Source organism: Carassius carassius, chromosome 10 (genome assembly GCF_963082965.1).
Source record: "Carassius carassius chromosome 10, fCarCar2.1, whole genome shotgun sequence".
NCBI classification, from domain to species: Eukaryota; Metazoa; Chordata; class Actinopteri; order Cypriniformes; family Cyprinidae; genus Carassius; species Carassius carassius.
The window spans coordinates 21,554,938-21,699,116 of NC_081764.1; the positions used below are offsets into that span (position 1 = coordinate 21,554,938).

The 144,179-nt window shown below is 40.1% G+C and overlaps 1 protein-coding gene across 4 annotated transcripts; it reads left to right on the forward strand.

The window, feature by feature from the left end:
- Window positions 1-59,146: 59,146 nt before the first annotated feature.
- Window positions 59,147-108,752, forward strand: enpp2 (ectonucleotide pyrophosphatase/phosphodiesterase 2). Of its 4 annotated transcripts, none has more exons than XM_059560538.1 (25): window positions 59,147-59,292; window positions 59,606-59,708; window positions 61,362-61,517; window positions 61,953-62,078; window positions 62,417-62,477; window positions 62,910-63,007; window positions 63,263-63,342; window positions 63,594-63,713; window positions 68,641-68,696; window positions 69,773-69,838; window positions 70,165-70,237; window positions 70,629-70,737; window positions 70,858-70,983; window positions 71,428-71,459; window positions 71,860-71,987; window positions 73,675-73,759; window positions 73,848-73,935; window positions 74,547-74,716; window positions 82,421-82,556; window positions 90,946-91,085; window positions 91,172-91,307; window positions 93,381-93,458; window positions 106,834-106,966; window positions 107,273-107,426; window positions 108,238-108,752. In XM_059560538.1, the coding sequence occupies exons 1-25, from the start codon at window positions 59,275-59,277 to the stop codon at window positions 108,406-108,408; spliced, it is 2,643 nt and encodes an 880-aa protein (XP_059416521.1). In that variant the 5' UTR covers window positions 59,147-59,274; the 3' UTR covers window positions 108,409-108,752. The 4 variants fall into 4 exon arrangements, with proteins under 4 accessions (XP_059416521.1, XP_059416523.1, XP_059416520.1 ...); XM_059560540.1 differs by having other exon boundaries at window positions 82,511-82,556; XM_059560537.1 differs by having other exon boundaries at window positions 59,239-59,292; window positions 59,591-59,708.
- The last annotated feature ends 35,427 nt before the right edge of the window (window positions 108,753-144,179 follow it).

The window sequence follows — 144,179 nt, forward strand, 5'->3', positions numbered from 1 at the left end:
GCGCTGTTACCAAATTTATGTGGCATGGTCAGTGTGAGGTGTGGATGACACATACAAAGTTTGGTGCAAATATGTCAAAGTATTGCAGAGATACAGCCTCAAATGCATTTTGGCACCCTTCATACAAATTCGTTGATGCGCTAAATGAGAATCATTTCGTATATCGACACGAAATCCATAACTTTTTTGCCAGCATGGTCTGAAGATGATCCACGTCAAATTTGGTGGAAATCGGACTAGCGGTCTAGGAGGAGTTTGAAAAAGTAGATTTTAAACATTTATCAAAATGGCGGACAGGAAGTATGGCCGATTTTCGCATAATTGGTATCGATGCTCTCGGCATGACCCAGAGAATATAGAGAGATTATTTTCATTTAAATAGTCTAATTTACTCAAAAGTTATTAGCATTCTTTAGATATTTCATTATAACTTTTGACCACAAGGTGGCGCCGCCACCAAACTTTTTGAGTCCCTTCAGGGCATGGAGCCGAACATTTTTGTATTTATTTTCGTAACGATACGGTAATGCGTTCAAAAAATACAGCATTTTAAAGCGTAATTCAAAATGGCCGACGCCTAAAATGGCTGACACGGGAAAATTGGATATCATTCGACTGGACATGACCCACCGAATCTAAAGAGACCAGTTTTGTGATTTTTGGCCAAACCATTCGAAAGTTATAAGCAAAATAATGCATTTTTCATATCTCCTGACTACTAGGTGGCACTGCGTTGAAACACTGCAGGTAGGCTCAGGACATGTATGTTATAACACACACCAAGTTTGGTCTCAATATGCCAAACCGTTGCCGAGATATCGCCTCACATGCATTTTTGCGTGCTTTTTGTCAAATTTGTTTAAGTGTCATTCGACAACGGTTGGACGAATCAACTTGAATTCCAAAAGTTTTTGCCAGCATGGTCTGAAGATGATCTGAGCCAATTTTCGTGAAAATTGGACAAACTGTCTAGGACGAGTTCGAAAAAGTAGGTTTTTCAAAAAATTGAAAATAGCGAAAAAACTAAACTTTGCGATTTTTGAATTTTGGGGTTCATTCAACTTGGCATGAGCCAAGGAATCAGAGGAAAAAAGAATTTCCATTTTCTGGCTTACGGTTCAAAAGTTATTAGCATACAAACATTGAAAGTTTGGACAAGTGGTGGCGCTAGAGAGTAGGAGTTAGAGACTTCAAATTTGCTATAGTTAATGCTGGGACTGTCCTCTATCAGTGTGCCAAATTATAAAACTTTCCCGCAATCGGTTCTATGGGCTGCCATAGACTTGCGGCAGAAGAAGAAGACGAAGAATAATAACGCCAACGAAAACAATAGGTGCCTACGCACCTTCGGTGCTTGGCCCCTAAATATAGCTGCAAGCAGCAATTACGGGGCCAAGCACTCCACCGGCAAATTGAAGAGCTAAGCATAGCATGGAGCATCACACAAAATTCAACAATGAGCAACTACAACAATTTTAGGATGATTGTAATTGAAATGGCTAAAAAATCATAAAGACAACCACTAGTAATAAGATTAAAAGGCCTATCACTTTTGACCAACAGGTGGCGCTGTAATCAAATCATTTTGGTGTGTTCTGTGTGAGATGACAATAACACACAAAAAGTTTGATGTCAATATGCCAAAGCATTCCACAGATACAGCCTCAAGTGTCAATTTGGCATTGTCTTTCAAATTCGTCGCTGTGGTATGCAAAAACGGTTTTGTCTATCGACACAAAATCCATAACTTTGTGTCAGCACGGTCTGAAGATCATCTGATTCAATTTTGGTGAAAATCGGAATGACGGTTGATGAGGAGTTCGAAAAAGTAGGTTTTCAACATAAATCAAAATGGCGGACCGGAAGTTCAGCTTAATCTGGCATATTTGGTATCTATGTTGTCGGCATAAGCCAGGGAATATTTTGAGATCAGTTTCGTTGCAATAGGCTAAAGCATTAAAAAGTTATTAGCATTTTTATAAGTGTAATTATTCATGGTTAATGAATGGTTTATTACTCTTGACCAATAGGTGGCGCTGTTACCAAATTGATGTGGCATGGTCAGTGTAAGGTAAAGATGACACGTACAAAGTTTGGTGCAAAAATGTCAAAGCTTTGCAGAGATACAGCCTCAAATGCATTTTGGCACCCTTCCAGCAAATTCGTTGATGCGCTAAATGAGAACCGTTTCGTATATCGACACGAAATCCATAACTTTTTGCCAGCATGGTCTGAAGATGATTCGAGTCAAATTTGGTGAAAATCGGACTAACGGTCTAGGAGGAGTTCGAAAAAGTAGGTTTTCAACATTAATCAAAATGGCGGACAGGAAGTATGGCCAATTTTTGTATAATTGGTATCGATGCTCTCGGCATGACCCACAGAATATAGAGAGACGATTTTCATTTAAATAGTCTAATTTATTCAAATGTTATTAGCATTTTTGTGATATTTCATTATAACTCTTGACCACAAGGTGGCGCTGCCACCAAGCTTTTTGAGTACCTTCAGGGCACGGAGACGAATATTTTTGTAATTATTTTCGTAACGATACGATGCTGCGTTAAAAAAATACAGCATTTTAAAACATAATTCAAAATGGCCGACGCCTAAAATGGCCAACACGGGAAAATTGGATATCATACGACTTGACATGACTCACTGAATCTAAAGAGACCAGTTTTGTGATTTTTGGCCAAACCATTCAGAAGTTATAAGCCAAAATATGCCTTTTTCATATCTCCTGACCACTAGGTGGCGCTGCGTCAAAACACTGCAGGTAGTCTCAGGTCATGGTTACTATAACACACACCAAGTTTGGTCTCAATATGCCAAACCGTTGCCGAGATATAGCCTCAAGTGTATTTTTGCGTGCTTTTTGTCAAATTTGTTCACGTGTCATTCGAGAACGGTTGGATGAATCAACTTGAATTCCATTACTTTTTGCCTGCATGGTCTGAAGATGATCTGAGCCATTTTTCGTGGCAATCGGACTAACCGTCTAGGACGAGTTTGAAAAAGTAGGTTTTTCAAAAAATTTAAAATAGCGAAAAAACTAAACCTTGCGATTTTTGAATTTTGGGGTTCATTCGACTTGTCATGAGCCAAGGATTCAGAGGAAAAAAGAATTTCCATTTTCTGGCTTACGGTTCAAAAGTTATTAGCATACAAACATTGAAAGTTTGGACAAGTGGTGGCGCTAGAGATTAGGAGTTAGAGACTTCAAATTTGCTATAGTTAATGTTGGGACTGTCCTCTATCAGTGTGCCAAATTATACAACTTTCCTGCAATCGGTTCTATGGGCTGCCATAGACTTGCGGCGGAAGAAGAAGAATAATAACGCCAACGATTACAATAGGTGCCTACGCACCTTCGGTGCTTGGCCCCTAAATATAGCTGCAAGCAGCAATTACGGGGCCAAGCACTCCAGCGGAAAGTTGAGTAGCTAAGCATGGCAAGGAGCATCACATGAAGTGCAAAAAGGGGCAATTAAACCAATTTTAGGATGATTGTAATTGAAATGGCTAAAAAAACAAATACAATCTCTAGTAGTATGATTTCTTGGCTTATCAAGTTTGACCAATAGGTGGCGCTGTTATCAAATCAATTTGGTGCACTCTGTGTGACTTGTCAATGACACACACAAAGTTTGGTATCAATATGCCAAAGCATTGCAGAGATACAGCCTCAAGTGTCATTTTGGCATTGTGCCTCAAATTCGTCGCTGTGGTATGCAAAAACGGTTTTGTCTATCGACACAAAATCCATAAGATGTTGTCAGCACAGTCTGAAGATCATTTGATTCAAATTTGGTGAAAATCGGACCTACAGTTGATGAGGAGTTCGAAAAAGAAGCTTTTCAAAATAAATCAAAATGGCGGACGGGAAGTTCAGCTTAATCTGGCATATTTGGTATCTATGTTGTCGGCATAAGCCAGGGAATATTTTGAGACCAGTTTCATTACAATAGGCTAATGCATTAAAAAGTTATTAGCATTTTTAAAAGTTTAATTATTCATGGTTAATGAATGGTTTATTACTCTTGACCAATAGGTGGCGCTGTTACCAAATTTATGTGGCATGGTCAGTGTGAGGTGTGGATGACACATACAAAGTTTGGTGCAAATATGTCAAAGCATTGCAGAGATACAGCCTCAAATGCATTTTGGCACTCTTCCAGCAAATTCGTTGATGCGTTAAATGAGAACCGTTTTATATATCAACACGAAATCCATAACTTTTGGCCAGCTTGGTCTGAAGATGATCCGAGTCAAATTTGGTGAAAATCGGACTAACGGCCTAGGAGGAGTTCGAAAAAGTAGGTTTTCAACATTAATCAAAATGGCGGATAGGAAGTATGGCCAATTTTGGCATAATTGGTATCTTTGTTCTTGGCATGACCCAAAGAATACGGGGAGACTATTTTAATTTCAATTGTCTAATTTACTCAAAAGTTATTAGCATTTTTTTAGATATTTCATTAAAACTTTTGACCACAAGGTGGCGCCACCACCAAACTTTTTGAGTACCTTCAGGGCATGGAGCCGAATATTTTTGTAATTATTTTCGTAACAATACGGTAATGCGTTCAAAAAATACAGCATTTTAAAGCGTAATTCAAATGCTTGTTATAACACAGACCTAGTTTGGTCTTAATATACCAAACCATTTCCGAGATATAGCCTCACATGCATTTTTGCGTGCTTTTCGTCAAATTTGTTCACGTGTCATTCGACAACGGTTGGACGAATCAACTTGAATTCCATAACTTTTTGCCAGCATGGTCTGAAGATGATATGAGCCAATTTTCGTGAAGATCGAACTAACCGTCTAGGACGAGTTCGAAAAAGTAGGTTTTTCAAAAAATTGAAAATAGCAAAAAAAATAAATCTTGTGATTTTTAAATTTTGGGGTTCATTCGACTTGGCATGAGCCAAGGATTCAGAGGAAAAAAGAATTTCCATTTTCTGGCTTACGGTTCAAAAGTTATTAGCATACAAACATTGAAAGTTTGGACAAGTGGTGTGGTGGCGCTAGAGAGTAGGAGTTAGAGACTTCAAATTTGCTATAGTTAATGTTGGGACTGTCCTCTATCAGTGTGCCAAATTATACAACTTTCCTGCAATCGGTTCTATGGGCTGCCATAGACTTGGGCGGAAGAAGAAGAAGAAGAAGAGGCAGAATAATAACGCCAACGATTACAATAGGTGCCTATGCACCTTCGGTGCTTGGCCCCTAATAATAATAATAATAATAATAAACGGAGCAATTCCAAGAGGGTCCTCGCACCATCGGTGCTCGGGCCCTAATAATAATTAAAGCTGCAAGCAGCGATGAACGGGCCCTTGCACCCGGGCTCACCGGCAGCGAGTGGCTTTAGTAAATAGGTGAACAGTTAGAAATATGCATTTAAACTCATAAATATAAGTGGAATATATCAATGTTTATTCCATATATGTGCCAATCTTTCTGTTGCCAGCAGGTGGCGCTATCATTATAATGGAATATTGGCCTTCAGATGTGTTCAGGCCAGGACTCTTATCGAACATGTGGAGTCTGGGGAAGATTGAACATTTTATGCCTGAGTTACAACAGCTTCTCTTGCTGTGGCGAGACATCAAATTTTGTCATGGCGCCATGGACACGCCCTTTAACAAAAACTGAAGATCTCCACAATTTAACATTGCACAGGCCTTTAGATTAGACTGACCACAAAAAATACATTAATGTCAAAAGATTTCTAGGAGTAGTTTGTCGCAGCGTAAAACATGTCACTTCCTGTTGCCAGTAGGTGGCGCTATGACTATAACTGATTATGGGCATGTAGATCTGTTAAGGGCAGAAGTCTTATCTAACATGTGAAGTTTGGGGCAGATTGGACATTGTATGTCTGAGTTACAGCAACTTCCTTTTTCATGGCGAAACATTGAAATTTGTCAGGGCGCAATGGACACTCCCTTTAACAAAACCTCGAGATCATCGCAAAGGCCTTTAGATTTAACTGACCAAGTTTGGTGTTGATCTGAATAAATCTCTAGGAGGAGTTCGTTAAAGTACAACCCCTGAAAATGGCAAAAACAACGCCAATTTTGCAGAGAAAATTCTAAATAATCGACTTCCTGTTGGGATTCGGATTTCGTACCAAGAGACTATTTTGTAGGTATTGGTGTGTTACATGTGTGTACCGATTTTTGTACATGTACATGAAACGGAGCTCGAGGCGCGCTATGTTGAAAGTGTATAGGTGGCGCTATCGAGCCATTTTGCCACACCCGATGGAATATTGGCCTACAGATGTGTTCAGGCCAGGACTCTTATCACACATGTGAAGTTTGGGGAAGATCGGACATTTTATGCCTGAGTTATAACATCTTTTATTCCCATGGCGAGACATCGAACTTCGTCACGGCGCCATGGACACGCCTTTTAACGAAAACTCAAGATCTTCACAACTTAACATCGCACAGGCCTTTAGATTAGACTGACCACAAAAAAGACATTGATGTCATAAAATTTCTAGGAGTATCTAGTCGCAGTGTAAAATATGTCACTTCCTGTTGCCAATAGGTGGCGCTATGACTATAACTGAATATGGGCATGTCAATCTGTTCAGGTTCGGAGTCTCATCAAACATGTGAAGTTTGGGGCAGATTGGACATTGTATGTCTGAGTTATAGCAACTTCATTTTTCATGGCTAATCATCGAAATTCGCCAGGCCGCCACAGACACGCCCTTCAACGAAAACTACCAAAACATACCAAATTTGGTGTTGATTTGAAGAAATCTCTAGGAGGAGTTCGTTAAAATACAACACATGGAAATGACCAAAATTACACAAAATTTGCTCATAATATTAAAAATAACCGACTTCCTGTTGGATTTAGAATTTTGCTCCAAGAGTCTTTTTTGTAGGTATTGGTGTGTTACATATGTGTGCCAATTTTTGTGCATGTACGTGAAACATAGCTGGAAGGCTGTTGATTTTCTTAGTATAGGTGGCGCTGTCGAGCCATTTTGCCACACCCTCTTCTGAATCCTATATCAGGCGAAAATTTTCACCAGGTTTGATGTGTGTGCAAAGTTTCATGACTTCTTGAGCATGTTTAAGCCCTCAAAAATGCGATTCATTCAGGAGAAGAAGAAGAATAATTAAAGCTGCAAGCAGTGATGAAAGGGCCCTCGCACTCGGGCTCACCACCACCCGGTGCCCATAGGAGGAACAGTGAACGTTGGGCCATATGCTTATAAAATAGTAAATATTTGTGCCACATTTCCTGCTGCCAACAGGTGGCGCTATGATTATAACAGAATATTGACATGTAAATTTCTTCAGGCCAGGACTCTTACCAAACATGCAAAGTTTCGGGCAGATCAGACAAGTCATGTTAAAGTTAGTATAAACTAATTCATTTCCTGTTGCCAGCAGGCGGCGCTATACTTAGAATTGAATATTGGCCTTTAGTTGTGTTCAGGCCAGTACTCTTATAAAACATGTGATGTTTGGATAAGATGGGGAATTGTATGCATGAGTTACAACAACTTCCTGTTTTATAGTATTAATAGCATCGTTTTGCACATACTAAGTGTTGCTAGAATGTTTGAAAATATTTCTAGCATGATTAGCACACAATGGCATATTTTACTGTGTTGCAAATAGTTCATAAAAGTGTTAAAAATGACACTTCCGGTTGCCAGCACGTGGCGCTATGACTATAACCGAATATGGGCATGTTGATTTATTTATGACAGGACCCTTGTCAAACGTGTGAAGTTTGGGGCAGATCGGACATTGCTTGCCTGAGTTACAGCATCTTCCTTTTTCACTGCATTTGTGTTGCTAGCATGTTTTGGTATGCTTCTAGAAGGTTGCCAGCATATTTAACCCTTTTTGACACATTTTAATTTGTTCCTAGGAGTCCATAACAGCGTTAACCTTGTCACTTCCTGTTACCAGCAGGTGGCGCTATGACTATAACTGAATTTGGTCATGGGTGTTTGTTCAGAACAAAACACCTATCACACGTGTGAAGTTTGGGGAAGATCGGACATTGCTTGCCTGAGTTACAGCAACTTCCTTTTCACTACATTAGTAGTATGCTTTAGCCCTTAGCTAACTGAATATAATCAAATATGGGCATGTTGATGTTTTCAGGACAGGACTCTTGTCAAACGTTTGAAGTTCGAGGCAGATCGGACATTGCTTGCATTAGTTACAGCAAATTCCTTTTTCACTGCATCACTAGCATGCTTTAGCATTTAGCTAAGTGTTGCTAGCATGTATTGGTATGTTTCTAGCATGTTGCCAGCCTTTTTAACACTTGTTGACACTTTTTAATATGTTCCTAGGAGTCCATAACATGTAACTTCCTGTTACCAGCAAGTGGCGCTATGACTATTAATGAATTTGGTCATGGGTGTTTGTTCAGGACAGAACACCCATCACACGTGTGAAGTTTGGGGACAGATTGGACATTGCTTGCCTGATTTACAGCAACTTCCTGTTTCACTGCAATAATATGATGCTTTAGCACTTAGCTAATTTTTGCTAGCAAGTATTAGTAGGTTACTAGCATGTTGCCAGCTTATTTAACATTTGTTGGCACTTTTTAATATGTTCCTAGGAGTCCATAACTGTGTTAACCATGTCACTTCCTGTTACCAGCAGGTGGCGCTATGACTATAACTGCATTTGGTCATGGGTGTTTGTTCAGGACAGAACACCCATAACACGTGTGAAGTTTGGGATAGATCGGACATTGCTTGCCTGAGTTACAGCAACTTCCTGTTTCACTGCATTAGTAGCATGCTTTAGCACTTAACTAAATGTTGCTAGCATGTATTAGCATGCTTATAAAATTTTGCCAGCCTATTTAACCCTTGTTGATGCCTTTTATTATTTTGCAAGGAGTCCATAACAGTGTTAAACATGTCACTTCCTGTTGCCAGCAGGTGGCACTATGAATATAATTAAATATGGGCATGTTGATGTGTTCAGGACAGGACTCATGTCAAACGTTTGAAGTTTGAGGCAGATCGGACATTGCTTGCATTAGTTACAGCAAATTCCTTTTTCACTGCATCACTAGCATGCTTTAGCATTTAGCTAAGTGTTGCTAGCATGTATTGGTATGTTTCTAGCATGTTGCCAGCCTTCTTAACACTTGTTGACACTTTTTAATATGTTCCTAGGAGTCCATAACAATGTTAACCATGTAACTTCCTGTTACCAGCAGGTGGCGCTATGACTATTACTGAATTTGGTCATGGGTGTTTGTTCAGGACAGAACACCCATCACACGTGTGAAGTTTGGGGACAGATTGGACATTGCTTGCCTGATTTACGGCAACTTCCTGTTTCACTGCAATAATATGATGCTTTAGCACTTAGCTAATTGTTGCTAGCATGTATTAGTAAGTTACTAGCATGTTGCCAGCTTATTTAACACTTGTTGGCACTTTTTAATATGTTCCTAGGAGTCCATAACTGTGTCAACCATGTCACTTCCTGTTACCAGCAGGTGGCGCTATGACTATAACTGAATTTGGTCATGGGTGTTTGTTCAGGACAGAACACCCATAACACGTGTGAAGTTTGGGGCAGATCAGACATTGCTTGTCTGAGTTACTGCAACTTCCTGTTTCACTGCATTAGTAGCATGCTTTAACACTTAGCTAAATGTTGCTAGGATGTATTAGCATGCTTATAAAATTTTACCAGCCTATTTAACCCTTGTTGATGCCTTTTATTATTTTGCAAGGAGTCCATAACTGTGTTAACCATGTCACTTCCTGTTACCAGCAGGTGGCGCTATGACTATAACTGAATTTGGTCATGGGTGTTCGTTCAGGACAGAACACCCATCACACGTGTGAAGTTTGGGGCAGATCGGACATTGCTTGCCTGAGTTACAGCAACTTCCTGTTTCATTGCATTAGTAGCATGCTTTAGCACATAGCTAAATGTTGCTAGCATGTATTATCATGCTTATAAAATTTTGCCAGCCTATTTAACCCTTGTTGATGCCTTTTATTATTTTGCAAGGAGTCCATAACAGTGTTAAACATGCCACTTCCTGTTGCCAGGAGGTGGCACTATGAATATAATCAAATATGGGCATGTTGATGTGTTCAAGACAGGACTCTTGTCAAACGTTTGAAGTTTGAGGCAGATCGGACATTGCTTGCATTAGTTACAGCAAATTCCTTTTTCACTGCATCACTAGCATGCTTTAGCATTTAGCTAAGTGTTGCTAGCATGTATTGGTATGTTTCTAGCATGTTGCCAGCCTTTTTTAACACTTGTTGACACTTTTTAATATGTTCCTAGGAGTCCATAACAATGTTAACCATGTAACTTCCTGTTACCAGCAGGTGGCGCTATGACTATTACTGAATTTGGTCATGGGTGTTTGTTCAGGACAGAACACCCATCACACGTGTGAAGTTTGGGGACAGATTGGACATTGCTTGCCTGATTTACGGCAACTTCCTGTTTCACTGCAATAATATGATGCTTTAGCACTTAGCTAATTGTTGCTAGCATGTATTAGTAGGTTACTAGCATGTTGCCAGCTTATTTAACACTTGTTGGCACTTTTTAATATGTTCCTAGGAGTCCATAACTGTGTTAACCATGTCACTTCCTGTTACCAGCAGGTGGCGCTATGACTATAACTTCATTTGGTAATGGATGTTTGTTCAGGACAGAACACCCATAACACGTGTGAAGTTTGAGGCAGATCAGACATTGCTTGCCTGAGTTACAGCAACTTCCTGTTTCACTGCATTAGTAGCATGCTTTAGCACTTAGCTAAATGTTGTTAGCATGTATTAGCATGCTTATAAAATTTTGCCAGCCTATTTAACCCTTGTTGATGCCTTTTATTATTTTGCAAGGAGTCCATAACAGTGTTAACCATGTCACTTCCTGTTACCAGCAGGTGGCGCTATGACTATAACTGAATTTGGTCATGGGTGTTCGTTCGGGACAGAACACCCATCACACGTGTGAAGTTTGGGGCAGATCGGACATTGCTTGCCTGAGTTACAGCAACTTCCTGTTTCATTGCATTAGTAGCATGCTTTAGCACAGTGGTTCCCAAACTTTTCCATTCCACGACCCACCTAGACAAGTGTAATATATTTCACGACCCACCAAAATATTAAAAAAAAAAAAAAAACAACGAGTGAAATTACTTTAAACCTAATCTTACTTAAAATTTTTATGACAGAAATTAAGTATTTAAGAAAAATAACCATTTTATTTTAGAGTACAACTGAAAATTTCACTACAAATTTACAAGTTTTAATTTTTGTTTACTGGCGTTAAAATATGTAGTGTCCATAAAAACGTGAAGCAGGCTCACTCCAGTGAAGTGTGATCTGCGCTGCTGTGTTTTGTTGCATTCATGATCCTTCCGTGTGTGTCGGCGAGAACGGAGCACAATCCAACACTTTTTTAGAAAAGCATAAGAAGCAAAGCAGAACTATCTAAAACAGTTTGGAGATTAAAATAATTGTGAAATAGGTAAAAAAAGACCGATTGAACCTTTTAATGACATTGCTCTGAGACCTTCAAAACACGCAACGCACACGGACTTAATTGCAATTTGAAAATCACACTAAGGATATTGCAGTTCATTATTAATGTTGGTGGGCTATATCGTTGTCATGAGTGGGTTCCCAGTTCCCGCCTCCTTCTTCCTGTGATTGTGAAGATTTTAATGTTTTACACTGGTGCCGAAGCCAGGGAGGAAGGAGGGGCGCGCTGCCGAAGATCCTTCGCCGCTGGGGTGAATCCGCAGTGCCATCGAGCAGGGCGAAGGAGTCTGCCGCCGAGGGTGCTCGATGTGGTGGGCTGGAGTGAGTTGCCGGGGGGGGGGGGGGGGGGGGGCGAACTCACTCCAGCCCACCGCCTCGATGACTCCTTCGTGGAAAGAGGTGGGAACCGGCGGACAATCAAACAAAGTTTTAATAACCAAATAAACACAAAACAGCGCGACAGCCCCTCTCGGATGACTGCCGTGCACAAATAAAAAACAAACACAAAATAAAACCCAGGCCTGGTCCTCTCTCGTCCTTCACTGTCATCGCTCCTCTTTTGTATCTTTCCGATCTCCTCCGTGGTTCTTGAGACCGGTGAGTGTTGCTCATTTCCCAATCACTCCACCGGCCTAGCTCTGTTCCCATGGCACTAGGCCCCGCCCCACTCGTCACATTCGTGCAGCCCTAGACTGAACTGTGTTAGTGTCTGTGTGTCATTGAAACGCAAAATTAGCTGCAGCCAAGTGACTTTGTGCGACCCACCTTGTTCCATTCCGTGACCCACGAGTGGGTCGCGACCCACAGTTTGAAAACCCCTGCTTTAGCACATAGCTAAATGTTGCTAGCATGTATTATCATGCTTATAAAATTTTGCCAGCCTATTTAACCCTTGTTGATGCCTTTTATTATTTTGCAAGGAGTCCATAACAGTGTTAAACATGCCACTTCCTGTTGCCAGGAGGTGGCACTATGAATATAATCAAATATGGGCATGTTGATGTGTTCAAGACAGGACTCTTGTCAAACGTTTGAAGTTTGAGGCAGATCGGACATTGCTTGCATTAGTTACAGCAAATTCCTTTTTCACTGCATCACTAGCATGCTTTAGCATTTAGCTAAGTGTTGCTAGCATGTATTGGTATGTTTCTAGCATGTTGCCAGCCTTTTTTAACACTTGTTGACACTTTTTAATATGTTCCTAGGAGTCCATAACAATGTTAACCATGTAACTTCCTGTTACCAGCAGGTGGCGCTATGACTATTACTGAATTTGGTCATGGGTGTTTGTTCAGGACAGAACACCCATCACACGTGTGAAGTTTGGGGACAGATTGGACATTGCTTGCCTGATTTACGGCAACTTCCTGTTTCACTGCAATAATATGATGCTTTAGCACTTAGCTAATTGTTGCTAGCATGTATTAGTAGGTTACTAGCATGTTGCCAGCTTATTTAACACTTGTTGGCACTTTTTAATATGTTCCTAGGAGTCCATAACTGTGTTAACCATGTCACTTCCTGTTACCAGCAGGTGGCGCTATGACTATAACTTCATTTGGTAATGGATGTTTGTTCAGGACAGAACACCCATAACACGTGTGAAGTTTGAGGCAGATCGGACATTGCTTGCCTGAGTTACAGCAACTTCCTGTTTCACTGCATTAGTAGCATGCTTTAGCACTTAGCTAAATGTTGTTAGCATGTATTAGCATGCTTATAAAATTTTGCCAGCCTATTTAACCCTTGTTGATGCCTTTTATTATTTTGCAAGGAGTCCATAACAGTGTTAAACATGCCACTTCCTGTTGCCAGGAGGTGGCACTATGAATATAATCAAATATGGGCATGTTGATGTGTTCAAGACAGAACTCTTGTCAAACGTTTGAAGTTTGAGGCAGATCGGACATTGCTTGCATTAGTTACAGCAAATTCCTTTTTCACTGCATCACTAGCATGCTTTAGCATTTAGCTAAGTGTTGCTAGCATGTATTGGTATGTTTCTAGCATGTTGCCAGCCTTTTTTAACAATTGTTGACACTTTTTAATATGTTCCTATGAGTCCATAACAATGTTAACCATGTAACTTCCTGTCACCAGCAGGTGGCGCTATGACTATTACTGAATTTGGTCATGGGTGTTTGTTCAGGACAGAACACCCATCACACGTGTGAAGTTTGGGGACAGATTGGACATTGCTTGCCTGATTTACAGCAACTTCCTGTTTCACTGCAATAATATGATGCTTTAGCACTTAGCTAATTGTTGCTAGCATGTATTAGTAGGTTACTAGCATGTTGCCAGCTTATTTAACACTTGTTGGCACTTTTTAATATGTCCTAGGAGTCCATAACTGTGTTAACCATGTCACTTCCTGTTACCAGCAGGTGGCGCTATGACTATAACTGTATTTGGTCATGGGTGTTTGTTCAGGACAGAACACCCATAACACGAGTCCATAACTGTGTTAACCATGTCACTTCCTGTTACCAGCAGTGTTGGGGGTAATGCATTACAAGTAACGCTAGTAACGTAATCAGATTACTTTTTTGAAGTAACTAGTAAAGTAACGCATTACTTTTTAATTTACAAGAAAATATCTGAGTTACTTTTTCAAAAAGGTAACGCCAGTTACTTTGTATTCCCATTTTTTGACTGACAAGCCTCCTGTTCCCATATTGGGAGAAATCGGAAGTATGGAGGCGTTGTGTGCGCTGTGTGAACATGTTACTGTAGTTCTAGACTAAATGTGAATGTGCATTAATTCATCCCACTCACAAAAAAAACAAAAAACAAAACAGATTTAGTATTCATCAAAATTAATCAAAACAGTGAAATGCAAACTCAGAATATGACGCAAACCTGCTATAACTAAATATATTAAATAACACAAATTGATCTATTCCCATTTTATTAACAGTGTCTTTGCTGCTGACCTTTAATGATCCAGTTCAACCATACTAATAATTAAAAAATGACTTTGGATAAACTAACAATTGTGCTTCATTGTTTTTTTTTTTTATTGCTGAAGAGTGTTGAACCTTCTTCTCCTGTGTTCTACTGTATAGACGTGAATTTACTTTTCCTTCAGCCTGAGGTTTATTCATTACACTTTTTGGTGTGAAACGGCTTTTACATTTGCTATAAATAGAACTTCTTATATTAAAAACAATCAAGCCCTGCTCATATTTAAAAAGTAACGTGAAAGTAACGCAAAAGTAATGTAACACATTACTTTCCATAAAAAGTAACTAAGTAACGTATTTAGTTACTTTTTTAGGGAGTAACGCAATATTGTAAGGCATTACTTTTAAAAGTAACTTTCCCCAACACTGGTTACCAGCAGGTGGCGCTATGACTATAACTGCATTTGGTCATGGGTGTTTGTTCAGGACAGAACACCCATAACACGTGTGAAGTTTGGGGCAGATCGGACATTGCTTGCCTGAGTTACAGCAACTTCCTGTTTCACTGCTTTAGTAGCATGCTTTAGCACTTAGCTAAATGTTGTTAGCATGTATTAGCATGCTTATAAAATTTTTCCAGCCTATTTAACCCTTGTTGATGCCTTTTATTATTTTGCAAGGAGTCCATAACTGTGTTAACCATGTCACTTCCTGTTACCAGCAGGTGGCGCTATGACTATAACTGAATTTGGTCATGGGTGTTTGTTCAGGACAGAAGACCCATCACACGTGTGAAGTTTGGGGCAGATCGGACATTGCTTGCCTGAGTTACAGCAACTTCCTGTTTCACGGCGAAACATCAAACTTTGTCAGGCCGCCAGGGACACACCCCTTGACGAAAACTCAAAAGCTTCGCAATTTAACGTCACAAAGGTCTTATGATGACCCTCACCAAATTTGAAGATAATCCGATTAAAACTGTATGAGGAGTTCGTCAAAGTAAGGGGAGGGGTCAAAAAAGACCTTTAAAGTCGGACACTTCCTGAATCTCGCTGTTTTGTTGCCTGCAAATGTCAGCAATGGAGAAGATGGCATTCACGTTTTATTATCGCAGATGAAGTGGATGTAGTCGAAATACCACTGTTTTGTCATCATGTGCAGATCACGTCCATAGTATTTTTCCATACTATGCAAGTCAAAGCTGTTTTGGAGCAAACATTCTTCAGAATTTCTTCCCTTGTTTTAAGCTAGACCCTGACACTTATCAGATGAAACCACACAAAGATGAGGCATAATGGCTAAACAGTTCATTTAGATATGTATGTGTGCATGTATATTTTTAATGGATAGATTTATTAATTCACACAAACATACAATAGAATAAAGTGAAAATTACAACAAAGAAGAATTCAAATTAAAAGAAAAATAAATTCTTAACTTCACTAGGCATGTTTTATTTTTGTTTAGTCCGCATGTAAATATAAATAAATAAATGGGTAATCTAATTCTTAGAATAAAGATACAAATGTATCAGTTGACATTCTCAGCCAATGAGCATGAAGCTGTGTCGTCAGTCAGTCGTTTCCCATCATGCTTTTGATCAGCGCAGTCAGTGGAGAGTAAATGCGTTCGACTGCTTAGTCTGACAGCCGCCTTGCATGACATCCTTGCATCCTCGCGGTGATCACCGGTGATCGGTTCTGCACAGATTTTGATCTCAAACAAGCCTATACTATCTTTTGGCTCTCTTTTACAAATTACCAAAATTTTTTACAAACTTGTGCAAACGTCCATGTCAAAATCAAATTCTCCAGTCAAAAACCCTTACATCTATCAATATCAAACTTTGGCCTCAGATGACAAAACCTATGGTACATATACACACACTATAAAATCCAATAGTTTAGCTTACTTAAATATAAGTTATCTTTACTTAGTTTTTATACTTGTTAGGTTTTATTAAGTTACATCTAATTTTAATTCTTTCTTAAAGTATTCATGTCAAGTCAAGTCAAAACAAAATACATTACGTCAAAGCAACTGAACAACATTCATTAGGAAAACAGTGTCAATAATGCAAAATGATAGTTAAAGGCAGTTCATCATTGAATTCAGTGATGTCATCTCTGTTCAGTTAAATAGTGTCTGTGCATTTATTTGCAATCAAGTCAACGATATCGCTGTAGATGAAGTGACCCCAACTAAGCAAGCCAGAGGCTACAGCGGCAAGGAACCGAAACTCCATCGGTGACAGAATGGAGAAAAAAAAAAAAAAAGAAGTAGCTACAACAAAGTCGATGACATTAGTTCACCAGTGAGAGGCAGCCGTGCGCTAATGTAGGCAAAGATCTTTGCTATTCTGCCATCAGAACAAAAACTATAGAGATACACATTTTGGTAGATTTAAAAACTTTTTATTTTTATTTCATAAATGGAAAAATGTGTTGCTAGTTAAAAATGAAAGCATGTAAATTCCGAGGAACAATTCAAGAACATGCCAAAAGTCGCCAAAATGAGCTCACAGTAGTCAATCTTTATGTGCCACTGATAGTATTAATTGATAACAGTAATCTGTTGAAAAAATCCCTTTATAATTTGTATAACACTGAGGCTTTGGTCACTTTTTAGGTTAAAGTAATTTTTCAGTTTTAATACAATCATAGTCATTACGCGATCACACATGTAAGGTTTAAACTGGGTGAGCTCGTTGTCTTGCAGCAATTATTTCTTTGCTGTGTTGGAACAATGAGTACTGTTACAGAAGAAATGTTGCTTTTGAATTGGTTTTATGACTGAGGCCTCAAATAGTTATGTATAGAAATTTTCTTACTATTGTAAAACATGCAATATCAAGAAATGCATGTGTCTTTATTCTACAATTCACAACAGTAGTGAAACTAGCCTTTATATGAAGAATTATTTTTCATATTTTGGAAGAGAGTCTTCTCTGAACAGCGGTCTTGTGAACACCGACCTCACAGTACAAAGTATAAAGGTAAGGTTTTTCAACAGCAGTAGAGCACTTTTTGACTCAGTCATGTGCTGCGCTTTATTTGCAATTTCAAATAATTTCTTGCAGTTCCAGAATACCTGTAACCATTTTCCGTACTTCTTTTCACAAATCTAAGAGGACACTTCACACCCTACAACTGTAAAAATGTATGTTGCTACCTTAAATGTTTAATAATTTTTATTATATTTAATAATAATGTTTAAAATAAACAGCGTCAATAACTTCTTTATTGACACTTTGACAAACGTGTCTACTGTAATTTTTGAATTTCCTTAACTTTGTTTTTCTTTTTTTACTTCTAGAAACCAGATTTGACAGAACTACACACTCATCTGAGGCCTACCTGTTTTACTTCATGAAGTGACATTCAGCCAAGTATGGTGACCCATACTCAGAATTTGTGCTCTGCATTTAACCCATCCGAAATGCACACACACAGAGCAGTGAACAAACACACACACACACACACACACACACACACACACACACACTGTGAGCACACACCCAGAGCAGTGGGCAGCCATTTATGCTGCGGCGCCCGGGGAGCAATTGGGGGTTCGATGCCTTGCTCAAGGGCACCTAAGTCATGGTATTGAAGGTGGAGAGAGAACTGTACATGCACTCCCCCCACCCACAATTCCTGCCGGCCCGGGACTCGAACTCACAACCTTTCGATTGGGAGTCCGACTCTCTAACCATTAGGCCACGACTTCATGTTCACCCCAGATACTTCTACAATTAACCCGCTTGGCAAGTTCTCATAGTTACACCTTAAAGAAGCACATCATTTTAGAAAAAATACCTGGGTATTTGCTGGTATATTACTGAGATACCTTATTAAAGATTAATGTTAATTACATACCTAGTTCAATCAAAAATGAAAAATGTGCCATTTAATCTCCCTCCTGTCATTCTATTCCATAAAAGAGTGTGCATATTCATGACACGAATGAAGATATTTAACCCAAATCTCTGACACCCAAGAAACCATGAAATCAATCCATATGAATGGAAACGGTTAATCTAGTTTTTGGGCCTAACTGTTCAATGAATTGTAAGGAGCAGTTTCAGTTATATTTCCACTTGAACTCTGTTAGGCATGGTCTGATGAACTGTTCTTGATCCAGAATTCTTAGCCGAACACTATGAACCATGCTGTAGAAAGCCTGGAGTGACGTCGCTGCTCAGGGTTGGTCCTTTGTCTTTTGCCTAGCCACCAGGTTCTCTGTAGCTGGCCAACATGCTATTTGAGTGAAGTAAACATGTTAATAATACAATTAAAAGCAACTAGATAACAAAGTTTGTCAAGACAAAGTTGGCTTGAGAAAGCCTGACCAGAAAGTTTGAAAAGTTTGAAAATGTGAAAAGATTTAAAAGTTTAAGAAGTTTAAAAAAAAGACAGTGATTACAGTTTTTTTCAATTGCTTACACACAAAATTAAAAATTTGGCTCATTGTGTCAAAACTCAACACACAAGATTTCTTGACACAGCACTTGGAGATCAACATCTAACTGCCAATGCAAAATAACATTCTGCAATCAAAACGTAACATTCTAACTTCAAAAGGCCCTCTTCGGATCGATAGGAAACACACATGCACATGCAATATAAACAGTCAAAGCAAACACAACACACAGGTCAACTGTACTCAAGACACTGCCTACATTTGTAGTCTGTAAACCGTGTTTATTTCCACAACCAAAACTCAGTGTACAGGTGCAGAACTACTATAAGTATTGAACATCTGGTGTAGGTGTTTCTATTGCAGGTCCATGTCAGGGATCTCGTCGTCGATTGGGGTCGGGCCACAGCACCTCATCCACATCGCAGGCAATGTCTTCCCTTGCCAGGCAACGGGGAAAATATCTCCGTGTGTGGCGTATCCACCCATGGATCGACCCCACCTCGATGTCCCCACATGCCTCCTCCATCGCTCGCAGGAGCGGAACGTGTACATGTGGTAGGCGGTCATAGACCTTCCACCGCCATGCCGAAAAGAATTCCTCGATCGGATTTAGGAACGGGGAATAAGGGGGCAGGTGCAACACCATGAAATGGTCATGGTTGGCAAACCAGTCCCGGACCAGAGCAGCCCGGTGGAAACTGACATTATCCCAGATGACAACAAACATGGGCTGCCCTGGTCTGTCCTGTGTGACCACAGCATGTAGTGCATGGAGAAATGCCAGTAGGTGTGCAGTGTTGTAGGGTCCTAGGGTGGCATGGTGATGGAGGACCCCTTGACCACTAATGGCGGCACACATGGTGATGTTGCCCCCGCGCTGCCCGGGGATGTTCACGATGGCCCTTTGGCCGATGATGTTCCGGCCCCGACGTCTGGTTTTTGCCAGATTGAACCCAGCTTCATCTATGTAGATGTACTCATGTTGCTGGGCTGCCGCATCGAAGGCCAGGACAGTCTAACAGAACATGCATATACCAAAATGTCACTATTGTGTTCCTGGATACAGCGGTACTGCCTCTACAATGTCGCACAATGACTGTGGATTGGGTTGGACACATTCTGATAAAAATCTTGTTCTATTGCCAAAAAAGTCAAATTTATCTTGTTTTCAGGTAAAACAATCTATATGGTTAGCTTATTTTACATAAAAACAAGATAAAGGTGACCTTTTTGCCAATGGAACAAGATTTTTAAGTATTTTTTTTTTGCAGTGGGGGGGCGACTGCAAGGTATATATCCATGTAAACACACAACTGCCATTGTAGTGGTACTGTGGCACTCACCTGCACATAGTCATAGCGAAGGTTCTTGACTGCAACACTGTTTCTCTCAAATGGAACCTTGTAAAGTTGTTTCATGCTGACGTGGTGTTCCCGCAGGACCCAGGCGAGTGTCGTCGTACTGACACTGTGCACATTGTGGAAAATTGCCTGGTCTTCGAGGATGCGCTCACGCAATTGGCGCAGGGTGATGGTGTTGTTTGCCACCACAAGGTTGACAACGGCCAGTTCCTGGGCATGGGTGAACACTCGTTGCCTCCCACCCACGGCAGGTCGCCTGGCAGTTCTGCAAACAATGCATGATTAGTGTCGATGGTTAGGTTCTGTTCCCCATACCGTACTGTCATACTGTACGTGGTGAAATACTGTATAACCAGATTCAGGCAGAACGCTGATGCACAGCAAATTTGAAAACGCAAATTTAACACTCTCAGAGTTACAGTCAAATTGGTAACACTCCCCCAGGGTTTATATGTAAACCACTGTAAAAGTGTTAAATTACTGTAACACTGGAAAATCTACACTAACACTAGACAATTTGCTGTGTGGGTACTGTGCAGTCCTTTGGTGTTAATTCAGGACATACCTGTTTTCTTGTCGGTATGTCCGAATGATGCTGGCTACCGTGAAGCGGCTGAGGTTGGGCCGGACCCTCTGCCCGGCCTCCCTCATAGTCAGGCCATGGTTGATGACATGGTCCACCACAGTGGCCCTGATGTTGTCAGTGATAGTTGTGCGTCTGCCTGGTTCCCGTTCAGGTTGGTGCCATTCTCCTCTCCCTCTTCCCACGTGTCTTCCTCGTTCTCCTCTCCCTCTTCCCCCATCTCGATCTCCTCTCCCTCTTCCCCCATCTCGATCTCCTCTCCCTCTTCCCCCATCTCGATCTCCTCTCCCTCTTCCCCCATCTCGATCTCCTCTCCCTCTTCCCCCATCTCGATCTCCTCTCCCTCTTCCCCCATCTCGTTCTCCTCTCCCTCTTCCCCATCTCGATCTCCTCTCCCTCTTCCCCCATCTCTTCCTCGATCTCCTCTCCCTCTTCCCCCATCTCGTCCTCGTTCTCCTCTCTCTCTTCCCCATCTCGTCCTCGTTCTCCTCTCCCTCTTCCCCCATCTCGTTCTCCTCTCCCTCTTCCCCCATCTCGTTCTCCTCTCCCTCTTCCCCCATCTCGATCTCCTCTCCCTCTTCCCCCATCTCTTCCTCGATCTCCTCTCCCTCTTCCCCCATCTCTTCCTCGTCTTCTCCTTCCCCTTGGTCCTTCGGTCTCCATATTCGCAATTGTATCACGACAGGTGCGCATACCTGAGTTCTATTTATAGTGCTACAGCTGTGACTGATTGGTGTTCAATTACCGGTTAAGTGTTTTACTGTGTGTGCGGGGGTGTTGCTATTGTCGCATGTGTTTTTATTATTGAATGGATGTGCTGTATGCAAAGTGTTTCCTCATTTTCCAACGTGTGTAACATACAACACTCTGTGTGTAGTGTTTTGCACCGTGTGTTGCACAATTGTTTGCAGTGCAATGCCTACAATTTGTTTATTACTTTGGTGCCTGTGTGTAAGATATGCATGCAAACGGTACGGTTTTGACGCTTTGATCTGGGCATTCACTTTTTGTGTTTTAGCAATTGGGAAAAACTGTAACATATTGCTAGCATTACAAGCAAGTGACTACCATCATTAGTATGATTAGCAAAGTTGCTAGCATGTTGCTAGCATGATTAGCAAGTGACTAGCATGTACTTAACATGATTAGCAAGGTATCTAGCATGTCACTAGCATAATTAGCAAGTGACTAGCCATGTCGCTAGCTTGATTAACAAGTTACTAGCATTTCTCTAGCATGTTTCTAACATGATTATCATGCGGCTAACATGTTGCTAGCATGATTAGCATGTGACTAGCATGTTTCTAGCATGATTAGCATGTTGCTAGCATGTCGCTAGCATAATTAGCAAGTGACTAGGCATGTCGCTAGCATGATTAGCAAGCTACTAGCATGTTGCTAGCATGTTGTTAGCATGATTAGCATGTTTCTACCATGACTAGCATGCGACTAGCATGTTGCTAGCATGTTTCTAGCATGACTAGCATGCGACTAGCGTGTTGCTAGCCTGATTTTAGCATGATTAGCATGTTGCTAGCTTATTTCTAGCATGACTAGCATGCGACTAGCAAGTTGTTAGCATGATTAGCATGTTTTGCTAGCATGATTTTAGCATGATTAGCATGTTGTTAGCATGTTTCTAGCATGACTAGCATGCGACTAGCATGTTGCCAGCATGACTAGCATGCGACTAGCATGTTGCTAGCATGATTTTAGCATGATTAGCATGTTGCTAGCTTGTTTCTAGCATGACTAGCATGAAACTAGCAAGTTGCTAGCATGATTAGCATGTTGCTAGCATGATGCTAGAATTTTTTTTACCATGTTGCTTACCACAATTTACCAAAGTTTACCATGATTTACCACGATTTACCATAGTTTACCATGATTTACTATAGAATACCATGATTTACCATGTTCAAGTATGATTTATTGATTCTAGCATGATTTACCATAGTTTACCATGATTTACTACGATTTACTATAGTTTACCATGATTTACTATAGTATACCATGATTTGCCATAGTTTACCATGATTTACCATAATTTACCATTATTTACTATAGTATACCATGATTTACCATGTTCAAGTATGATTTACTATGATTTTAGCATGATTTACCATAGTTTACCATGATTTACCATATTTTATCACGATTTACCATAGTTTGCCATGATTTACCAGTTTACCATGATTTACCATAGTTTACCATGATTTACCATAGTTTACCATGCTAGCATGATTATTATGTTGCTAGCATGATGCTAGAATTTTTTTTACCATGTTGCTAGCATGGTTTACCATGATTTGCCACGATTTACCATAGTTTACCATGATTTACTAGAGTATACCATGATTTACCATGTTCAAGTATGATTTACTGATTCTAGCATGATTTACCATAGTTTACCATGATTTACCATTATTTACCACGATTTACCATAGTTTACCATGATTTACTATAGTATACCACGATTTACCTTGTTCAAGTATGATTTACTGATTCTAGCATGATTTAGCATAGTTTACCATGACTTACCATAGTTTACCATGATTTACCACGATTTACCATAGTTTACCATGATTTACTATAGTATACCACGATTTACCATGTTCAAGTATGATTTACTGATTCTAGCATGATTTATCATAGATTACCATGATTTACCATAGTTTACCATGATTTACCACTATTTACCATAGTTTACCATGATTTACTATAGTATACCACGATTTACCATGTTCAAGTATGATTTATTGATTCTAGCATGATTTACCATAGTTTACCATGATTTACCATAGTTTACCATGATTTACCACGATTTACCATAGTTTACCATGATTTACCACGATTTACCATAGTTTACCATGATTTACTATAGTATACCATGATTTACCATGTTCAAGTATGATTTACTGATTCTAGCATGATTTATCATAGATTACCATGATTTACTATAGTTTACCATGATTTACCATAGTTTACCATGATTTACCACGATTTACCATAGTTTACCATGATTTACTATAGTATACCATGATTTACCATGTTCAAGTATGATTTATTGATTCTAGCATGATTTAGCATAGTTTACCATGATTTACCATAGTTTACCATGATTTACCACGATTTACCATAGTATTCCACGATTTACCATGTATGATTTATTGATTCTAGCATGATTTAGCATAGTTTACCATGATTTACCATAGTTTACCATGATTTACCACGATTTACCATGTTCAAGTATGATTTACTGATTCTAGCATGATTTATCATAGATTACCATGATTTACCATAGTTTACCATGATTTACCACGATTTACCATAGTTTACCATGATTTACTATAGTATACCATGATTTACCGTGTTCAAGTATGATTTACTGATTCTAGCATGATTTATCATAGATTACCATGATTTACTATAGATTACCATGATTTACCATGATTTACCATAGTTTACCATGATTTACTATAGTATACCACGATTTACCATGTTCAAGTATGATTTATTGATTCTAGCATGATTTAGCATAGTTTACCATGATTTACCATGATTTACTATAGTATACCACGATTTACCATGTTCAAGTATGATTTATTGATTCTAGCATGATTTAGCATAGTTTACCATGATTTACCATAGTTTACCATGATTTACCACGATTTACCATAGTTTACCATGATTTACTATAGTATACCATGATTTACCGTGTTCAAGTATGATTTACTGATTCTAGCATGATTTATCATAGATTACCATGATTTACTATAGTTTACCATGATTTACCACGATTTACCATAGTTTACCATGATTACCTATAGTATACCACGATTTACCATGTTCAAGTATGATTTATTGATTCTAGCATGATTTAGCATAGTTTACCATGATTTACCATAGTTTACCATTATTTACCACGATTTACCATAGTTTACCATGATTTACTATAGTATACCACGATTTACCATGTTCAAGTATGATTTATTGATTCTAGCATGATTTAGCATAGTTTACCATGATTTAGCATAGTTTACCATGATTTAATATAGTATACCACGATTTACCATGTTCAAGTATGATTTATTGATTCTAGCATGATTTAGCATAGTTTACCATGATTTACCATAGTTTACCATGATTTACCACGATTTACCATAGTTTACCATGATTTACCATGTTCAAGTATGATTTACTGATTCTAGCATGATTTATCATAGTTTACCATGATTTACCATAGTTTACCATGATTTACTATAGTATACCACGATTTACCATGTTCAAGTATGATTTACTGATTGTACCATAGATAGATAGATAAGGTTTGAAGATAGATAGATAGATAGATAGATAGATAGAAAAGGTTTGAAGATAGATAGATAGATAGATAGATAGATAGATAGATAGATAGATAGATAGATAGAAAAGGTTTGAAGATAGATAGATAGATAGATAGATAGATAGATAGATAGATAGATAGATAGATAGATAGATAGATAGATAGATAGATAGATAGATAAGGTTTGAAGATAGATAGATAGATAGATAGATAGATAGATAGATAGATAGATAGATAGATAGATAGATAGATAGATAGATAGATGGATAGAAAAGGTTTGAAAATAGATAGATAGATAGATAGATAGATAGATAGATAGATAGATAGATAGATAGATAGATAGATAGATAGATAGATAGATAGATAGAAAAGGTTTGAAGATCTAGGTCTAGGAGGAGTTAGTCTCCAAAAATTTTGCGGCCAGAAAAATAATAATATTAATAAGAAGAAGAAGAAGAAGAAGTTTAAATAGGATTTCAGTAAATTGGCTTTCTCAAGCCAACTTAATAATCAGGTACGATATTAACTATTGCATTACTAAGGCAATGACTGATACATTTATGTTGCATTCAAAAGAGCTCTGTTAACAGCCCAACAGTGAAAAATTCAACCATATCCATAATGGCACAGAATGGAATGGTTAAGCATTAAGAATGTTTTGGCCTGACAGTGGAAAAGCGGCTCAAGTCTTTGAAAGAGACGTGATTACTATATGGTCAACTGTCTATAGTTTTGGGTAAATAGACATTCATTTAAAGGACAGAAATTTCTCGGATTTTACTGAAATTGTCTTTATTTGTGTTCTGACAGTAAGTAAAAGTCATGCGTGAGTAAATGATAACATGAATTTCAAGTTTGGGTGAACTAACCCAATTGCATGGCAGTGTAGGCAAGACAGATAACACAGAAAACTGATCATCCACATTTCCCTGATAATATTGTTTTTATTTGATTTATTCAGGTTTCTGATGTTGATGCAGTCTGGGCACTAGTGTCTGTTGGCTTGCTGACTATCAGTGAAGATGAAGTACTTCTCCAAATCTTCTCTGCCTTGGGTCTTCTGCCATCATTGTTTTCAGGGTAGTACTGCAAAGAATAGTCTCCAGGGTTTACCTCCAACATTTGCTTCCGTACGGCCATGTGCTAAATTTTGGATTACTGCTACATGTGGATTATCCTGATACTGTGAAGAACACTTACAATATAATGCTTTATTTGTGACAGAAAAAAAACATTGGCAACTTGTGTGGCCAACTCATTGCCATATTTAAAATCATTGTACTGCTACCTCCACTGTTGAGCATAACCAAAAGCAGACTGTTTTTGCTTTGTTTCAAAAATGTTATAATACAAGTTAAAATTTGAACAGAATCACTGTTTCACGGCTGATCACTGAGACGCCCTGCGATTCACTGAACGAGCCGTTTAACATCAAATCTGCGCTGGATATTAATATCCAAAGTATAGTGAAAACACTATCAATTAGCACAGTAACAAGATCGGCAGTTTAAGACATTATCTTGTAAGCACAAAACACAAGATACTTCTCTTTTCAATATGAATAAGGCTTTATTAGATAAATCTAAGACATATAAACTAATCTAACACATAAACGCACGCACTCACACATTCACACAAGTTGCAGGAAGATCGAAAGTTAGGGAAAGATGAGTTTAAGAGAATGGAAATATGGAATCCCAAGTTCACAGCAATACGTTAAATTGCATAGACATGAACAACCATCAATCACTTAATCAATCCTCGCATTGAGTTCCTCAATGAGGTTAAAATCATATTAGATACACCAGCACAAATGTCTGAAGGTACATTGCCTGTGTAAAGTTGTCGCTGATTGGCTGGAAGTTCAGTAGTCGTTGAAGTGACGTCTTGGGAAGGCCCGTGGTGGGGCGTTGGCTGAAGGTGAAGAGTTGTGTGCGCTGGTTGAAGTTGAACGCGCAGACGAGGTCAGGAGGCGTTTCAAAACTTAACTCAGAACACGAAACTCTCAAACGGAAAAGAAAAGAAGTAAAGTTTGACGAGACAAGGTTGATGTTTCTTCTCATCGTGGCTAAGTAGCAGCAGGCGTGCAGGCTAAAACACGCTGGAACCGCGCTCAAAGAACAGTGATGACAAACAGCATTGCTAAAAGCTAAAGCTAAGAAGCAAAGCTAAAAGCAAACTTAAAGCAGACATGACTAATAGCAGAAGCATAGCTAGAGACTAAAAGCAAGATTTTATGGTGTCCTGAGTATTTAAACTGGCCTGTTGGCCACACCTCAAATGTTGTCTTGACCAATCAGATATTGTCTTGGCTCGGGGGCATCATAAATCATATGTTCATCTTAACATATGTTATCGGTTAGCACTCGTTACCTTGTCATTAGCGTTTTCATTCGAACCTATCGCTGTTTTCTTTTCTCCTCTCCCTCGCTCCAGTTTTTCACAAGTTCATCAAACAACCGCAGTAAGAAGTTTCATCAAGCACGGTGAGTAATGGTTTCTCCTATCATTGTTTCTTGCACCTCTTGCCACATGTACAGTTTATCTATCTCTGTCGCTGATGAGGGATTCACATGTGATAAATGCAGGGAAATAGTTAGGCTGACAGAGAAGATTTCAGAATTAGAGACACGCATCCAAACTTTAATTGAGGACAGTAAAAATGTTAGGGCTCTAGATACGGCTTTGGATGCGTCTAGCTCAGGGATTCCTGTACATTGTTCGGTTCCGGAAACAGAGCCCCAGCAGCAGGGCAACTGGGTGACGGTGAGGCAGCGTAGTCGTGGGTCAAAACACCGCTCTTCTCTTCCGATCAAAACATTAAACAGGTTCTCCCCACTCAGTGATGCACCCACTGAGAAACCTGATGAAAGTGCTCTAGTTATTGGTGATTCTATTGTACGGAACGTGAATATAGAGACACCAGCCACCATAGTCAAATGTTTACCGGGAGCCAGAGCGCCTGACATCTTGGCAAATTTAAAAGTGCTGGCTAATGCTAAACGTAAATACAGTAAGATTGTTATTCATGCCGGCGCTAATGATGTTCAACTTCGCCAGTCGGAGATCACTAAAAATAACATTAAAGAGGTGTGTGAACTTGCAAGCACGATGTCAGACACTGTAATATGCTCTGGTCCCCTCCCTGCTTACCGTGGTGATGAGATGCATAGCAGATTGTCATCACTCAATGGCTGGATGTCTAAGTGGTGCCCACAGAATAACATAGGTTTCATAGACAATTGGACGAGCTTTTGGGGCAGACCTGACCTGTTTAAAAGAGATGGTCTTCATCCCTCCTGGGGTGGCGCCACTCTTCTCTCTAGAAATATGGCAAATAGTCTTAGTGTTTATACTTGACTAACTGGGGCCCAGGTCAGGAAGCAGACAGACTGGCTAAACCGACCGTCTGCTCATCAAATCATCTAAACCAACAACATGTATGTTAGACCCTATACCATCTAAGCTCCTGAAAGAGGTGCTTCCAGAAGTCATAGATCCTCTTCTGACTATTATTAATTCCTCATTGTCATTAGGACATGTCCCCAAAACCTTCAAACTGGCTGTTATTAAGCCTCTCATCAAAAAACCACAACTTGACCCCAAAGAACTAGTTAATTATAGACCAATCTCGAATCTCCCTTTTCTGTCCAAGATACTAGAAAAGGTGGTATCCACACAATTATATTCCTTCTTAGAGAAAAATGGTATATGTGAGGATTTCCAGTCAGGATTTAGACCGTATCATAGTACTGAGACTGCTCTTCTTAGAGTTACAAATGATCTGCTCTTATCATCTGATCGTGGGTGTATCTCTCTATTAGTTTTATTGGATCTTAGTGCTGCGTTTGACACAATTGACCACAACGTTCTTTTGCATAGACTTGAATACTTTGTTGGCATCAGTGGAAGTGCATTAGCATGGTTTAAATCGTACTTATATGACCGCCATCAGTTCGTAGCAGTGAATGAAGATGTATCCTATCGATCACAAGTGCAGTATGGAGTACCTCAAGGCTCAGTACTAGGGCCGCTACTCTTCACGCTTTATATGTTACCCTTGGGAGATATCATCAGGAAACATGGTGTTAGCTTTCACTGTTATGCTGATGATACTCAGCTCTATATTTCTTTGCAGCCCGGTGAAACACACCAATTTGAAACACTAATGGATTGCATAGTCGATATAAAAAACTGGATGACGAGTAATTTCTTACTGCTAAATTCTGAAAAAACAGAGGTGTTAATTATAGGACCTAAAAACTCTGCTTGTAATAACCTAGAACACTGTCTAAGACTTGATGGTTGCTCTGTCAATTCTTCGTCATCAGTTAGGAACCTAGGTGTGCTACTTGATCGCAATCTTTCCTTAGAAAGCCACGTTTCTAGCATTTGTAAAACTGCATTTTTCCATCTCAAAAATATATCTAAATTACGGCCTATGCTCTCAATGTCAAATGCAGAAATGTTAATCCATGCATTTATGACCTCAAGGTTAGATTATTGTAATGCTTTATTGGGTGGTTGTTCTGCACGCTTAGTAAACAAACTACAGCTAGTCCAAAATGCAGCAGCAAGAGTTCTTACTAGAACCAGGAAGTATGACCATATTAGCCCGGTCCTGTCAACACTGCACTGGCTCCCTATCAAGCATCGCATAGATTTTTAAATATTGCTTATTACTTATAAAGCCCTGAATGGTTTAGCACCTCAGTATTTGAATGAGCTCCTTTTACATTATAATCCTCTACGTCCGCTACGTTCTCAAAACTCAGGCAATTTGATAATACCTAGAATATCAAAATCAACTGCAGGCGGCAGATCCTTTTCCTATTTGGCACCCAAACTCTGGAATAACCTACCTAACATTGTTCGGGAGGCAGACACACTCTTGCAGTTTAAATCTAGATTAAAGACCCATCTCTTTAACCTGGCATACACATAACATACTAATATGCTTTTATTATCCAAATCCGTTAAAGGATTTTTAGGCTGCATTAATTAGGTAAACCGGAACCGGAAACACTTCCCATAACAACCTATGTACTTGCTACATCATTAGAAGAATGGCATCTACGCTAATATTTGTCTGTTTCTCTCTTGTTCCGAGGTCACCGTGGCCACCAGATCCAGTCTGTGTCCAGATCAGAGGGTCACTGCAGTCACCCGGATCCAGTATGTATCCAGACCAGATGGTGGATCAGCACCTAGAAAGGACCTCTACATCCCTGAAAGACAGCGGAGACCAGGACAACTAGAGCCCCAGATACAGATCCCCTGTAAAGACCTTGTCTCAGAGGAGCACCAGGACAAGACCACAGGAAACAGATGATTCTTCTGCACAATCTGACTTTGCTGCAGCCTGGAATTGAACTACTGGTTTCGTCTGGTCAGAGGAGAACTGGCCCCCCAACTGAGCCTGGTTTCTCCCAAGGTTTTTTTCTCCATTCTGTCACCGATGGAGTTTCGGTTCCTTGCCGCTGTCGCCTCTGGCTTGCTTAGTTGGGGACACTTCATCTACAGCGATATCGTTGACTTGATTGCAAATAAATGCACAGACACTATTTAACTGAACAGAGATGACATAACTGAATCCAATGATGAACTGCCTTTAACTATCATTTTTGCATTATTGACACTGTTTTCCTAATGAATGTTGTTCAGTTGCTTTGACGCAATGTATTTTGTTTAAAGCGCTATATAAATAAAGGTGACATTGACATTGACATCTTATCAAGCATGTGGTCCGAATTTTCCCGCTCTTGCAGGGTCTAATTTTGGACATGATTCCTATAACCAGAATATAATATATTTGACAAATAATTGATTGTCTGGACTAATTCAAGCAAGCAGATTCGATTACGTAGATACTAGACATGACTATGTATCCTTAAGCTATCCCATAGTTATTAAAAGACATACACAATAAGTGATTATAACATGATAGTCAAATGTGTGGGTTACATATAAATGAATATGGAGTTAAGCGATGGACTGATATTCATTCAGAAGTCATTTTGGAGTTCATTTTGGTCCATATACATGTAGAAAAGACAGGTTCTTTGCCATTCTCTTGGCAAAGATGTCTGTGGAGACCAGAGGTTCAAAGCCCCCCTCCCCCCCCCCCCCCCCCCTTAGGAATTTCAGTCTGGTTCTGTTAGGTGGGGGGAAGTCAATGGAAGTGTTTAACTCTCATAGGTTTACATATGATGATGTCCAGCGTTGCATTTCCATTGCGAACAACAAATTTGACACCAAATTTCTCTCCTTCGAATTGAAATTGTAAATAATTGTTCTAGTGGTGTTAATGTTGAAAGCTGTTGTGTGAACAAGTTGGTTGCTCATCTTGCTTGGGACTTGTGGCACAGAATTTTTTATGACTTCCTGAGGAAGTCGGCTCGTGTTTCAAACACAGCCCTGATCGACTCTTTAATTTGTCTGGTTCAAGTCATTTCTGCTACATATCCCCCTTTCGATCGGCGAGGTGTTTAGCTGAAGACATCGTCTATCGCTGGAGAAACAAAGGCAGAAGAAGCAGACAAACACAGCAAACAACAAGACAACACCTCCATGACAGTTACTGTACTGGTGCAGGCATCAGGTTATTTAGGTACACGTGGTTAAGTTCAATTAGTCAATGAAGTTTAGCACATTGAGGATAGTTTAGATCGTTTTGGAAATCGTTGTTTTATTTTGATTCATCAATCAAATTTGTGGTTAACTTTGTTTGGTTCTTCTAGGTTGTCTTACTTTACACGTTTACCGTTTTCTAGTAACCTCATTTTCAATTAAATGAATTGACCTACCATGCATGGAGCTCTCTGGCTTCCATTCAGTTTAGAGTGGCTGGGGGATATTAGGTGTTCAGAGTCAATCCTAATATCAGACCTTTGACCCTTGCAGGGTGTCTAGGTGTTTCACCTACTCAGGAAAGAGGGGAAGGAGAAGGATAGGTAAAAGAACAACAAAACAAAGCAAAGCTGCTGTGGGTTTTCCTACAACTACTATTGAGCTAGGATGTCATGTGCAGCTACTGTGTCATGAACCTTAACTTAGTGTCAGGTGTTCTACCTATTGTGAGGATGGCTGCACGTTTCTTCATGGTGGGTATGTGTAACTTTGTTATGCTAAAAGTTGGATATTCTACCTGTGGGAAGAATACGTTTGTTGAATGTGTTATCAGTAGATGTGGTTACCTCTGGGTGTAGGTAATGTTGTGTGTGTTAATGGTGTAGTGCATGTGTGGTCAGATCTGTTCAAGTCTGTGTTGTCTCCCGCTTTTTCTAGTATGTCACTGAAGACTGGCTCTCTGCATCCTTGGCTTGGATGAGGGCGTGTCCATGGTCTAATGGGGGTCAGTCCAGCGAGGCAGGAAGTTCTTTAGCAGACAGTCGGAGGCAGTTTGGCATGGCTGTGTGAAGCTGGGTTGCAAAACTTTGTCTCCTATGTTGCATTCTTCTTGTGGTGCCTTCTTGCTGTAGCAGACTTCCTGACCTTCTGTGCTCTGGTGGTTGCTGTTGCACAGACAGGGAATGTGGTTCTTGGAGTTGGAGTTCATTTGACAGTTTGTTAGTGACTGAGGTGATGTCCTTTGGTACCTCAGATTTTTCATCAACGGTTGGCCGTGAAAGACTTGTTCGTTCTGGGTCGTTGATGAACAGGTGCTTGTCATCTCTGATGTGGTGCACCAGGTGATCACCGGCCTTCCGTTCTGTCGCTGGTCACAGCGAGCATGACTCAACTTTGTGGTCATATGCATGTGAATTGTCTTGAAGGAACTCTCTCAGTTGTTTCATGACTTGTTCCATGTCTTCTGATGGTAAGCTGTCATGTTCTTGTGCATACTCAGCACTGTGCACCTCAGTGGTGCTGAGGTGGGTTTTGTTGTCGCTTACCCACCCGTGTTGCTCTTGGATGAGTCAGGTGATTACCTTTGGATGTCTGGTTAGGTTTCCAGATGTTCTTATCCTTTGGTTTCTTGATAAGCGTGGCTGGTCCCATGGATTTTTCCAGCAGTTGGGCTGAAAACGGTCGTGGATATGGGTGTCACGCTCTCTGTGCTCTTGATGGAAGCCTCTGGCGTTGTGATGCCACTGGGTGTCGTCCAGTGCAAGGCTTGAGTCTTTGTTGACAGAGTTCAAGAGTGTGGAGGTTCTGTTACCTTTCTTTGAGGCCATCTTCTGCTTGTTATAGGCCTTCTGTGTTAGGTCACGCAACTGTTGGATGGTCATGGAGTTCGGACAGGCCATGACACCTAGATGGTGACTGACTCCAGGGTGCAGATTCTTTAGGAAGAGGGTTTTGAAGTTCACATCCTCTTCAAGGTCAGGGTTGTTGTGTGCACCAAAGTAGGCTTGTCGGAGTCGGTTGTAGTAAGCTTGTGGAGCCTCTTGTCGACGTTGTTTGGTTTCCAAGGCAGTTAACAGTCCATGTTCAGACTCTGGGTCTGTAAACTCTTTAATCAGGACCTCACGAAGTCGCTGGTGGTTTGACTTGGTTTGACTGGGCTGTCGATCTAGAAAGTTTCGTACCTCGGGACTGGATGTGGCTCTAAGGAGGTATAACCAGTCTCTGTCAGTCACATGAGGGCTCATTTCCAGATGAAATTCGATATCTCGCAGGTAAGCCTGGATGTCGTGGCCCTCTATGGAGTTCGGGTTGAACCTGCTGATGTTTTCAGACAGCTTTTTGAGGTCTTTGATGGTCATCCCGTGTGCAGCTCCAAGGTCTTGGACAGGAGGTTTTCTTTCGTTGGCAGGAAAGGGTTGTGTGGCGAAGGCAGGTGAGGTTTTGGGTTGTGGCCCTTCGCTCCTTTCATCATATGCCAGTTCTTGGATGTGGGACTCTGTTCTGCTCAGCAGTGATGAGACTAAGAGAGGTTTCTCTTTCCTTGGCTCTTGTTTATGCTTGTAAGCACTTTGGAGTTCTTTTCTGACCATGTAGAGCTCATCGTTTGTATCGTCTAGTTGTTGGGTTAGATTGTCCGTTTCAGTTCTGTACCTTTCAAGGTGGTATTTCAAAGCACTGATTTCAGAATTCTAGTCTCTGATGCCATTCTGGGCTTTCTCTAGTAGCTGTTCGGCATACTGGAGTCTGTTTACCAGGTCTTTCTGAGCAGCTGTTGCATGTTGCTGGTCGAGCTGAGCTGCTGCCAGGGCTGCTTGGAGCTTAACATGTTCCGTTGTTTCCTGCTCCCTCTCGCTGGGTGCTTTGAGTTGATCTTGAACTTTCACTTCCAGCTTGTCTATGCGACGTTGAGCACGTGTCAGCTCCTCTTGAAGGTGGGTGATGTGCTTGTCGCTCAGTTTCAGCTGGGTTGTGAAGGCATAGCTTAGTGAGCTGGTAATCTTGACTAGCTCATCGTGGTTGTTGTTTTGGCTTGAATCTTGTGTCAGGAATCTTCTCAGGATTAGGCTTATTATTAAAAATAAAAACAGTTCAAATGTCTTTGGAGTAAGGCTGTCTGTCATGCCTCTCAGCAAAGTGTTCACATCTTCCCCATGGGCAAATGAGTCTGCAGTCTGCGGCATGTTGGCACGCTAGGGAGAAGAGAGACTGACACAGATCTGTGTGGATAAAAAGCCTGTGTGTTGTGGGACAACTGAGTGTTGTATCAGTGATTGTGAACCACTAGTGAAGTGTGGTGATGACTGTGTTGGTCTCAGGGTGTCTAAGTAGACTAGAGATGGGAAGACTTTGTCACTCTAATGAGGAAGAGGAAAAGAGAGAAAGAGGTCAAAAACAAATTCAATGACAAGCAAAAATGTATGTTTTTCAAATGAGGAAAATACATTTTTCCCAATTAAATGTTATCAAAAAGGTAAACAATATTATTATATTTCTTGTTCTGGACAAAAGAATACAATAATAATGCTGATATCTCTTTTCTTAGTCTGACAGGATTGACACCGTACACCTTACAGTTGGACCACTCACCAGGGAGGCTGCAAAGGCGACAGATTTTCAACACGTATCTCTATTAAATTGATCTCAATGTTGGATGAGATGCTAAAACTTGGATTGCGTTTCCAAATGTAGGGAGGTTAGGAAGAACAAAGGAGAGGATGATTACAATCAAATTCATAAGGATGATTCGTCGTCTTTGACACACGATTGTGTATTTAATTCACTTAGAATTGATTGATGGTTCTTACATGTCCTACAAATGTAGAAAGAGAAGAGGAAAGTAAAGGAGAGAGGATGGAGATGGTAAGTCTCAGTAGCAGTTATCTCAACTACAAAGAGAGCGTTGTTTTAGTTGCTGCACAACTAATCAAACAAAATAAACTTTAAGTGAAAGAGAGTTGTCTTTCTAATTTATTTGAACTTGTAGTGAGGGATAACAATGTCTCCTTTTAGGGCTCAGGTGTGTCGTTCCCAAGCTAGGATACACTAAGTAAAGAAATGGTAAGAAAAAGTAAAGTTTAAAAAAAATAATAAATGGGCAAAATATGCAAAAATTAAATTAAATAGAGGAAATCAATAAGTAAAACAATAGGGGTTAAGTGTATAACCAAAACAGGAAGAGGGGTTAAACGCAATCAAATAAGTAAAGGTCTGAATAGCATATATTCAGATGGGTAATAAATAGATTAGGTAGAATAAGTTTACTACTTAAACTTTCAAAGTTTAATAAGGCTTATTCATTCCTAAAATAATTAGGCCCAAAAGAGAATACTAGAAATAAAGGATCATATGAAATGATCTGAGAGGAAAATTTTGAATGATTCAAAATAAATGTAATGTTTCAATTAAATTTCAATTTGACAAATTAATAATTGTGAGTCGGTATTTCCCTTTCTAGTAAATTGAAAATAAGTGGTATAGTGAGAAAAGAGAGCAATAAGAGAGAGGAAGAGACCAACAAAGGTTAGTTAAGTTGTTTAAAGGGTTAAATCACGTCAGAATTGCCCAAACACACACTATTTATTCAACCACTGGATGTTAATGCTAACGGCTAACCTTTGAGGCTAGTGGCTTTAGCATAGACTTCAATGTAAATACAACGGTTTCATTAGCTTAGCAACACCGTGGAGTTTGTTTACACTAGTGTCGATGCGCTGCGCGTACGCAGTTCAGAGTTGCTCCGGAAGTACGTTAAGGCTTCCGTGTCACGGTCGTAACTATGGCAACCAAATCAAACTCTAGTGGACTAGCAAATGAATCGTTGCATAGTTGCAAGTACAGTTAAGCATGTTACATGAAATATCGGCTCATTTCAACACTGTACAAATAACAACACCGCTTTTAGTTGGTTTTGCGATGTGGCACTTAAACTCTCAGTTCATATAGAGTTAAATTTATCTTATTTCAAATAGCAGCTTCCTGCTGTAGTTAAGGGAACACAGTGATGGCGATCTGAATCTCCGTGCCAGTTTTTCTGGACACAAACACAAAAGGTTTCTCTTCGCTGTTGGTACACAGTTAAAACTTACTTGATCAAGCTTTTAAAACACTCCCATTCAAATTACTCTCGGACACACGCACGAGATGTAACGTGAGATTGCATTCACTTTGTGAACGGACACAAACAGGCAAACATTATTCTCTAATGTTTAAAGTTAACTTAGGGGAGTCAAATATCAAATTTGATTCGGCAGTGGAACACGCACTGACAATCAAACTATGAATACTGAGGCTTTGATACATAGATTGAGGAACACGCTCAAAACTATTTTTTATTCACCGATTTATTTCCCTTTGAATCGGAGCAGTTTAGCTCCGTTCAGCGAATGGTGACTGAGATAGCTTTTGAGAGGCACTGGAACACGCAGTGAAATCAAATCAGCTATAAGCAAGGCATTAAAAAAAAGGAGGAACACGCTCAATTTCTACCTTATTGTATGATCTCAGATGTTTACTTTTAAGTTCACTTACTGCTGTTAACAATGGAGAGGCGGACTTGCAGTCTCCTCTGCTTTCATTCATTTAAGCGGGCGCGCGCTGCTTACGTCACGGGACACACAAACACACACACACGTCTCGCTAGCTTCTCATCTTTCCTCCGCAGCAAAATAAAAGATTAAATAACTTGATTTATGCTCACAATTTAAATTAAACTGCCTGCATTTTCTCCACCATAAATATGTAAGGGAAACAGGTCAATTTAGCTCAAAGGGAATCATTTAAGATTTTAAAGGGAATTTGAACACAATCACTGTTTCACGGCTGATCACTGAGACGCCCTGCGATTCACTGAATGAGCCGTTTAAAGGCCGTGTTGCAAGGTTAAATTTTTAACAAATTTGTGCAATTTGGTTGTTGGTAATAAACATTTAAACTGTTATCCATTGTATTTTATGTTGTTGGGTATCACAAAACGGAATATACTACGAAAAAGTAGGTACTATCTTACAGCGGTCTCCTTTCCCCCATAATGCATTGCATCACCTCACGTTGGGGAGAGAATTTACCAAAGCCGCCTAGAGAGCATTGAGAGTGACTAGAGAGAGACGAGTAGTAGACGAGAGTATTCAGATAGCGCAGATTATAGATAAATACATAGATATATATAGATAGATACACTGGCTCCAGGTCATCTATAAGTCTTTATTAGGCTTATCCCCTCCATATCTCAACTCACTGGTCACGGTAGCAACTTCAATTCATAGTATGCGTGCCAGTAGGTATATTTCTTTGGCCATCCCCAAAGTCAAGTCCTCTTTTGGCCGCCTTTCTTTCCAGTTCTCTGCTGCCAACGACTGGAATGAATTGCAAAAATCTTTAAAAATAGAAGTACCGATCTCCCTTGGTAACTTTAAGCATCAGATTTCAAAATTATTTACTGATCCCTGCTCTTGTTAGCAGCCCTGTTATGGTGCATTATAGAATTTTTATATTTTATTTTCCGTTTTAAGCTCTTAAGGTCTATTTGGTGTATATGTGTAGGCTACATCATTATATTGTTCCTTGCATTACGTTTGTATGTTGTATAGGGATCGGTTTGTTGACTGGATATTTATTTATTTCTATGTGTAACTCTATGTTGTCACACTGTTTCTGCCTTATCTTGGCCAGGTCGCAGTTGTAAATGAGAACTTGTTCTCAACTGATTTTACCTGGTTAAATAAAGGTTAAATAAATAAATAAAATAAAGATAGATAGACTACATATATAGATAGATAAACAGACAGATAGATAGAGAGATATCGACCAACAGCGACCCAAACGCACTCACTTCCCTACAGCACAAGCTTTTCAGCGCAGTTTCCATGGGACAGCACCGCCCACACAAGCACCTGCCAAACACAGCGACACACACGCGGCTACGTTTGCAACAACATTTTCACCGGAGGAAGAGATAAACACTTAGAAACGTCCATATAGCTAGCATGATGCCTTCTATTTCTAGATGACAAAGACAACGTTTACCACTTGGTTACCGGTACTTATCTGAACTAACGTCATGATCACTGCCACTAGATATAAAGAAAACGTCCCCGCTAACACACGACGTAACAGTTACGTAACGTATTGGTAATTTTTGGTAATTCCATGACTTACCAATTGACAACGTAACTACGACGTCGCATGCACGCAATTGTATTACCATCACATTACCAACTCACAACGTCGTCAGTACGTCCTTCCAACGTAACAAGATAACCAAGAACGTCCCAGATAGGTCCTCTATTCGTAATATATTGGTAACTTCATGACTTACTGGCAACGTAACTACAACGTCGTATGCACGTAATTTTAATTACCATACTGGGACGTTCTTTTTTTTTTTTTTTTTTTTTTTGTATTTTTATATTGTTTTATTATGTGTTTTATGTTCTGTCGCTGTCATTCTGTTGTACTGCGGAGCTTCTGTCACGAAAACAAATTCCTCGTATGTGTAAACATACCTGGCAATAAAGCTCATTCTGATTCTAATTCTGATAATTTTTGTACATTCTTTATATGCTCCCTGAGTATAGTGCTATTTATAAAGTGTAATTAAACTTCAGACACACGATTAAACGTTCCTTAAAGATAAAATGGGTTTCTTTTCACCAAGTCAGAATATGGACATGCTTTTAATATATAGTGACGTGGCATACAGCGCGCGCGCGCTTCCACAACTGACGCACCCACGCGCACAATATTGACAAGAAAGGAAATACATTTTTCGGAGTTGTGAAACTTTCTATTTTGTAAGGAGTTGTGAACGTGAAATAATGACAGACTGGCTACACCATCTCATCTGCCGCAGATACAGTAACGTTATCAGGAGAACAGCGCGTTTGTTTGAAGTACTTTTCACTTCACCTGTGTCTGACAGGAGAATTGGCTTTTCTGAGGTGAGTCTTACAATTTATAATAAATAAAGAGGTTGATAAAATTTATAAAACAAAAGTCTTGATCTCCGTAAAGACGCTAAAACCCTTTTTTAATATTATTGTTTTTATTAGCCTACTAGCCGTTGAGAGTTACCATGGCAACCGCGGACACATCAGCTGCTGGAGAGGAGAGGACTCGTCTAGTCTAAACTCCACCAAACTACTGTTATGGCGCGTTTCCACCGAGTGGTACGTTACGGTACGGGTCGGGTCGGTACCCTTTTATTTGCGTTTCCACTGCCAAAAGTTGAGAATGGTACCAAAAAGCCGAACCGTACCGTACCACTTTTTGGGTACCCTTCCGTTGGGGTACCTAGCACAGTGGAACGGTACTAAAGGGTGGAGCTAGACTCACTGCAGAACGTTGATTGGTTGACAGAGAATCGTCATTTGCGCGTGCCGCAAGGGGAAAGACACAACACACGAGGCGCCATTTTTAAATTACAACAACGTCGCCGCGCAGCATAACTTTACCGTGTTCGACCCAGGAGGTGCAGACCTTCTTGGGTATCATCGGTGAAGAAAGGGTGCAAAGGGAACTCGATGGCATGGTGAGAAACGAAAAGGTTTTTCAGCATGTTTCTGAGAGGATGGCTGTCGAGGGTTACCAGCGGACGTCCGAGCAGTGCCGCATTAAATGCAAGAAACTGCGGAGTGACTATCGTAAGGTGAAAGACCACAACAGCCGGAGTGGTGTTCACAGAAAAAATTGGAAGTGGCTAGAAATGATGGACGCCATCTACGGGCACAGACCGGCGAGTTTGGGACGAGAAGGAGGCATCGATACGGCTACCTCGTTGCTGGAGTCGATGATGGAGTCTGTCAGCCAGCCAGTGTGGTATCAACCGATCATTTGCAAGCTAGCAAAACGCTAACGTTAGTTTATTAGCCTGTGGTGGACGGAGTACATGTCCAGTAACGTTACTTGTAGCCTACAGATACCCTAATAAAATACAACTGTTTTATTACTAAACATATTCTACTAAATATATATTAAAGAGAGATGGGTCCAATGATATAGCTTAAGGAAAGAGTAAGAACTCCGTCTGAAAATTATCATGAAATATCAGAGCAAGGTGAAAATGTCCACATTCAATAGGCTTAAACAGTACAGTAATGTTGTGGGGTAAAAAGTACAATATTATGCTTTGGAATGTAGTGCAATAAAAGTTACTCTTATAAAATTATAGATACTTGAAAAAAAATACTTATGTACATTATACAAAGTAAAAATGCTTTGTTTGGCTACCCACTCAGTCCTACTACGTTGTATGTTCTGTATTTATCTCAACCGCATTGTTGCCGTTTGTGTTATTAACGTGACTTTTGTAAATTTTCAGTTGAGCATCCTAGCTGTCAGGAGGAAATGGAGGCACTTGATGAGATTTCCACCCTTGAAAGCTCAAGTTCGCCTGCCAGGACATCAACCCCGACACCACCACCAGAATCTGCTCCATCAACTTCGAGTGAACCTCGGCGTATTACAATCGGTAAGACATGAACACCAGAGTGAAAAGAAATGTATAATACTGTAATAATATATACTAGAGGTGTAACAATATATTGTGCCATAATATATTTCGCAATACAAAAGCGCAACAATACGTATTGTGGATGTTGACAATATGTATCATGGATAGTTCTCCCAAAATAAAAATTACTGTGTGAGAAAAAATGCATGTTTTCAGAGTGTCAGTACTACATTAAATTACTATATAATGTTGCTTATGATGTATACTAATGCAATGGGGGAATATTTGTGGGTCCTCATAATGGCAAATGTCTTATTACCAGAACGTTAAGAATATTCGTCTAAAATAATTCAGTATTTTCAGCTTCAGAATCATGAATATTTTTATTCTGGTGTCACCATTGTCCTTGGGTTACAAGCACCAAGTCCAAGCCTATCCATTTAAACCCACAATGTAATATCCAAGTTTTCATTTTAATCGACAATAATTTTTTTTTTTTTACCTTTTATCATATGTCGTGGAGTATCGCAATATTGTATCATGAGTTCATTATCGTCATATGTTAATATATACATGTCCAATTTAGACATTGTATTGTAGTACTGTAGATATCTCCCCATAATATTGGTTGGCTCAAATCACAAGGATCAAAATGCTTCCCTAAACAAACCAACATTCCTGTCTCTTTTGCATTCCAGGCAAGAGGAAAAGGGGGCAACAGGATGTTCATGCGGCCCTGGTTGAGATGCAGGCAGCTGATGAGAAGCAGCAGGAGTGGTTGGAGAGGATGGAGGAACGCCGTGACCGGCGCTTCGAACTTATGCTGGAGGATGCACGTGAGGCAAGGCGGCATGAGGCTGAACTAACTCGCCAACACATGGAGCAGTCTGCAAGCTTCAATCAGGCCTTCCTCGGCACGCTCAGTCAGCTGGTGCAGGCGTTGAGTAGTCGCCCCAACCCTGTGCCATGATCCAGCCACTTGTGCTCTTTTGCACACAGCACTTTAGACTTGTTTACTTTTTTGGACTTGTTTAATTTTTTTGGACTTATTTAGTTTTTTGTTTGCACTCGTTTACTTTGTTTGAACTTTTAATTTTTGTTTGCACTTGTTTACAAAACCTTTTTTCTGTCACACAGCTCATTTTTTTGTCAATAGCATTTGTTTGACTTTTTAAATTAAAGTACTTTTTCATTACCTCATGTGTCCTGTGTTCAATGGCCATCTCACACAATTCCTCCCTTACCCATTCTATAAATTGAGGTCGTTTTATTAATGTTCCTGTCATCTGGTGTCATTGACATCTATTGTTTGCTACCTTGGCCATAATGGCCATTTGGGAGATTATGCTTGCCTTAAATACAAATTAGTTAGCAATGTGTTACTTTACATTTATTGCAAACAAAATCTGAATTTATTTATTTTTACAGTCATAGGTATTGCAGAGTAATAAGTCCTTTACCCCAAATATTATAAATTAATATTATAAATATTATAAATTGTTCCCTTATAATTACACGTGTACTTATAAAGTATGTACAATAATTACAGAAAGGTACGCTGTAAATTCGGTGTACTTACGCAGTACTTTCCGGGCTGTAATCATGAATTACTGCATAAATTATTTGTAATTTTCCATGTTTTTTAGCATAATAGGTCATAAGCTACATACCATGTAATATTAAAATAATTAGCCCTTAGTTGGGTAGCTTAGTTATGAAATACTGCATTTTATTTGTATTTTTCATGGTTGTTACTCCTTTATTCACCAAATATTATAAATTGTTCCCCTATAATTACATGTACACACTCTATAATTACCAAAAGGTATGCTGTAAATTATGTGTACTTGCGCAGTATTATCTTAAGCGTTACCAGATTGGCCATTTGATATAGTTACCCAAAATGAATTATACCTCATGTTTAAACACCATCTACATAAGAGGCAGCGGCAAAAATATTTCACAAAATATGAAGAGGCAGGGTAAAAGTAAAAAGGATTTATTCATGTCCATAAAATCAAAACTTAGCGTTTACACAGGTGTGCCTTTGCTATCTGTACAACAGATTTAACTGTTCAAATAACGCATCAGACCCTCGCGTACATCCCTGCCCTCCTCCTCTGCACCCTGTGCCAGTGGCACCACAGGCTCTGCAGCAACAGGTGTATCCCATTCGTGCTGGTAATCCTCTCCATGCCTTTCACAAAGATTGTGCAGAGCACAACAAGTCAACACCATGGACTTCACCAGTTTGATGTCGCTGTCATTTCTCTTCATAAGGCATCGCCACCTTCCTTTGAGTCTCCCAAAAGCATTTTCTACCACCACCCGAGCCCTGCACACTTTTTTGTTGTAGGTCAGTTGTTCTGCTGTCAGCCGACCATTGTCAGGGAATGGTTTTAGGAGCCAATTCTGCAAAGGGTAGGCAGAGTCTCCTAGCACATAAAAGCCAGCATTCACCCCACTGATGTTCCTGGTGCAAGCTGGGTAGAGGCTTCCACGCTCGACCAACTCCCACAATGTAGATAGTCTCAGAACCCGAGCATCATGCAAACTTCCAGCCATTCCTGCATATGCACTCCAAAATAGTCCTTTTCCGTCAACTACTCCTTGCAGGATGATGGAATGCCAGCCTTTTCTATTAAAGTAATCGCAGTGGTACTCCTTTGGGGCTATTATGGGTGTGTGTGACCCATCAATGGCACCAACACACTGTGGAAGCCCCCACCGGTTCTCAAAGTAGGCTGCCATCTCTTTGAACTTCTGCTGGTCAGGGAAACATATCTGTTCTGGAACTAACAACATGCTAGCGGCCTTGCAGAATTCCTGGACGCACCGACACACTGTTGTTCTGCTGACACCAAAAAGATGGCCAATACTTCTGTAGTCGCTGTTGGTTGCAAGCTTCCATAGTGCAATGGCAACTCTTTTCTTAAGGGGAACACACTCTCTGTAGTTTGTGTCCTGCTTTTCCATTGCTGGATGCACCATGGCACAAAGGAATATAAATGTTTCTTCAGACATCCTGAAGTTGTTCAACCACTGTGTGTGTGTGAATCCTGGAACGATCACATCCCACCAGTCATTTGAGCGGCTGAAAGTCCAAACGGTTGGTCTGCGGCGCTGATTTTGCACCAGATTGAGTATCTAGAAAACAAACAAACAAAAAAGTTAAGATTAATACAATGTCGCAGTGATGGTGGGTCATTTAATTAAAAGTGCAACTATCATACGCCGGATGAAAAAATACATAAAGTATTATATAAAGTATTATAAACATTGTAAGAGTTACCCTTGGACACGATAGAATATATAAATTTGTTAAAATATCTAATATACTGCACCAGAGAGGGAACTTTGGTGTCATTAAAGCACAAAGAAAAAATTGCTTACAGATATAACTATTTTCTCAAAATTATACTTCTAATCTATCATTAACCACAACTAGTATTGCACTTGTAATAATATAGGCATCAACAGATTCATGTAAAAGTTTAATGATCTTAAAAAGTAACCTTCATAGTGCTTAATGAATAGACTGTAGTTTACAGTTGGCACAGTTAAAATCTGGTTTCACAGGCAGGGCTTATTGTACTTATTTATTCAGTGTAGGGTTATTTAATCTATAACAATATTGCTTAGTTAGCACATAAGACGAAATACATTAATACATGACATAAAAAAGTTAGCTTAGCTCAAGCTTATCCGCCTGCGCCGTCGTGTTTGTCTTGCCTTGTCTTTACTCGCGCGGTTGTCTGTCTCGTCCCAGCTCCTTAAAATTTCCCAAATTCCCCTGTATTTTTCCGCTGTGTTTTTCCTTGCAGCATGTAGCCTTTGCTCAAACAAATATTGTCTCTTCCTTGACATAAACAGCCACACACCGAGAAGCAAGAATAGGATCTGCTGTATGTCCTCCATTGTTGTTTGCGGTGAACTTTCCTCTTCCCGCGCGATCGAATGACGTCAAGCTACTTTCCGTCATACACCACGCCTATCAAGTGACGTTATCACTACTTTCTGGAATACACCACGCCTATCAAGTAAGGGTACTGTTGGCGGTGGAAACGCTAGCCAAATCATGGTTAACAGACCCGACCCGTACCGTACCGTACCACTCGGTGGAAACGCGCCATTATAAGCATGAGCCCCGTCAGACTGGTAGTGGCTGAGGTGTTGCAACAATATATAGTGATATTCTCAATGTTACCCAGAAAACAGGATACAGGTTTAACTCATTCGAAATACTTCTGCTTAATGTTACACTGTCAGACATGCAAAAGAAATCTAATGTATCTCTTGTTCTGGCTACTAGGGGTGTGACGAGACACTTATCCCACAAGACGAGATGAGACACGAGACTGGGTTCATGAGAGCGAGACGAGATTATTATTTTTTTTTAAAGAAATCCTCAATTTTTTCTCAATTTTTTTTTTTTGCATTATTGACACTGTTTTCCTAATGAATGTTGTTCAGTTGCTTTGACGCAATGTATTTTGTTTAAAGCGATATATAAATAAAGGTGACTTTGACTTTGAATGATAAAATAAATATTTCATTTCATTTCATTCATCTCCTTTTTCGTAGTACATACATTTTCACATCAATTTATTAAAAGTAAAAAATAAAAAAAACATGTTTAGGGCCCTATGAAATGTTTCATTTTTTCCCCAGCATATAATCTTTTTATTATTATTGTTAACAAATTCTGTATTTTAGCATGTCTAAATATTTGAATGCATAACACAACTTAATTTATTCATATTATTTTTTCTTAAAGGTAGCCTTACTGATATAGATATCATACCTCAAAGTGTTGTTACTGACCACTTCCTTGTATCGTGCATGCTGCATATTACTGATATTAACTATATTTCCAAAATGAGCATTTTGAATGTAAGAGCCTTACATTACATTTATAACAATCATTGTTAATGTTTGAATTGTATTTCAGGGAAGTTTGTGAAGACAGATAATCAAGAGAAGTCAGTTCCAGATCCACCTTCCACACCAGACCTCTCTCTGACGAGGATTGCTGTCTACTAGCATATTGTGTTCTCTTCAGACTTCGGGGGATGCAGATATTACTCAGGGACATGACCACTTGAATATTGCAAGAATAGAGAAAGTAAGAATTACTTAAGATTTTAGAATTTAATGTTAATTGCTTAAACATATATACATATATATATTTTTTAGATATATTTTTTGTGGCAGTGTGAACTGGCCATAATGCTGTATGATAAGTGTGAGATTCATTAAACTTGATTTGCTATAATACATCTGTTCATAAGCTATTGCATATTATTTTCAATGAATTATTTGTAGTGGTTTGGTTAAGGGTGTGATTAGCTGACGTATTATTTGTGGGAGCTTGTGATTAGTTGATGAATGTGTGCATTGTTAATGCTAATATTTAAATGCAATGTACTGAGTGCCTACTAAGACTTGCATGTTGGTGCATAATGTTTTGACCCTGGATGCTTACAGAAGGGTATAGATATTTAAATATATGGAAATGTATTTATTATTAATATATCTCAATCTATGTGCTTCTGTATGGGCTGGATGCTTTCAATCATATTTCGCTGTATATCCTATGTTTTTATTAATAATCTGGGTGTATTACTGTTTATATATATGCTTGTTAATAAATTAACTGAATTCATTTCGAGTATGTATTCATCATTCACAGCTGCTGAAACAGCCTTTAAATTAGTTTGGGCATATGAGGACATAAATTAGGTTCAAGTACTGCATGTCCGCCCATAGAATAATTATAAAAAATTACCAACTGATTACCAGCACACGACCACCGATCCGCGACGTTGCCACGACGTAACGTATCTGGGAATTTCACTTTTCCGGTTGCCACGACGTAACTAATTACGTCGCCACGAAGAAAGTTTGGTCACCAGATTGGCTCGATCGAAATTACACGGCTGCGAATCATACATGTTGGCTCTTGCCCCCTCTTCGCTGCGTTCCAGGCAGGTTTTTGAGCTCGTAATCACTAACTACTAACGACTTTGTACCATTCCAGGCAAGTTACCAGGGGCGGCTGGCCAATAGAGGGCGCTAGGGCGCCGCCCCCCCATAAGCAAATTCCATAGACTGCAGGCAAATACATGTAAATACATAAATAAATCATATATAAAATTATCAATATTTGTGTGTTTGAGATAGTAAATGCAGCTAGTATATTTGAAAAATATTATAGAAATTCAAAATGTCTGTTTTTCTACACGTCCCGTCTAGATCTGTACACGTGATCAGCTCTGGGGTGCTGGAGAAAGCGCCCCAGAAAGGCGGGTCTTTGGAGCAGTTTAGCCAATTGCTGATTTTAGATATAAATGTTTGACATAAACTGTAGCCAATCAGCGAGCTAAAATCTAGTCAGCTATGGGCGCTTCGCCTAGCGCCCCAAATTGCGCGCGGCCGCGAGGCGCGAGCAATGGGCGCGAGCCACTACTAAAGTATCGAGTTTATTATGTTTATTTACTGTACATTTTGTGGAACATTTGTTTAAAATCACTCAAAATTGTTGCAGGTAATAGTTGTATTTAATCAGCTAATTAATGGCTAATTAAAGTATTTTGTTTGAGTTAAATTTCAAATGCAAATAGAAAGTTTGTGCAATATGTTTGTTTTTGTGCAAAAATGCCTCAACCTTTTAATATTGGCATTAAATAATTACTTTTCACAGAGCACTGGTATCCTGGGTGGTTATTAATTATAATAGGATTTTTTTATTTATATAGCCTTTCCAACAAAGTCGCTTTACAATATAGGCCTAGGTTAAGGAATTGAACTAAATAAACCTCAACATCAAAGATAGACATACCAAGGGCAGATATAAATATACAGAGTTCAGTTACAAAGTTAGGTTAAAGATTCAAGCAAGTAACATAAACATTAATAATAAGGTAAAATTTAAAGATTCTGAGCTAAAGAGTAATATTCAGACAAAAAAAAAAGGTTTTGAAGGAGAAAAGGGTGAATGCTTGACAGACGTCTTGAGCAAAAGCATTCCACAACCTGGGAGCCACAATGCTATAAGACCTGGTGTCCCATGGTTACCAAGGCCAAGCTATTTAAAATAACCGAATATGACAGCCCCACCTAACATATTTTTCACCAGCCGCCACTGCAAGTTACGCCAAACTTTCTGAGCGCAAGGAATTGTAACTAGATTATTTATTTTATTGCAACGTTGCATTGACCTAAAATAGTTTTTTCAACATGTACCACTTGCATAAACACTGCAACCGTAGGCAGTATTATCCGTAGGGGCTGTCATCGTTGTTTCGCGTGCTGTGTGACCTCGGAACTTGGAGTACATCGATCTAGTACGAGACACGAGTTCATGGGTGGGAAGTCACGGGTTTGATTGCCGTTCCAGTGCACTTTCACGGGTTTAAGGTTGGAAAAACATGGGTTACGGGTTGCCTGGAACGCGGCATCATACTAGACTGAGGCTACCTTTCCTCGACTTCTCCCCAACGTGACGTCATCACAGTGTTGGGTAAAAAAAAACCCGTTAATACCAAAAACTTAAAAAATAGGTCTTTAAGACTATTTTTGAGACATTTTAAAAATGATATACATATCTTGAGTGATTTATGTACCCATTAATCGAAAGTGGTGGTTAACCTGCAACATGGCCTAATCTGCGCTGGATATTAATATCCAAAGTATAGTGAAAACACTATCAATTAGCACAGTAACAAGATCGGCAGTTTAAGACATTAACTTGTAAGCACAAAACACAAGATACTTCTCTTTTCAATATGAATAAGGCTTTATTAGATAAATCTAAGATATATAAACTAATCTAACACATAAACGCACGCACTCACACATTCACACAAGTTGCAGGAAGATCAAAAGTTAGGGAAAGATGAGTTTAAGAGAATGGAAATATGGAATCCCAAGTTTACAGCAATACGTTAAATTGCATAGACATGAACAACCATCAATCACTTAATCAACCCTCGCATTGAGTTCCTCAATGAGTTTAAAATTATATTAGATATACCAGCACAAATGTCTGAAGGTACATTGCCTGTGTAAAGTTGTCGCTGATTGGCTGGAAGTTCAGTAGTCGTTGAAGTGACATCTTGGGAAGGCCCGTGGTGGGGCGTTGGCTGAAGGTGCAGAGTTGTGTGCGCTGGTTGAAGTTGAACGCGCAGACGAGGTCAGACGGCGTTACAAAACTTAACTCAGAACACGAAACTCTCAAACGGAAAAGAAAAGAAGTAAAGTTTGACGAGACTAGGTTGATGTTTCTTCTCATCGTGGCTAAGTAGCAGCAGGCATGCAGGCTAAAACACGCTGGAACCGCGCTCAAAGAACAGTGATGACAAACAGCATTGCTAAAAGCTAAAGCTAAGAAGCAAAGCTAAAAGCAAACTAAAAGCAGACATGACTAATAGCAGAAGCATAGCTAGAGACAAAAAGCAAGATTTTATGGTGTCCTGAGTATTTAAAATGGCCTGTTGGCCACACCTCAAATGTTGTCTTGACCAATCAGATATTGTCTTGGCTCGGGGGCATCATAAATCATATGTTTATCTTACCAAGCATGTGGTCCGAATTTTCCCGCTCTTGCAGGGTCTAATTTTGGACATGATTCCTATAACCAGAATATGATATATTTGACAAATAATTGATTGTCTGGACTAATTCAAGCAAGCAGATTCGATTACGTAGATACTAGACATGACTATGTATCCTTAAGCTATCCCATAGTTATTAAAAGACATACACAATAAGTGATTTTAACATGATAGTCAAATGTGTGGGTTACATATAAATGAATATGGAGTTAAGCGATGGACTGATATTCATTCAGAAGTCATTTTGGAGTTCATTTTGGTCCATATACATGTAGAAAAGACAGGTTCTTTGCCATTCTCTTGGCAAAGATGTCTGTGGAGACCAGAGGTTCAAAGCCCCCCCCCCCCCCCCCCCCCTTAGGAATTTCTGTCTGGTTCTGTTAGGTGGGGGGAAGTCATTGCAAGTGTTTAACTCTCATGGGTTTACATGTGATGTCCAGCGTTGCATTTCCATTACGAACAACAAATTTGACACCAAATTTCTCTCCTTCGAATTGAAATTGTAAATAATTGTTCTAGTGGTGTTAATGTTGAAAGCTGTTGTGTGAACAAGTTGGTTGCTCATCTTGCTTGGGACTTGTGGCACAGAATGTTTTATGACTTCCTGAGGAATTCGGTTCGTGTTTCAAACACAGCCCTGATCGACTCTTTAATTTGTCTGGTTCGAGTCATTTCTGCTACAATATATATATATATATATATATATATATATATATCATCTTTAACTTTGAACTGTCACTACTTTTGATTTATGGGTGATTATGTGTGTGAAGAATAGAACATTGTTGTCATGAATTTGTAATAGATGAATCATTTAAGTTCCTGGAGTAACGTTAACTTGTTTTTTAAAGCATTTGGTCAAAACTAGATTGCTGTTCAAGTAAATACAACTTAGAAATTCCAAGTTGCAGGAAATGTTACTTGATTTAGCTAAACTTAAATGAACTGTTTGAAATATGTACATAGTATATTGTAATTAATATTTTTGTTTTTGAAAATAGTGATTCTGAGTTACAAGAACTTGTGTGTAAATTTACAACACTAAATAAACATTTGTTAGTGCAAATTACTATTTCACTTGTTTTTTTTTTCAAGGCAATTGGTATGCATGCTTTTTTAAATAAGGTTTACTAATTATAATTTACAGTTCAGACAACTTCCCTGCCCAGTGAACACTAGTGAGATTAATTCAGATCACTGTAACTGTGATAAAGTTGTGTTACTATAGTTACTATACTGTACTACACTGTGTGATTCTTTCAGCTCTTTACAGTGCTAGGGTGCATTTTTAAAGCAGTCACCTGTGCTCCTGTTTATACTATCCTGAGATTCTAACTGGTGTGTCATCAGTTTTTCTACTGAATGCTTGATTATGGATAATTGTGTGTTATTTGAGTTCACACTGTGACACTAGAGTGAATTATTTGAAGTGTTCGTGTTTTATGAATGAGAACATAAAATATCAGTAAAATGAGGCCAACTTTGGCAAAATCATTTTAAAAATTGTAATGTGTGTGAATATATGCATTCCAGTATAATTTATAGAATAGCTAGAATATTATAATTTCTAAACTACTAAATTAATTATTGAAACATTACATGATTTAAGAGTTTACTCATGGTCCATTGTTAATTTAGAATTTGGCCTTTGGATTTAACTGTATTAATGCATTAAGCAATTTTTCGATTTATGTTTTCTGGGGGGAAAAAAACACTTAAACTCATAAAAATGTTGTCTTTTTGGTTTATACTGTCATTATCTTAGTGCCATTAATGATATATGGTGCTTACAAGAAAGCTGTGAATTGGTTGTTCCTGGTTGTTGTTTTACATGTGCACTTCTAAATAACATTGTAAGTTCATTGATTAGCTATATTGCAGTGTAATTTTAATTTTACTTGTCATATTTTCGTCAACTTTTTGAAGATTATGAAATATTCGGGGATTTGGAGGTGCTAAATTGTTCTAACATGCAGGTTTTCCTTTCTTTTTGCTCCAAACAAAAACTATCTATCAAAAACACTAATCTACAGCACTTAAGACATTTGACAAAATCACTCACACAAATGGCAAAATATATTAAAGACGACAAGGCACATGCCGTCACGTAGCTTCTTATCACACATCCTTGGACACGGCAAGGTACGTGACGATCAACCCGACTGATTGCTCTGTTAGCAGGTAAATGCATAAATCACACCTCATATAAACCACACCTCATAACTGTCGACTTCGGCAGGTAATCCTGTCACATTCCAATCGCCATGGAGTGCATGATACTATACTAGAAAAGGTGGTATCCTTACAATTATATTCCTTCTTAGAGAAAAATGGTATATGTGAGGATTTCCAGTCAGGATTTAGACCGTATCATAGTACTGAGACTGCTCTCCTTAGAGTTACAAATGATCTGCTCTTATCATCTGATTGTGGGTGTATCTCTCTATTAGTTTTATTGGATCTTAGTGCTGCGTTTGACACAATTGACCACAACATTCTTTTGCATAGACTTGAACACTTTGTTTGCATTAATGGAAGTGCATTAGCATGGTTTAAATCATACTTATATGACCGCCATCAGTTCGTAGCAGTGAATGAAGATGTATCATATTGTAAGGGAAACAGGTCAATTTAGCTCAAAGGGAATCATTTAAGATTTTAAAGGGAATTTGAACAGAATCTCTGTTTCACGGCTGATCACTGAGACGCCCTGCGATTCACTGAACGAGCCGTTTAACATGAAATCTGCGTTGGATATTAATATCCAAACTATAGTGAAAACACTATCAATTAGCACAGTAACAAGATCGTCAGTTTAAGACATTAACTTGTAAGCACAAAACACAAGATACAATATGAATAAGACTATATTAGATAAATCTAAGACATATAAACTAATCTAACACAAACGCACGCACGCACACATTCACACAAGTTGCAGGAAGATCGAAAGTTAGGGAAAGATGAGTTTAAGAGAATGGAAATGTGGAATCCCAAGTTCACAGCAATACGTTAAATTGCATAGACATGAACAACCATCAATCACTTAATTAACCATCACATTGAGTTCCTCAATGAGGTTAAAATTATATTAGATACACCAGTACAAATGTCTGAAGGTACATTGCCTGTGTAAAGTTGTCGTTGAAATGGGGTTCCCCCGATGTCGCTGATTGGCTGGAAGTTCAGTAGTCGTTGAAGTGACGTCTTGGGAAGCCCGTGGTTGGGCGTTGGCTGAAGATGCAGAGTTGTGTGGCTGGTTGAAGTTGAACGGGCAGTCGAGGTCAGACGGCGTTACAAAACTTAACTCAGAACACGAAACTCTCAAACGGAAAAGAAAAAGAAATAAAGTTTGACGAGACTAGGTGGTGTTCTCATCGTGACTAAGTAGCAGCAGGCGTGCAGGCTGAAGCACGCTGGAACCGCGCTCAAAGAACAGTGATGACAAACAGCATGGCTAAAAGCTAAAGCTAAGAAGCAAAGCTAAAAGCAGGAATGACTGATAGCAAAAGCAGAGCTAAAACTAAAAGCAGATATGACTAATAGCAGAAGCATAGCTAGAGACTAAAAGCAGGCATGACTAGTAGCAGAAGCAAAGCTAACAACTAAAAGCCGGATTTTATGGTGTCCTGAGTATTTAAACTGGCCTGTTGGCCACACCTCAAATGTTGTCTTGACCAATCAGATATTGTCTTGGCTCGGGAGTATCGTAAATCATAGGTTATCTTACCAAGCATGTGGTCCGAATTTTCCCACTCTTGCAGGGTCTAATTTTGGACATGATTCCTATAACAAGAATATGATACATTTGACAAATAACTGATGGTCAGGACTATTTCAAGCAAGCAGATTCGATTACATAGATACTAGACATGAATATGTATCCTTAAGCTATCCCATAGTTATTAAAAGACATACACAATAAGTGATTATAACATGATAGTCAAATGTGTGGGTTACATATAAATGAATATGGAGTTAAGCGATGGACTGATATTCATTTAAAAGTCATTTTGGAGTTCATTTTGGTCCATATATATGTACAAAAGACAGTTTCTTTGCCATTCTTTTGACAAAGATTTCTGTGGAGACCAGAGGTTCAAAGGCCCCCCGCCCCTTAGGAATTTCAGTCTGGTTCTGCTGGGGGAAGTCAATCAAACTTGTGTAGTACTCTCATGGGTTTACACGTGATGTCCGGCGTTGCCTATCAAATACGAACAACAAATTTGACAATCTCTGAATTGAGATTGTCAATAATTGTTCTAGTGGTGTTAATGTTGAAAGCTGTTCAGTGAAAGGGTTGGTTGGTCATCTTGCTTGGGACTTGTGGCACAGAATGTTTTATGACTTCCTGTTGCCTTACTGAGGACTTCGGCTCGTGTTTCAACCACAGCCCTGATCGACTCTTTAATTTGTCTGGTTCGAGTCATTTCTGCTACAATATGCAGTATGGAGTACCTCAAAGCTCAGTGCTAGGGCCGCTACTCTTCACGCTTCATATGTTACCCCTGGGAGATATCATCAGGAAACATGTGGTGTTAGTAATCCATGCATTTATGACCTCAAGGTTAGATTATTGTAAAGCTTTATTGGGTGGTTGTTCTGCACGCTTAGTAAACAAACTACAGCTAGTCCAAAAAGCAGCAGCAAGAGTTCTTACTAGAACCAGGAAGTATGACCATATTAGCCCGTTCCTGTCAACACTGCACTGGCTCCCTATCAAACATTGTATAGATTTTAAAATATTGCTTATCACTTATAAAGCCCTGAATGGTTTAGCACCTCAGTATTTGAATGAGCTCCTTTTACATTATAATCCTCTATGTCCACTACGTTCTCAAAACTCAGGCAATTTGATAATACCTAGAATATCAAAATCAACTGCGGGCGGCAGATCCTTTTCCTATTTGGCGCCTAATCTCTGGAATAACCTGCCTAACATTGTTCAGGAGGCAGACACACTCTTGAAGTTTAAATCTAGATTAAAGACCCATCTCTTTAACCTGGCTTACACATAACATACTAATATGCTTTTAATATCCAAATCCGTTAAAGGATTTTTAGGCTGCATTAATTAGGTAAACCGGAACCGGGAACACTTCCCATAACATCCTATGTACTTGCTACATCATTAGAAGAATGGCATCTACGCTAATATTTGTCTGTTTCTCTCTTATTCCGAGGTCACCGTAGCCACCAGATCCAGTCTGTATCCAGATCAGAGGGTCACTACAGTCACCCGGATCCAGTACGTATCCAGACCAGATGGTGGATCAGCACCTAGAAAGGACCTCTACTGCCCTGAAAGACAGCGGAGACCAGGACAACTAGAGTCCCAGATACAAATCCCCTGTAAAGACCTTGTCTCAGACGACCACCAGGACAAGACCACAGGAAACAGATGATTCTTCTGCACAATCTGACTTTGCTGCATACTGGTTTCGTCTGGTCAGAGGAGAACTGGCCCCCCAACTGAGCCTGGTTTCTCCCAAGGTTTTTTTCTCCATTCTGTCACCGATGGAGTTTCGGTTCCTTCCTTGCCGCTGTCGCCTCTGGCTTGCTTAGTTGGGGTCACTTCATCTACAGCGATATCGTTGACTTGATTGCAAATAAATGCACAGACACTATTTAACTGAACAGAGATGACATCACTGAATTCAATGATGAGCTGCCTTTAACTATCATTTTGCATTATTGACACACTGTTTTCCTAATGAATGTTGTTCAGTTGCTTTGACGCAATGTATTTTGTTTAAAGCGCTATATAAATAAAGGTGACTTGACTTGACTTGTTACAACGTCATATTAATGAGCTCGTCCGAAAGCCATTCAACCGAATTCAAAGTACTCTGTTGTTCTTTAAGTGCAAGCTTGATACCATCTTTGAATTTATTCTTTATTGTTGATTGCTGAATCTCTCTTTTCCAATTGTTTTTGACCATTGAAAGTACTCAAGATGGGTCAGATAGAGAGTGTTTTGAAATTTACTTTCAGGATTATAGAATATTTGACTGAGCAGAGCGAAGGACTATGTATGCATCGCCATTGAAGGGTCACGTAATCTCTTCAGTTTTTTTTATTTCTAATAAATTTGCAAGGTTGTTACAAACTTGTTTTTATGCTTTGTCATTATGGTGTATGGAGTATGTAGAGTGTATGTATGTATATATATATATATATATATATATATATATATATATATATATATATAGGCACTGTATGTGTGCTCGTTTGTGTGTATGTTTGTGTGTGTGTGTGTGTGTGTTTTTGCATATTTTACTCTTTTGGTATGTATTACTTATCCTGTTTTATTATTTTTATTATCTGTCTCTTGTCTTGTCACTGTCATTCTGTTAGTGCTGTGGAAACTTCTGCCACCAAAACAGCTTCCACGTGTGTAAACATACCTGACAATAAAGCTCTTTCTGATTCTTATTCTGATATGTCGCAATTTATGTGTCTGTACGTGTCTTAGGTACCTGTCATGACTGGTGTTTACGATGTGATGCAGTGAAACTGTTTGTCATGACCCGAGCCTCCTGTCTTCCACTGCCTGAGTTGGGTCTTGTGCTTAACCTAAAGGAGAAGAAAGCAGTTCTCAACCCCAAGGCCCTGGAGGCCCAGAGTTGACCAGGAACATGGCCTTTACTGGCACTGTAAACTTCCCAGTTAAATTCCTAAATTTTATTACAATAGATTTTTTTCTGAACCACAACATTAGTTGTGTTGCTTAAAATTAACAGTAAAATGGAAGGAAAGTTAAAATTTATTGGCGTGTAAAGTTGAGTGCAAACATGTTCACTGATTGAGTTATATATTGATTTAGTTATGCAAACATACATTTCCTTAAGGTAATAAAAGTTCTTGCAAAGTAGCAAAACTATAATGTTAAAGATTTAGGAAAGTGCAAAGGTAATTTTTTTTTTCATTTGATACTGGGACTGGTGAAAGGTGATGTTAAAAGGGAAAATTCACCCAAAAATTTAAATTTTATGTTTATCTGCTTACCCCCAGGGCATCCAAGATGTACGTGACTTTGTTTCTTCAGTAGAACACAAACTGATATTTTTAACTGAAACCATTGCAGTCTGTCAGTCCTATAATGTGGATGGGAATCACGACTCTAAGAATCATAAAACATACACAAACAAAACCAAATTAAACCCTGTGGCTCGTGATGATACAATGATGTGAAAAAGACACAAAATGTTTGGTCTGTGCAAGGAACTGAACAGTATTTATATTGTTTTTTACTTTCACCACAATGTCTGACCTTTCCTGAGGACATTCACCACTTTTTCTTCCATCTTCTTCTTGCTTTTCGGCAAATCGCAGACTTATAAGTGCCTTACCGCCACCTATCTCTCAAATGGATCCCAAGAAGCAAATGCCCTCAGGACAGTTCAGACATTGCAGTGAAAATCAGAGGTAAAAAAATTGAAAAATCATGCTACTACTAAATAATGCTACTACTAAATATTGTAGAATCATAATTTTCTGTAAAGTTGCTTTGCAATGATTTGTATCATAAAAAGTGCTATACAAATAAACTTGAATTGAATTGAATAAATACTGTTCAGTTTCTTGCACAGACCGATCATTTTGTGTCTTTACACATCATTGTATCATCATGAGTCCCAGGGTTTAATTTGGTTTTGTTATTGTATGTTTTATAATTCTCAAAGCCGTTATTCCCATCCACTTACATTTTAGGAATAACAGACTGCAAAGGTTTCAGTTAAAAATCTCCATTTGTGTTCTACTGAAGAAACAAAGTGACCTACATCTTGGATGCCCTGGGGACAAGCAGATGAACATAAAATTTTCATTTTGTGGTGAACTATCCCTTTAATAAATAGTCAAACTGAGCATTTTTCCAGGTCACTGGACTACTACTAAGGCTGAATCCAGTTACCTATTTGCCATTTACTTCATAACCAAATTCTTTAAGAAGAAATGCTGTCTCACTAGCTGGGTTTACATCCAAAGTTGCGAATTTAACTTATAAAAAAAAGTGAATTTTGCATAAAAAATTTGCGAACAGCACCGTTTCAGTTCGGTCAGCTGGTTAGTTAGGCTGTGCATCCATCGGGACATTGCTTCAAGTTTTCTATCTTTCTATCATGTTGTCCATGCCAGGAACACCCGTGCCCACACTAAGCAAAGAGAGCACATCCTTTAAACACGGAGATCCCCACCACCACCATCATCAGCATGAGCACAAGAAGAAGAAAAAAAAGCACAAACACAAGCATGAGAGTGCAGATAAAGACAGAGACTCTCATGCCTTTAGTAACAGCCCTACCAGTGGCCACTCCATTCATTCTGTCTGACTGATAATGGTGTCAGCCAGCGAAAGTAGTCCAAACTAACATTATAACACACATTATTTTAAATATTTCTGATGTATTTGTTTAGTTTGTTTTACCTATTATTCAATGCTCTAAAGACATAAAGACATTGCAATAGCACCCATGTCATGTGTCAGTGCTTACATGAAAAGTTCACTCAAAATATCTTGTGAACATTGCTGTTCCTTTGAAAATATACAAATTTGAGCCATAAATCATTTTTACCTGCTTCACCTTCAAGCCTTAACCTATGCTTTTGTTTTGTCTCCATTGAGGGAATTTTACTAGGAAGTTCTTTTTCACAGATGTTTATGTATATTGTATGAATCCATAAAGAAATTTTGTTTATGCTTTTTTGTTGCCACAAAAAAAAAAAAAAAAGTTGTACATAACCAGTTGCTGGTCCCCACTGATTTCCATAGTATTTAAAAAAAAAAAAAAAGTCAATGGGTGGACCAGTACCCACGTCCTTCAAAATCTCTTCTTTTGTGTTTCAGTAAAAGAAACTCATGCAGGCATGAGGATGAGTTAAAATTTTAATTTTAGGGGAACTTTTCCTTTAAGGACAAAATCCAAGATATAATACTGACCTATTTTCCTAGATCGCCAAAATGTTATTTCCGCTCGTGATTAGATTTTGCGTAGTAGCGGTCTGATCTCGGTACAAAAAGCACTTTTCCACTTTTTGATTCTTTGTGAAGTTTGGTTCTTTGTGAAGTTTCGCAATGTCAAAACATGGATAACCCAGATAAGTACACATAATACCTTAACCTTCATCTGTTTATTTTGTGATCTACTCACGGGCGTAGCCGTCATTTCAGAAGTTAATTTCATATATATATATATATATATATATATATATATATATATATATATATATATATATATATATATATATATATATACACGCACGCACGCACACACACACACACACACACACACACGCGGGGACGCCCATGGATCTACTTTGTTTGGGGTCCAGACTTGTATTTTCCGTTTCAAATTTTTTTAATTCTGACCTAACTGCAACACAGTCGATATATAATTACAGGTTTAGCCCCAATAAAAAACATGTTGCTGAATAAAAATCCAAATAGACATGTACTGCAGTCTAAGAACCAATAAGGGAATCTTATTGTTAAACATATTATTCATTTTTATTGTGTAAGTAAAATGTCTGCTTTATATGGTAAGTATTGGGGGGGGGGGGGGTAAATGGTCTCAGTGAATTTCGTTACAGGTTTGCCAAATATGACGTTAGTTCATGTTTCCTGGTGTAAGGGGATTAATAACGTGAATACGTTTGAGTACTCCCTCAGTGTGGAAGCGAGTCGGGGACCATACACACATCGACCATGCTGCAGCTGAAATGGGTACGGTAAGATAGTTTTGGTGTTCATGTACCGCTTATGTGTTCTCTTTGTAATGAGGTTTATTCAGTCAACTTTTTATTGCATTTACACGTGTAATTAATATGCCTTGAACCTATAAATCATTATAACGTTTATTAGTAGTCGTAGTAGTAGCAGCCTAGTAGTAGTAGGCTATAATTACTAGCAGAATAATGTTCATGAAAAAATTTATAAGGTGGTTTTATTGGCTTTTTCAATCAAAGATTGAATGGGGTGCATTTGCTTATTCGTATTCTTCGGTATGTGACTTCTCTCACAGTGTGTCTGTATGCAGGTATTCTCCGTTATATATCTTCTCTCGCGGTGCTCTGTGCGTGAGGGTTATGTGATCAGGCGTTCCGGCAAGGCCGAATCATCAGATGAGTCTTTCTCAGGATGTAGGTTTATACTTCTTTAATACCAGAATGTTTTTTATACTAGATTATGTGCGCTTAATGTATAAATTATTATACAATTATAAAATTAAGCTGTATGCAATTAATATATAACAAACATGACTTCAAACCACTTATTGTATATGTTTAATACATCTGAATGTGCATCCAGTATGCTAATTAAAAACGTGCATATGAAGAAAGAATAACATTTGGTTTTCAGTGACATTTTAAGGACTCTTTCGCTATATGTTTATATCTATAAAAATCTGTTTTATTGTACATAAAGTGGACCCCTCAAGTGGTAACATAGCATGTCCAAGAATGTTATAGAGAGTTACTACAACTGCTACCAAAGGTACCTATATGTACTGCATGAGTTTCTGTTTCTGTGGGCTGCTATTCATAAGTGGTCTGCCATATTGGATACACAGATCAAGAATAAATGACACTGGGTGTCAGTGTAAAGTCCAAGACCATCGGCTCTATTGGGGCATTTACTAAACAGCAAAACTTAAATACAAACTTAACGAGTACACTTTAAATTTATAGAAATAATAGAAAATGTAATCGACAGTGATTTAATATTTGTAATATTTTGTAGAGTGAACTGTGATTGGTCTTTTCTTAGTTACGCCACCATTTATAGTCCTGAAAAAATAATTTGCATTTTGAACTTTTTAGAATGAAGCCTTTCGATTAATCAGTAAATGTATTTCATAAAGATTCATTATGACCTCATTTTAATCACAAACTTTTACATGAATGTCATGAAAAATGTTAAGTATAACTGATCCTAGATTAAACACGTTTTTTAAAAAATTAAAGTTTACTAGTTAATGTGCATTCAGATAAAAACAATATTTGTTTTATGTGATTAAAAAAAATAGCCATTTAGTTTGGCAGGTCTTGAAATGTAGAAAATGTACATCACATGATGATGTGTTAAATGCATGCAATAACTTTATGTCTTCAAGCCATGTGAAATTAAAGAGGTTTCACATTAGTTTGATTTGAGTTGTTTTTTCAGTGTATCTTGGATGACAGCTCTGTGTTTTTGGTCCGTTTATGTACATAAAGCCAAATCAACTAATCCTACCCAATTCTTAACGTCAAGACAGCACTCTAGTTTATATATTTTAGTGGAGCTTGGACAAAAGAGCAATTGATCTTGCTTTATCCATCATTCAATGATTCATTGTTCATTCTAGAATTTAATTTCATAATGTCATTTGTTTGTTTAAATGTTCTAGTATAAATGCATTCACATTATTATTATTTTTTGTAATTAAATCATTTCACATAGATTGGTAGTAGTAATGAGCAAGGAATATTCAATAAATTGTTTCACTTACTGTTGCTCGCTCAGCTGGTGATTGAAAATTAAATAAATATTTGCTTTGCTCTACCCTAAGTCAATACTGATATATGCAGAGAACATTTTAGATCCTTTACCCATGTTTGAAATTTTACAGGCGGGAATGATTGAACTGCATATATGTGTCTTAAGCTTCAGGGCAGAGCACATACAAATGTTTGCAAAAGCATAACAAGCTTTGTACTTTGGTGATGTGTGTTTTTAGATTTAAAATATCTCTTTAATCTGTATGTTCTATGTCTCTTCTCTCTTTCTTAAACTGTATTCGGTCCCCGAAGTTCTCTCTGACCACCCTTTTAACAGCCTGTCAGGTTCCTGCAAAAACAGGTGCTTTGAACTAGTGGAAAGTGAACCCCCAAACTGTCGCTGTGACAACCTGTGTAAAATATACAACACTTGTTGCTCAGACTTTGATGAGCATTGCCTGAAAACAGGTAAGACCTATAGTATCTACAGTACATTTTTTACCTTTAATTTTGGAGATACACCAAAGTCTGAGGCTTTATGATGTAAAATGAATTAGAAATATTTAAGATTTTGCACTGTTAGGTCACTAATGAAATTGTGATATTAATGTCTCATTTGAACAGATGGACATGGAAAATTCTCAAATCTCAAAAATAAAATAAAATCCACAAACTTGAGGCGTACCAAATACTAAGAAATTTTCAGTTTTGTTTTCTCAAATTAATGATTCTCAAATTAATGAAGCATTTTATTTATTCTTTGACCCCACTGTACTTTTTGTCTGTCTAAATGACAGACGCACCTCAAATTGCTTGTACCAGGGTGCTGTAACAGTTTCCTTTAATTTCACATTGCTTTGGTTTTATCTACAAGAAATGTTGTTAATTTTTTTGTGCCCTTAGCGGGGGGCTTTGAGTGCAGTAAAGAGCGCTGTGGTGAAACTCGTAATGAACAGCATGCCTGCCACTGCTCAGAAGACTGCATGACCAAAGGAGACTGCTGTACCAACTACAGGTCTCTCTGCAAAGGTAGGAGGTTTTAAGATTTTTTCTACAAACTTAATTTTAATGTAATTCGCAGAATGATTAGCAGAAATAGTTTATGTGGTGGAGTACTCTTTTTGATTTAAAAGTGCCAATCACCCACAGATGTTATCTTTTATCCAAACTGTGCATCATGGATACAGTATTTAAATAATTTCCCATCAAGTTCTTAAGATAAACCATTACAGTTATAAAAAGGTGGGGTTTGGCATGTTTGTGAGTAACTGTAGAGCAAGAGCACTGTATTGCCTCACCATCAGACGTATTTGCATGTGTATCAATGTCACCATGTGCTTTATTGACCGACTTCCTCCCTTTATTAGGTGATGCTCCCTGGTTGCAGGGAGAGTGTGAAGAAATTAAAAGTCACGAGTGTCCAGCTGGGTGAGGGACAATACTGAATGGGCTGCCTATCCACCCCACCTTTTATATTCAACACTTTTAAGTGTATAACTCTTATATCTTAGGTCACAACTGTACTTAACATACTAGAAGATAGGCTTTTTTAATGCTGTGAAGTGCTGAATGATGGCAAACACTGTGGTGTTAAAATATGGATTTTGGGCTTCTGTGTGACCAAACAACTATCTGGGATGACTGGGTGGTTTGCATAACAATTAATGTTAATGCATGGACATTAAGTGTGACTTTTTGAGCCTAATCATATGAATGGTGCCTATGGAAGGCTTGAAGGCTGTAAAAAGAACTGTCAAATTAAAGGCTTACCTGTCCACACAAATATGGGCAAATTTTAGCAACAAATATTCATTTCATTTTGTTTGTATTTGGTGTACTAATGTTTATTTCTATGTATAGGTTTGTTCGGCCGCCTGTCATCATGTTGTCTGTTGATGGCTTTCGTGCGTCTTACATGAAGAGAGGAAGCATGGTGATCCCCAATATCGAGAAACTCAGTAAGACTTATGTCTTGTCATAAAAAATTAAAATAAAAACTGCCCAATCACTGGCCAACAGTGTACAGCAGTCGATTTTGCAATTGAGTTTGCCTGTGGTAAACACAGGATCTCAGACAAAGTAAACTTTGGGCACATTCTTGTTCAGAGAACATGTTCATATATTCCATGTGTGCTAAATTACCTCATTTATTGTACTAAACTGATGCCTTTGGCTGATTCTAATAAAGACTTAATTTCTAATTTCTCTTGTAGGGTCATGTGGAACTCATGCACCATACATGAGACCTGTGTACCCCACCAAAACCTACCCAAATTTGTATACAATTACAACAGTATGTATTTAGTTTGTGTACTTTGTGTTACATTTTTGCTCATAAGTGTATATACCCCTTGCATAATCTGCTAGATATTTATCTTTAAAAAAAAAAAAGAAAAATTAGGGGGAAACTTTTGTTTTTTTGGCAGTTTTTCTGGTAGGATTCAAATTCTACAAGGGGGAATTATATGATAATATTATTTCTGTTGCCTCTGAAACCATTTGCTTTGAACATATTTCTTTTGTTTTGTTTTTTCTTTGCTTTAGGGGCTTTATCCTGAGTCTCATGGAATTGTTGGTAACTCCATGCATGATCCTGGGTTTGATGCCAACTTTAACATTCGTGGGAAAGAAAAGCTCAACCATCGTTGGTGGGGAGGACAACCTGTGAGTTGCCCTTCAATATCTTTTTTAAAGCATAGTTCATCCCAAAATAAAATTGTGTCATCATGTACTCATGTTCCATATAGGACTGCCTCATAATATTTGACTAAACATTATTAGTCAACTGATCTGGCTAATAATTTATGTCCGGAAAACAATCGTAAGTGGGGGTAAAGGATGACCTTCAAAAGGTTGCAAGACTTTACTGGTAAACGCTGGTCTATCGTTTATCGACAATCAACATGTTTTATCATTTAAAACATGTAGGTGATTAGTAGCCTAATGTTAGCTATGGCTGCTCATTTTAATATTAGAGTTAACTTAGATAAATGTGCACTTTGTATTTTGCACTTATCCAAGTTTGCGTGCAGACTGTGGAAATTAAATCATACTGAAGTACATACTTTTATGAAGAATATCTCTTTGGATTTGAGACTTTAGTCTTTGCAACTCTTCAGATCTTCTTTATGCACCAAGAGCTTGTAACACATTTCAAAAATTTAAATCGCATCACATAAAGTGGCGTGACATTCAGCCAAGTATGGTGACCCATACTCAGAATTCGTGCTCTGCATTTAACCCATTCAAAGTGCACACAACACAGCAGTGAACACACACCCAGAGCAGTGGGCAGCCATTTATGCTGCGGCGCACGGGGAGCAGTTAGGGGTTCGGTGCCTTGCTCAAGGGCTCCTAAGTCATGGTATTGCCGGCCTGAGACTCAAAACCACAGCCCTAGGGTTAGGAGTCAATCTCTCTAACCACTAGGCCACAACTTCCCACATATCCCTTTAAGGGCTTAATTTATGTTTTAATTTCTTATTATTATGGTATAATATTTTTTAATGTAGTACAATGTTAAAAATAACAGTCTAAGCCCTGAAACTCAAACCATTTTCTCTCTGTATATACTTAAGAGTAATTAAATTAATAATATAAAAAATCAATTAGTTGACTAATAGCTTAAACGAATGACTACTAGTTGGCTAGGAAAATCTTTTGTCAGGGGCAGCTCTAGTTCTCTCTCTCTCTCTCTCTCTCTCTCTCTCTCTCTCTCTCTATATATATATAATTTTATGAGGGGCCGTGCAAGACTTAATTCATTCTGGCACTCTTACACGCTTACATTCTCCTTTCACATACATATATTCTTGCTTTCACACACTTACATTCTCCTTTCAGATACATATATTTTTTCTTTCAGACACTTTCATTCTTCTTACACATGCATACATTTCTACTCTTACACACACTTACATTCTCCTTTCAGATACATATATTTTTTCTTTCACACACTTTCATTCTTCTTTACACATGCATACATTTCTACTCTTACACACACTTACATTCTCCTTTCATATGCATATATTTTTGCTTTCACGCACACATACATTCTCCTTACAAATACATATATTTTTGTTTTCAAACTCATACATTCTCCTTATACATATATTTCTACTCTCACACACATACATTCTCCTTTCACATACATATACACACATACATATATAGATATATGTATGTGCGAGAGAGAGTATAGTGGAAACGGAAGGCGTTTAGTTGAAATGGAAGGAGTATAGTGGAAACGGAAGGCGTTTAGTTGAAACGGAAGGCAGGTTAGGCGCGATCAGGCTCACCGTGACAGGTCTTGATTAGCATGGCTGAGGTAGATGAGGAAGCCGCAGATGTATTTCAGCAAGCTATCTGGGTTTTAAAAAATAAATAAATATTATTATTGTGAAAAGGTTACATGGCCTCGTCCTTTGAGCGAGTTGTGATTGAGGACGCGAGCTCAGCCTCAGTCGTGTTGCCAGATAGATGTATTATAAGCGTCCAAGGTTTTTTTTTTTTTTTCATTTAATTTAGGAAGTGAATAAAGTGGGAGGTTGCAAGTTAGGGACAGCGATATCTTTATATTATTTAAATAACTCAAGACTCATTGCGGTTTATTTATTTTTAGATTTTCATTTACTTATTTATTTTTTTTCAATTGCAGCTCTGCGTGCAGCAATAACTCAGTGCTAGAATAGTGATCTATAAGCGCCACCTGTTGTCAGAGATTGAATTAGCATTTTCATCAGAATCAGAAAGAGCTTTATTGCCAAGTGTTTACACACAGAAGAAATTTCGTCAGGAGCTTCCAGAACAGAAATTACAAACATAGTGCAGACACACATATAATTAAGGAAATAAAACTAATAATAATAATGAAAAATTAATTCAGCCAATCTGATGTTTTTGTTTTGTGCACTTGCTTCATGTTGCATATATTTTTTTGTTTGTTTGTTTGTTTGCTCAAGGTTAGTTTGGCCAGTAACAGAGCAAAATAAACATTTAATAAATGTAAAAAAAAAAAAAAAGAACTAAATAAATTGGCAACGAGAATGGGAATCGGCTCATTTAATGTAAAATAAATAAAATCCTGATCAGTGCATCCTTAACTGGAATAGTTAGGACTACCTGGAAGACCTGAAAAAGCATGGTTTATTTCAGTTTTATCTTTGAACTATTGTACCTATTTGTGCAAAGTGGTTATTATTTATTACAATACAATGTTACAGTCAACAATGAAAACAATTAGTCTTATTGATTGATTGATTGATTGTGGCGAGTCCTGTAAAAATTTTGCCAGGGCAAGTAAAGAAAAAATTAAACCACTGGCCGAACCGGACCAGTAGAAAATGTCTTTAGCGTTAAGCCCTGTTAATACGATCAAAATCAGTGTCTTAGAACTTGTACACAGATCTGTAGAACACGTAGGTTACATAATGATTTGTTAAAAATAAAAACTTAAAATATGTACTTGAAAAGAAAACAGGATGACTTTAAAAGAAAATAGCATAACTGTAAAATTGTGAGGAAGAGCTGAGAAGGTCTTCCTCATGTATTTCCTGGTCTGAGAGTGACTTCCTGCTTATACAGGAAGTAATGGATACCAAAAAAGGTAGAAATATATATATATGTAAAAGGAGAATGCATGTGTGTGAAAGCAAAAAAAAATTATGTATGTGTAAGGAGAATTTATGTGTGTAAAGCAAGAATATATGTATTTGAAAGGAGAATGTAAGTGTGTGAGAGTAGAAATGTATGTATGTGTAAGGAGAGTGTATGTGTGTGAGAGTAAAATCTATGTATGTGAAAGGAGAATATATGTGTGTGAGAGTAGAAATGTATGTATGTGAAAGGAGAATATATGTGTGTGAGAGTAGAAATGTATGTATGTGAAAGGAGAATATATGTGTGTGAGAGTAGAAATGTATGTATGTGAATGGAGAATGTATGTGTGTGAGAGTGCCAGAATGAATTATGGCTTGTATGGCCCCCCATATAATTTTAAGCAACATGCAATATTTAATTTTGTATTAGATATATATATATATATATATATATATATATATATATATATATATATATATATATATATATATCTGAATATATATATATATATATATATATATATATCTGAAATGACGGCTACGTCCCTGAGTAGGAAAAAAAACATATATAAGTCGCACTGGACATATATAAGTCGCATTTATTTAAAACCAAGAACCAAGAGAAAACGTTACAGTCTAGAGAGAGAGGGCGATCTATGATGCTCAGTGGTAGGCTACAGGAGCACTGAGCAGCATAGAGCGCCCTCTGGCGGCTGTAGACGGTAATGTTTTCTCTTGGTTCATTTCTCTTGGTTCATGTCAAATTAATTTTGATAAATAAGTCGCACCTGACTATAAGTCGCAGGACCAGCCAAACTATGAAAAAAAAGTGCTTATAGTCCGGAAAATACAGTATGTAAACGACAGTCAGTGCTATCTGGTATTCTTGACATCAAATCTAGCTTTGAATTTGAAATATGCTCAAACTTCAACTGTAAAAGTTCAATCCAGTGGTACTCATGTACATATGTAGACTACTTTGAGCCATATTCATATCACCATGGCGAAGTCCTGGCCTAATGGTTAGAGAGTTGAATTCATAATCCAGAAATTTGCGAGTTTGAGTCTTAGGCCGGCAGGAATTGTAGGTGGGAGGAATGAATGTACCGCGTTCTCTCCAACCTCAATACCACGACTGGGGTGCCCTTGAGCAGGGGCGTCGGACTGGGGGTAAAACCAGTACTGATAACCAGGGCCCCAAAGGAAGAGAGGGAGAGGAAGTCTGGAATATATATTTTCAAGGGGGGGGGGGGGGGGGGGGGCATTAGGACTTTCTATGCATAGGGCCCGGGATATTGTGCAGCCCCCTGCCCTTGAGCAAGGCACCGACCCCCAACTGCTCCCTGGGCACCTCAGCATAAATGGCTGCCTACTGCTCCGAGTGTGTGTTCATGGTGTTGGTGTGTGTTCATTGCTGTGTATGTTGTGTGTGTGCACTTTGGATGGGTTAAATGCAGAGCACGAATTCCGAATATGGGTCACCATTGGCTGTATGTCACATCACTTTCATTTTAAACTGTGAACCATTGTGTTCAACCATTCTGTTGACGAGAGATTATAGATTATAACTAGTACCTCAGTGGCACAGTATTTCTTCATAATGTCAGTGAGATTTTTAGATCTTGTGCAAGCTACATGAAAACAAAGAGGACATCTCCAACACATCTGTCAGCTATTAACCCAACAGCTGGAGCCAATTTACTTTCTTCAACTTTATTTCTTTTGGCTGATTCTATACCCTACTGACTAAGCTGTGACGGTAAATGAGGCCGTCATAGATGGAACTTACTCAGTCTCGTATCTGCAGCTTCGCCAAAACACTTGTGAAAATTACCCAACACATAGAATGATTGTCTCTTATTTGTGAATTTTAATCCCTACAATTTGTTTAGTTCAGTAATTTTATATATGAAATGAGATATGAAAGAAAAAATATGTCCACAGAAGACAAAGAACATGTGTTGTTTGATAACTTTTATTCCTTCCATTTCTAGATCTGGATAACAGCAGTGAAACAAGGAATAAAGGCTGGTACATTTTTCTGGCCAGTGTAAGTCAACATGATCCAAAGTCAAATGCAAACAATGTCTTTTTGAAGATCATATTTAACTTAATTCTGTAACATGGTTAATCAAATAACTTGTGTGTACCGTTTATGTTATGGACATTAGCGGTACCTCAAATTGTGTGGTTTGTTGAGGAGAGCTGTGCCATTTCATGATTTTAGCCTGGTAGATATTTAAATGTAGGAAAGAAATCCCATAAACGTATAACGGATGAGAACTTGTATCTAGGGACCATAATGTCATGGAGACTTGGAGGTAGGCATGTGTGCCATTAAAACAAACTCCCACAACACCCTAGAAACCACAAAGCAATGACATGTGAAGTTTGTACAGGCAAGCACCACACAAACTTTCTTAAAAGAACATGGAAATCAAATTATACAGCTGGAAAAAGTACTTCAAGCCTAAATTGCAAGTTAATTGCAAGATTTCATAAAACGGAGGAAATCACGTGAATGTTTTTGTTCTGATGTTCTCTCTGGCAAGTCCTGGACTTGCCTGGGACTGCAACACAAATGGTCCCCTCATCTGCACTTACAAAGGGCCTTTTTTTCACTTGGACTTAGACAGAGACAGCTTGAACTGTTTTACTAGTAATTTATGAGAAAAGATTCTATGTGTCAACTGCATTCCACATTCAGCACAGTGTGGAAGGGCAAAGTGCCTTTAGAGCTACTTGCTTTGTCCTCAATCCTTGAAGAAAATAAAATTTTACATTTTTATCTGAGCCCATAGGTTGAGGAGGCCTGATCTTAGTGCATTAATTTACATAATATTGATACAACTGGACAGGAGGTCAGTAAAAGTGGAGCGGGTAGTGGAGAATGGGTTTCCTGTAGAGATTGACTGAAGTAATCATTCCTGCTCCGTAGTCTCTCAATGCCCTACATAAACACTCAAAGACTCTTTGAGACCGTATACATACATATTTACTCTGCAGGCCTTAAACTTACAGGTTAGCTTAATTGTACTGCCCTGCTGACATCTTTTTTGGAAAATGTAAGTTATATATAAATTATATATGTGTATGTACCAGTTCTGACGTGTGGTGCATTAACAGTGGCATTCCATTGGAAAGGAGAGTTCTGACCATGTTGCAGTGGCTTCACCTTCCGGATACAGAGAGGTCTGTATGTACTTAACACCCCCAAAATGCCTTGTGAATATTTATTATTGTTTGAACAATTAATTTTACTCTACAAAATTCAGATCTCTGTGTTTTATAGTGAATGTGACATGAAACTTTGCCTACAGAAACATTGCTCCATGTATTTCTTTTTTTTAGGTTCATGGAGTTATCTTAAGACTCATGTTATTAGTTTTTATTTGCCTTAAGGTTAGACTTTGCCTTATAGTAACTTTGACCCTACAGCAGTACTGTCACTGTTTGTTTTGTTTTATTTTTTGGCTGGGGGGGGGTGTTAAAAGGTAACAGTGTGTGTGTGTTTGCAGGCCATATGTTTATGCAATGCATTCTGAACAGTTGGATTCCTATGGCCACAAACTAGGACCCCACAGCACTGAGGTAAGCAGAGTCTACAGTAAATAATAATAATTAATAATAATAATTCCTTACATTTATATACTGTAGTGCTTTTCTGGGCACTCAAAGCACTTTATATAGAAGGGGGTAATCTCCTCAACCACCACCAGTTCTAATAGTTTGGAAGATTAGTTGACTGGCCTTGTCGCACCTGCTTCAGTCACATACATACTCATATAAACACATATGGTCATGCTGCAAATGTAACAGTAATGCGAACAAATACAGACTCATTGCAAAAACTGCTTACATTCACTTTCTATAGTGTGTGAATAGAAATTTAGTTTCAAGCAAATCTGAAGTTTTAAGACTATTGATGTTGCTGGTGTATCTTTGACATTGAGCATTACACAGATGTTGTTTCATTCTACAGATTGACAGTGCACTGAAGGATATTGATAAGGTGATTGGACAGCTAATGAATGGCCTGAAACAGATGAAACTGCACCGTTGTGTCAATATCATCTTGGTTGGAGACCATGGTACCACATTAAGAAATCCTTGTTTGTGGTTTCTATAATTATACAATTTTATTTGTAGATAAATATTTAATATTTCATATAATATTTGTATAAATATTTTATATATATTTCCTTCTTCAGGCATGGAGGAAGCTCATTGTGACCGGACAGAATTCCTGAGCTCATACATGTACAATACTGAGGACATCATCCTAATTCCTGGGTCTCTGGGAAGAATCAGAGCCCGAAATCCAAACAACTCTAAATGTTAGCAATTAAAAACCAGAATGAGAGTTCTGGCCTGCCCTGGCCTAGTTATCTTAGAAATCACAACATCTTGTTAACAGGAAATATTATCCCTTAAAATCAATATGTTGATGTTGTTGTTGTTTTTACAAATTTTGTTACATTTCAAGTTTTGTTACATTTCATTTTTTTAACCCAACATGAAACCAAATTTACATTTGTGACACAATCAGCACACGTTAGTCCTTAGAAAAATGTTGTATACTTCATGTGCCTAAAGAATTTTCCCTTTGTGGCTGATGTGTGAGCTGGGTTAATTAAATGTCACATTACAAGAGAAAAATGTGTTGAGAGCATGTGAATTTGTAAGGACATTAGAATAGAGTACAGTGCACAATTTATAGAAGTTAATTTGTTTTAAAAGTATCAGGCATCAAAACAATTATTTTTTTTCTCTCTCTCTAGATGATTCAAAAGCAATTGTAGCAAACCTCACGGTGAGTGACTTTCTGTAAAATACTTTATAATAGTATGCTTTTGTAAATTTACATTATACTTTACCAAACCTTTTTATAAGAAAACTGTTTCTGTTTGTCAAAATTAAGAGACTCCATAATTAATGTGATGACCTACATCTGTGTTTACTCTGCTGCTACATCGCTGTGAAGTTGAGCAGAACATCAAAAGTTAGATAAAACTCTTTGCAAAAATATTTTCAAAAAACAAAGTTAGTTTTGAGGAAATTCTGATATTATTTATGTGACTTTAGTCTCAAATAGTCTCTAAATATATTTTGGGACCACTTAATTGATTAAATAAATGGTTTCATTTAAAATGTAATTTCAGTACAGAATGCACTGTTCTTCTTCACAAACATGAAACTTGTTTCTCCTACAGTGTAAAAAGCCAGACCAGCACTTCAAACCATACTTGAAGCAACATCTTCCCAAACGTTTGCATTATGCCAACAACCACAGAATTGAGGAGGTTCACTTGATGGTTGAGAGGAAATGGCACATAGCACGGTATATTGCCTACCACATAATAACATTTCAGTCTTCATGGCTAAAATGGTTAAAATGTCCAAATGTATCAAGTTTCTTGATTGATAGAGATGCTTAAACCTACTATGCAAAATTATAATTTTTTTTTCTAATACAAATACCAAAACATCCCTAAAACAAGATAAACATTAGTTAACACGTTGTGTATCATGAAAAACAAAACAAAAAACAATGAACTTTTTTTTACAGCACTGATTAATCAAGTTTAATGTTAATTTAAATAAATATTAGTTTATATATATATCTATATATCTATATATATATCGATATATATATATATATATATATATATATATATATATATATATATATATGTATTATTAACTAATATGATAATATATATATATATTATATATATATATTATTAACTAATATGATTATATATATATATATATATATAATCATATTAGTTAATAATACATTCACTAATATTACGTTACAAACTTGAAATGCTAAAAAAGTATTAATGCGGAAATTAAATTAACCTGGATTGATATTGTTCATTGTTACACACAGTTCATGATACCTAAATGATTCCTTATTGTAAACTGTTACCCTTTTGTCTTATTTTAGCATGAACCTCACTAAATGTTATTAGATTTCTGCGTAAGAAAAATGTGCCTAAATCAAGATATATTCTCTGAAAATAAGTATTAATATCAGGTTTGCCTGTGATTTAGATTTGTCTTGTTTTAGGTTTGTTCAGATATTTTGCTGTTGGAAAAATACTAATTAAGGAAATTATTTTTATAAATAAATTATATGCAATAGAAGTACCTTTTTAGTTTTTCCCTTGCCTTAGATGCTCCTAATGACACCGTAGACCCTAGTATGCTCGTTTGATACTTAAATGGGATCCTATAAACTCCAAAAAACTAAACAAAACAAAAAACGATGAGGACACTGTAATTATCCAATAATTTCCAATGCTTCCAGCAGAGATGTGGATGCAGAAACAGAGAGGCAGATCCAGAAACGGTACCTTACAGCAGGGTTCAGACAACCTCCTCTGTTTGGTTTGGCCGACAGTAGAGCCCCAAATGAAAGCAAGCATTGAGGCAGACTGGTGGAGATATAGTCCTGTCTAATTGGTGGTTCCATGAAGTGAACTACTTTATAAGTTGGGCAGCCTAGGTCTTTTCATGAAGCATAACATTAAATTAACTAGTCAGGTTTTAAAAACTGAAATCAAATAAAATATTTACGAGCAGTTTCTCATTTGTTATTTGAAAATGCGACATGGGACGAACACTTATTCCTGGAATCCCTGGATTTACTGTAGTGTATTCTCTCCACTGAGTAAAAATGAAGGGTTTACAGTCGGGTGATTACTCAGGTTTAGTGTACTTAAGTCATTTGGGTTCTGCCAAGTAGCTTTACCAAGCATGCTCAGCAACTTTTAAATACTGATTTATTCTAAGGAATTTAAACAGTGGACTTTTATGTTTAGCCTAGTATTTAAGCATTTCATCTACAAATACTAACTTGTCGTTAAAAAGTCATTGACTCTAATAAATAAATGTTTGAAACACATTTTTATGTAGGAGTGGGAGGAAAACAAGGTTTGATGTTTATATAGTTGAAAAATGTTTTTCTTTGACATGAAGTAACCTCAATTTCTCAGTGATGTTGTCTCTCTCTGATATAGGAAGTTCTATGAATCAAAAAGGAATCCGGGGAAATGTGGGTTTGCTGGTGATCACGGATATGACAATAAAATCAACAGCATGCAGGTTTCTGTTTTTATTTTCATATATATAACTGAAAATGTTGTGTTAAACTTTGTGGTTAATAAGTGACCTACTTTAATCTACTTTTCAGACCATTTTCCTTGGGTATGGACCATCTTTCAAATTCAAGACAAAAATTCCACCGTTTGAAAATATTGAGCTTTATAATGTCATGTGTGGTGAGAACATCTTTATTTTCTTCATTCTGTAGTGTTCCTGATTACAACATTAATTTTGAGTTTCAGTACAAAATCACTTCTCTTTATTCATAGTTTTGCATAATGTAAACTCCTCAAAGCATAAACAAATTTGCCAAGTTAACCACCATAGAAAAACTTTACAGTCACCTGACATTTTTACATGTAGACATGTATAGTTGTAATTAAATTAAATTTGAGCAGGACATGCTCAATAATAAATAGTTTAATAATAAATACAAAAACGCATACAACATCATGCTGCTTCATTTATTACCCATAATTATCTTATTTCTGCTTGCACAATATTTCTTTATATTAATCAATGTATTAGTGGCGTAGAGAGTAAAGTGTGTCTGGCATCAGGGATCAGTTAGGTATGATATGAATTAATTAAAAGCAGATAATTTTATATAAATGTAATTCAAATTCAAATAAATTCCTTTCTATTTTTCAAAAATAAAGAATACCCACAACAAATATGTAAAAGTTGTCAATACCATAAAAATGCATACTTGGCAACTCAATCAATAACTTGATTGTTTAATGCTTTACAGTGTGCACATAAGATATTTTGCCTCCATGTTTCCCAGATCTCCTTGACTTGAAGCCTGCTCCTAATAATGGTACTCATGGTAGCCTTAACCAGCTCTTGAGGGCCCCTGTACACATACCCAGCATGCCTGAAGAAGTGTCCAAGCCAAACCCTGCAGGACCAATCACATCTCTTAATGATGACCTGGGCTGCACCTGTGAAGACAAGGTCAGCAATAGAGTATTTTCAGATCTTGATAAATCTTCTTACGTGTCTATTAGGAAATGTTTATTCTGAGAACTTAAAATTATATGTTTGCTAAGGATTATAATTACTGCCATTACTGTTGTTCATACTTAAATAATATTTAGTTTTGATGTGTAACTTAACACATTTTCCATTTTTATCTGGCGGGCATAAAACAAGCTAACTACTTAAGCAGTTTTACTGAAGTAGGGACCAACATCTTATTTTGGGACCCCTTGGGAACCACTCAGCAGTGTGCTAGCAACCATCTAGAGTGCTATGTAATCGCATAGCAACCATGGGCAAGCACTACATTCTTGAGAAATGATAGAAGAATATTTGTTTCTATTGAAAAATGGCAGTTCAGGAATTATTGAGCACCATTTTATTATTGCAGTATTAATTAAGAGGTGGGTGACTAGACTCTAAAGTCTCTACTGTTACATCTTACATAATATCACAATTGAATTTTAGTTGCCAAACACTCAAAAAAATCTCATAAAGTCTGCTTCATGTTCATGTACACATGATTTAATCAGTTATCACTGTTGCATTCTTTAATGTCTGTATTTTTTCCCCTTTGAGTCCTGCTCACAAATAAAAGTTGGCTGCCATTGCTTTTCTCTAGAAATGTCTAAATCAAGGGTTTTCAAAGTGTTTTCAGAGCTTCCCCAGCACTGCAAATGGAGTACTCTACAATTCATAGTTGTAAAAATGCCCAACTGGAGGGCAAAACAAAGCTGTTCTCCAATGATTGCCATTCATTTTTACCAAGTTTGTACTAAGTACTAATGTAGTTAGTGATATTAAAAGACAAAATTCATTATATACCTCAGTGATAATGTGAACTATATGCAGGTTAACAGATTCACCCAGAATATGAACACAAAGCACTAAATTGCACATTAAGCATTTTCCCATAGAAAACCATTATAAATATAATAATAATATGCGTAATATGGCTTAATACATTAAGATGTATGTTCATATTCTAAGGTCATGTGCTTGCCTGTATATAGGCTATATTTTGATATGTGGTAATTTAATAACACTTACGTAATACATTAAACCATGTTAAGCATTTTTCATGTTAGGTGTTTTAGAATGTCCCAAGTTTTAGTGACTTTTTATTGATTAAGTGATTTTAATACGCAGTAGGTGCAGTTGGTTCACATATCACATAATCAATGTACAGACTTTAATTTGAAAAATGATTGCTTACAGTGACAGAATAATTTTCCTGCTTACCAATGTAAAGCTGCTCTGACATAATCTGTATAGTATAAAGATGTAACACATGGACACAGTTGGACACATGGATGTTTTGAGCCTCACAAGGCTGCAAGACTGAGACTATTAACCACAATATGGATACCATCACGAAGAAGCTCACGGCTTTGGTAAGGAAACTGGAAAATTTGGAGACCAAAAATGGACAAATTAACAATCATAGTGACCGCCAAATGGAATGCGGCTACTAGACCAAACAACTGGTATCTTATCTTCTTTCAGCTTTCTATACCATCTGGCCTTGGCTAGCTTGGAACAAATCTCCCGGGCGAGCATTGCAGCAAGACTTCTCTCGCGTTCCTCCCCCCTCTCCCACAGACACCTGCTGATTGTTGACTCTGTCTAGGACCTGACCAAGGCTGTCTCCATGGCAACTTGCTGTGACGCTGTATAATCTGTGAACTAAGGCATCTAGAGAGAATCGCAAATCTCCAGGCCTACTAATACACAAACTCTTACATATAAACAGATATGCACTCACTTCCGCACCCCAATCCCTCGCCTTCGCTGCTTTGTACCGCCAGTCTGGCAAGCGAGACTGTGACCAGTGCTTTAATAGCTGCAGGGTAGGACGGCTGCTGCCTGCACTGGATTACCTTGACCCCCCCCATGTATCGACAGGTTGATGGCAAATTTCGCTGGTACTTGTGACTAGTGAAAATAAAGGGCTACTACTACTAATAATAATTAGATTAGATTAGATTCAACTTTATTGTCATTATGCAGAGTAATAGTACAGAGCTAAAGAAATGCAGTTAGCATCTAACCAGAAGTGCAAGAATATAGTGTTTTATATACATAAAAGTGCAGAGTAAGTAAAGCTATGATATAAAGAATGTACAGTGGAGTTGCTATATACAATATTGATCAGAGTATATACAGAATATAAATAGGAATGCAATGTAGGGATTGTATGTACATTATGAACAGAGCAATGAAGGATTATATATACATTATGAACAGCAGGAACGTGAGAACAGTGGTAATAAATACAGTTGGATGAGTGTGCAAAAATATTGTTGAACAATGTATTCTATGCAAAATAACAATATTGCAATATTTTTTGAAGAAATAGTTTACTGTGCTTGTACAGTAACAACTATAGACAGTTTATAGTGTAATAGCTTTAACCATGTGCAGTCTGTGCAAAAATATGAATAGTGCAAATACATGTATGTAAAGTACTGTGACCAGTGTAGTAAAAGAACAGGTGCAGGTTAGATTGGTGGTGTGGCGTTCAGAAGTGTCACAGCCTCTGGCTGTAATACAGGTAGCTTAATGTGATGAGTGGGGTAGGGCCGAGAGCTGTGGGAACGGAGCGAGGCCGGTGGAGTGATTGGAAATCAGCGACACCTGCGACGCTCACCGGTCTCGATTCCCACGGAGGAGACTGGAAGGATATAAAATAGGAGTGATGACACTGAAGGACGAGAGAGGACCGGGGCTGGGTTTTATTGTATGTTTTGTTTGTGCGCGGCAGTCGTCCGTGAGAGGCTGCCGTGCTGTTTTGTCTTTATTTTGTAATTAAAGTTTCATTTTGATTGTCCGCCGGTTCCCGCCTCCTTGTTCCCACGAAAGAACATTATTAAATTGGTGCCGAAGCCCGGGAGGAAGGAGGGACGCACTGCCAAAGATCCCTCACCGCTGGGGTGAACCCGCGGTGCCATCGAGCAGGCGTAGCAGTCGGGCGCTGTGGATGCTCGAGGCGGTGGGCTGGATTGAGTTGCCGGGGACGGACGAGCTCGCTGCTGGCCGCCCGTGATGTGGAGGGTCGGCTGCCGTCCGTGAGGGGGCGGAGCAGTCGCCGCCGTTCGCCAGGGGGCCGGAGCCTGCTGCCACCCTTGGTGGAATTGGGAGGAGCAGGGAACGGGGGACTCCTGCATTGGAGGAGTGTCTTGCTGTCCACCGAGGGCCGTCCAGTGCCGCCGCCAGGCACCGCGAAGGAGTTCACCCAGCTGGTGGAGGGCCGAGCGGCAGTGCGTCTGGGAACCGGAACTATTTTTTTTCTCTCTCTCCCTGTCTCTGTCGCTCCTAATCATTCCATCTCCTTTTCTCTCACCTCGTCTGTCCTACCCCTCGGCCCAGCCTAGGAACTGGTTCCAGGAGTCCTGATGGCCATGGCAGAAAGTCAGGAGAAACCATCCTATCTCCTGTATTTTCCGCTCTGTTTGACCATTTGATTGGGGGTGGTAACCAGATGAGAGGCTTATGGGTCACACCCAGGAGAGAAAAGAAAGCCTTCCATACATGGGAGATGAACTTGGGTCCACAGTCTGACACGGTCTGAAGCTGCTGTGTTGTGGGCATTCTGGTGCACTATGGCTGCCGTTGCATCATCCAGGTGGATGCTGCACACTGGGGATGGATGAGGAGATACCCCCTGACTATGTAAAGTGCTTTGAGTGCCTAGAAAAGTGCTATATAAATGTAAGGAATTATTATTATTATTATTATCATTATTACTATCTCCTCTGGGAGACCAAACGGGCGGAATACCCAATTGAAAAGCAGTTTCTAGGGCTGTGGGCAGACCCTGTAGGGGAATGAGGCTGCAGCATTTAGAGAATCTATCCACTATCCATCCACTAATGTATTACTAGGATACAGGTGTTACCGTCAGATGGAGGCAGATCTGTGATGAAATCCACTCCTAGGTGTGACCAAGGACAGTTGGGAATGGAAAGTGGATCGACTTTACCAGTAGGTGACGGGGACTCTTGGATATGGCGCACTCGGTGCATCCATGGACAAACCTTCTGACATCTGCTGCTATGTTGGGCCACCAGAAGCGGTCTTTGAGTAGTGAAAGAGTTGCGTCAGCCCCAGGGTGACCAGTACCTATGGATGTATGGGTGGTTAGAATGAGCGAAGTGCGTTGGTTACATGGGACATACCGACATCCTGGGGGGCAGCCCGGCGGAGCAGCAGGAGGGACTTCCGCAGCGACTTGCGGAAAGGACCACTGAAAGGGGCTGGAAATAAGTTGAGTAGGTATTATGTTTTCGGGTTCTTCTGTACCTTCCTCGGGACCATGGAGACGGGACAGGGCATCGGCCTTGATATTTCGAGGTCCAGGTCTGTAAGAGATTGAGAAATTTAACCTGGTGAAGAAAAGTGCCCATCAAGCTTGGCAGGAATTTTTAGTTTGGATTCTCTAAGATACTGTAAGTTCTTATGGTCCGTGAGGACAGTAAATGGATCAGTCGCACCCTCTAGCCAGTGTCGCCATTCTTCCAGTGCAAATTTAATGGCCAGTAACTCACGGTTTCCAATGTCATAATTTCTCTCTGCCGGGCTGAGCATCCTGGAGAAGAAGACACATGGATGGAGTTGAGAAGGAGAACCCTGCCGCTGGGAGAGAACTGCTCCCACTCCAGTGGTGGAGGCTTCCTTTAGCCACGAAAGGGAGTTCAGGGTCCGGATGTACAAGGAGGGTAGTGGTGGTGAAAGCCAGTTTCAGGGTAGTGATAGCTTCAGTGGCGGCTGGAGTCCAGGACAGAGACTTGGGCTTATTACGGAGGAGATTGGTTATAAAACTGGTGATGGTACTGTAATTTTTGATGAATCGGCGGTAGAAGTTTGCAAGTCCTAGCAAGCATTGGAGTTCTTTGATGGTTGTGGCCAGGAGGTAATGGCTTCAATCTTCCCCTCGTCCATGTGGATACCGGTTTCATTAATGATGTAACCCAGGAAGTGAATGGACGATTGATGAAATGTGCATTTTTCGGCTTTGAGGAAGAGGTTGAATTCTCGGAGATCTTACATGCACGCGATGTTCGGCGAGGCTCCGGGAGTAAATAAGGATGTCATCAATATATACAATCACGAAGCTCTTGAGATACTCCTGGAGCACTGCGTGTATGAAGTCTTGAAAGATAGAGGGGACATTGACAAGGACATATGGCATGACCCGGTATTCGTAGTGGCCAGTTGGGGTCACGAATGCCGTTTTCCACTCATCTCCCTTACGAAAGCTGATGAGATTATAAGCACTGCGTAGGTCTAGTTTGGTGAATATCGGTGGCTCCTCTGAGTTGTTCCAAAGTGGCTAGGATGAGGGGAAGTGGATACCGGAACTTGATGATGATCTGATTGAGTGCTCTATAATCTATGCAGGGCTGCAAGCATCCAACTGGACGGGACCCCACTGTAAAGGCACAAGCTGTGGGTCATCCGTCTTTGACGTTCCTTGGGGGTTAGGCAATTGGAGTTGGTCTGCATGGGTTCGGGATCGTTCTCAGGAGGGATCTGGGTATTGGCACAGTGATAACGAGTTGTTGGGCTGGCTGGTGAGCACTCCTGGAGGCAGGATTGTATACGATTTGCACATCTGGTGGCTTGCTGAATAAAACTTTCCAGGCCTTGGGAATCATCGAACGTCGCCAGTTGGAGGTGGAGTCTGGGTTCAGAGGGATATATGGGTATGGATGGCGAGTAAACGTTGAAGAAGGAACCCATTGCAATCCTCCGCTGTGCCAGCGAAGGGCGCTGGTCTGGTGATGGGGCTCGAAAACACCACACGAGGTGGAGACCCGGAAGTATCGTGTTGTGCTGGTTGTGCCCGGACCAGGGAGACTGGCGGATGTTTGGTTGTAGCACTCACCGTAACGAATCCACCAGCTCTTGAAACGGGTCCCGCTTGCTCGTCTTCTGTAGCATTCCTATCTTCTGTAACACACGGACACTGGGACAGAAGGTAAAAATTTGTTACGTTTATTGTGGGTGTTCTGAGCAGAATGCGGGAGAGATGCAGAGGATATGGTAAACTGATGAAGCTGGTTCCGGTAGTATGAATAGGATAGGGATTTCCAGAGCCGTCGGTAGGGTGACCAGGAAAACAGACACGTTGCACACACCTCAGGGTAGGGCTGTGCAAAAAATCGAATGCGATTTTCATGCGCATCTCATCAGTAAAGATGCTCCTGTAATTAGAAGTATATCTCCAGCACGTGCGTCCAGATCAGGGTTGCCAGGTTTTCACAACAAATCCTGCCCAGTTGCTTCTTAAAACTAGTCCAAAACTAGCCCAATCGCGTTTCCGGGAGGTTCCCCGATAAAAATTGCTTCCCGGGGTTAAAATATAATTTTTTTGGAAGGGTTTCCCTGGTAAAATTTGCATTTTAGGGGCTAAATATCACGTTATTGGTATTGGGGTTGCTTCAAACCGCAGACATGAAAAACAATCGCAGACTTGGCAACACTGGTACAGGTGGAGTGGCAGTTACTACACAGAGCCGTAGTCTACCGACAGCTAACACAAAATTGTTTTCAAAATCGACAAAGAATCGCCTGCGATTTTAACATTTTAACATCGATTTTGTGTAGATTGTCAGTGAATTACGGCTCGGTGTAGTAAATGCCAACCGGTGTTGCCAAGTCTGTGGTTGTTTTTCATGTCCGCGGGTCAAATCGACCCCAATAAAAATAACGTGATATTTAGCCCCTAAATTTTACCAAGGCAACCCTGTTAAAAAACGTATATTTGAACCCCGGGAAGCAATTTTTTATCGGGGAACCTTCTGGAAACGCGATTGGGCTAGTTTTGGACTAGTTTTGAGAAGCAACTGGGCAGGATTTGTTGTGAAAACCTGGCAACCCTGATCTGAACACACGTGCTGAAGATATACTTCTAATTACAGGAGCGTCTTTACTGATGAGATGTGCATGAAAATCGCATTTGATTTTTTGCACAGCCCTACCTCAGGGTTCGTACAGGGGAGAAGAACTTCAGAATGGGTCATAGGAGACACTCGGGAGAGATGCTGGAGAGACACTGGAGAAACACAGGGGTCTAGGAGAAGGAGTCAATGAAAGGTAAGTAGCAAGGTTTGTAGTGAGTCAATACAGGTAGCTTAGAGGTTCCGCTATGCAGCTACAAGATCAGACAACTGATTGACTGAGGTATGTGTTTTTATGTGGAGGTGATCAGATGGGATAATTGTGCACAGGTGCCGGTGTGTAGAATTCTGGTGAGGGAGTGGGTTGGGATTGGCTGATTGGTGAGCCTGACCGACTTGTGGCAAAAGCACTATAAAAATATATATGTAAATAAATAGAAATGTGACAAGTATAAATATAAACAAACAGAAATGTCACAAGTATGTACTGCAGTTCTCTGGATGTTTGTACAGGTCTCTGCGCCAGTCACATGACAGAAAACTAATATTCAGCTGATGACTTAAATCAGCTGGGTTAAATAATGAAGACATCTGAAAATGTGTAGAGCTGGGGAGGCTCAAGGAATGGTTTGGAAACCCCTGACCTAAAGATTATTTTAACATTTCCAATTTCTTTTATTGGATCAAAGTGATTCCTTCCCTTGCCTCTAAAAGTGCTTTTGCCTTCTGCTCAGATGTAGATCTATTGCTGGAGGTTTTCACCTTTAATCTTTTGCAGTTGCGTTCAAAAAGTAGGGGGCAGAGGGCATTGAAAGTGACCCTAGTAAGAGGCTATAACCTGGAGTCACTGTGGCTCTGTCTGTTACAGAACAAAGTGGAAGAGCTAAATAAACGACTGAGACAAGTTATTGATGGTAAGTCCATTCCCTTCTCTCTTGACTGGTTTAGTGATGCTGTATGAGCTGTGTTATGTACAGTTACTTGCACTTTGATTTAGCAGCTATGGTTCACAATGTGTTATCTTAAAATGATTTGCTGACTGAAAGGGAATAGTACACCCAAATACAAAACTCTGTCAGTATTTAGTCATTCTTATGTAATTTGCATGCTGTTATCGTTTCCAAGAAATGCAAAAGGAGATATTTTGTAAGGAGAAATCTTTTCTTTACAATGACAGTTCATAATGACCACAGCTGTCAAAAGCCCCTTTCACACTGCACGTCGGACCCGGCAAATTGATGGAACATTGCCGGGTCGCCTTCTGTGTGAAAGCAAACACGTCCTGGGATTGATTCCAGCATTGAACCCGGGTCGGGGACCTAGTAACATTGCCGGGTTCAGTCCCAGGACGAGCGCTGTGTGAACAAAAGCCAGATCTAATGCCGTGTCGAAGTGATGACGCACGTAAATATGTGCAAACTGTAATGAAGCAGAGATCAGTTTGTTCCTCACTTTCCGCGCCGACGCTGAGATCGTTTACTAGCTTGAGTGAAAGTATAAAGTGCCTAGCGTTTTCGACTCGTACATTACGTCACGCCCTGATGTCAGGTGTCATTAAGGGATCTTTACGGGTTCTGTGTGAAAGCACGCACATATCCCGGGTAATCACTGGCAGTGTGAAAGTGCAAAATCTAGCGACCGGGGAACAATTGCCGGAACACTTTACCCGTGTATTTGCCGGAATCGCAGTGTGAAAGGGCCTATAAAGACATGATGTACTGTATGTATCTAGGAATTTATAGTTTGACTTGTATGATGTATTTTGGAGTCATGTGATAATGTGACCTACATTTATTCACTGATAATTACATTTTATGTATTAAGTAGATGATTTAATCCAAAAGTGCTTACATTGCATTCAGTGTACAATGGCATTGCCACAGACTCTACTATTTGAACTACTATCCACCAGAGCTCAAATATTATTTACGCTTACATTCAAATTTGAATATGGTGCCTTTAGATATGTGTAAAGGAGCCCCAATATTCACTTTTCATTTTATGTTCCTGTAATGTCTGTTTTGTTTCATGTTCATGTTTTCATGTCTTTTCTTTTGTTATTGTTTGTAACATGCTTCCCTTGCCCTCTTGTCTTCATACGATTGGTTCCTCTTGTTCATTGTGTAATGTTCTGATTGGTTTGTCTTGTCATTTATCAGTTCTGTTTACTCATTGGTTGTCTTAGTCATCTGCCTTGTTCCCCATTGGTTTGTTCATGTCATGTGTCCATCTTTGTCTGTTATAAGTAGTCAGGTTTTTGACCTTGTGCCTTTGTCGTGTTACAGATAGTCCAATGAAGGCGAGCATAATGAGAACCCAAGTGCAGTTTATTTACAGGTGCAATCCAAAACATCCAAACATAATCCAAACCAGAAACAGGCTTGACAGAAACAGACTTGACGTGGCATGAACAGACAGGACTCACCGCCAGCAGATACATATGTCAATACATGACAAAGGCACAAGGACAAAAACCTGACTATTTATAACGGACAAAGATGGACACATGACATGAACAAACGTACTCGGTTACTAAACGTAACCTCGGTTCTCTCTAGAAGAGCGAACGAGTACTGCGTCTTACCTAAGACGCTACGGGAAAAGTCTCTTTTCACGAAATACTGAAGCAAAAAATTATCCTTAATTTTGTATTTTTGTAAAGCGCATTTGCAGCAGTACACAGCCATAGGCGAGACAACTCGTTCGCTCATTGGCTTGTTCTGCGGCAACTGCACAGCCTATCGAGCACAGGCTGATGCAACATCAGACCAATGAGACCCTTCTTGCCACTTCCCGCCGAAACGGGTGTGGCCCAACCTATAAAAGGAGCTCTCTCGTACTGCGTCTTAGCTAAGACGCTACGGGAACCCAATGTAAAACGCCGTGCGCGCAGGGATCACACACCAATAAACCTGTAGCAACGCCCAGGATTTACAGTGCACAGTCATCTGAGGGACTCACAGAGAGTCCAGGACAGAAAAGGGATAAAGCCCTCCGTCCTATATCTAGCAGCATCCGTAGATGCGGCAAAATGACATCACACAGCCGAGGCAAGGCCTGACCAATGTGGCAATGCAGGTCTTACGCAATACTGCCCATATAACAGTCAGCAGCGCATAGCGCTCGTGAACTCAGAATTCCCCTCAGGGCCCTGATTCGACTATACCGACAACAGCCTTGCTTGCAAGGCGGGGACCTCCAGGTTATAGAACCTGATAAATGTAGACGGCGAGGCCCAACCTGCCGCCATACAAATATCCTGCAAGGAGATCCCAGTAGACCACGCCCACGACGAGGCGACGCCTCTTGTGGAGTGTGCTCTGATGCCCAACGGGCACTGAAGGCCCCTGGAAGCGTAAGCTAACGCTATGGCGTCAACTATCCATCTGGATAGAGTCTGTCTCGAAACAGCCATTCCCTTGGAACGTCCACCGAAAGAGACAAACAGCTGCTCCGTCTGCCGAAAGGCAGCAGAGCGAGACACATAAGCTCTTAAAACCCTGACAGGGCAAAGAAGACTCGAGTCTCCATCCTCCCCTGACACCGACAGGGCAGACAAGGCAATAACCTGAGCCCGAAACGGTGTGTTGAGGGATTTCGGCACATAACCATGCCTAGGTTTGAGTATGATTCTTGAGTCATTGGGCCCAAACTCCAAGCATGACTGGCTCACCGAGAGCGCGTGCAAATCACCCACACGCTTCATAGAAGCGAGAGCCAACAAGAATACTGTCTTGAATGACAGATGCTGAAGGCTAACCGATTGGATAGGCTCAAAAGGGGGACCCTTCAAGGCCTCCAAAACCGCCGAGAGGTCCCACATAGGGACTGACGGAGGTCTGGGAGGATTCAGCCTCCTAGCTCCTCTGAGGAACCGGATGACTAAATCGTTCCTTCCTATTGACTGACCGGACGCCGTTTCAGAAAACGCCGTGATGGCCGCCACATAAACTTTGAGCGTGGATGGGGCTCTGCCCTTATCCAACAGCTCCTGTAGGAAGGAGAGGACCTCTGTGACCTCACAACTAAGGGGTGAATAACCTCGAGTTGTGCACCAGCTGGAGAACACCGACCACTTCGAGGCATACAGACGTCGTGTTGACGGAGCTCTAGCCTGAGTGATGGTATTTAGCACTCCCACTGCGAGATCAGCGGGTAACCGTTGAGCGCCCACACATGGAGGGACCACAACTCCGGTTGAGGGTGCCAAATCGAGCCCCTGGCCTGCGAGAGGAGGTCCCTCCTCAACGGTACCGGCCACGGGGCGACATCTGCTAACTGCATCAAATCTGGGAACCATGGTTGGTTCTTCCAAAGAGGTGCTACAAGCAGTATTGAACATCTCATTTCTCTCACCCGTTCTATCACCTGCGGAAGGAGGGAAACGGGAGGGAATGCATAAAGCGGGCAGCACCGCCATCTCCGTGACGGCGCGCTTTCAATCTTGGAAAAGAACGCGGGGCAGTGAGCGTTTTCGTGGGACGCAAAGAGGTCCACCTCCGCCATGCCAAATCTCTCCCACAACAGCCGGACTGTTTGCGGGTGTAGAGACCATTCGCCCGTAGGAACATTGCCCCTGGACAGCCTGTCTGGACCCAGATTCTGCAGTCCAGGCACATGCACTGCTCTCAGCGAGCGCACGTTGCGCTGAGCCCAAACCAGGAGGCGTTCCGTCAGCCTGCACAGGTTTCGGGACCCGAGACCGCCCTGGCGATTTATGTAGGACACCACGGACTTGTTGTCCGAACGGACTACGACGTGGTGATCCTTGATATGGGGACAAAAGCACGTCAGCGCGTTCTCCACTGCCAGCATTTCCAGGCAGTTGATATGATGGAGCTTTTCCCGTTCTGACCATAGGCCAAAGGACGGTCTGCCTTCGAGCAGCGCTCCCCATCCCGAAGTGGAGGCGTCCGTCGACACCATTTTCACACTCGGGGAAGTCCCCAGGCTTACACCTGATCGGTACCAGCCGTTCGCTGTCCAAGGTGCTAGAGCCGCAACACAGCTCTGATCGACCTTGAAATGCAGCCGGCCAGACGCCCACGCTCTGCGCGGCACCCGAGCCTTCAGCCAGAACTGCAGGGGGCGCATGCGGAGCAGGCCCAGCCGCAGAACCGGAGATGCTGAGACCATGAGACCCAGCATCTTTTGACAGTGTTTGAGCGACACAGTCGCGCCGCAGCGGAAAGAACCCGCTGCACGCTGAATGCCCATCGCGCGCTGTGGTGACAGCCGCGCCGTCATGGAACACGAGTTCAGAACTATACCCAAAAACAGGATCGTCTGACTGGGGTTCAGCGAACTCTTCGTCCAATTGACACTGAGGCCGAGCTTCTCGAGGTGATCGAGTAAAACGGCCCTGTGGTCCACGAGCTCCGCTCGTGATCGGGTCAGAACCAGCCAATCGTCCAAATAATTCAGCACTCGTATGCCTCTGAGTCTTAGAGGAGCGAGCGCTGCATCCATGCACCTCGTAAACGTACGAGGAGCTACGGACAAGTCGAATGGTAGGACTGTAAACTGGTATGCCTGGCCCTCGAAGGCGAATCTCAAATATCGCCTGTGGTTTGACGCTATCTGTATTTGAAAATACGCATCCTTCAGATCTATTGACATGAACCAGTCCCCTCTGCGAATCTGCGCGAGGAGCTTCCTGGTCGTGAGCATTTTGAAACTGCGTTTCATCAATGCCTGTTCAGCTGTCTTAGATCCAGTATGGGCCGGAGACCCCCGTCTCTCTTGGGCACCAGAAAGTATCTGCTGTACAGCCCCCCCTCGCTTTGAGACACAGGCTCTACAGCCCCTTTGCTCAACAGTTTTGATATTTCGGCCCGAAGTATGTGTGCTACTTCTGTTTTGACCGTAGTTTCGACGCGCGCTGAAAAGCGCGGTGGGCGTCGAGAAAACTGTAGCGAGTAGCCTCTCTTTATAATGCCTAGCACCCAATCCGAAACCCCTGGAAGCACTGACCATGCATCTGCATGAATGGCTAAGGGCTGGATGCGAAACGCGCTCTGTTGACTGGGCAACGGCGGCGCTCGAGTGTGCTGCGCATCTGAGGTGGGGAGCGCGCTGATCACAGCGGGCAGATCGCTCTTCCTCGACCCCGTTCCGGCGCTTAACCGACTGGAGGGAGGCTGAGCGGGTCCCGTGGGACTCGATATATCTGCAAGTAACCGTGGGCTGCATGTGTGCACTTTTACCACTTTCAACTCGCTGTCTGCCTGTGCAGAATGTACGTGCACGGGCCTCGTTTTTACAGAAGCCCCGCGCCGTATGTGACATAGTGTATGTGGGCACTGGGAAGTGGGCACGTTTACTATGCGGCGCGCTCGACCGATCTGTGTCGATCTTATGTGCGCTAGCCCTGTGTGCAGGGCTGTGCTTACATGTGGAGATGGGCACTGGGTAGTGGGCATCGTCACTGTATTTATAGCACCATCGGCCGTGGCCGGACGAGCATGCACGGGTTTCGTTTTTACAGAAACCACATGACGCGTGTGACATAGTAATTGTGGGCACTGAGGGGTGGGCACGTTTACTATGCAGTGTGCGCGACCGACTTGAGTCGACATTATGGGCGCAGGCCCTGTGTGCAGGGCTGTGCTTACATGTGGAGATGGGCACTGAGGAGTGGGCATCGTCACAACATTTATAGCACCATCGGCCGTGGCCGGAACACCAGAAAAAACACTCTTTTTGTGAAACATCTGGGTAGCCGTGATAACGGCTTTTGTGTGCAGGCAAGCGGGCACTCGTGCAGGCTTGCGCATTGCAGAAGACACTGAGGCAGTCACAACTCTTGGAACTGCAACAGCGGCGCGCTTGGGTGAGAGCTCGGCCGCAGCGGAACTCGAAAACCGGCGCTTTCCCAGCAGTGCTAGGATGCTTTCGGGGCTTCTGGCTTCACCGCAATCCTCTGCCGCGGCTCCCGCGGCGCGGGGCGACGGCTTGAAGAGCGAGAACGGGGTCCCGAGCTGCGTTGCTGACGCTGTCGCGATGACGCAGCAGGAGGCGGTGGGCGTGACTGAGAGCTCTGTGGGGCCGGTCTAGAGCGGCTAGCTGCAGAACTGGAGCGCTTCGGCAAGAAGTGCTTGAACGCCTGCGAAGCTTTCTGGTCCTCTGCGAATCTCTCCACAAACTCGTTGACGGAAGATCCGAAGAGGCCGGCAGGAGTTAGCGGCGCGTCAAGGAACGCAGCGCGCTCAGACTCCTTGATGTCAGAAAGAGTCAGCCACAAATGCCTCTCAGCCACCGTAGCGGAAGCCATAACCCGTCCCATGGCCTGTGCAGCGGACTTAGTAGCGCGGAGGGAGAGATCCGAAGCACTCCTCAGATCCGCGAGACAGGTCGCTTCAGGTCCCATCTCATCCAGCTTGCGGAGAAGATCGCCCTGGAAAATCTGTAGCGTAGCCATGGTGTGTAACGCAGACGCAGCCTGCCCAGCAGCAGAGAATATCCGTGCGAGCAGCGATGACGTCATGCGGCAGGCTTTGGATGGCAACGCAGCCTTAGTCCGCCGTCCAGCAGAGGGCGGGCAAAGGTGCGCTGCTATAGCCTGTTCCACCGGCGGAAGTGACAGGTAGCCTCTGTTCTTAGCACCGTCCAGTGTGGAGAATGCTGGCGAAACAGATGAGCGGATTCTCGCCGAGAATGGAGCGTCCCAAGCTTTCGCCACTTCTTCGTGAAGCTCAGGAAGAAAAGGGGCGTGCTTTGAGCTTGAGGAAGAGCGCTCATCCGGAAGATAGCTACCATCCAGCCGGGAACGTGAAGGGGGCGCTGGTGCAGACCACTCAAGCGGGAGTACACGTATCAGCTCCTTATCGATATCCCCCCGTCTGCTGGGCCTCTGAGCAGCGGGCGCGAGATCCACGGAGCTCGCCCAACCCTCACTGCCCGAAGCAAGCAGAGAGCACGTGTCTTCTTCCTCCGACGCGGGCCTGAGATCCACTTCCTCAGATGACGCGTCGGCAAGCAGCGGACGCTGAGCATCGGGAAGCGATGCAGGGGAGGCCGGCGAAGCGGAGGGAACCGGCGAGCTCGGCCGAGCTGGAGGCGGTTCTGGTAGGCGCTGCGAGCGGCGCTTTTTACAACGCTGCAGCGCAGCGGATGATGCAGGCTTCGAGAAGGATGCCAGGCGAGTCCTCAGAGTCACCATAGGCATCAACTCGCAATGAGGGCATCCGCCGTCAGCGAGCGCGAGCGCTGCATGGTCCTCACCCAGACAGGAGACGCAGATGACGTGACGATCTCCTTCGCTGAGCGGGGCTCTGCACGAGCCGCACGAGGGCATCTTTAAAAAGACGCAGCTCTTTTGTGAATGTGCGTCGCAGGGCGAACACACACACAGGATATAACAGAACAAGGATGTAAAGGATATGGGCGCCGGATAGCGCAGCAGGAATGGCAGTGGAAGGCGGCGATGCCAGCGGCTTCAGGATGGCATCTTCCTGCTGATATGCTCTTCCAGACGGCGCTTGCTTCCTCGTGATCCAGCGATGCGTGAGCTTCGCTGAAGAGATGAAAAATCAGGTGAGTCAGCCTTTTCGAGCTCCTTTTATAGGTTGGGCCACAACCGTTTCGGCGGGAAGTGGCAAGAAGGGTGCGAAGCGCCCTCATTGGTCTGATGTTGCATCAGCCTGCGCTCGATAGGCTGTGCAGTTGCCGCAGAACAAGCCAATGAGCGAACGAGCCGTCTCGCCTATGGCTGTGTACTGCTGCAAATGCGCTTTACAAAAATACAAAATTAAGGATAATTTTTTGCTTCAGTATTTCGTGAAAAGAGACTTTTCCCGTAGCGTCTTAGCTAAGACGCAGTACGAGAGAGCTCTCGTAAGAGAACCAATGGGGATCAAGGCACATAACTAAGACAATCAATGAGTAAACAGAACTGATAAATGACAAGACAAACCAATCAGAACATGACACAATGAACAAGAGGAAACAATTGTATGAAGACAAGAGGGCAAGGGAAGCATGACACAAAAAATAACAGAATAAAATACATGAAAACATGAACATGAAACAAAACAAACATTACAGTTCCATAGAAGAAAGTAAATCATGTGAGATACCATGTTGGTAAAGGGTATTGTGAATTGTAAATTTTTGGGTGAATTAACACTTCCCTGACTTGTTTTAGCCAGTTTTCATTTACTCACCCTCATGTGGTTCCAGACCCAAAATTAGTTTTATGATTAAAATTTTTGGTTGCATGTATTTTTAATGGATGTAGTAATATTTTGTCTCTTTGTTTTTCAGATTAAAAGATAAAAAAATGCTTTTTCTCCCTTTTTTTAGACAACAAAAATCTTCCTTACGGTCGGCCGGCAGTCATGATCCGCACCAAATACTACATCCTTCATCATAGTGACTACATTAGTGGTTACAGTGAAGCTTTGTCCATGCCTCTCTGGACATCTTATACTGTATCTAAGCAGGTACAGTTTACAAAATTATGTTAGTCTGTTTATAGTTGACTGTTGTATTAGAGTTTAAACCTGACTCTGTGGATGTTCTGTTGCAGGTAGATTTCACCCCTCTGACTGAGGCTCTGAGCAACTGTGTTCGCCCTGATATTAGAGTTCCTTCAGTCTACAGTCAGTCCTGCTCAAACTACCGTGCAGATAAACAGATCTCCTACAGCTTCCTCTATCCACCTCGTGAGGTTTCCTACTCTCTCTCTATAGTGTGCAGCCTAGCCTAAGTAGTTTCATGTACCGAAGCCAGGCCAGTTCCAGGAACCAACCAGACAGAGCTTTTAAAGCAGTGGGCTTAATTTGTTTCTATCCTGATGATCAAGTTTATTGGACTGTATTAAATAATAAAATTAAATATTACTCTTAAAGGGGACCTATTATGCCAAATTCACTTATTTTTTGCTATTTTTTATTATTTTTTAACAGAATTTTGTGTCTGCAGTATATGTATACATCCATCCTATATAGTAAAATCCCACCCACTCCTTTTTTTCCCCCATAGTTTAAAAGCAGTGTCTCCAAATGAGTCGCTCATGTCTGCAACCAAATGTGTTTTCCCAAATCACAAGGGAAGAGGTACAATCCACGACTGGTGATGGAATGTTCCTAAGATCCTCCCATGAGTGAACAGTCTGTCTTGTTTATCTTCTCACTAGAGCAGCTAAGGGTTACACTAAAGTTGTACTATATGTATCATGTATCTTATACTGCATATCAAACATCATTACAGTTTTTACTGTGTTGTTCATCCATTGTTCAAAAAAATCTACACAATTACATTAAAGGGTTGGTTCATTGCGATTTTACTTTTTTAACGTTAGTGTGTAATGTTCCTGTTTGAGCATAAACAATATCTGGAAAGTTACGAAGCTGAAAGTTCAATGCAAATGGAGATATCGTCTTTTAAAATTCTGGTGGTTTAATGCCTACAAAAATGGCTGGTAGGGACTACAACAATTTACTTCCCAAGTTTGTGATGTAACAAACCCAGATAAACCCCACCCTTAGGGAAAAGGCAACAAAGGGGACAAGGCCATGCTTGCCTTGCTCTAGAGAACAGTAAGAAAAAAAACTAGAGATGCACGTAAAAATCTATTCATATATGATTCACAATTCTGTGTTCTAACGATTCTGATGGAGTTTAGTTTAGTCTAACAAGCTTCAAAATCAATATTCTAAAGCAGTGGTTCTCAATATTGCTCAATTGAGTCCCCCCTGCTCTGCATTCTCTTTCTCTGCATGCTCAGCTCCAACAATGATCTGTTCCAATTACACACTTATTTTCACATATCTACCGTAATGTATGAAAGCTTTAATCATGATAAAACCGTAAATTAAAAGCTAACATAAGCAGTAGAATTTACAAATAACAGCGTATCTAAAAGTACAATAAACAAAAAATATAGGCCTACCATTAAAAGCTGCGTTTGCACAGGTTCTGCAGAATCCTCCTCAATAATATCCTCTGCTGCTTGATCGGGCTCAAACTTATAAGTGATATTAATGACGCAATTGTTTACAATACGATCAGAGCACATGCTGAGGTGAGGGGCGGGACGTTTAGACATTCACAAGAGGTGGTTAAGCCAATCACAACACAGTGGGCTAGCTAACCAATCAGAGCCCATAACCTATTTCTGAGGGAGGGGCCTCATAAAAGCAGGAAATGATCAGCACATTTCTCAGAGAAGGGACAGAGCAGTGTGGAATAAAAGTAAATTATGTGAATTTTTTTTTTAAAAGCAAAGCATTAACACGTTAGACTGCACCCCATAAACATAATAAAGCCTAGAAAAAAAAACTGTGAACCACCCCTTTAATTTGGCAATTACACATTCAGAGTTATTCATTCTGAAGGAGATAAGCAACAAAGCCCTCATCTGAAGGGGGGGGGGGTGAGAGAGAAGTGCAGCTCATTTGCATTTAAAGATAGACACAAAAATAGTATGCTTTGGCTTACATACAAAAAGTTACATTTATGGCATGATATAATAAATGAGATATGGGGTATTTTGATTTGAAACTTCACAGACACCAAGACACCAGGGACACTTCTAGGGACACTTGGGACTTATATTACTTTGTTGAAAGAGACATAATAGGTCAACTTTAAAATAACAAGTAAACTGAAAAATTACTGGGTCAGAGCATTGTTTTAGTACACAAAATTGTCAATGTATTGCAAGAATTTTGACAACAATGCTTTATGATTTGATGTTTGTCTAATTTTCTCTTCCGTGATCTTATAATTTATAGAGTTGTCCTCCTCTTCAGAAGTGAGATATGATGCTGTACTCATTACCAACACTGTACCAATGTATCCAGCATTCAAACGTAAGTGTACCTTAAATAAACTATATGTAGTTAGATAGGATACTTCACCCAAAAATGAAAATTCTGTCATTAATTACTCACCCTCATGTCATTCCAAAACCATAAGACCTTTGTTCATCTTTGGAACACAAATTAATATATTTTTTGATGATATTTGAAAACTTACTGACCCTGCATAGACAGCAATGCAAATTAAATGTTCCCAGGCTCAGTTTTTCAAACTTGTCAGATCACTGTTGTTTTCAGACTGCGTGACTATATGGGGTACCATTCAGTTGCTGTTGTGTTCACATAGCATGATGTATCGGCAATGGGGTTTCACAATGCATGACTTAACAATATGCAGGGAACAGGGATTGTGTGTTCTGCAAAGAGAGTTGGAGGTAAATAATTTTGCAGTAACTGTTATGCTGATGTTGCGGCTGGTCAAGCAAATGTTTGTGCTTGTTTCTGGATGATATAATTGTATATATCTATTAAAATACTGATATTCAGGTCTATAACTCCTCCCCGAACTTCCCTTTTCTTGTATCTTGCTTTCTCATTGGCTGCAAGTCATCGCCGATGTGTTTTCAGTCAGAAATCATTGTACACAATGTGACTGTGAATCGCTGACAGCTCCAGATTTTTAGCATGCGAAATATTTTGCAGGTGTCGTTAACATGCCAGTTCCCTCCTTTCGTGTCTTTGACAATTCACACTGCGTGATGGTCACTCGCATGAATGAGTTTGCTTCCAACTTTGGGCATTTGTCTGCAATTTATCAAAACCTGTAGGCGAGTGAAAAATCATGCTTAAATTATGCAGTGTGAACTCGGCATAAGGTATAGCTTCATAACATAACGGTTAAACCACTGATGTCCCATGGACTATTTTAACAATTTCCTTACTACCTTTCTGTGCCTGGGAACATTTCAGTTGTGATTGCTGTCTATGCAGGGTCAGAAAGCTCTCAGATTTTATCATAATTATCTTAATTAGTGAAGCATCCAAAATACATTTTTGTCCAAAAATAACAAAAATGACGACTTTAATCAGCACTGTCTTCTCTTCCGGTCTGTTGTGAGCGTGTTCACGGCATTGTTGACGCTGCTGACGTGTTTTCTCGTGCGCCCAGTAACAAAGGTAACACATCAGCAGCATTGTACGTCAATTATCACAGCAGTCGCGCTCACAACAGACCCGGAAGAGAAGACAATGCTGAATAAAGTCGTAATTTTAGTTATTTTTGGACCAAAATGTATTTTGATGCTTCAACAAATTCTAACTGACCCTCTGATGTCAAATGGACTACTTTGATTATATTTTTATTACCTTTGATGTAATAAAGATGAACGGAGATCTTACGGGTTTGGAATGATGTGAGGGTGATTATCATTAATGACATCATTTTAATATTTGGGTGAACTAAACCTTTAAGTGTGTTTCTGTGTGTGCACTCGCCCTTGTAGGTGAATTCATTTCTACATCTGTCTGTGATTTGAAAGCAGTATGTGTGTGTGGCCTGTGGTAGGACTTTGAAAACATGCCACTTTATGAGAGCCACCTCTGTTTCAGGAACTGTGCATATGTGTTGTATCCCCTCATAGGAAATCGACTTGAGAAATGAGAAAAATAATTGCACGAATATTCACAGAAAAAAAAAAATTTAGATGTAAATAAAATTTTCTTTAATATGTACAAATTGACTCCCCACATGGAATCTACCTCTCTGGAATCTATATATGTCTATATAGAAGGTTTGGCAGCAGAGGTGAAATGAGAAGGCAGTGATGTATGCTGTGTCTGCTTTAGATTAGCTGTGCTGGACTCAGGCAGTTAACTGAGCTGCCACCCACATAGAAACACAACCCTTCCAATATATTACAGCACAATATGTGCTCTGTTTTTTATTTATTTATTAGGTACATTCATATATATATATAAAAAAAAAAATCACATTCATAGTAATAACCAGGGCCGTCACTAGTTGGGGCAGTGACGCAATATTTTTTTCTCTACCCTTGCTGGGTTTGTGGGGGGGCTCGGCGGGGGGCTAGACCAATATGTGGGGTGCTAAGAGAAAAAGAAATGAGGCTAAACTGGGGCTATTAAAAATTTTGATGGGGCCTAGCCCGGTTGTAGCGCCATCAGTGGCTGAGGGGGGGCCCCGGTACAGTTAACGGGCTGCGCATCGTCACAAAATCTTATAATTTCACGTTTTTAAGCCCTGTCCATTTAAACATTCAAAAGAATTTAAAGCATTCAAAAAGATCGGAAAAACTCAACTGAGTAATCCCAGGCATGTTCGGTGTGCATGCAAGAGAGATTGTCTCACAGACAGCAACACCGAACCTAGCTCTCCTTCACCTGAATTAGAACATTGATTGATGTTCTTAGTTATATATGAATCGCAGTTGTACTTTTGGGTATTCCGTAGTGAGGACATAAAGACACATACGGAAGTGCTTGGTCTAAAAAAACTACATGTGATTAATATATTCAGTTCTCCAGTAAAGAATCAAAGTTATTGTGTTAGAGTTATGTGTCCATCATTCAACATTAAACGAACAAATACAATTAGCAGTTTAAACAAGCAAACAGAAAAAGACGTGAAAGAGCCTACTTCAGCTACTGTGCGCAGTGTTCTGTGTGCACGCCAAGAGACACGTCTCAAAGTGTTTCAACACCGAAATTAGCTTCTTCTTGCTCTTGAGATGACAAATACATACAAAATGATGTCAAAATACCCGTCTTGGAGAGTATCCTCGAAAAAACTGTTGGTAATGTCTAGAGTGAAAGTAAACAGTGGAGAAAGAAATGGGATGTCTATCATTATAATGATGAATTGTCTCTTAAAGTGGCCGCGTTCAATTTACTATCTGCTGTCGGTGTCCTTAATGTTAATCCAAATGAAAGAAAGTTAACCACTCACTGCTCTTGACTGAATTACTTTGTAGTTTTAACAAGAATTAATCCCCACTCAAGCCAAAAATTATTCAGACATTTTGAGTAAGTATTTTTTCTTTAATTGCTAATGTGACCTTTTTACACCACACTGAACAAAATTAAGCATTCCCTGGTAATTGGACATAGTTGTGTTAATATTGTCGTACTAACAGTTGTCTGAATTTTTGGTTGATTGTAATTCATTACATACCTTTCTATCAAAGTTATCTGATATTATCAAGAAGAATTTGTTCTGACACAGTCTAACTACATGTTCTTGTCATATTTTATCAACATTTTCTAAACTATAGCAAATAAACTGTGATAATGTGATAAATGTGTCTGAATATATTTTGGTTTGACTATATATTAATATTAAAAGTAAAGACTATGCAGTGCTATTTTACATTTGATTATTTGGGTTCTGTACCTGGACACCTACAAACTTGAAAAAATTTAAACATTGTGTAAACAGCACAAATAAATAAATAGAAGGAACATACAAATTAAATCATTTCAAACAGGGCCTACTGGGACAACCTGCACCGGGGCCCCGCAAACCCCAGCTAGGGCCCTGATAATAACAACAGTAATAATAAAAAAATAATAAGTGAGCATGTTGATCCTTAGAGAAGTGATACCAGGGCCACTGATGGTCAAATGTATGTATTTATTTATTTAAACAACATGTCATCCTCTCTTATTACTCTGTAAAAAGTGGTAACCTACGGTGACCCAGTAGTGCACAACACAGTGAAAACACAATAAAATTAGCACAACACATTAGAAACAAGTCACAACACAATGAAATTAGCACAACACAATGGAAACAAGCCACAACACAATGAAATTAGCACAACACAACAGAATTGGTCATATGCACACAAACATATGTATTTGATACTTTTTAATGCGTCAGTTCCTCTTTAATAAATATGGCACGGCTTCTTTTTAAGCGTTGTTACAGTTGAATGAGCCAAGGGATTTAATGCAGGGTCTAATGATCTAATGAAATCCCTACTTTGATATCCAGTATATTTTCACAAACCCTTAAAGTTTCTATGGGACAGTACATTATATATCACCCCATATTATGGTGCCATTTCAATAACAGAGTGTTGACATTAAGTGCAGCTAACCAGCCTTTTTGACATATAGGCTGTTTACAATAATTACACTCACCAGTGTCTAGTTGGGACACACAAAAGTAAAAATTATGTGTTTTGCCCTGTTGTAATAACTAAGTATATCTGGGTCAGGGGTATAGGGCAGGGCTTTATTTTCCCAATCCATTGAATATTTTTAAAGAATATAATAATTAACATTCTTTATTACTATTTCATCATGTTAATGTACAATAAAACTTAAGTGCAAACATCTACCACTATATAGACTACAGCCTATAAATAATATCTAATGACTATTTACAATTATTGTAAAGAAAATACATAGTATAACACTCCACTATGGGGAAAGAGGAGAACAGGCATGAAATGCAATGAAGCGCCACCCAGGAAGGTGTCTTTATTCTTTCAAGCAGTGTAATGTTAGGTGCACAGAGAAGTCTATGTGTCTAGTGCAGATAAAGGATTCTATGGTGAGTAGAGCAGTTCTTCCTTGATCAGTGGAGAGAGGGGGGAATTCAGCCAACTAGATGGAGACTCCACGCTCACTTGGGGAAGTCAATCACTTTCTTGATAAAGAAGAGAAACAGAGGTTGGCCATGCACCCACTGAGAGCCCATACTACTCTGTTGGCGTTTATATCTCCCTCTAAGTGATTGCCACATTGACGTCAGCTGGGATCACCAGGTGTCCTCAAGATTAGCGTTGCCATGGGTGATGAGTGGGGAGCAAACGATATCTTGTCACATAAAATTCAATTTAATTTATTGCTATTTTCCCTTCGTGTAAACAGTGCATTCATAAAATACTTTCTATTCTCAATAAGTGTAAATATCATCTAAAATATGCTACTTACACTGCAAATAGCTGCTGCATTCTATAAAGGTAACTTTATTTAGTGGAAATGGGCTAACAAAACCTTAATTTGTAACATTTTACTATACAAGTAGAACCATTAGTGGCATAGAATGCAGGTAGGAACCTGGCAAAGTAGGCAGAGTGGACATCCCGCAGTGTCCTGAAGGACAATTTCTGGAAGAGTGAGCCTTGACCCCCGAAGGAGAGGGGAGATTAAAGAGGATTCAAGGCTATGGAATAGCATCCTGATCCACCACTTAACATAAGCTTCTCTGGCCGGAGGCCTCAGCGCACCACGGAGGAAATATGTAACCAAAGGGTGTCTGACTGGCCACCGAGAGGAATGTGGTACCATGTAGACCTTCAAGTTGGAGTGGGTCAACCCTGTGGAGAATCTTGAGAAATCTTCAACTTCAAAATGTACAGTATCCTCGTAGAGGGGGCTCTGGATTGGAGGATGGTCTCAACAACTTTGTTGACCCCTCAGGGGCCACATCCATAACTTCCACAGCTCCGGGCAGGGGTGAACTATGGTGCCTCTCGCTTGGAATAGGAAGTCCTTCCTGATGGTAATCTCCCATGGAAAGCCTTCGAGAAGGGACACCAGGTCCCAGAACCATACTCGGCGCGGCCAGAACGGGGACACTAGCAGTAGACAGCCCTCTCATGGTGAACTCTCTCCAGAACTCCCGAGAGCAGAGCTCCCAGTGGAGCTGGGCGAGTCAGAGAGAACCAGAGGGGACAGTGCAATGTCTCCTGAGTCACAAACAGATCCACCTGAGCTTGGCTAAAAACTCTCCATATCTGCTTTACCACCTTGGGGTGAAAATTCCCCGGTTCCCATTCTGAACTTCAGTCGCATGACTGAGTGGTTCAATTAACACAGATCTAAAATGGGACGCAAACCTCCATCCTTCTGTCCGAACGATGAAGTACCGGCTGTAGAACTTGGCCTCCTTCTTCAAGGGAGTGTTTGCTTCTTGTTATATAAAGCGTGAAGAGTAGCGGCCCTAGTACTGAGCCTTGAGGTACTCCATACTGCACTTGTGATCGATATGATACCTCTTAATTCACTGCTACGAATTGATGGCGGTCATATAAGTACGATTTAAACCATGCTAATGCACTTCCATTTATGCCAACAAAGTGTTCAAGTCTATGCAAAAGAATGTTGTGGTCAATAGTGTCAAACGCAGCACTAAGATCCAATAGAACTAATAGAGAGATACAACCATGATCAGATGATAAGAGCAGGTCATTTGTAACTAAGGAGAGCAATCTCAGTACTATGATACGGTCTAAATCCTGACTGGAAATCCTCACAGATACCATTTTTCTCTAAGAAGGAATATAATTGTGAGGATACTACCTTTTTTAGTATCTTGGACAGAAAAGGGAGATTTGAGATCAGTCTATAACAAACTAGTTCTTTGGGGTCAAGTTGTGGTTTTTGATGAGAGGCTTAATAACAGCCAGTTTGAAGGTTTTGGGGACATATCCTAATGACAATGAGGAATTAATGATAGTCAGAAGAGGATCTATGACTTCTGGATAGACTTGTGCTGGTATTCGGTAATGCGATATACCACGGTAATGAATATGCATGATATTGTTATCGGGGGCACTTCTAAATACCGTAAATAATTATATTACAAATTATTCTGAATTTGGAATGCATTTTAAGAATACTATTCCCATCAACTGGTCAAAATGCACAACACTGCTGTATGCTGCTTAAAAGACTCTGTGCGCTCTGATGTAAACAAGCACGTAAGAGAAGCACGTGGAGGAACACGTAAATATGTTTTTTCTGGAACATATTTAAATAATTTTAAATAGCCATTCAGATTTGTGTATTTGCTATGATGTTCATCACAGTGCCAAAAAGCCTGGGCCTCTGATAGTGGCCGGGGGCGTGGTCAACACGGACAAATAAAGGCTGGTCTTAAATAAAGACCGGGGAAAAATTTGTGTGGATAATCAGCAGAGTCAGGAAACAAACGTACACGCCCACTGCCGGAGCGGTACTCGTTCTCGAGTCAAGAACCAGTTGCATCGGTTTTCGGGTCAACAGTACACCGATAACTGTTTCTGTTGAACACGTCCGATTTGAGATCCGAGGAGCTGATGATACTGCACATGCGTGATTCAGCGTGAAGCAGACTGATACACAGCGCGTCAGAACCAAACTGATTCTTTTGATGATTGATTCTGAACTGATTCTGTGCTAATGTTATGATCTCTGTCCTGGAAAGCTATTGCTTTTAATTTAAAACGGTTTATATATGGATTATTTATCAAAAAGATGGAATTAGAAATAAAGGCCTGCCTCTAATAAAAGCCTGCTTCAAATAAAAGCCTGTTACCTTCTGCAGTTCAGGTAAATAAAGGCCCCCGGTTTTTATTTGAGGAATTACGGTAAATTATTTTAATCTGGACTACAACGTGCCATAAATATAGGTTGAATTTTTTTTTATTTTTTATTGTTAATTCACACTTTACATCAGAGCTTCATTTTTAACATTAAGTTAATTCATTGGTTAACATAAAGTGCCAATGACAAATTCTTCTGAACATTTATTAATCTTAGGTATTCCAATATTTAATAACACGTTGTTAAAATGTGAAGTTGCAACTGCTAACATGAACTATGACTTGTATTTTTTTTAACAAAGATTAATAACTTCTGTAGCAAATGTAGCTATTGTGAATGTTAATGGTTAACTAATGAGATTGTAAAGTGATACCTATGGGTCTTTATAGTTCTTTTGCACTTTAATCTGTACAAAACTTTTAACTTTATATATTTTTCTTTGTTTTATTTTATTTAAATATTCAGTTATTTTGTTATTAGAAAAAAGTTATTTTACCTATTTTGAGCACTTTTTAAGCTAAATTCCAATACCATGATAATACCGTTTACCGTGATAAAAGCATGAGCAATTAATCGCAACAGGAAAATTTGATACCGGCATATCCCTACTAGGGCTGCAACAAACGATTATTCATCGATTAATCGATTAATCTAACGATTATTAGAACGATTAATCGACTAATCGTTGATTATTTTACTTATTAATCAGTAGAATCTGATTGATTATTCAGCTCTTGCAATTAGTTAAAATATTGTTATACGTAATAAATAAAAGATAGTCTAATCACTTCAGCTTTGGGAAATAATATTATGTAATTACAATCATTATACAATTCATTTATTCAAATAAATATATGTGTCACACAAAATGAGATGACAGCGAAACCTTCTTATTTAACATTTAATTACTATATTATATTTAATTACTAAAATTAACTGAATGACACCTCATTCTGCCTAACATCTCCTTTCGTAAGTATATAATATGGATAAGAAACAAAATAAAGGTAAATGATTAGATGTTTTATTTTTGGATAAACAATTTTATTCACAACTACCAGTCAAACATCCAAAGTACTTGTATCCAAAGTACAGCAAAAACAGTGACATTTTGAAATATTTTTTACTATTTAAAACAACTGTTTTATATTTGAATATATTTTAAAATGTAATTTATTCCTGTGATTTCAAGGGTGAATGTTTTGCATCATTACTCCAGTCACAATATCCTTCAGAAATCATTCTAATATACTGATTTGCTGCTCCAAAAAACATTTTTTATTATTATTATGTTAAAAACAGCTGATTATAATTTTTTAAAGTTTCTTTGACGAATAGAATGTTCAGAAGATCAGCATTTATCTGAAATATAAATATTTTGTAACATTATACATGTCTGTCAATTTAAAGCATCCTTGCTAAATAGAAGTATAAATTTCTACAATAAAAATAGCAATAATAAATGTTTCTTGAGCAGCAAATCAGTATATTAGAATGATTTCTGAAGATCATGTGACACTGAACACTGGAGAAAATACAGCTTTGATCACAAGAATAAATGACATCTTAAAATATATTCAAATAGAAAGCAGTTATTTTAAATCGTTAAAATATTGCACAATATTACTGCTTTTGCTGTATTTTGGATCAAATAAATGCAGGCTTGGTGAGCAGAAGAGACTTCTTTAAAAAAAAAAAAAAAAACATTAAAAATCTTAACATTACCATTCAAAAACTTTTGATGTAGAGTAATCTCTTAAAATACCTTACTGGTTTATGATAATCAAAACAGTCCTGAGCTAGATTAAGCTTTGATCTCTGCAAACCAAACTATCACTTTAATCAAATAATTAATAATAATGTTTAATACCGTAAAACTGCTTGATTTAAGGTATTGCATAGACGTGACGTGAATGCTTTACCTAGCTCGTGCAAACATCCACATCGTGTAATAAGATGCATTTTTAACTGCTTCTTTCACACTGCTGTGATATTTTTGTTGTTGTTTATTTCGTTATTGAGAGGAAAACTGGCTTCATATATTTTCATATCCAAACGCCATTCGGTTTCTCTGAAGCAGCTCTGAGCGAGCGCTGTATCTCTTCTTCTCTTGAAATGCATCGAGGAGGGCTGAATTACAATCTTGCGCAACAGTGCCACACTGGCCAAACTGCATTATTGCAGGCTCTAAATTAGGTCAAATTAAATCAAACGAATACTCGACAACAAATATATTTGTCGACAATTTTTTATTGTCGACATTGTTGATAACGTCGTTTCAGCCCTAATCCCTACTTCTGGAAGCACCTCTTTTAGGAGCTTAGATGGTATAGGGTCTAACATACATGTTGTTGGATAGATGATTTAACATTTTTATACAAGTCTTCCTCTCCTATAGTAGAGAATGAGTGGAATTGTTCCTCAGGACTATAGGTCTATAGAATGGTTACAATTTTATCTCTAATAGTATCGATCTTAGAAGTAAAGTAGTTCATAAAGTCATTACTGCTGTGATGTTGGGAAATGTCAACACTTGTTGAGGCTCTATTTTTGTTAATTTAGCCACTGTATTGAATACATACCTGGGGTTATGTTTGTTTTCTTCTAAAAGAGAAGAAAAGTAATTGGATCTAGCAGCTTTTTATGCTTTTTTGTAGGATAGGTTACTTTCCCATCAAGAAATACGAAATACCTTTAGTTTTGTTTTCCTCCAGCTGCGCTCCATTTTCCGGGATGCTCTCTTTAGAGTAAGCTCATTATACCATGGTGTCAGACTGGTTTCCTTAACCTTCCTTAAGCGTAAAGGAGCAACTGTATTTAAAATGCTAGAAAAGAGAGAGTCCATAGTTTTTGTTACATCATCAAGTTGTTCTGAGGTTTTGGATATGCTAAGGAATTTGCATACATCAGGAAGATAACTTAAAAAGCAGTATTTTATGGTAGAAGTTATGGTTCTACCATACTTGTAACAAGAAGTAGAATTTAAAATTTTGGCTATATGAAGTTTGCACAAAACTAAATAATGATCTGAGCCGATGGGTCAAAGGACCAAGGTGGAGTCCAGGGCTCTGAGGCTGGAGGTGGAGACAGGGGATCCTCACGCCAAGGCAAAGCTGAAGACTGGAATTCCCGATGTAAATAAGAGCGCCCAGATGGCGCTGACTGAGGGTGAGCTGAGGGACCGACAGGCACCAGCGGAGATAGGGTTGAGGAACTGGATGGTTTGAAAGGAGGCGAGAGAGGGAGGCTGGGAGGGAACACAGAAGGACTTGGGCTGGGCAGAATCAGTGGAGTCGCAGGAGATTCAGGGCTGGGCGGAACCAGCGGAGATGCAGGAGATTCAGGGCTGGACGGAACCAGCGAAGACACAGGAAAATTGGGTAATGCCTCCCCAAACTAATCTATTAAAAACATCTGAAAAATGTTCAAATTAGTTGCAGCTCACCCTCAGTGGCGGGAGTGTGGGCGGGGCTTCCCTCCAAGCCGTCGATCTCCACCAAAACTCCCTCGGGAAATGACGATGTTGCTGGCTCACGCACTTGGTTAGACGCTGATCGAGGCTCAGGCTCCATGGCGACGATCGGCTTAGTCGTGATGGGCTCAGGCTCTCTGTCTGCAGTGGGCTCAGGCAGCATTTCTGTGTAGTGGAATGATGACTGGCTGGTCTCTGGTTGGAGAGTGGGGCTGGAGATATCCTCCTCAGCGGGCCAGACGGTGAAAGGTGATCCGTTATTCTCCAGCTCCCACTCCACGAAAGCAGCGAAATCCTCTTTGGGAAGTGGGTAAGTCCCTGGTGTGGTCCTCCAGCGAACGGTCGAACTGCTCCAGGCATAGGAGCTGGACAGCTGGTGTAGCCATACCGGGAGAGGGGAAAAACAAAACAAAAAAGAAAGCGAAATGCAATTAAACTCACTATTAGGTCCACTATTCTGTCACACCTGCTGGAGTGTAAATCAAGTGCACGACGAAGGAGATAGCTAAATGGTTCTTTTAATGATCCACAGGAGAAAAAAAGAGCACATCCAAAGACAAATCCAAATGAACATCAATAGCGGACAAAGGAATAATGGAGAACACAGACTTTTAAACACTGGGAATGAAATCAGTGGGTAACAGAAACAGGTTTGGGGCTAATTAATTAACTAAACAAGAAAAGGAACATGACCAAATAAAGAAACTCTGAAAGAACAGAAATCCGTAACTGTGACAACTTCTCAAAGTATACATATAGTATATAATTTAAGATATATATAATAAGTGTATAATTTAATTAGTCACAATTAAATTTAGCCAAACAACCAGACAAGTAAACACCGTCTTATATGATAAGATTCAATATAAAGAACTGTGAATAACCGTAATGCTCCCTCCCCACTTGGTACTACATACATAAGACTTTCTTCTCTCGAGAAGAAACGTCAGAGGGAGCAGAGCTAAACATCCAATGTAATGTTGGTCACACTTTATTTTAGGGTCCAATTCTCACTATTAACTAACCATTAACTTTGACTTTTGCCTCAATTAACTCCTTATTTGCTGCTTATTAATAGTTTATAAGGTAGTTGTTAAGTTTAGGGTATTGGGTAGGATTATGGATGTCATGCATTATATGTACTTTATAAGCACTAATAAACAGCCAATATGTTAATAATAGACATGCTAATAAGCAACTACCTATTAGTGTGAATTGGACCCTATACTAAAGTGTTACCGTAATGTTTTTTTAGGGACATTTACCGAAAGAACATAGGCAGCCCCCTCGAGAGCTGACTGTGCATCCCCACCCCTTTTTAGCAAGGGCAGGGAGAATGAGCAATCCTAAAGCAGCCTGCTCATATGCAAACAATACCAATCTCCTCAGAGAAAGATAGCTATAGCGAGCTCTTACTCAAAGGGGGAAGAGACCATAATATTATTATATTACAGTTTAATAATAATATTAACAACATTAATAATATAATAATAATAATAATACATGTAATTAATAATATACAAATATTAAATAAAAAGACACAATCAGTTAACAAATTTTTAAGACTGGGGTGGATACATTTTATCCATCTCTGATAATCACAGGTTTCTATTGTCAGGTAGGTTTGTTTGTGCATTAAACTCGAGGCCACAAAAAAATCATGTTGTTCCTTCAACATAAGAAGTCATGGCCACGAGAAATAGATATTGTTTCCTCAACATAGGACCTCGAGGCCACGACTTTTCTTATCGTGTGGCCACGACATAAGGATGTCGTTATCTTGACAAAATGTTCTTGTGGTCACGACATATTATCACATTCCCAATAGTTAATATATTATTCCCAAAAATTAATATCTTATGACCAAGACAAAATATCACAGCCCCACTAGTTAATATGTCATGACTGCGACAAAAATAATTGAACCGAGCATAGCCCCTCCCGGTCACCGTAGTTCTGGCTTATTTCCGTTGTGTTGTGGCTTGTTTTTGTTGTGTTGTGGAGATTTTGTTGTGTTGTGCACTACTGGTCCACCCTAGTAACCTGCAGTTGTTACCTTAAAGAACTATTTCTGCATGAAATAGACTCAAATAAACTCATTAAAAATTGTTGGTATAAATTAACTTATTTAGGTTGATTTAGCTAAATTCATATTTTGGAGAAAATAATATTAATAATAAAAACAACAATAATAAAAAAAAATAAAAAAAATAATAATAATTTAAGAATTACAGCAGGATTGCAACATCAAACTTTCTGTTAATAATTAGTGAGCATGTTGATCCTTAGGGAGGTTATATACATTAGTTTCCCTATGCAGAAACCAGTCTGAAACCTCCCAAAGGAAGTAAGAACAAACATCTGAGGCCACATTTTAATTTTCTAAAAAAAAAAAAAAAAAACAAGAGGCAAAATTGTCTTGTGATTTTTCTTTTCTTTCATATGTTATTTATTTTCAGATTTGCAACAAACTTAGAAATTCTGGACATCAATTAATGTGCTAATCTCTAATCTCTTTGTTCTGTCCTTTAAATATCCATATGTCTTCATATCTGTCTTTTAACAATTCATATTTCTGTCTATGTATCGCTCTCTTATATCTTTGTTTGGTTGTTTCAGGTGTGTGGGGTTATTTTCAGAAATCACTTGTTAGACGTTATGCTAGTGAGAGAAATGGAGTGAATGTGGTTGTTGGACCCATCTTCGACTATGACTACAATGGCCTTAGGGATTCAGCAGAGACAATAAAACAGTAAGTTGTCTCCACTGTTTCAGACAAATTATCTTAAGTGCACCAGCAGTTGACATGTTTTTGAGTCAGTGTTTATCTTATGTGAATGACTCCACATGCAGCATCAGCTGTCTTTGCCGTTTCTGCCAATGTTGTTTTAACAAACAGTATGTGAGTGAGTGTCTGTGGTTTACAGATCCATGCTGCAATTTATGTTATCTGATTGATGACTAGTTGACATAGTCCTTACAAGTGGTACAAGTCCTAAAATGTACTTGAATTTATATAATCCTTAATCTGAGTATGTAACTCTTCCTTTGTTCACAGGTATATCAGTGGCTCTGTGCAAATTCCAAGTCATTTCTACATTGTGATTACAAGTTGTCTGGATTACACACAGACTGTTGACTCCTGTACTGGTCCTCTCAGTGTGTTCTCTTTCATCCTTCCACACCGATCAGATAATGATGAAAGCTGTAATGTAAGTCCTCTTCTCTTCTCTTCTCTTCTCTTCTCTTCTCTTCTCTTCTCTTCTCTTCTCTTCTCTTCTCTTCTCTTCTCTTCTCTTCTCCTCTTCTCCTCTTCTCTTCTCTTCTCTGCCATGCTATTGATTAAGGCACATTCACAGTAAATATATTTGTAAATGGAAGCTTATACTGGCAGCCTGACAGTGCCACTGTTATGATTGATAGTACTGTAAATATGCAAGTATCCAGCTATTAGAAGAAATTCTGCTAAAAAAAAAAAAAAAAAAACCTTTTAACAACCCTACCTAACCCAGGTTACATTCATGCCATTTAATCATTTTTATATTCTGTAGTGGTACACATCAGTCAAGTCTGCTTTATTGTCAATTTCCAAATGTACAGTACATACATACATAGAATTGCGTTACTCTCAGACCCCGGTGCATACAGATAACATTAACATTAAAGCCTAAAAATCTAGATCAAATATAACATGTATATACAACTATACAATAAGGGAATGTAAAAAAAGGCATATAGTAAAATTAAAAATAAAGTTAAATAAAGCAGTGCAAGGCAAATGACAGATAAAGTGCAAATAAATGAAGTGAACAACAGTGGAGATAAAAGATTTTTAGTGCAAAAAAAAAAAAAAAAAGTAGAAAAGTCACAGATGTGGCAAATAGAAAATAGGATGAAATTAACCCAGTATATCTTTTGTTGCAGAGGCTGAATAGTTTGAGCGAGTTAAAATTGTGCATGTTTGCTGTACAATAACAGACAAAAACTGCTTTTTGAGTGTATAACATACTTCTCTTCATCCAGAGTTCAGAGGATGAGACTAAATGGGTTGAGGAACTGATAAAGACACACACAGCACGTATAAGAGACGTGGAGTTACTTACAGGACTGGACTTTTATCGACGCACCAGCAGGACCTATGAGGAGATACTCTCTTTAAAAACATACTTACACACATATGAGAGTGAGATCTAAACCACTGCATCCTTGTATTAGCATTTTCTTCATCTTAACTGTTGGGATGCAGAATGAAGTGTATATTTTCATACAAACTTTCATATTTATTGTTCTTATATTGCTAATCCTTAACTGATTTTTTAAACATTCTCCTCCTTTATTACAGTGATTTATACGCATGAGCATTTTTTTTTAAATACTATACTATACTATTATAAATATTTTGACCTGTGATGTTTGATGTGTTGTATGTAACAGAATTTAAAAGATCTCTGTACTGTAAAATGTAATCAGACTTGTTCTCTTGTGACATCTGTGAGTTGTTTCGTTTGTTTATTATGTCATTAAACAGTTTGCACAAAGTTCTTCAGCTCATTTTAAAGAGAATAGTATTTACTGGTGGTTTGGCAGTTTGCATGTTATTTTCCAAAGGGGGATACTTGTTGTGTTACCCTTTTCACTATGTTTTTATTTTATGGATCAATGATAAATATACAACAGCCTCTGTTTGTATCTTGCTGTCCAGATTTAATTTCCATGAATGTATGTAGCACCATTTAATACAACAAAAGTTGCCCAAAGTCCCAATTCACAATCTAAAATAATGAATCAAGAAAGAATAAACAATTGCAGTTGATAAATCCTTCATAAAGGTTCCCATATAGTAGATTAGGTAATATTTAGAGTACTTCTGAGGGATTCCATCATTAATGAATAACTACACAAGAACAAATGATTTAACACAGTATTACCACTTCAGTAACTACTAGTATCTAACAAGAAATTCTGAATAATAATTAGTAAGTAATAGTTCTTAATCTAATGTGGTAGTTCACTATTAGATAATCAGGAGCAATTTTTTTCCATACCTCCCCAAGAAAAACTAAGAATTACTTTATACAGGTTCATAATTAATATGAATAATGCATGATGTATAATTAATTCCAAAGTGAAGGTCATGGTAACGCACTAGTACGGAAGTTCTAAGCGTCCATGCATTATATTTTTTTTCCTTCTTGTTTTCTCGTTATCTCGACATAACGAAAGTCGTTTTCTAATTATAACGACTACATTTTCTCATTACCCGAAATAACGAAAGTCGTTTTCTCGTCTTGACTTAATTTTCTCTAAGAAGTTACAAAACTGTACCAACAGGTGGCAGTATAGACCTGAATATAACTGATGGGGTGTTGTACACTATCCACTTTACCAGGGACGTAGATAACGCGGGGGACTTTTAATATAACAGAAATTCGTCCCCCGCACTTTTTCGGTCAAGTGTGTTCACATAGAGGTTTTCAAGAGCTGGTGTGAATAAATATAGATTCAAACTCAAAGAGACAGGACTGTCTGCGCATGAAATGATATTCTATTCGGACCCAGAAGGTGAGATGAACATCACGGAGCGCTAAACTATCCTGCAGTGTGTGTGTGTGTTTCTTCATACTCGAAGCCGGAGGGCGCTCTCGCGCAGAAATTCATACCAGGAAACTCATAATATGGACAAAAGCGTTCAGCTATGCTGTATGAAAACAGTTGTTTTCACAGAAAAACAGACACTTTTGGAAACACGAACACATTAAACATACGATTGCGACAATGTGGTTTTTCAAGTCATCTCCAGCAGGTGATAAATAAAGTATATGAACAATGCAGTGCTATTACAGTATAGAAACTATTCTGCCTTATTATGTGATAAAAAAACGTGTTTGTAGTATATAAACAAATCATTATTATTTGTTATTGTCCAGCCGTTATATATAGTTCTAAGCCAATTCAAAGCTTGAAATTATAGAAAATTTTAAGTTGCCTATACACTACCTATACACTACCAATCAAAAGTTTTTAAACAGTAAGCTTATTAATGTTTAAAACATTTAAAACAGTCTCTTCTGTTCACCAAGCCTGCATTTATTTGATCCAAAGTACAGCAAAAAAATAAAATTTTGAAATATTTTTCTAGCCTATTTAAAATAACTGATTTCTATTTGAATATATTTCAAAATGTAATTTATTGAGATTTCAAAACTGAATTTTTAACATCATTACTCCATTCACACGATCCTTCAGAAATAATTCTGATATACTGATTTGCTGCTCAAAAATAAATAAATAAATACACTTATGATAATGTTGAAAACAGCGGAGTAGATTTTTTTCAGGTTTCTTTGATGAATACAAAGTTCAGAACAACAGCATTTATATGAAATAGAAATCTTTTGTAAAATGATGTCTTTATCATTACTTTTGATCAATTTAAAGAATCCTTGCTAAATAAAAGTATTAATTTCCATAATTTTTTTCCCAAAAAATAAAAATTATACTGACTCTAAGCTTTTGAATGATTTAGTGTATAATGTTGCAAAAGCTTTTTATTTCAAATAAATGCTGATCTTTGAATCGTTCTTTTCATCAAAGAACTCTGAAAAAATTAACTCATTTGTTTTAAATATTGATAATCAGCAAATCAGCATATTAGAATGATTTCTGAAGGATGAGAAACTGAAACTGAAGTAATGATGCTGAAAATACAGCTTGGATCTGTAAGGGAAACAGGTCAATTTAGCTCAAAGGGAATCATTTAAGATTTTAAAGGGAATTTGAACAGAATAACTGTTTCACGGCTGATCACTGAGACGCCCTGCGATTCACTGAACAAGCCGTTTAACATCAAATCTGCGCTGGATATTAATATCCAAACTATAGTGAAAACACTATCAATTAGCACAGTAACAAGATCGGCAGTTTAAGACATTAACTTGTAAGCACAAAACACAAGATACTTCTCTTTTCAATATGAATAAGACTTTATTAGATAAATCTAAGACAAATAAACTAATCTAACACATAAACGCACGCACGCACACATTCACACAAGTTGCAGGAAGATCGAAAGTTAGGGAAAGATGAGTTTAAGAGAATGGAAATGTGGAATCCCAAGTTACAGCAATACGTTAAATTGCATAGACATGAACAACCATCAATCAGTTCCTCAATGAGGTTAAAATTATGGTAACACTTTAGAATACTGTTTCTTACTTACAGCATAACTAATAGGGAATTATTGAAGAACTAACAGGTGATTATTCATTAAGACTTAACTCACTACTGTTAACTACTAAGGAAGACGTGCTAACGTATGTAATATAATTTTATGATTGTGTTAAGTAACAGTTAGCTAATCAATAAATAATTAATTCTGTCATACCTACTGAAGAACTATTATTAATTATCTACTAGTTAGGGTTCAAGAAAAATAACTATGAAGTAACTAATAATGAACAGTTATATGCAAATAATCACTATTATAATCAGGCTGTGGCCCACAAATCAAGTACTTGAGGAAAAGTATGTACAGATACCCCAATAAAATATTACTCAAGTAAAATTATAAGTAGGTATGTTCATTTTCAAAGTTACTTGAGTAAAAGGTCAAGTAAAAAGTAATACTACAGTTGCAACTTTGTTAAAGTCCACTTATTAGCCTATAATGGAAATGAAATATGCATTTTGTTTGCTTCTAAATGTTTATCTTTTGATTATAAAATGTTTGTTAAATTAGTTTAAATGTGGGCAGTATGCATGTTAAAATTGAATAAAATATGAATTATCTGATAATTCTTTATTAATTACTAAAGGGTTCACTATAATTTCACTTTAGAATAGGCCTGCTGTTTCAGGATCGAAATGAGTCCAGCAGAATTATTTGATAATTATTTATTAATTACTAATGGGTTCCCTATGTTTTTACTTTAGAATACTGTTTCAGGTTCTAAGTAATTCTTGAGGAATTATCTAATAATTCTTTATTAATTACTAATGGGTTCCCAATATTTTCACTTTAGAAGAGGCCTAATGTTTCAGGTTTGAAATAAGTCCTGCAGAATTATTTGATAATTCTTTATTAATTACTAATTGGTTACCTGTATTTTCACTTTTCCTCAGGCTTTGCCTTACATAAAGAAATTGAATTAATGGTAATGTGGTATATGCTGAGGAGGCACACATACAGTAATGTATATAAAATATAAAAACTAAGGTAATTATCGCAAGGCACTGGAGTCGTGGTGGGGTTCCTACTGGAAGCTGATTTCTTAAAAAACACACTCACAAAACAATTCACTACACAGGCAAAACCACTGTAAAATGTATTGCATTTATTAATATTGCATTTTTATACTACTACAACTGCTAATAACTTTTATATGAAAGGATCACAATTCAATGAAATTGAATTATTATTAATTATTATTAATAGTAGTTCATCAGTAGGTATGATAGAATTCATTAGTAATTGATTAGCTAACTGTTACTTAACACAATCATAAAATTGTATTACATACTGATTAATTAACATATCGTCTTTAGTAGTTAACAGTAGTGAGTTAAGTGTTAATTAAAAAATACCTGTTAGTACTTCAATAATTCATATAATAATAATATAATAATTCAGTTACAGCTTCAGTGCTCAGGATTGTCAGTATATAGCTTCTGAGAGCACTAACGTTTAGTTAGTGGTTCTGGTAAAACGATGCTAAAACAAGCCCACATATGCAATACAGCTTATCTCTCAGTGAGAGAATGTAGCTTTTTACAATGTTAACTGCAAAACTTGCCAACATGAAACATCTCTCTGACTAATAAACTAATGTGTTTTTTGCAATGCAGAAAAACAGCTTTTAATGTGTTACATGTTCTATGCACATAAACTTATGGTACAGCTTCAGTGCTCAGGATTGTAAGTATAGAGCTACTGAGAGCACTAATGTTTAGTTAGGGGTTCTAGTGAAACGGTGCTAAAACAAGCCCACATATGCAATACAGCTTATCTCTCAGTAAGAGAATGTAGCTTTTTACAATGTTAACTGCAAAACTTGCCAACATTAAAGATATCTCTGATTAATGAACTAATGTGCTTTTTGCAATAAAGTAACACAGTTTTTAATGTGTTACATGTTCTATGCACATAAACTTATGTTACAGCTTCAGTGCTCAGGATTGCAGTATAAGAGCATCTAAGAGCACAAATGTTTAGTTAGTGGTTCTGGTGAAACGATGCTAAAACAAGCCCACACATGCAATACAGCTTATCTCTCCAATGAGAATGTAGCTTTTTACAATGTTAACTGCAAAACTTGCCAACATGAAAGATCTCTCTGACTAATGAACTAATGTGCTTTTTGCAATGAATAAACACCGTTTTTAATGTGTTACATGTTCTATGCACATAAGCTTATGTTACAGCTTCAGTGCTGAGGATTGTCAGTATAGAGCTACTGAGAGCACAAATGTTTAGTTAGTGGTTCTGGTGAAACGATGCTAAAACAAGCCGACATATGCAATACAGCTTATCTCTCATTGAGAGAATGTAGCTTTTTACAATGTTAACTGCAAAACTTGCCAGTATGAATGATCTCTCTGACTAATGAACTAATGTGCTTTTTGCAATGAAGAAACACAGTTTTTAATGTGTTACATGTTCTATGCATATAGACTTATGTTACAGCTTCAAGTGCTCAGGATTGTAGTATAAGAGCATCTGAGAGCACAAATGTTTAGTTAGTGGTTCTGGTGAAACGATGCTAAAACAAGCCCACATATGCAATACAGCTTATCTCTCATTGAGAGAATGTAGCTTTTTACAATGTTAACTGCAAAACTTGCCAACATGAAAGTTCTGTCTGACTTATGAACTAATGTGCTTTTTGCAATGAAGAAACACAGTTTTTAATGTGTTACATGTTCTATGCACATAAACTTATGTTACAGCTTCAGTGCTCAGGATTGTCAGTATATAGCTTCTGACAGCACTAACGTTTAGTTAGTGGTTCTGGTGAAACGATGCTAAAACAATCCCACATATGCAATACAGTTTATCTCTCAGTGAGAGAATGTAGCTTTTTACAATTTTAACTGCAAAACTTGCCAACATGAAACATCTCTCTGACTAATAAACTAATGTGTTTTTTTGCAATGCAGAAAAAACGTTTTTTAATGTGTTACATGTTCTATGCACATAAACTTTTGTTACAGCTTCAGTGCTCAGGATTGTAAGTATAGAGCTACTGAGAGCACTAATGTTTAGTTAGTGGTTCTGGTGAAACGATGCTAAAACAAGCCCACATATGCAATACAGCTTATCTCTCAGTAAGAGAATGTAGCTTTTTACAATGTTAACTGCAAAACTTGCCAAAATGAAAGATATCTCTGATTAATGAACTAATGTGCTTTTTGCAATGAAGAAACACAGTTTTTAATGTGTTACATGTTCTATGCACATAAACTTATGTTACAGCTTCAGTGCTCAGGATTGCAGTATAAGAGCATCTAAGAGCACTAACGTTTAGTTAGTGGTTCTGGTGAAACGATGCTAAAACAATCCCACATATGCAATACAGCTTATCTCTCAGTGAGAGAATGTAGCTTTTTACAATGTTAACTGCAAAACTTACCAACATGAAAGTTCTCTCTGACTAATGAACTAATGTGCTTTTGGCAATGAAGAAACACAGTTTTTAATGTGTTACACCTTCTATGCACATAAACTTATGTTACAGCTTCAGTGATCAGGATTGTCAGTATAGAGCTTCTGAGAGCACTAATGTTTAGTTAGTGGTTCTGGTGAAACGATGCTAAAACAAGCCCACATATGCATTAAAGCTTATCTCTCAGTGAGAGAATGTAGCTTTTTACAATGTTAACTGCAAAACTTGCCAACATGAAAGATCTCTCTGACTAATGAACTAATGTGTTTTTTGCAATGCATCTATGCACATAAACTTATGTTACAGCTTCAGTGCTCAGGATTGTAGTATAAGAGCATCTGAGAGCACTAGTGTTTAGTTAGTGGTTCTGGTGAAATGATGCTAAAACAATCCCACATATTTAATACAGCTTATCTCTCAGTGAGAGAAAGTAACTTTTTACAATGTTAACTGCAAAATTTGCCAACATGAAAGTTCTCTCTGACTAATGAACTAATGTGCTTTTTGCAATGAAGAAACACAGTTTTTAATGTGTTACATGTTCTATGCACATAAACTTATGTTACCCCTTCAGTCCTCAGGATTGTCAGTATAGAGCTTCTGAGAGCACTAATGTTTAGTTAGTGGTTCTGGTAGAACAATGCTAAAACAAGCCCACATATGCAATACAGCTTATCTCTCAGTGAGAGAATGTAGCTTTTTACAGTGTTAACTGCAAAACTTGCCAACATGAAACATCTCTCTGACTAATAAACTAATGTGTTTTTTGCAATGCAGAAAAACAGTTTTTAATGTGTTACATGTTCTATGCACATAAACTTATGTTATAGCTTCAGTGCTCAGGATTGTAAGTATAGAGCTACTGAGAGCACTAAAGTTTAGTTAGTGGTTCTGGTGAAACGGTGCTAAAACAAGCCCATATATGCAATACAGCTTATCTCTCAGTAAGAGAATGTAGCCTTTTACAGTGTTAACTGCAAAACTTGCCAACATTAAAGATATCTCTGATTAATGAACTAATGTGCTTTTTGCAATGAAGTAACACAGTTTTTAATGTGTTACATGTTCTATGCACATAAACTTATGTTACAGCTTCAGTGCTCAGGATTGCAGTATAAGAGCATCTAAGAGCACAAATGTTTAGTTAGTGGTTCTGGTGAAACAATGCTAAAACAAGCCCACACATGCAATACAGCTTATCTCTCATTGAGAGAATGTAGCTTATTGCATTGTTAACTGCAAAACTTGCCAACATGAAAGATCTCTCTGACTAATGAACTAATGTGCTTTTTGCAATGAAGAAACACAGTTTTTAATGTGTCACATGTTCTATGCACATAAACTTATGTAACAGCTTCAGTGCTCAGGATTGTCAGTATATAGCTTCTGACAGCACTAACGTTTAGTTAGTGGTTCTGGTGAAACGATGCTAAAACAATCCCACATATGCAATACAGCTTATCTCTCAGTGAGAGAATGTAGCTTTTTACAATGTTAACTGCAAAACTTGCCAACATGAAACATCTCTCTGACTAATAAACTAATGTGTTTTTTGCAATGCAGAAAAACAGTTTTTTAATGTGTTACATGTTCTATGCACATAAACGTTTGTTACAGCTTCAGTGCTCAGGATTGTAAGTATGGAGCTACTGAGAGCACTAATGTTTAGTTAGTGGTTCTGGTGAAACGATGCTAAAACAAGCCCACATATGCAATACAGCTTATCTCTCAGTAAGAGAATGTAGCTTTTTACAATGTTAACTGCAAAACTTGCCAACATGAAAGATATCTCTGATTAATGAACTAATGTGCTTTTTGCAATGAAGAAACACAGTTTTTAATGTGTTACATGTTCTATGCACATAAACTTATGTTACAGCTTCAGTGCTCAGGATTGCAGTATAAGAGCATCTAAGAGCACAAATGTATAGTTAGTGGTTCTGGTGAAACGATGCTAAAACAAGCCCACATATGCAATACAGCTTATCTCTCATTGAGAGAATGTAGCTTTTTACAATGTTAACTGCAAAACTTACCAACATGAAAGTTCTCTCTGACTAATGAACTAATGTGATTTTTGCAATGAAGAAACACAGTTTTTAATGTGTTACATGTTCTATGCACATAAACTTATGTTACAGCTTCAGTGATCAGGATTGTCAGTATAGAGCTTCTGAGAGCACTAATGTTTAGTTAGTGGTTCTGGTGAAACGAGGCTAAAACAAGCCCACATATGTCATTACAGCTTATCTCCAGACCGTTCTCATCCCAAGGCGTCATATACTGACCCTTTTGACATTTCGTCAACATCCTACGCAAATGGCACCCTCTAGCGTCAATATTAGAAGCAGATAAAAATGGGCCAGAAGGCGCCTCCTAGCGGTCTAACCCTAACCTTAACCCATAATCTGTGTCTCATATTGACGCTAGAGGGTGCCATATGCGTAGAATGTTGACGAAATGTCAAGAGGGTCAGTATATGACGCCTTGGGATGAGAATGCGTTACTTATCTCTCAGTGAGAGAATGTAGCTTTTTACAATGTTAACTGCAAAACTTGCCAACATGAAAGATCTCTCTGACTAATGAACTAATGTGCTTTTTGCAATGAAGAAACACAGTTTTTAATGTGTTACATGTTCTAAGCACATAAACTTATGTTACAGCTTCAGTGCTCAGGATTGTCAGTATAGAGCTACTGAGAGCACTAATGTTTAGTTAGTGGTCCTGGTGAAACGATGCTAAAACAAGCCCACATATGCAATACAGCTTATCTCTCAGTAAGAGAATGTAGCTTTTTACAATGTTAACTGCAAAACTTGCCAACATGAAAGATATCTCTGATTAATGAACTAATGTGCTTTTTGCAATGAAGAAACACAGTTTTTAATGTGTTACATGTTCTATGCACATAAACTTATGTTACAGCTTCAGTGCTCAGGATTGTAAGTATAGAGCTACTGAGAGCACTAATGTTTAGTTAGTGGTTCTGGTGAAACGATACTAAACAAGCTGACATATGCAATACAGCTCGTCTCTCATTGAGAGAATGTAGCTTTTTACAAATTTAACTGCAAAACTTGCCAGCATGAATGATCTCTCTGACTAATGAACTAATGTGCTTTTTGCAATGAAGAAACACAGTTTTTAATGTGTTACATGTTCTATGCATATAGACTTATGTTACAGCTTCAGTGCTCAGGACTGCAGTATAAGAGCATCTGAGAGCACAAATGTTTAGTTAGTGGTTCTGGTGAAACGATGCTAAAACAAGCCCATATATGCAATACAGCTTATCTCTCATTGAGAGAATGTAGCTTTTTACAATGTTAACTGCAAAACTTACCAACATGAAAGTTCTCTCTGACTAATGAACTAATGTGATTTTTGCAATGAAGAAACTCAGTTTTTAATGTGTTACATGTTCTTTGCACATAAACTTATGCTACAGCTTCAGTGATCAGGATTGTCAGTATAGAGCTTCTGAGAGCACTAATGTTTAGTTAGTGGTTCTGGTGAAACGATGCTAAAACAAGCCCACATATGTCATTACAGCTTATCTCTCAGTGAGAGAACGTAGATTTTTACAATTTTAACTGCAAAACTTGCCAACATGAAAGATCTCTCTGACTAATGAACTAATGTGTTTTTTGCAATGCATAAAAACAGTTTTTAATGTGTTACATGTTCTATGCACATAAACTTATGTTACAGCTTCAGTGCTCAGGATTGTAGTATAAGAGCATCTGAGAGCACTAATGTTTAGTTAGTGGTTCTGGTGAAACGATGCTAAAACAAGCCCACATATGTAATACAGCTTATCTCTCAGTGAGAGAATGTAGCTTTTTACAATGTTAACTGCAAAACTTGCCAACATAAAAGTTCTCTCTGACTAATGAACTAATGTGCTTTTTGCAATGAAGAAACACAGTTTTTAATGTGTTACATAATCTATGCACATAAACTTATGTTACCCCTTCAGTGCTCAGGATTGTCAGTATAGAGCTTCTGAGAGCACTAATGTTTAGTTAGTGGTTCTGGTAAAACGATGCTAAAACAAGCCCACATATGCAATACAGCTTATCTCTCAGTGAGAGAATGTAGCTTTTTACAATGTTAACTGCAAAACTTGCCAACATGAAACATCTCTCTGACTAATAAACTAATGTGTTTTTTGCAATGCAGAAAAACAGTTTTTAATGTGTTACATGTTCTATGCACATAAACTTATATTACAGCTTCAGTGCTCAGGATTGTAAGTATAGAGCTACTGAGAGCACTAATGTTTAGTTAGTGGTTCTGGTGAAACCATGCTAAAACAAGCCCACATATGCAATACAGCTTATCTGTCAGTGAGAGAATGTAGCTTTTTACAATTTTAACTGCAATTCTTGCCAACATGAAACATCTCCCTGACTAATAAACTAATGTGTTTTTTGCAATGCAGAAAAACTGTTTTCAATGTATTACATGTTCTATGCACATAAACTTATGTTACAGCTTCAGTGCTCAGGATTGTAAGTATAGAGCTACTGAGAGCACTAATGTTTAGTTAGTGGTTCTGGTGAAACGATGCTAAAACAAGCCCACATATGCATTACAGCTTATCTCTCAGTGAGAGAATGTAGCTTTTTACAATGTTAACTGCAAAACTTGCCAACATGAAAGATCTCTCTGACTAATGAACTAATGAGTTTTTTGCAATGCATCTATGCACATAAACTTATGTTACAGCTTCAGTGCTCAGGATTGTAGTATAAGAGCATCTGAGAGCACTAATGTTTAGTTAGTGGTTCTGGTGAAACGATGCAAAAACAAGCCCACATATTTAATACAGCTTATCTCTCAGTGAGAGAAAGTAACTTTTTACAATGTTAACTGCAAAACATGCCAACATGAAAGTTCTCTCTGACTAATGAACTAATGTGCTTTTTGCAATGAAGAAACACAGTTTCTAATGTGTTACATGTTCTATGCACATCAACTTATGTTACCCCTTCAGTGCTCAGGATTGTCAGTATAGAGCTTCTGAGAGCACTAATGTTTAGTTAGTGGTTCTGGTAAAACGATGCTAAAACAAGCCCACATATGCAATACAGCTTATCTCTCAGTGAGAGAATGTAGCTTTTTACAGTGTTAACTGCAAAACTTGCCAACATGAAACATCTCTCTGACTAATAAACTAATCTGTTTCTTGCAATGCAGAAAAACTGTTTTAATGTGTTACATGTTCTATGCACATAAACTTATGTTACAGCTTCAGTGCTCAGGATTGTAAGTATAGAACTACTAAGAGCACAAATGTTTAGTTAGTGGTTCTGGTGAAACGGTGCTAAAACAAGCCCACATATGCAATACAGCTTATCTCTCATTGAGAGAATGTAGCTTTTTACAATGTTAACTGCAAAACTTGCCAACATGAAAGATCTCTCTGACTAATGAACTAATGTGCTTTTTGCAATGAAGAAACACAGTTTTTAATGTGTCACATGTTCTATGCACATAAACTTATGTTACAGCTTCAGTGTTCAGGATTGTCAGTATAGAGCTACTGAGAGCACAAATGTTTAGTTAGTGGTTCTGGTGAAACGATACTAAAACAAGCTGACATATGCAATACAGCTCGTCTCTCATTGAGAGAATGTAGCTTTTTACAATGTTAACTGCAAAACTTGCCAGCATGAATGATCTCTCTGACTAATGAACTAATGTGCTTTTTGCAATGAAGAAACACAGTTTTTAATGTGTTACATGTTCTATGCATATATACTTATTTTACAGCTTCAGTGCTCAGGACTGCAGTATAAGAGCATCTGAGAGCACAAATGTTTAGTTAGTGGTTCTGGTCAAAGGATGCTAAAACAAGCCCACATATGCAATACAGCTTATCTCTCATTGAGAGAATGTAGCTTTTTACAAGGTTAACTGCAAAACTTACCAACATGAAAGTTCTCTCTGACTAATGAACTAATGTGATTTTTGCAATGAAGAAACACAGTTTTTAATGTGTTACATGTTCTATGCACATAAACTTATGTTACAGCTTCAGTGATCAGGATTGTCAGTATAGAGCTTCTGAGAGCACTAATGTTTAGTTAGTGGTTCTGGTGAAACGATGCTAAAACAAGCCCACATATGTCATTACAGCTTATCTCCAGACCGTTCTCATCCCAAGGCGTCATATACTGACCCTTTTGACATTTCGTCAACATCCTACGCAAATGGCACCCTCTAGCGTCAATATTAGAAGCAGATAAAAATGGGCCAGAAGGCGCCTCCTAGCGGTCTAACCCTAACCCTAACCCTAACCTTAACCCATAATCTGTGTCTCATATTGACGCTAGAGGGTGCCATATGCGTAGAATGTTGACGAAATGTCAAGAGGGTCAGTATATGACGCCTTGGGATGAGAATGCGTTACTTATCTCTCAGTGAGAGAATGTAGCTTTTTACAGGGTTAACTGCAAAACTTGCCAACATGAAAGATCTCTCTGACTAATGAACTAATGTGTTTTTTGCAATGCATAAAAACTGTTTTTAATGTGTTACATGTTCTATGCACATAAACTTATGTTACAGCTTCAGTGCTCAGGATTGTAGTATAAGAGCATCTGAGAGCACTAATGTTTAGTTAGTGGTTCTGGTGAAAGGATGCTAAAACAAGCCCACATATGTAATACAGCTTATCTCTCAGTGAGAGAATGTAGCTTTTTACAATGTTAACTGCAAAACTTGCCAACATGAAAGTTCTCTCTGACTAATGAACTAATGTGCTTTTTGCAATGAAGAAACACAGTTTTTAATGTGTTACATGTTCTATGCACATAAACTTATGTTACCCCTTCAGTGCTCAGGATTGTAGTATAAGAGCATCTGAGAGCACTAATGTTTAGTTAGTGGTTCTGGTGAAAGCATGCTAAAACAAGCCCCCTATGCAATACAGCTTATCTCTCAGTGAGAGAATGTAGCTTTTTACAATGTTAACTGCAAAACTTGCCAACATGAAACATCTCTCTGACTAATAAACTAATGTGTTTTTTGCAATGCAGAAAAACAGTTTTTAATGTGTTACATGTTCTATGCACATAAACTTATATTACAGCTTCAGTGCTCAGGATTGTAAGTATAGAGCTACTGAGAGCACTAATGTTTAGTTAGTGGTTCTGGTGAAACCATGCTAAAACAAGCCCACATATGCAATACAGCTTATCTGTCAGTGAGAGAATGTAGCTTTTTACAATGTTAACTGCAAAACTTGCCAACATGAAACATCTCTCTGACTAATAAACTAATGTGTTTTTTGCAATGCAGAAAAACTGTTTTTAATGTATTACATGTTCTATGCACATAAACTTATGTTACAGCTTCGGTGCTCAGGATTGTAAGTATAGAGCTACTGAGAGCACTAATGTTTAGTTAGTGGTTCTAGTGAAACGATGCTAAAAAAAGCCGACATATGCAATACAGCTCGTCTCTCATTGAGAGAATGTAGCTTTTTACAATGTTAACTGCAAAACTTGCCAGCATGAATGATCTCTCTGACTAATGAACTAATGTGCTTTTTGCAATGAAGAAACACAGTTTTTAATGTGTTACATGTTCTATGCATATACACTTATGTTACAGCTTCAGTGCTCAGGATTGCAGTATAAGAGCATCTGAGAGCAACAATGTTTAGTTAGTGGTTCTGGTGAAACGATGCTATAACAAGCCCACATATGCAATACAGCTTATCTCTCATTGAGAGAATGTAGCTTTTTACAATGTTAACTGCAAAACTTGCCAACATTAAAGTTCTGTCTGACTTATGAACTAATGTGCTTTTTGCAATGAAGAAACACAGTTTTTAATGTGTTACATGTTCTATACACATAGACTCATGCGCGTAATTTGCACGGGGGTTACGGGGGTCATGACCCCCTCAAAAATCAAATCCAGCTAATATAACCCCCCCAATATCATCACATCATTCAGATTAAAATAAATATGAAATATTCCGAATGAACACTTTTGTTCATTTCTTTATTAATTTCATTTGCCAGCAAGAAAGATAGTATTATATTTTAAATAATCTGTAATGTACCCCAACCCCCCCCCACTCCCCCCCCCCGCCCACCGCACCGACTATTTGGTATTACACAAGTTCTCTACCAAGTTTGTTCACTATTTTCGCATGCGCAGTCACTGTGATGAATGCTTGGAGAAAGGTGCATGATGAAAAGGACACTGAAAGGCAGCCAGTCGAGCCAGACAACAATTTTTCATTGTTGGTCGACACCAGCCAAAAAGAGGAAAAATCCTGACCAAACGGAGGTACCCATATTGCTAAGTTAGCTGTTAAGTTAGCTCAGTGTTTCTCAAAGTGTGGGGCGCGGGCGCGGCCCACTGGTGGGGAATAACGTAGAGACATGACAAGTGGGGCGCGACAAACAGGTTTTGTGCCCATCTTTTTAATTCCTTTATTTATTGACCATACACTCAAAACAAAACAAAGACACATTTAAACGTAAGCCTTACTTAACCTTTTCACACGTAAGTTTAAAAGTTTAAAAAAAGTTTTTTAAAAGTGTTTCAAGGCGACCGTTATTGATCGTAGTATCACTTTATGGTTCCCATGGAGACGCGTCATTCATTGCTTGTCACACCGCGCTGAATGACTGATGATCTGCTTTTATTTCCTTTTTTATTCAAAATTTTACAAATTTGTTAGCTATTAGGATATATCTGATATTCCGATTGTCAAATATGTGCAAGTGGATGTGTTTTGTTGTTCAAACACCTTATAACGATCGCGTTAGTTGAGCTGTATGTGCAAAGTATTTTAGGTATCTTATTAAAATAGCTAAAAAAAAAATTTAAATACGTACATTATTAGGAATTTACCACCTCCGGCCCAATTTGAGATTATTTATTTATTTATTTATTGTTCTTTTTGCATGGAGTTTGCTAAGTGACAAAATTAATCAAAGCACAACTAACGTTAGTCCACACAATTTTCTCAGTTTCTGAATTTGATGTTATCAGAGGCTAAATGCAAACACAATTTTTTTTTATCTACTTTTGAGTCTTATTTCTTGCAAAGTGATAATATAATTGCACTTTCATTTTCTCTATTTGAAAGTTTTTAATGCTGTTATTTGATGTTAAGTTTTTAAAATGTGATGTTAATAAAATACATTTTAACAGTTAAACTTAAAGCCTAGTTTATTAACATTTTGTTGGGGTGATTGGGGACCAGGTGGGGCTAGGAACCCTTTCCTACCTCTGAAGTGGGGAATGGCAGAAAAAGTTTGAGAAACACTGAGTTAGCTGATGATTTGTTTTGTTGACTGGAGTTGGCTGGCTAGATATTCGTTTGCCAGTGACCTATGAGGTAAAGCCAGAGGGTGCCAGGGACTGTGTAGAACCAATGTCACTGAATTGTAACTTAAGTTGCTGTTTGCTCCAATACAGTCACACGTTTTGGGGGGGATTGCATAATTTACTTGTGACTAGAGATGTCATCCATTGACAGCTAGCTGCTATGGGCTATTTCAGAGGTTACGCCACTCCTTTTGAGCGTGCACACCTGTACTGTACACACATACAATAAATTGACAACATTTGTTGCACACTTGAAACAAAATGTCTTCAAAAGTATGTAGAAGGTGGTTACATTTATTTCCATTCCAGTAACTTCACAAATTACATTTCCGTTTGCACTTGTAGGCTATGCTGCTTTAATTTCTTTGTTCCTACTATTTCGTTTATTTTCTTGAACTGCTATTTCTTATTCTGGACTGCCACCTACTGGATAGAAAAGGCAACAGCCTAGTAATTATGTGAATAAAAATCTACATGTTTGAATGGCCAAAAAAAGGATAAATCATTCCACACATTACCTTGGTGTTAGGGTTGCCTACTCTGCACATGTCATTGAAAGTGAGTGGTAACTTCAGTCATTTGCATTTATCGTGCTAAAAATCTGACACCAGACACTATGCTATGCCTGACCCAAAGGGAAAATTATAATAAAAGAGAGACATGTTGAACTTTAAAGTCTATAATGTTGGTTTGGCTGTTAATTGAAATGGATGCATGCATGTGATTAATTTAGATTAATTAATCAGAGTATGTAATTCATTAGATTTTTTTTTAAATCGATTGACAGCCCTAAATATTATTATTATTATTTTGTGGCAATCTTAATACGCTAGTAAGTGGGCAAAAGGTGTTTAAAATGCTTTCCAACTTTTTGGTGAGGGAACATGCATTCTCCAAAACTGATTAGGATATACCGCCTTTCTCAAACCATCTGAACATTAACTGAGATTTTTATATATATCAGGAAGAGGGAAATGGCCAAGGAGGCGATAAGAGAGAGACAGATGACCAGAGAGAGAGAGAAGGAGGCGACAGAGGAGGAACAGAAATTGTAGAAGGAGAGAGAGAAGGAGGCGACAGAGGAGATAGAGCAATTGAAGGAGAGAGAGAAGGAGGCGACAGAGGAGATACAGCAATTGAAGGAGAGAGAGAAGGAGGCGACAGAGGAGATACAGCAATTGAAGGAGAGAGAGAAGGAGGCGACAGAGGAGATACAGCAATTGAAGGAGAGAGAGAAGGTGGTAACAGAGGAGGTACAGCAATTGAAGAAGGAGAGAGAGAAGGTGGTCACAGAGGAGGTACAGCAATTGAAGAAGGAGAGAGAGGAGGAGGCGACAGAGGGTCAGGTGACCAAAGTGAGGGAGAGAAAGCACAGAGACAGGCAGCGCAAGAGGCACAGATGACCAGGTAAGAGACCTTAAACAAAATTGTGCATGCAAACATACACTGTCAGAACACTGATGTTCTGTGAACTGCGTGTGAATGGTGTCAAGTACCTTATAAAACTCAACTCTGTAGTATTGCATAAGAGTTTTAGGACTGAAACCACTTGATTCTCTACTATAGCGCTTGGGTGGTTGTCAAACTCTTGGCATTGTTATGGGTTTTAAGTCTAAAGAATTCACAACTGTAGATGCTCTCTGAAAAAGTCTTGACTTAGGCTATCTTGACATTGACATTGCTCATTGTGCCTAGTATTTTGTTTTGAATAAGAGGATTTGTGTAAAGCAAGTAATTTGGTTCCTGTGGTTTCCTCACAGAGGGTCACATGATGAGGGCAGCAGTCAGGCAAATGAGCAGGTGAGAACGCAACATAATTTAGCTGTGAATAGTGTTATTGATATGTACAATACATTCATTAGGATTGTTATTTCAGAGAGTAACACGTTTTCATGTCATGTTTAAACACAGAATATTGAGCCACATGTCAGGGACCAGTCGAACACCGACAACAGGGACAGAGAGGGATTTGATGTTTCAGACATCATCACCTGCACAAAGCCTGCACAACCTGATCCTAAGTTTATAGTAGTGCAGAAGCGAGCTAACTGTGTGTTGTCTTTTCAGCAAAAATGGTTCACAACTTTTCCTTGGTTGCATTACAGTGCCACTTTACAAGGGGTCATATGTTTTCACTGTGCCAAGGTTTTTCGAATCAGTCAACATTTGCAAGCAAGTGTGACCCTGCCTTTGTAAGTGTAGGCTTTAGAAATTGGAAAAAGGCTATCCAGAGGTTCTCAGAACATGCAAAAAGTCAGTTGCATATCCATGCCATGAACATCTGTGCACAAAAAGGTAACACTGTGGCTTCACAGCTTTCTTCAGCTGTTGCCAGACAACAGGAGGAAGCAAGGTATGGATTGATGAAGATTGTAGGCTCCATCAAATACTTAGCTAGGCAAGGTTTAGCTCTACGAGGTCATGTGGAAGAGAAGGGTAATCTATCCCAACATCTGAAAGAAAAGGCAGAAGATGACCCTGCTTTTCAGAAGTGGTTAGTGACACACAAGCAGGATTACACAAGTCCTCTCATTCAAAACGAAATACTAGGCATAATGAGCAAAGACATAATAAGAGGAATAGCTGACACTATTCGATGCCTCCCAGTCACACAGTTTGCCTTGATTGTTGATGGGACACAAGACATATCAGGTCAAGAACAAGAATCTGTATGTCTTCGTTATGTGGATCATGACTTAAATCCTCATGAGGAATTCATTGGGATGTATTCAGTGCCTGAGACCACAGGAGAATCTCTTGCAAATGTAGCATTAGATGTAATCTGCAGACTAAATTTGCCATTGTCAGCACTGCGTGGGCAGACATATGATGGTGCAGCGAATATGTCCGGCAAATATTCTGGAACACAGGCTCACATTAGGAAGAAACAACCACTTGCTTTATATGTGCACTGTGGAGCACACTGTGTTAATTTGATAGCACAGAAGGCATGCACAGCTTCTATAGTTGTGCGAGATGCCCTTGACTGGGTTCATCAATTAGGAGTTTTGTGTGGACAGTCTGGCAAATTCAAACAGATGTTTCATCAGATTGCGATATCTGACCATGGAACCTCAAGTGCCCTGAAACCACTCTGTGAAACTAGGTGGACTGTTAGACACGGTGCCATCCATTCTGCTTTAACACAGTATGACTCTATCCTCACTGCCTTGGAGGAAATGGCAGGGACTAACTCTCCCACTGCAGCCACTGCAAATGGTCTATTTCAGCAGTTTATGAGAGGCAGTACTGTACTTGGTCTTGTGATGGCACAAGCAGTTATTGGAGAGCTAGAGTGTCTCAACAGGTCTCTTCAGAGAAGGACACAGACTGTTTCTGGCATGCAGGCTGCTGTTTGTAAGGTTCAGTCTACTCTCAGGGGCAAGAGGAGTGATGATGCCTTCCAACACCTTTTTGAGAGGGCATCTACAGTTGTGAATTCTTTAGACTTAGAACCCATAACAATGCCAAGAGTTCGACAACCACCCAAGCGCTATAGTGGAGAATCAAGTGGTTTCAGTCCTAAAACTCCTATGGAATACTACAGAGTTGAGTTTTATAAGGTACTTGACACCATTCACACACAATTCACAGAACGTTTCCAGCAGGGTGGTCTTCTTACCCTACAAAAGCTGGAGAACACCTTGCTTTCTGGAAAGATTGATCCAGTGGTTCATGACTACCCAGAAATTAATGCCCAGCTGCTGGAAATCCAGCTACCTATGTTCAAACATAATTACATGTATGGTTCCTGTGGAGAGGCAACAAACATTCTCAAAGATTTGCCAGTAGAGGTGCGAGGCTTGTTTACTGAAGTTGAAACTCTGATCAGATTACTCCTTGTGGTACCAGTCTCGTCCTCTGAGGCAGAGAGGAGCTTTAGTGCTCTTAGACGATTAAAGACTTGGTTACGCACAACTATGACACAGCAGAGGCTGAACCATGTTGCAGTTTGTCACATCCATCAGGACAAATTGGACCTCTTAACTAAGAAGTCAGTGTGTGCACAGTTCTTTTCTTTTGCACCGAGACGTAAACAGGTGTTTGGTGCTTTTATCTGAATGGTATGTGTGTTAAGTTGCAGCCTTGTTGTAACATACCTTAAAATGTGATTTACAGATAGGCCTTCTTTTGTATTTACATGCTTTTGTTTAGATTTTGTTAGTGGATGGTGAGTTTTGGTGATGCCCACCAATATGTGAAATCTGTTCAGAATAAAGGTGCAAGCTGCACTCCAGTGTGCCACCCTGTATTGTGTAATGTATTGAGAGTTGAATTGTGCATAATACATTTGCTGCATGTAGGTGCCAATACAGTGATGCAATTGATAAATCTTTAAGTTCTTGGGTTTTTTTTTTTTTCATAAGATATTGAACACACACAAAAAATCAATTAAGTGGAAGCTGCCACTGCTGGCTAGTGCTTAAAGACTTAATTTAACTACTGTGTCATTATGGCATAAATAGTCAAGTGAACAGCTGCATTTACATTAAGTAGCCTAAATCAGTAAAAGTATCACAATGTATTTCTAATACAGGAACGGCAAATTAGCATGTTACCTTTTACACAAGTAAATTATTCAATAAATAAATTAATTGATAAATATGCCGCGAGTTTAACCCCCCCAATGTTAGAGCCAAAGTTACGCCCTTGCATAGACTTATGTTACAGCTTCAGTGCTCAGGATTGCCAGTATATAGCTTCTGACAGCACTAATGTTTAGTTAGTGGTTCTGGTGAAACGGTGCTAAAACAAGCCCACATATGCAATATAGCTTATCTCTCAGTAAGAGAATGAAGCTTTTTACAATGTTAACTGCAAAACTTGCCAACATGAAACTTCTCTCTGACTAATGAACTAATGTGCTTTTTGCAATGAAGAAACACAGTTTTTAATGTGTTACATGTTCTATGCACATAAACTTATGTTACCCCTTCAGTGCTCAGGATTGTCAGTATAGAGCTTCTGAGAGCACTAATGTTTAGTAAGTGGTTCTGGTAAAACGATGCTAAAACAAGCCCACATATGCAATACAGCTTATCTCTCAGTAAGAGAATGTAGCTTTTTACAATGTTAACTGCAAAACTTGCCAACATTAAAGATATCTCTGATTAATGAACTAATGTGCTTTTTGCAATGAAGTAACACAGTTTTTAATGTGTTACATGTTCTATGCACATAAACTTATGTTACAGCTTCAGTGCTCAGGATTGCAGTATAAGAGCATCTAAGAGCACAAATGTTTAGTTAGTGGTTCTGGTGAAACGATGCTAAAACAAGCCCACACATGCAATACAGCTTATCTCTCATTGAGAGAATGTAGCTTTTTACAATGTTAACTGCAAAACTTGCCAACATGAAAGATCTCTCTGACTAATGAACTAATGTGCTTTTTGCAATGAAGAAACACCGTTTTTAATGTGTTACATGTTCTATGCACATGAACTTATGTTACAGCTTCAGCGCTCAGGATTGTCAGTATAGAGCTACTGAGAGCACAAATGTTTAGTTAGTGGTTCTGGTGAAACGATGCTAAAACAAGCCGACATATGCAATACAGCTCGTCTCTCATTGAGAGAATGTAGCTTTTTACAATGTTAACTGCAAAACTTGCCAGCATGAATGATCTCTCTGACTAATGAACTAATGTGCTTTTTGCAATGAAGAAACACAGTTTTTAATGTGTTACATGTTCTATGCACATAAACTTATGTTACAGCTTCAGTGCTCAGGATTGCCAGTATATAGCTTCTGACAGCACTAATGTTTAGTTAGTGGTTCTGGTGAAACGGTGCTAAAACAAGCCCACATATGCAATATAGCTTATCTCTCAGTAAGAGAATGTAGCTTTTTACAATGCTAACTGCAAAACTTGCCAACATGAAAGTTCTCTCTGACTAATGAACTAATGTGCTTTTTGCAATGAAGAAACACAGTTTTTAATGTGTTACATGTTCTATGCACATAAACTTATGTTACCCCTTCAGTGCTCAGGATTGTCAGTATAGAGCTTCTGAGAGCACTAATGTTTAGTTAGTGGTTCTGGTGAAACGATGCTAAAACAAGCCCACATATGTCATTACAGCTTATCTCTCAGTGAGAGAATGTATTTTTTTACAATGTTAACTGCAAAACTTGCCAACATGAAAGATCTCTCTGACTAATGAACTAATGTGTTTTTTGCAATGCATAAAAACAGTTTTTAATGTGTTACATGTTCTATGCACATAAACTTGTTACAGCTTCAGTGCTCAGGATTGTAGTATAAGAGCATCTGAGAGCACTAATGTTTAGTTAGTGGTTCTGGTGAAACGATGCTAAAACAAGCCCACATATGTAATACATCTTATCTCTCAGTGAGAGAATGTAGCTTTTTACAATGTTAACTGCAAAACTTGCCAACATGAAAGTTCTCTCTGACTAATGAACTAATGTGCTTTTTGCAATGAAGAAACACAGTTTTTAATGTGTTACATGTTCTATGCACATAAACGTACTCGGTTACTAAACGTAACCTCGGTTCTCTCTAGAAGAGCGAACGAGTACTGCGTCTTAGCTAAGACGCTATGGGAAAAGTCTCTTTTCACGAAATACTGAAGCAAAAAATTATCCTTAATTTTGTATTTTTGTAAAGCGCATTTGCAGCAGTACACAGCCATAGGCTAGACGGCTCGTTCGCTCATTGGCTTGTTCTGCGGCAACTGCACAGCCTATCGAGCGCGGGCTGATTCAACATCAGACCAATAAGGGCGCTTCGCGCCCTTCTTGCCACTTCCCGCCGAAACGGGTGTGGCTCAACCTATAAAAGGAGCTCGAAAAGGCTGACTCACCTGATTTATTTCATCGCCGAAGCGAACCAGAGTGAATCGTGCGCACGGCAGAGAACGCAGTACTCGTTCGCTCTTCTAGAGAGAACCGAGGTTACGTTTAGTAACCGAGTACGTTCTCTTACGAGAGCTCTCTCGTACTGCGTCTTAGCTAAGAAGCTACGGGAACCCAATGTAAAACGCCGTGCGCACAGGGATCACACACCAATAAACCTGAAGCAACGCCCAGGATTTACAGTGCACAGTCACCTGAGGGACTCACAGAGAGTCCAGGACAGAAAAGGGAAAAAGCCCTCCGTCCCATATCTAGCAGCGTCTGTAGATGCGGCAATATGACGTCACACAGCCGAGGCAAGGCCTGACCAATGTGGCAATGCGGGTCTTATGCAATACTGCCCATATAACAGTCGGCAGCGCATAGCGCTCGTGAACTCAGAATTCCCCTCAGGGCCCTGATTCGCCTATACCGACAGCAGCCTTGCTTGCAAGGCGGGAACCTCCAGGTTATAGAACCTGATAAATGTAGACGTCAAGGCCCAACCTGCCGCCATACATATATCCTGCAAGGAGATCCCAGTAGACCACGCCCACGACGAGGCGATGCCTCTTGTGGAGTTTGCTCTGACGCCCAACGGGCACTGAAGGCCCCTGGAAGCGTAAGCTAACGCTATGGCGTCAACTATCCATCTGGATAGAGTCTGTCTCGAAACAGCCATTCCCTTGGAACGGCCACCGAACGAGACAAATAGCTGCTCCGTCTGCCGAAAGGCAGCAGAGCGAGACACATAAACTCTTAAAACCCTGACAGGGCAAAGAAGACTCGAGTCTCCATCCTCCCCTGACACCGGCAGGGCAGACAGGGCAATAACCTGAGCCCGAAACGGTGTGTTGAGGGATTTCGGCACATAACCGTGCCTAGGTTTGAGTATGACTCTTGAGTCATTGGGCCCAAACTCCAAGCACAACTGGCTCACCGAGAGCGCGTGCAAATCACCCACACGCTTTACAGAAGCGAGAGCCAACAAGAATACTGTCTTGAACGACAGATGCTGAAGGCTAATCGATTGGATAGGCTCGAAAGGGGGACCCTTCAAGGCCTCCAAAACCGCCGCGAGGTCCCACATAGGGACTGACGGAGGTCTGGGAGGATTCAGCCTCCTAGCTCCTCTGAGGAACCGGATGACTAAATCATTCCTTCCTATTGACTGACCGGACGCCGTTTCAGAAAACGCCGCGATGGCAGCCACATAAACTTTGAGCGTGGATGGGGCTCTGCCCTTATCCAACAGCTCCTGAAGGAAGGAGAGGACCTCCGTCACCTCACAACTAAGGGGTGAATAACCTCGAGCTGTGCACCAGCTGGAGAACACCGACCACTTCGAGGCATACAGACGTCGTGTCGACGGAGCTCTAGCCTGAGTGATGGTATTTAGCACTCCCACTGCGAGATCAGCGGGTAACCATTGAGTGCCCATACATAGAGGGACCACAACTCCGGTTGAGGGTGCCAAATCGAGCCCCTGGCCTGCGAGAGGAGGTCTCTCCTCAACGGTACCGGCCACGGGGAGACATCTGCTAACTGCATCAAATCTGGGAACCATGGTTGGTTCTTCCAAAGAGGTGCTACAAGCAGTATTGAACATCTCGTTTCTCTCACCCGTTCTATCACCTGCGGAAGGAGGGAGACGGGAGGGAACGCGTAAAGCGGGCAGCACGGCCATCTCCGTGACAGCGCGCTTTCGTTCTTGGAAAAGAACGCGGGGCAGTGAGCGTTTTCGTGGGACGCAAAGAGGTCCACCTCCGCCATGCCAAATCTCTCCCACAACAGCCGGACTGTTCTCCCGTAGGAACATTGCCCCTGGACAGCCTGTCTGGACCCAGATTCTGCAGTCCAGGCACATGCACTGCTCTCAGCGAGCGCACGTTGCGCTGAGCCCAAATCAGGAGGCGTTCCGTCAGCCTGCACAGGTTTCGGGACCCGAGACCGACCTGGCGATTTATGTAGGACACCACGGACATGTTGTCCGAACGGACTACGACGTGGTGATCCTTGATATGGGGACAAAAGCGCGTCAGCGCGTTCTCCACTGCCAGCATTTACAGGCAGTTGATATGATGGAGCTTTTCCCGTTCTGACCATAGGCCAAAGGACGGTCTGCCTTCGAGCAGCGCTCCCCATCCCGAAGTGGAGGCGTCCGTCGACACCATTTTCACACTCGGGGAAGTCCCCAGGCTTACACCTGATTGGTACCAGCCGTTCGCTGTCCAAGGTGCTAGAGCCGCAACACAGCTCTGATCGACCTTGAAATGCAGCCGGCCAGACGCCCACGCTCTGCGCGGCACCCGAGCCTTCAGCCAGAACTGCAGGGGGCGCATGCGGAGCAGGCCCAGCCGCAGAACCGGAGATGCTGAGGCCATGAAACCCAGCATCTTTTGACAGTGTTTGAGCGACACAGTCGCGCCACAGTGGAAAGAACTCGCTGCACGCTGAATGCCCATCAGCCGCGCCGTCATGGAACACGAGTTCAGAACTATACCCAGAAACAGGATCGTCTGACTGGGGTTCAGCGAACTCCTCACCCAATTGACACTGAGGCCGAGCTTCTCGAGGTGATCGAGTAAAACGGCTCTGTGGTCCACGAGCTCCGCTCATGATCGGGCCAGAACCAGCCAGTCGTCCAAATAATTCAGCACTCGTATGCCTCTGAGTCTGAGAGGAGCGAGCGCTGCATCCATGCACCTCGTAAACGTACGAGGAGCTACGGACAAGCCGAATGGCAGGACTGCAAACTGGTATGCCTGGCCCTCGAAGGCGAACCTCAAATATCGCCTGTGGTTTGACGCTATCTGTATTTGAAAATACGCGTCCTTCAGATCTATTGACATGAACCAGACCCTCTGCGAATCTGCGCGAGGAGCTTCCTGGTCGTGAGCATTTTGAAACTGCGTTTCATCAATGCCTGTTCAGCTGTCTTAGATCCAGTATGGGCCGGAGACCCCCGTCTCTCTTGGGCACCAGAAAGTATCTGCTGTACAGCCCCCCCTCGCTTTGAGACACAGGCTCTACAGCCCCTTTGCTCAACAGTTTTGATATTTCGGCCCGAAGTATGTGTGCTACTTCTGTTTTGACCGTAGTTTCGACGCGCGCTGAAAAGCGCGGTGGGCGTCGAGAAAACTGTAGCGAGTAGCCTCTCTTTATAATGCCTAGCACCCAATCTGAAACCCCTGGAAGCACTGACCATGCATCTGCATGAATGGCTAAGGGCTGGATGCGAAACGCGCTCTGTTGACTGGGCAACGGCGGCGCTCGAGTGTGCTGCGCATCTGAGGTGGGGAGCGCGCTGATCACAGCGGGCAGATCGCTCTTCCTCGACCCCGTTCCGGCGCTTAACCGACTGGAGGGAGGCTGAGCGGGTCCCGTGGGACTCGATATATCTGCAAGTAACCGTGGGCTGCATGTGTGCACTTTTACCACTTTCAACTCGCTGTCTGCCTGTGCAGAATGTACGTGCACGGGCCTCGTTTTTACAGAAGCCCCGCGCCGTATGTGACATAGTGTATGTGGGCACTGGGAAGTGGGCACGTTTACTATGCGGCGCGCTCGACCGATCTGTGTCGATCTTATGTGCGCTAGCCCTGTGTGCAGGGCTGTGCTTACATGTGGAGATGGGCACTGGGTAGTGGGCATCGTCACTGTATTTATAGCACCATCGGCCGTGGCCGGACGAGCATGCACGGGTTTCGTTTTTACAGAAACCACATGACGCGTGTGACATAGTAATTGTGGGCACTGAGGGGTGGGCACGTTTACTATGCAGTGTGCGCGACCGACTTGAGTCGACATTATGGGCGCAGGCCCTGTGTGCAGGGCTGTGCTTACATGTGGAGATGGGCACTGAGGAGTGGGCATCGTCACTACATTTATAGCACCATCGGCCGTGGCCGGACGAACGTGCACGGGTTTCGTTTTTACAGAAACCACATGACGCATGTGACATAGTGATTGTGGGCACTGAGGAGTGGGCACGTCTACTATGTAGTGCGCGTGATCGACTTGAGTCGCTTTTATAGGCGCGAGCCCTGTGTGAAGGGCTGTGCTTATATGCGGAGATGGGCACTGAGCAGTGGGCATCGTCACTACATTTATAGCACCATCGGCCGTGGCCGGGACACCAGAAATTACACCTTTTTCGGGAAATATCTGGGTAGCCGTGATAACGGTTTTCGTGTGCAGGCAAGCGGGCAACCGTACAGGCTTGCGCATTGCAAAAAATGCTGAAACAGTCACAATCTCTGGAAACTGAAGAAGCGGCGCGCTTAGGTGAGAGCCCGGCCGCAGCGGAACTCGTACACCGGCGCTTCGATGAAGCAGCCATCGGGTGTAGTGCCGACACAGCGTCATGCAGCATGCGTAGATGGCTTTCCCAGGATGGGTTCGGGGCTCCCGGCCTCACCGTAATCCTCTGCCGCGGTCCCCGCGGCGCGGGGCGACGGCCAGTAGAGCGAGAACGGGGGTCTCGAGCTGCGTTGCTGAAGCTGTTGTGATAACGGCTTTTGTGTGCAGGCAAGCGGGCAACTGTGCAGGCTTGCGCATTGCAGAAAACGCTGAGACAGTCACAATTCCTGGAACTGAAACAGCGGCGCGCTTGGGTGAGAGCTCGGCCACAGCGGAACTCGCACACCTGCGCTTCGATGAAGCAGCCATCGTTAGTAGTGCCGACGCAGCGTCACACAGGAGGCTTTAGATGGCAACACCGCTTTTGCCGCCGTCCAGCGGAGGGCGGACAAAGGTGCGTTGCTATCGCCTGTTCCACCGGCGGAAGTGAGTGGTAGTTCCTGTTTTTAGCATCATCAGTGTGGAGAATGCTAGTGAGACAGACGAACGAGTTCATGCTGAATATGGAGCGTTCCAAGCCTTCGCCACCTCTTCGTGAAGCTCAGGAAGAAATGAGGCGGGCTTTGAGAAGTACGCTCATCCGAAAGGGAAATACCATCCAGCCGGGAACGAGAGGGGGGGGGCGCTGGTGCAAACCACTCGCGGCCGAGACTCATCGCGGCCAACACGAGCATTCGCCCCGGCTCCTTCTCGATGTCAGCTCGTCTGCTGGGCTTCTGAGCAGAAGGCGCGAGATCCTCGGAGCTCGCCCAGCCCTCACTGCCCGAAGCTAGCAGAGAGCGCGTGTCCTCTTCCCCCGACGCGGCCCTGAGATCGACTTCCTCGGACAACGCACCGGCAAACAGCGGGCGCTGCCCACCGGGTAGCGATGCAGGGGGGGCCGGTGAAGCAGGGCGAACCGGCGAGCTCGGTTGAGCTGAAGACGGTTCCGGAATCCGCTGGAAGCGATGCTTTTACGGCGCCTCAGCGCAGCGGAGGATGCAGGCTCAGAGAAAAAGGCCAGGCGAGTCCTCAGAGTCACCATGGCAACAGCTCGCAGTGGGGGCATCCGCCGTCAGCGAGCGAGCGCTGCATGATCTTCACCCAGGCAGGAGACACAGATGACGTACCGGTCTCCCTCGCTGAGTGGGGCTTTGACGAGCCGCAGGAAGGCATCTTAAAAAAGACGCGAGCTCTTTTACGAGTGTGTGTCGCAGGGCGAACACACACACACACACACATAAAGAACAGCTTGGATATAACAGGATTGAAAGGATATAGGCGCCGGATAGCGCAGCAGGAACGGCAATGGAAGGCGGCGATGCCAGCAGCTTCAGAATGGCTCATCCTGCTGATGTGCTTTCTCAGACGGCGCTTGCTTCCTCCGTGATCCAGCGATGCGTGAGCTTCGCTGAAGAGATGAAAAATCAGGTGAGTCAGCCTTTTCGAGCTCCTTTTATAGGTTGGGCCACACCCGTTTCGGCGGGAAGTGGCAAGAAGGGCGCGAAGCGCCCTTATTGGTCTGATGTTGCATCAGCCCGCGCTCGACAGGCTGTGCAGTTGCCGCAGAACAAGCCAATGAGCGAACGAGCCGTCTCGCCTATGGCTGTGTACTGCTGCAAATGCGCTTTACAAAAATACAAAATTAAGGATAATTTTTTGCTTCAGTATTTCGTGAAAAGAGACTTTTCCCGTAGCGTCTTAGCTAAGACGCAGTACGAGAGAGCTCTCGTAAGAGAACTGTTTTTCTGCATTACAAAAAACACATTAGTTCATTAGTCAGAGAGATGTTTCATGTTGGCAAGTTTTGCAGTTAACATTGTAAAAAGCTACATTCTCTCAAGGAGAGAAAAGCTGTATTGCATATGTGGGCTTGTTTTAGCATCGTTTCACTAGAACCACTAACTAAACATTAGTGCTCTTCAGTAGCTCTATACGTACAATCCTGAGCACTGAAGCTGTAAATAAGTTTATGTGCATAGAACATGAAACACATTAAAAACTGTGTTTCTTCATTGCAAAAAACACATTAGTTCATTAGTCAGAGAGATCTTTCATATTGGCAAGTTTTGCAGTTAACATTGTAAAAAGCTACATTCTCTCAATGAGAGATAAGCTGTATTGCATATGTGGGCTTGTTTTTAGCATCATTTCACCAGAAGCACTAACTAAACATTAGTGCTCTAAGTAGCTCTTATAGTGCTATCCTGAGCACTGATGCTGTAACATAAGTTTATGTGCATAGAACATGAAACACATTAAAAACTGTTTTTCTGCATTGCAAAAAGCACATTTGTTCATTAGTCAGAGAGATCTTTCATGTTGGCAAGTTTTGCAGTTAACATTGTAAAAAGCTACATTCTCTCAAGAAGAGATAAGCTGTATTGCATATGTGGGCTTGTTTTAGCATCGTTTCACCAGAACCACTAACTAAACATTAGTGCTCTAAGTAGCTCTTATACTGCAATCCTGAGCACTGAAGCTGTAACATAAGTCTATATGCATAGAACATGAAAAACATTAAAAAATATGTTTCTTCATTGCAAAAAGCACATTTGTCCATTAGTCAGAGAGATCTTTCATGTTTGCAAGTTTTGCAGTTAACATTGTAAAAAGCTACATTCTCTCAAGGAGAGATAAGCTGTATTGCATATGTGGGCTTGTTTTAGCATTGTTTCACCAGAACCACTTACTAAACATTAGTGCTCTCAGTAGCTCTATACTTACAATCCTGAGAACTGAAGCTGTAACATAAGTTTATGTGCATAGAACATGTAACACATTAAAAACTGTTTTTCTGCATTGCAAAAAACACATTAGTTCATTAGTCAGAGAGATCTTTCACGTTGACAAGTTTTGCAGTTAACATTGTAAAAAGCTACATTCTCTCAAGGAGAGATAAGCTGTATTGCATATGTGGGCTTGTTTTAGCATCGTTTCACCAGAACCACTAACTAAACATTATTGCTCTAAGTAGCTCTATACTTACAGTCCTGAGCACTGAATCTGTAACATAAGTTGATGTGCATAGAACATGAAACACATTAAAAACTGTGTTTCTTCATTGCAAAAAGCACATTTGTTCATTAGTCAGAGAGATCTTTCATGTAGGCAAGTTTTGCAGTTAACATTGTAAAAAGCTACATTTTCTCAAGGAGAGATAAGCTGTATTGCATATGTGGGCTTGTTTTAGCATCGTTTCACCAGAACCACTAACTAAACATTAGTGCTCTCAGTAGCTCTATACTTACAATCCTGAGCACTGAAGCTGTAACATAAGTTTATGTGCATAGAACATGAAACACATTAAAAACTGTTTTTCTTCATTGCAAAAAGCCCATTAGTTCATTAGTCAGAGAGATCTTTACATGTTGGCAAGTTTTGCAGTTAACATTGTAAAAAGCTACATTCTCTCAATGAGAGATAAGCTGTATTGCATATGTGGGCTTGTTTTAGCATCATTTCACCAGAAGCACTAACTAAACATTAGTGCTCTAAGTAGCTCTTATAGTACAATCCTGAGCACTGAAGCTGTAACATAAGTTTATGTGCATAGAACATAAAACACATTAAAAACTGTTTTTCTGCATTGCAAAAAGCACATTAGTTCATTAGTCAGAGAGATCTTTCATGTTGGCAAGTTTTGCAGTTAACATTGTAAAAAGCTACATTCTCTCAATGAGAGATAAGCTGTATTGCATATCTGGGCTTGTTTTAGCATCGTTTCACCAGAACCACTAACTAAACATTATTGCTCTTAGTAGCTCTATACTTACAGTCCTGAGCACTGAAGCTGTAACATAAGTTTTTGCAATGAAGAAACACAGTTTTTAATGTGTTTCATGTTCTATGCACATAAACTTATGTTACAGATTCAGTGCTCAGGACTGTTAGTATAGAGCTACTGAGAACACTAATGTTTAGTTAGTGGTTCTGGTGAAACGATGCTAAAACAAGCCCACATATGCAATACAGCTCATCTCTCCTTGAGAGAATGTAGCTTTTTACAATGTTAACTGCATAGCTTGCAAACATGAAAGATCTCTCTGACTAATGAACTAATGTGTATTTTGCAATGCATAAAAACAGTTTTTAATGTGTTACATGTTCTATGCATATAGACTTATGTTACAGCTTCAGTGCTCAGGATTGCCACTATAAGAGCTACTTAGAGCACTAATGTTTAGTTAGTGCTTCTGGTGAAACGATGCTAAAACAAGCCCACATATGCAATACAGCTTATCTCTCATTGAGAGAATGTAGCTTTTTACAATGTTAACTGCAAAACTTGCCAACATGAAAGATCTCTCTGACTAATGAACTAATGTGCTTTTTGCAATGCAGAAAAACAGTTTTTAATGTGTTTCATGTTCTATGCACATAAACTTATGTTACAGTTTCAGTGCTCAGGATTGCAGTATAAGAGCTACTTAGAGCACTAATGTTTAGTTAGTGGTTCTGGTGAAACGATGCTAAAACAATCCCACAGTGCAATACAGCTTATTTCTCATTGAGAGAATGTAGCTTATTACAATGTTAACTGCATAAATTGCAAACGTACTCGGTTACTAAACGTAACCTCGGTTCTCTCTAGAAGAGCGAACGAGTACTGCGTCTTAGCTAAGACGCTACGGGAAAAGTCTCTTTTCACGAAATACTGAAGCAAAAAATTATCCTTAATTTTGTATTTTTGTAAAGCGCATTTGCAGCAGTACACAGCCATAGGCGAGACGGCTCGTTCGCTCATTGGCTTGTTCTGCGGCAACTGCACAGCCTATCGAGCGCGGGCTGATGCAACATCAGACCAATAAGGGCGCTTCGCGCCCTTCTTGCCACTTCCCGCCGAAACGGGTGTGGCCCAACCTATAAAAGGAGCTCGAAAAGGCTGACTCACCTGATTTATTTCATCGCCGAAGCGAACCAGAGTGAATCGTGCGCACGGCAGAGAACGCAGTACTCGTTCGCTCTTCTAGAGAGAACCGAGGTTACGTTTAGTAACCGAGTACGTTCTCTTACGAGAGCTCTCTCGTACTGCGTCTTAGCTAAGACGCTACGGGAACCCAATGTAAAACGCCGTGCGCGCAGGGATCACACACCAATAAACCTGAAGCAACGCCCAGGATTTACAGTGCACAGTCGCCTGAGGGACTCACAGAGAGTCCAGGACAGAAAAGGGAAAAAGCCCTCCGTCCCATATCTAGCAGCATCCGTAGATGCGGCAATATGACGTCACACAGCCGAGGCAAGGCCTGACCAATGTGGCAATGCGGGTCTTACGCAATACTGCCCATATAACAGTCGGCAGCGCATAGCGCTCGTGAACTCAGAATTCCCCTCAGGGCCCTGATTCGCCTATACCGACAGCAGCCTTGCTTGCAAGGCGGGAACCTCCAGGTTATAGAACCTGATAAATGTAGACGGCGAGGCCCAACCTGCCGCCATACATATATCCTGCAAGGAGATCCCAGTAGACCACGCCCACGACGAGGCGATGCCTCTTGTGGAGTGTGCTCTGACGCCCAACGGGCACTGAAGGCCCCTGGAAGCGTAAGCTAACGCTATGGCGTCAACTATCCATCTGGATAGAGTCTGTCTCGAAACAGCCATTCCCTTGGAACGCCCACCGAACGAGACAAATAGCTGCTCCGTCTGCCGAAAGGCAGCAGAGCGAGACACATAAGCTCTTAAAACCCTGACAGGGCAAAGAAGACTCGAGTCTCCATCCTCCCCTGACACCGGCAGGGCAGACAGGGCAATAACCTGAGCCCGAAACGGTGTGTTGAGGGATTTCGGCACATAACCGTGCCTAGGTTTGAGTATGACTCTTGAGTCATTGGGCCCAAACTCCAAGCACGACTGGCTCACCGAGAGCGCGTGCAAATCACCCACACACTTCACAGAAGCGAGAGCCAACAAGAATACTGTCTTGAACGACAGATGCTGAAGGCTAATCGATTGGATAGGCTTGAAAGGGGGACCTTTCAAGGCCTCCAAAACCGCCGCGAGGTCCCACATAGGGACTGACGGAGGTCTGGGAGGATTCAGCCTCCTAGCTCCTCTGAGGAACCGGATGACTAAATCATTCCTTCCTATTGACTGACCAGACGCCGTTTCAGAAAACGCCGCGATGGCAGCCACATAAACTTTGAGCGTGGATGGGGCTCTGCCCTTATCCAACAGCTCCTGAAGGAAGGAGAGGACCTCCGTCACCTCACAACTAAGGGGTGAATAACCTCGAGCTGTGCACCAGCTGGAGAACACCGACCACTTCGAGGCATACAGACGTCGTGTCGACGGAGCTCTAGCCTGAGTGATGGTATTTAGCACTCTCACTGCGAGATCAGCGGGTAACCATTGAGTGCTCATACATAGAGGGACCACAACTCCGGTTGAGGGTGCCAAATCGAGCCCCTGGCCTGCGAGAGGAGGTCTCTCCTCAATGGTACCGGCCACGGGGCGACATCTGCTAACTGCATCAAATCTGGGAACCATGGTTGGTTCTTCCAAAGAGGTGCTACAAGCAGTATTGAACATCTCGTTTCTCTCACCCGTTCTATCACCTCTGGAAGGAGGGAGACGGGAGGGAACTCATAAAGCGGGCAGCACGGCCATTTCCGTGACAGCGCGCTTTCGTTCTTGGAAAAGAACGCGGGGCAGTGAGCGTCTTCGTGGGACGCAAAGAGGTCCACCTCCGCCATGCCAAATCTCTGCCACAACAGCCGGACTGTTTGCGGGTGTAGAGACCATTCGCCCGTAGGAACATTGCCTCTGGACAGCCTGTCTGGACCCAGATTCTGCAGTCCAGGCACATGCACTGCTCTCAGCGAGCACACGTTGCGCTGAGCCCAAATCAGGAGGCGTTCCGTCAGCCTGCACAGGTTTCGGGACCCGAGACCGACCTGGCGATTTATGTAGGACACCACGGACATGTTGTCCGAACGGACTATGACGTGGTGATCCTTGATATGGGGACAAAAGCGCGTCAGCGCTTTCTCCACTGCCAGCATTTCCAGGCAGTTGATATGATGGAGCTTTTCCCATTCTGACCATAGGCCAAAGGACGGTCTGCCTTCGAGCAGCGCTCCCCATCCCGAAGTGGAGGCGTCCGTCGACACCATTTTCACACTCGGGGAAGTCCCCAGGCTTACACCTGATCGGTACCAGCCGTTCGCTGTCCAAGATGCTAGAGCCGCAACACAGCTCTGATCGACCTTGAAATGCAGCCGGTCAGACGCCCACGCTCTGCGCGGCACCCGAGCCTTCAGCCAGAACTGCAGGGGGCGCATGCGGAGCAGGCCCAGCCGCAGAACCGGAGATGCTGAGGCCATGAAACCCAGCATCTTTTGACAGTGTTTGAGCGACACAGTCGCGCCACAGCGGAAAGAACTCGCTGCACGCTGAATGCCCATCGCGCGCTGTGGTGACAGCCGCGCCGTCATGGAACACGAGTTCAGAACTATACCCAGAAACAGGATCGTCTGACTGGGGTTCAGCGAACTCTTCACCCAATTGACACTGAGGCCGAGCTTCTCGAGGTGATCGAGTAAAACGGCTCTGTGGTCCATGAGCTCCGCTCATGATCGGGCCAGAACCAGCCAGTCGTCCAAATAATTCAGCACTCGTGTGCCTCTGAGTCTAAGAGGAGCGAGCGCTGCATCCATGCACCTCGTAAACGTACGAGGAGCTACGGACAAGCCGAATGGCAGGACTGCAAACTGGTATGCCTGGCCCTCGAAGGCGAATCTCAAATATCGCCTGTGGTTTGACGCTATCTGTATTTGAAAATACGCGTCCTTCAGATCTATTGACATGAACCAGTCCCCTCTGCGAATCTGCGCGAGGAGCTTCCTGGTCGTGAGCATTTTGAAACTGCGTTTCATCAATGCCTGTTCAGCTGTCTTAGATCCAGTATGGGCCGGAGACCCCCGTCTCTCTTGGGCACCAGAAAGTATCTGCTGTACAGCCCCCCCTCGCTTTGAGACACAGGCTCTACAGCCCCTTTGCTCAACAGTTTTGATATTTCGGCCCGAAGTATGTGTGCTACTTCTGTTTTGACCGTAGTTTCGACGCGCGCTGAAAAGCACGGTGGGCGTCGAGAAAACTGTAGCATGTAGCCTCTCTTTATAATGCCTAGCACCCAATCCGAAACCCCTGGAAGCACTGACCATGCATTTGCATGAATGGCTAAGGGCTGGATGCGAAACGCGCTCTGTTGACTGGGCAACGGCGGCGCTCGAGTGTGCTGCGCATCTGAGGCGGGGAGCGCGCTGATCACAGCGGGCAGATCGCTCTTCCTCGACCCCGTTCCGGCGCTTAACCGACTGGAGGGAGGCTGAGCGGGTCCCGTGGGACTCGATATATCTGCGAGTAACCGTGGGCTGCATGTGTGCACTTTTACCACTTTAAACTCGCTGTCTGCCTGTGCAGAATGTACGTGCACGGGCCTCGTTTTTACAGAAGCCCCGAGCCGTATGTGACATAGTGTATGTGGGCACTGGGAAGTGGGCACGTTTACTATGCGGCGCGCTCGACCGATCTGTGTCGATCTTATGTGCGCTAGCCCTGTGTGCAGGGCTGTGCTTATATGTGGAGATGGGCACTGGGTAGTGGGCATCGTCACTGCATTTATAGCACCATCGGCCGTGGCCGGACGAGCATGCACGGGTTCCGTTTTTACAGAAACCACATGACGCGTGTGACATAGTAATTGTGGGCACTGAGGGGTGGGCACGTTTACTAT

Excerpts from the sequence above, each read along its gene's own strand:
- enpp2 (XM_059560537.1), top strand. Across the intron at positions 71,988-73,674 it reads AGGAAATGGCACATAGCACG|GAAGTTCTATGAATCAAAAA; the intron begins GTATATTGCCTA and ends TCTCTGATATAG. Across the intron at positions 73,760-73,847 it reads ATAAAATCAACAGCATGCAG|ACCATTTTCCTTGGGTATGG; the intron begins GTTTCTGTTTTT and ends TCTACTTTTCAG.